General features: G+C 32.6%; 3 protein-coding genes across 11 annotated transcripts in view; all 3 read right to left on the bottom strand.

Moving 5' to 3' along the window:
• Positions 1-37,425, bottom strand: part of LOC117222942 (protein gooseberry) — a 44,791-nt gene extending 7,366 nt beyond the window's left edge. Inside the window, exons 1-5 of the mRNA XM_033475006.2 lie at positions 37,035-37,425; positions 16,952-17,265; positions 15,492-15,621; positions 5,622-5,793; positions 4,142-4,423 (exon numbers count right to left, since the gene is read on the bottom strand). Of these exons, the coding sequence (XP_033330897.1) occupies positions 4,142-4,423; positions 5,622-5,793; positions 15,492-15,621; positions 16,952-17,265; positions 37,035-37,089 (953 nt within the window). The 5' untranslated portion in view covers positions 37,090-37,425. The remainder of the gene's footprint in view (positions 1-4,141; positions 4,424-5,621; positions 5,794-15,491; positions 15,622-16,951; positions 17,266-37,034) is intronic.
• Positions 37,426-60,673: 23,248 nt separating this feature from the next.
• Positions 60,674-101,809, bottom strand: Nplp1 (Neuropeptide-like precursor 1). 3 transcript variants are annotated; one of them, XM_076525473.1, is made up of 7 exons: positions 101,703-101,809; positions 73,060-73,511; positions 72,296-72,310; positions 71,358-71,845; positions 70,033-70,473; positions 67,731-67,893; positions 60,674-63,410 (listed from the first exon to the last, which is right to left on the bottom strand). In XM_076525473.1, the coding sequence occupies exons 1-7, from the start codon at positions 101,775-101,777 to the stop codon at positions 63,266-63,268; spliced, it is 1,779 nt and encodes a 592-aa protein (XP_076381588.1). In that variant the 5' UTR covers positions 101,778-101,809; the 3' UTR covers positions 60,674-63,265. The 3 variants fall into 3 exon arrangements, with proteins under 3 accessions (XP_076381588.1, XP_033330913.2, XP_033330912.2); XM_033475022.2 differs by having other exon boundaries at positions 67,731-67,887; XM_033475021.2 differs by lacking the exon at positions 67,731-67,893.
• A 4,438-nt stretch (positions 101,810-106,247) lies between these two features.
• On the bottom strand, positions 106,248-141,521 carry LOC117222982 (uncharacterized). Of its 7 annotated transcripts, none has more exons than XM_076525695.1 (17): positions 141,117-141,508; positions 140,973-141,038; positions 140,719-140,891; positions 139,451-139,654; positions 138,900-139,194; positions 138,448-138,794; positions 137,791-138,376; positions 137,478-137,680; positions 135,891-136,034; positions 135,657-135,822; positions 135,368-135,575; positions 135,065-135,288; positions 134,433-134,825; positions 131,402-133,858; positions 124,805-126,240; positions 123,179-123,473; positions 106,248-120,950 (listed from the first exon to the last, which is right to left on the bottom strand). In XM_076525695.1, exons 3-17 carry the CDS (start codon positions 140,814-140,816, stop codon positions 120,237-120,239), a joined length of 7,770 nt encoding a protein of 2,589 aa, XP_076381810.1. In that variant the 5' UTR covers positions 140,817-140,891; positions 140,973-141,038; positions 141,117-141,508; the 3' UTR covers positions 106,248-120,236. The 7 variants fall into 7 exon arrangements, 5 of the variants coding, with proteins under 5 accessions (XP_076381810.1, XP_076381808.1, XP_076381807.1 ...); XM_076525693.1 differs by having other exon boundaries at positions 140,973-141,035; XR_013034588.1 differs by having other exon boundaries at positions 106,248-115,208; positions 115,243-120,950; positions 140,719-141,508.
• Between the last annotated feature and the right edge of the window lie 2,658 nt (positions 141,522-144,179).

Here is a 144,179-nt window from a genome sequence, read left to right as displayed (position 1 = left end):
TTTTTTGAGGGAATATTTAAAGTCCCAGGTTTATGCTGATAAACCAGCAGTAATTGAATGCTTTAGAAGCAAACATAACTCGCGTTATTAACGAAATACATTCCCAATTACTTGAAAAAGTGGTTAAAAATTGGACCGATCGAATCCGATTTTTCCACACTTAAATATCACAAAATTATTTTTCAAATAAAAAAAAATTTGGCTTCAAGCTTAAATTTTTGTGTTTTATTTCAATTCAAATTTCGATCGCTCTAAAAAGAAAACAGGCTTTACAAACGTAATCTTTGAACAATGAAAAAAATAAATGAAAGTGGTGAAATAGATGAGTAAGGCTGTCATTTTGTATGAACAAAATTTAAAAAATCCATGATGCTTTATTTTGCATTAAGAAAAGCCCGAGTATATTATATGGTATGCAAAATAAATGGAAATCCCACGATTTTCATCGCTACAAATTTATTCCCGCTTTTTGGGTGACAATACCCCACTGTGCGTCGGTTTCATCTTCGATTCTCATCACCGAGATCCTCATCTTTCCCCGTAGAGACTGTCTTCGTTTGCGGTCTCCGCGGCACTCGAGCGAATTGGCCTCTACACTTCACGTGTAACAGCACAGCGCAGCAGGCCAAGCATTTCGCCAACCTGTTATTACGCCACAATGGCAGAATTAATTGTTCGAAACATTCTGCGAGCAAAAGCTTCGTAGACACCGGCTCTTTCTTTTCACCGCATACCTCTCCGGTGTTCTCTCCTTTTTCCCTTCGTGGCTACCCCATCTGAGTGATTCGTCTGGTTTAAACGTCTGGGATAATGTATCTCTGGCTCGACAACGTGTACTTTTCCTCCGCGCCGGACCCGCCTCGTGGAGGGTCTAGCATTTATTTTTAAGTTTAGCGAAATCAACGCTGCTACAATAATGTTGACGCAGGTATATATCGGGCGGCGTCTATTCACGTGCACAGAGAGTGAGTGATCCCGAAATTACCACTTATACGGAGTCTGCTCGAGAATGAAATCAAAAATTCGCTTCGCACTAGGTTCACGGAACCCGTTCAAATGACGTGTACCAAGGTTTTTAATTCTCTAATTATCGGAATTCTGAAGATCATTCAATATAGTTTCATTGGACATGCATTTTGATCAAAATTTCTTGTAATTTGAGTAAGCAATATAAAGCAGCTTTTATTAAGCAATGTAAAGCAGCTGATTATATAGTGCTCCGTAAATCTTAGTGTTAAGATGATAGCATTTTTTATCGAAAAATGCATTGTTATCCTTTTAATAACCCATTACAACAAGTTTAAAGCTTCTACAATTTTAAAATATTTCAAGGATGATAGAAAGGCCTAGTTTGTCAGACGATGTACAAAAACATGTTCGCGATAACTGCATTTGGCTGGAATCGCAAAAAATGACATTTTCAACTTCCTTATTTGTAACGAAAATTTGAATCACATTGTTTATAGATCTCGGTAACTTGTATACACGCTGAAGATTTCATTGAGTCGGTTAACATTGTTACGAGCTGCAAATTAAGTAAAAAGATTTTTACAAAATAAAAAGATTTCGTCGTCTTTCAATGCCTGTCATTTGTCACTTCGTCCACAGATTTCGATGAAGTTTCCAGCATACATTTGAGTCATCGAAATGTACAAAATGTATCGCAAATTAGGTTTCGATAAGAAATTTAAAAAGTATCTTTTTCTCGCGATTTAAAGCAATTATGATTTTGGCAACATTTTTCTTTTTTAACAGATTAGTCTCCTTAATATCTCGAAAAATACATTTGGTCCGATTTTTAAGAAGTTCTGTTTTAAAAAGTGTCCAAATATTTTAATGACGAATTTAATGTATATCATGAATATACGGCTGTCCCTTCTGATGGCATCTGTACCAATCGAGTTATTTTCGTGCGCATACAACATACCACTACTGTATTTTACAGTAATTTTTGCGTTCTTTGCCGCGTTAAAGTTTAGCGATTCCATTTTATTTCACTCGAAAAGTATGATTTTTAAGCGTTTCACAGCATTGTTCAATGTTTTTCAGTGTCTTTTACCGTTTTACAGCGATATTTCGAATTTTTGTGCTATTACGATGATTTAAACGTTTTGGTTTGCAGATTTATTTAAATTAATTGAAGCAGAAAAATGCGTTTTGCATCGATTCCGACATGCAAGTGTGCAAAGCTCACGAGCCCTTTCAACCACTTTTGACGAAGTTTCGTGGTTTTTCGCATTTTTTTAGCGATTGAAAATGCTCAACTTGAATATTCTTGCATATTTCGACAGAAGTTAACAAGAAGTATCGATAGCAGTCGATTTACATGCGAAAATAATTGCTTCTAAAGTTTTTCTAGTATTTTCTCGCGTTATTTAGCTGCTTTTGAATTTTTCTGAAGATTCAAGATGTTTGGCTCGTACAGGAGAACTACCATGATTGGGATACTTTTGTTTAGGACAAGATAACGAAAACACTAAACGACCTAACTAATCCTAGTTTAATACATTCGAAAAATCAATTCTTTTACTATAAGAATGCGTAGTGCCAATAAGCATTATCTATGTTTTAAAAAGTGTATTTTGTTCTACTCGTCAATTGGTTGTATTGAAAGGGACAGTGTAACAAAATAAAGTAATATTTGTATTAATCTTATAAGTTCTGTTTTTTTATTGATTTTAAGTACATATAATATCATATAATAATCTTAAATTAGATAAATCTTCCTTGGCATCATTGGTTAATATCACATTTTAGTATTTTATGGCAAGAAATATATAATCCTTTCGATATAAAAATAAACTGAAAAAAGTTAAGAAAAATTTCCAAATAAAAATATCTCAAAAATTATGTTAACAAATATCCTAAAAATAAATGGCATAATAAGCAAAAAATCTTTAGGGCACCTTTTATGCCGCATGTTTCATATACCCATTTACGACAGTTCTTGCAACAGTATCAATCTTTATTGCTTTGTAAATGCCTTTTTACAAGCTTCACATTCGTCATCATATTTTGCTCATCTTCTCGTATTACGTGCACGTATGACAGTTTTCGTATCTGATCCAGATTCTGTAATATTTAACGAATCTGTACTTCTATTCTTCGAAAGCGATACTTTCCTCCTGACCTCCTTCTTTACTTCTTTTTATGGATTCTCCAACAAAGTCTCTTTTTTATTTTCCTGTTTCTTAACTAAATTACCTTGAAAAACATTTCTAATATGTTTCAAATTTTCTTTAGTCTTTGTTGCAGTATATGATTTAGTCGCGTCCCATCCATAAACATTTTCTGTGTCCCATTCATAAATATGGTAACAACATTAAAACTTTAACATGTTTAATTATTATGATAAATAAATATGAATAAATGAAAATGAATAAATAAATAAAAATTCTATCAAAAGTAACAGTACTTCATACAACGTTACGAGAAAAAAAGGAAAAATATTACTTAGCTTTATACTTTTAAGCATAAAAATATTATGTAATAAATATAAATTCATTTATATTTAATAATTAATAATATAATAATATAATAATTAATTAATATTATAATATATTAGTATATATTATAATATTATAATTATAATATATTATGATAATATATATTATATATTGATATTATTATTATTTATATTATAATTAATATAAAAATTAAATAATTGTCTACGATAATGACGTATTAACTGGTAGCGACTTCAAATTACGTGTAATTGGATATGCATAATATAGTTAAAAAAACAAGTATAATTTTATTGTAAAAAGATTCATCATTTTTGAAATAATGGTAATGTCTCGTAGAATATGTATTTCATTTATGGTAGTCCTCATACTCAAGTTTAATTCGATAGAACTTGTCAAAATCTAGTACATCTACTTCTAAGAGATCATTAAGACGTTTTCTCCAGCGTGTGCGCGGCTGGTTGGTTCATTAATATTTAAGTATTCATTGATATTTTAGCATTTAAGTAAACGTACATGCAGAATAAGTTTTCTGTTTCTTCCAAGAAATAATTACAATCGAACAAGTTTTAAGCATTAACTGGTGGGCACAATGGTATGCGAAGGAGAGTTAATGACAACAAATCAAATAGTCGGCGCCGAGGAAGAAGCAATAAAAATCTGCACAGGTAACTTACCCATAGTTCTCTGCGGTCGGTCTTGGCCATTGTTGTTGCGCGGCGTAGTAATTCTCGCTGTAGTTATAATGCTGAGGATAACCAGTGGTGGTTGTTGCGGCTGCGGCTACCGATGTTTGACCGTAGCTTTGATAAGTCTCAGCACTGCCGTAGTGCTGAGACTGAAACGACTGTAAATTCATTGTGTTGAAAGCGTTCAGTTGTTGACTGTTCAGCTGCTTGCGGAGCCGAGCCCGTCTATTGCTGAACCAGACCTGGACACGCGCTTCCGTCAAGTTTGTCCTGTAAATTCAAATATATTTTATAATAAAAATTAAATTCTGAGGCAAGCTTAGAGCAAAAACAAATTTATAATAAAAATTCCATTTATGTAGAAATTTATATACAACCTTTGTACGAATTTGTAAAAATCTAAAATAAAAATTCAATTTATATAGAAATTTATAACGAAAAATAAATTTATATAGAAACTCATAATAAAAAGTAAATTTATATACAAATTCATACAAATAACAAAAACGAAACGTTATTTTAACTAGGTGTTCAAAATAGAATTGCTTCACACTTTGTTTTAGTCACAACTTTTGCGTTCGTTACTGTGAAGAATAAATGACAAGAAAATTAATTTATTTTCTTTTACAAACATCGTAGATATCGAATATCTACATAGTTTCTAAAATTCGAGAAACGTGTAAATTTAATTAACCCTTAATTGGTGCGATGATTTTCACAAAAGTGTTCTGTATAGTATACTGTATGTAATATACTGTGTTTATAGAAGAAAGTGCAAAATAATGTGAGAATTTAATTTTAGACGAACGATCTACCGTATTTTATTCTTAGCTAGCGTATATAATAATAAAAACATGGAAACTTAAACATGAACTAAAAAATGAAATAGAAATACAATATTAGGGTCGCTCATTTAATGGTTCAATGTATTATTAATGATTCTAAGATATGAAACAATTATTAAACGCATAATTTTTCAATTTCTATCGTAAGTCTTTCGCGATTTGTAAATCGTAAAATTTTATTAGCATATCTAATTACATTTGCACGCTTTACTGACATGTATATTAACACGTTGAATGCCACGCCGGTTTTACAAAAATTGTCCGTAGCGCCACGATGAATTTTCTTTTATGTCATACATATACGTTGATATATTATCTGCAATAGATAAGTTACAGTGTATAAAACCATGTTTGACATATTAATTGCGACAGGGGTCACTGTTTGAATTGACGATGATAATAATACAAAATTTTAGATATTGACATTTGTTTGAAATTATATATATTCCTATCAATTTTGGGCACGCCGGTCACCGGTGGCCCCCATAGCGTCACCGCCAAGTTAAGTGCCGGTCACCGGTGACTCCCGCGGCATTCAACGTGTTAATTGAATTATTTCATCTTTGCATATTGTCTAGTTTCATTCTCGAAGCGTAGACAAACGACAACACGGTGGAACTTACTTTTGGGCTAGCTCTTCTCTGGTATAGACATCTGGGTACTGAGTTCGGTGGAAAGCAGCTTCCAATTGCTCAAGTTGTTCACCGGTGAACGTGGTCCTGCTTCTGCGTTGTTTCCTTTTCAACACAATTCCTGGCTCGCTTTCTGTATCTGAATCATCGCCGCTACTTCCGCCTGAAACAAAAGACGTAACTATGTAGGTTACGTAACAGAATCGTAATAAACACGTAGAAATTAATAGCAATAAGGCATGGTTTACGATCCAGTAATTCCCATCACACGGCGATGTGTGCAATGTTTTTTACGTTCGAACACTATAAATTTTTTACGTTGGAACATGTTCTATTTCAGGATACTTGTGAATCAGTGTTTGCACGAAGAAGACAAATATGAAACTTATATTCTGCTTCGACATCTTTGATCTGCACTTTATCACATTTCATCGTTAGAATCGTTCACTGCGATCGATGGAGAAAAATTGATGAAAATAGTTGCAGTATTTACATTTTAAAATTTGTACATTCTGCACCGAGGACTGTTACGATTAATATGGAAAAATTCGTTGCATTGCAATTATTATTTTTTGCATTCGAATGTATTCGGTTATAATATTGTATTCTCTTTTCGTTGTCCCTAATCATACTGAACTGCGAGTTTTTATGCAAAATAAAAATTGTATTCATTAGTAGCAAGATATAGGAACTACGTAGACATTTACAGTAATTTCTCCTTAATTCGCGTTCAGATAGCGCATAAAAATGGACAATTTGGGAAGAGGAGATACGATTATTCGAGAACCTTGCGTCTTGTTTTTATTTTTATCGATTGCCAACAACTATAAAAACGAAAGGCAAGGCTCGAATGATCGTATCTCCTCTTTCCAAATTGTGCAATTTTGTGCGCAATCTGAGCGCGAATTAGGGAGAAATTACTGTATTCCTATTCTTCACAATTGCAGCGAGTTGACAGCAACGCAATAATGTTTTCAAATTGTTTAAATGATTTTACTATTTAGCATTTGATCTACTCATTTTTGTCACGAATGCATAAAATCCGCAGTCTAATCATTGTTCATCACATACTATAAAGGGTACTCCATAAACGCATGTCGATACTTGTAGGGGTAAATCTACAAGTAAATCTACAAGGTAAATCTACGTAAAAAATCATTACTACGTTTAAATTTTACCAGATCTTTATTAGATATAGAAATTTTAAGTTATTATTTTATTTATTAATTATCTCATTAATTTTTGAATGAGATCTAGATTGAAATTAATTTTAAATAGGGGTGAAATTGATTATAGTAGATCTTTTATGTAAAAATTGATTATAATGAATTTATATTATAAATTTGAGTTGTAATAGATTTTTAAAAGATGTTTAAATTGAAATTTTTAATTATAATAGTTTCGTATAGAAGTTTAAGTTTCAGCAAGTTTTTAATAGTAGTTCAAATAGAGAAATTTTAAACTATAATAAATTTTCATAGAAATCTAAATTAATCGATTTTAAATATCATGTAAATTTGAAAGGGAAAGCTACGAGAAAGTAAATACACGTTGAACGATAATAATTTAACAATATCTTGTACACAGGCGAGATAATAACTTTTTTGTTGACGGTTGAAAACACGCACGTTTTATGTCGAAATTTACAAATAAAAAATTTGCGATCACCCAACGTAGATTACCATCGAGATTCTGAGATGGGAGACGTTCTAAAATAAATCATTCGTTGATTTTCCACCTAGAAAATCTTGGTTGCCGTAATGAAAGACTTGAAACATGCCACGCGGCGTGGTTGAAATTGATTAGGATAATTATTATAGTTTTATAAGCGGTCCTGAACGGGGGTTAAAGTAAAAATTGTAAATTCCTTAAAACACGCGATCGGGATACGTCTTATCGAAGAAAGGAATCGACGATGAAGTCCGAGCGATCCGAGAGATGGTACGGAGCACGCTTCTTAATAGCGGCAAGAAGGTCTCCCAGTCCAGCACGTGCTGCACGTCAGATACCGAAGATAGGAAGCGAGTCGTTCACGCCCACAGTTCACACGCCGGACTCGGCAACCCACCATTAAGACCCTTCTGATTACAGCCGTGCCAGCCGAACCTATACTAAACTAAAACACTGGAGAAATTAGGGTCCGCCGCGAAGAAATTAAGTTCTTTGACATGTCCCGTCCCACACGAGCTAAACGAAAGCCCGTCTATCGTACACGGCTCGCGTACTACTTTCGTTTACCAAAACATGCTCTCTTTCTTTATCACTGGATTTTGCGGATCTTTATCGGACACCAAAAATAACAATTGTGTTAAAAATTCGACAGAATCGAATCGTCGATAGAGAATCGATTTTTATTCACATAAAGGCTAGCTAAAATTAAATTTCAAAGAGAATGTTAAAAAATGCAGTTATTTGCGAACTTTTAGCTGCTGTGGTTCCTAATTAACGCAATTTGCATCGACATGTTGTATTATACTGTTTACCGAATTAATTTTGTGTTGACTATAGCGTAAGTCGAGAAGTGACTACATAGAAAACATAGAACATAGGACAGAATTTGGTATCAAAAGTTATTAAAAGATGTTCTTTAACTTCTTCGGTAAAAGTAGTGTTAAATAGAAATTATTAGTGCACAGCTGCAAATGATCATTATAATTTGTGAATGAATTCTTCATGATTCATTTCAATAAATACACACACACACACATTTACGTTTTCTTGTACTCATATTTATAAAGAATTTATAAGAGAATTATAAAGAATTTATAGAATAGTATTTTATACAGAATTAATTAACGGTATTGTACTAATGTATCTATTTGCAATATTATAATTATGCTTCATGATGCTTCGAGATGCTTCAATTCCAATATCGAGTTATATATTAAATCAGTAACTGTTGTAAATCTTTTTGCATTAAAGATAACTTTTTTTATAAAATATACAATTCCATTAAAAAAAAATTGAGAATCGTGAAAATTTGTGAAAAATGTACTTAAGGTCACGTTTCTTGATCATTAGGTACACGTTTTCGAATAATATTTCTTCGTTCTTCATTTGAACTCTCTTCTGTAAGTACTCTAATAAATAAACTATATATATAATAAACTCAAAAGTGTGCAGGAATCAAGCGTGTTTTATACAAGCAGACTAAAAGGTTAGATACATCACTAATAAAAAATTTACTAATGTCATATTTTATACGTGAAGAATTTTATACATGCGAATTTTATACATTTATAGCAAAAGTCCCCAAATTAAATATGTAACAACAAAAACACTGGAATAATTGGCTATTACTGTCATTTTACTCTCATCTTATTGAAATCATTAAGAGAAGAAATATATTTTTGTTGGTCCTCTGTTACATTTAATTGCTGCATATCATTTTTATTTTGCATAAAGATTCGCAATCTAATTATAACGTTCTCCTAAAGAAACGCATACTATACAATGCGTGATAACTGGACTGGGGATTTTCATGCAAAATAAAAATTGTTCGCATGAATTGCAGAAATCAAGAGCTAAATAAAAATCTGTTTCTCCTCTCAATAATTTGAATAATACGAATTATAACACGTTTGTATTGTTTAGCATTTCATCTACTCGTTTTCGTGAAAAGTGCATATAACACGCGGTCTAATTAAATCGAACGCGTATCACATTTTTTTCTAAATATGAATTTAAATATAAATATAATATGATATAATATAATACAAATATAAATATAATATGATATAATACAATACAAATATAATAAATATGATATAATATGATAAAAATATAATAAATATGATATAATATAATACAAATATAATAAATATGATATAATATAATACAAATATAATAAATATGATATGATATAATACACAAAGATCACTTAGTTTCGAAAAATGCCACAATAATGTTTGAAGCAAGTCAGGTGATAAACGTCGAGAATGTATTCCTCGGCAAAACCGCAAGAAGAGTAAATCATCTGAAACGATGTAAACAACTAATGGCGAATTGCTTCCTCGGATCAGTAGAACGTCTAAATCAATAGTGTGGTTCGCTGTGTTCGAAGGAAACAGAGGGTTGACCCTGATATTGGCGGTTTCAATGGTAGAGGAACCAGACACAAAGCTCGGGGAGACCACACGCCGCGTGCCGTGCGCCGCCATCCTGAGCAGTAATATCTTTGCCTTTTACTCTTTTTCTTATTCGCATTATTACTGCATTATTCTACTTTCAACAATCTCGTCATCAAAATGTTTTTGCATTAAAAGAAAAGTAATGTATGCGTGATACACGGTCGGTCACGAAAATGCTCGGACACCTTTCAAAACGGAGTAACTTCTTTCGAGTTGGATCAAATTATTTGAATTTCTTTTAGATGTTAAAAAGGTTAGTTTAATAGAAAACGAGTAAAAATATTGTTGTAGAAAATTGCAATTGATTGGAACGACAACAAAAAATTAGGAAACGATGTTTCTCAACGTTTTCGTTTGAGCCTATAACGAATGACAGTGCATTTTGCAGATCGTATTAGAAATAATCAGTAGACCGCGGATTGTTGTGCAAAATAAAAATTGTTCAAGTTAATCGTAAGGAATATAGCTTACATGAAAATATTTTCGTTACATTAATATTCGTAATAAGTTGAAAATAATGCTACGATATCCTTGAATTCTTCTAATGTCGTTTTACTTTTGTATTTGACGTACTCATTCTTGTCTTAAATGCACAATACCCGCAGTAGTCTACTTGTTCGATATTGTATTCTATAGTTATAAACAATTCATATTATTTTCACGCAAAATGACAACTTCCTACATCAGTTGTTTACATTCTAAAATGCCATACGGATCGTCCCAAAAAAAAGCTAAAATTGAAAACCCCATCTTGATTACGAAAGGAACAAAATATTTGCATTCCTTTTATAAAGATAATGATAATCTATGGTAACGTTATGGTAATTATTCTAGAGAATTGTGTAGTTACTATAAATCGTATAAGAACAGATCGTTACAACTTAACTACCACTCTTGCTTTCATAAATATAATAAACGATCCTAAGTGCGAATGTTCTTATGAAAGTGAAGACATTAATCAAATATTACGGCAATGTAAACAATACGAGAATGAAAGAGAGAAACTAATCAAGAAACTACATAACACAAGATCAAAATTGCCTTGAAGCATACAAGAAATGTTAATTGCGAAACCTAACGTTACAAGCTGTCTACGCGTTTTCTCCTTCCTCAAAGAATATAATTTGCGCATTGAAATGTAACTCATGTGCGTATAAATCTTTTTCCGATTAAACGAAGAAAGAGTGTTGTTATAATATGCAGATTTTCAGTACGAGCAAGTTACGTTAAATTCTCGAACAGTATTTTATAAACTGCAGATTTTATGCTTTTATGATGCAACAAAAAAAACGTTCATATTAATTGAATGTACGTTCTGTTCACTGTAAAAAACTGTCTTGTCGATCAAAATGAAAATTGATGTATGCCAATGAAAATAAAAAGTGATGAATGTCGACGGAAATGAAAGGTGATGTGAATGTCGATGAAAGCAAATACTGATGAAAATGAATATTCGCTAATAATTAGACTGCGGATTTTTATGAATTTATGACAAAAGCGTATGGCTTAAATATAAAATTGTAAACACAGAATTTAATAATACAGTTACATTATTTTCAGTTTATTAAAATGATTAAAGGAAACAATTTATTTTCTGTTCCATATTTAATTTCGTCTTGGAGAATTTTTATTTTGCATAAAGATCCGCGATCTACTATCAATTATTATCATATATCCATGATGTCAATGTTAATATGTATTAATATAATATTATTATATTACGTATTAATATTAAGTATTAATATTATGTATGAATAAAAATGTATTATCTATATTCGTGCAATGTTCTTTACTTAAACTTCTTTACTCGAATATTCGAATAAATGTAGCAATATTGAATCGATTACACTGACCTGGCAGCGAAACGAAGAGAAAATAAAAATATCAAAAGATATATTTGGCAGCTGTTGAGAAGCGCTCTCGAAGGAATGCCTTTCTCGTTCAACGTGACATGACATCCACCTGAATGCGCGTTAATACAATGGCGAAATCGAGACGTCTGTCGCTTGCTTTATTTTTTCCTTATACAAGCAGCAACTATAGATGTTAATTAACAATAGTTCCGTTCCATAATTGAATTTACTTGTAAACGTTCAATTATGCTACGATGACACAATAACATGCATTAATGATATTATCGAAACAAAAACGTAATCTTGTCTGAACTTTAGTTACATTGCTCCGTTACAATATTCTGAGATTAAAAAATAAAAGGACACCATAACCTGAATATAAAAATTAGTTTTACGGTGCGACAATTATCTAACTGAGTATGCCTAGGACCCTTGAAAATTTTATTTGCCAATTTTTAGTTTGTGTTTCTATAGATCTCGATGAAACATGTGAAACTTTAAAATTAATTGTCAGACAATGGATAATCAAATAACGATATTTATACTCTGTGTCTCAATCTCTAACATCTGAGTGTTGAAACTATTAAGTGTTACTATTATTGACAATAGAACTACCAAAGCAGTCAATATGACTGATTTTTTATTTGACACTTTGATAGTTACTGACGTTATAAAAATGTTTGTAGGGAAAATTTTTCGATAAACTTCTTCATTCAAGCATGCATTACAATGAAAATCGTAAAAAAGATATCTTATTGTCACAAAACGATATACATTAGTCGCGTTTACGGTTCAGTAGTTCTACCGTTGAATATTAATTTCTTAAATATAATCATATAATTTGTAAACTACATTCGCATTTTTAATAAGAAATGCATTGTTAAAGGATGATAAAACGAGATAAAAGTATATCATCTAGATTCGGTTTCCAGTATGAAACGAAGCTATTAATAATATGTTAAATTAAAAGCATAATGAGGATATAAAAATGATCATTCTTCTTACTATCAAACACACGATGATTGATGTTAAACGAAAATCATAACAGAATCGAACTTGTGCATACGTTTCCAAGAAACAAGTACACAACAATTAATTTATCTTTTAATAATAATAGAAAGAATGATCAATAAATCCATTCTCTTTACTACCGAATTGTCATAATTTTGTAGATACCGGTAACAAATTGACCGAAACGATTTGAGTGACAACGAAGAGAAAATCTGTCCATTGAATGACGTAAAGTGATCAACAGGTGGGTAGGCTGACCATAATCGCGTTCTTACGATTAGATCGGGTTGCAATTCCCGGGGTACCTACATCTAATCAAAACTAAATCTTCTCGACATGGTAATAAACTCGACACATCTACGCGCCACGGGACGCCTAATATTTCTTCGCGAACTCCACTCCTGCTAATAAATAAAAAACGAACGGACTCCTTTTACATCCGCCGACTGGACCTAGATTTTTGTTAATCTCTTGCCACCCTCCAAATTATTCTGCTTTCAGCCAGCGAAAATTCTTTGACACTATTATCGTAACCTTCAACGTTAATATAAATAGAATTACCATAATATCGATGCTATCGATACTGTGGACAGTGTGCGAGTGTGAGATTATTTGTATTAGTTGAAGTGTGCTGGTATAAATTATTTCTATTTGTTAAAATCTGCGAGAACGAATTATTTTGTTTAGTTAAGTTTTCCAATATGTGATTATTAGACAACGAATATCTTTATGTAAAATAAAAAATGATTTGCTTTTATTAGATTCATTAGGATGACAATAATGGAGCAATATTTCCAAATCCTTTCAATGGTTTCTCTGTTTCGTGTTTCTCATATTCATTTTCGTTATAAATGCATTAAATCCGCAGTCTAGTTTTTATCAATCAAGTTCAATAAAAACAAGGGTCCTGAGTGTGGGTTTTTTAAATCAAAAGTTAAATCTGTCAGGTTACACGCACTTAATTATATTCGGCAGCAAGTAATTATTGGACAGCGGACATTACTGGACAATTATTGTTAAATAGAGTTCCCTGTATCAAGATAAATAGATTCATCTGTTTCAAATTTATATACATGCATTAATATTCCTCACTCGTTTCAATTTTTTCATTGTTTTAGATTGCATCTACTCACATTTATCATAGACGCATAAAATCTGCAGTCCAGTAATTATATTTGTAAATAAATAAATGGCTAATTAGTACGCGTACTTTTTGAATGTTAATGCTCTTATAGGCAGACTTTTATGCGAAATAAAAATTTTCTGAATCTGTTGCAAAAGAAAAAGGAATCACTTAGAAATATCTTTCTTTATTTGATAATTTTCGCTAATTGGAAATAGTACATTGACAGCCTGAAATTACTTAATTTTTTCTACTAGTTGAGATCGCACCTACTGAATTTTGTCATAAATGCAAATTGGCAGAAACGTTTAAATAATTTGACAATATTATTACATTACCGTTAAGTCATTACGATTATTGAGAAAACGAATAAATGTCTGCGTAGTTGTTCTATTTTGCAAATAACGACGACAACTTACGTTTCGCATGAAATGCAAAATTTAACTAGGTTTACAACTCCAGAATGAGATCTAGTTTCTCAAACGAAAAAAACTCGCGTACTATGAACTGAAAATTACGTGTCCCTCTTGTACAGTGCAAAATCTGTATTGGCAATGTGCATGCAGTACTTATCGTTACGGTTACCTTAACTCAATTAACTTAATGTTTCTGCACGCTATAATTACGCTTATCGCTCGATTACCTCGAGCGTTTCATTTACGCCCGCCTAATGGTTTATGCGGTGTTAAAACAACGACGCTGTTCGCAAATTTCGCGTGTACGTATCCCTCAAGAAAATCTCTTTAAATGGCAAGCCACTGATTCCGGTTCCGTTAATTCTTTGACCGATATTTGTGCGATCATCATCATCACGCAAGACATATTTTTTCGAATTTGATCGTTACTTCGTGTGAAATCGATCAGCAAGGTGTGTGCCATTTCATACAATAATATTAATACCATTTTTTATCAAGAGAGTTAAGTGACACCTTTCAAATTTTCAATTATGCATTATTTCTACCAAACGGTGCAAATGATGACACCTTTCGAAAATTTTGTATTTTAGCAAATAGGTCAAGAGACACTGTTTAAAATTTTAACTGAACACTACTTCTACCAATAGAGTCCATAGACACCTTTTAAAATTTTAATTTAACATTGTTTATATACCAATGGAACACGTAGACACCTTTTAAAATTTTAGTTGAATTCTACTTCTACCAATTGAGTCCATAAACATCTTTTAAAAGTTAATTGAACACTACTTCTATAAACGAAGACCATGGACAACTCTTAAAATTTTAATTGAACACTATTTCTACCAACAAAGTCTATATACACCCTTTTACATTTTAATTCAACACCACTTCTATCCATGAAGGCCATAGACATCTTTCAAAATTTTAATTGAATACTGTATTTACCAATGGAACCCGTAGACGTCTTTTAAAAATTTTAATTGAACACTATATCTACCAATGGAACCCGTAGACATCTTTTAAAAATTTTAATTGAACATTACTTCTATCAATGAAGTAAAATTTTAAGTTAAAACAATTACTATCAGAGGGTTTGGAAGACACTATATAAAATTTGAACGTAACACAGTTTTTATCGAAGTGGTGGAAAGACACCTTTTGAAATATCAATTTAAAATTATCTTTTAAGTTTAATCGCTTTTCCCGAAGTGTTTTTCAATTTTTCCAGTAATGATTTTAAAATAAATTTGGAAAAGATATGTATAATAAAGAAGGTCGGTAGAGATATAGCATGAAACGTATTTAATGCGAAGAAGTAAACCCACCGAGTATCCCATCGATCGAATGATTCCTGCGAGGATCGTCACTGGGCCGAGTCTGATTTGCAGGACCACGAAGGAGTCTTGATATACTGGAAACCGACGGTGCTGACGCTTTATCACAGACACCATCCTGCTGGCAGAACCACATTGGACTAGTTAGTATAGAAATTAAAAGTAACAAGACTCGAATAAACATTTTTCATTCTATGCACATGTTACGAAGAATCCAATGTATATCGCTCACTATAGCTTTGTGACGCAACGTTTGCTATGCAAATATCAATTTTATCTAATGCTAGATTTTGTTTTATATATTATTTGTACCATTTGCAATCATTATTTTGTAAAATTATATACTAATCCAAATTCGCATCAAATAACCAACTATGTAACATTACAGTTTAGAAATTTGGAGACAAATCGATCAAGAAATGATTTTTACAGAAGTAAAAATTAAAAATTATTAACAAGTTTAAATATTGATGCAATTAAAAATTGTGACGAGCAGATATGTCAGTTCACGTAAATATAACTAATGAACTGTTCAAATTGCACTTTCAAGAAACATACGAAACCGTTTCTATGCAACGGGCATTCGCGATGGCTTGCTTGATATTTGTATGATATTTAATAAAAATGTAGACTTTTACTTTTCATTGATTGACAGCCAACGTCATACACGTATTTGTACGCTATATACGTCCGTGGATTATTGAATAATGTTGGCAGGAACCATTGTTCCGGCTATATCATTATCTTGTATTGACAGTTGCTTATTGCTTAAAGCGTTGCATTAGCGAGATGCACTTTTTCTATCTTTTGTTGTGCAAATAGAACGAGTAATCAATCATGGCAAATGCGTAACCCATGATGTCACTTGCGTTTCTAGATATTTTATATAAAAATATATTTCCACCCTTTTATTTGTTGTCCCTATTTCTTTTCAATTCACTTAAAATTGTTATTATTTATAAATTTGTCATTATTATTGGGATATCGTAATATTTTACGAACAGACACCATGAATTTGTCAATCAATTTGTCAAAGTCAAAGAATACATAAATTTTTCTTAAACAATTCACTAATATATACCAAATACAGTGGCCCACAAAAGTGTTCATCCACTAATCCAGATGCAATTACTCTTTTAATGCTGGATTAAATGACTTGAATTACTTTTAGATGATAGAACGACTAGTCTACTGGACAATGATTGAACTACTTAAATTTTGCTAATACTTGGAATTAAAAGGATGCTTTTTGAAAATTTCATCGTCGAACAAAATTCTTATTTTGCACAAAGACCTGCAGTTCGATAAATTGTTTCAAACATTTCGTAATAGAGACACGTTGCGTTTAACAAATTCTTCAAGCATTGAAAATAAATGTCGAAAGGGGCGGTAATGCCGAGAATTAATGAACAAGAAATCAAATTAATATCGCATAGACGATGTCAACAGACCTTTATCAGCTTCTCCCGTATCTCCCAGCTGAATATGCCGGGGTTCTGTTTCTTCATGTCCTCAATTTTTGCTTCGACTTCGGGCGTAGCCACCCGTGGTTTGCTACCACCGATCACACCCGGTTTAATCGATCCCGTTTCCTGATATCGATTCAAGATTTTCGACACGCAGCCATGCGAAACCCTTAGCTGTCTAGAGATTACGCATGGTCTGACACCGACTGCGGCCATATCTACGATCTGACGACGAATATGATTCGGCAATGGGCGCCCATTAATGAACACACCACCGAGTTGATTCACACGCCCTTGTCCTGAAAGAAAAAGAAACGAGGGTGCATGAGTTACTTTATAAATCGACTATGACAGACGGAGGAGGCAGCAAACTTGCTGCGTGGTCCTCAGTGAACACAGTTGTCTGACAATACAATTTGCAATTTCTCTGCTGTTGCACAATGTAATTTATGTGATTTGCGTAATATCTTACAATATCATTTATAATTTATCCAGTATTTCACAATATAATTTGTGTACTGTGAATTACTACTAAAAACTTATTTTTATTTTATTGCAATAATTCGCAAACTGTACAAGGCAGAAAAAGACTAATGAAAGTTACATCTCCCGCCCAAACCTATGCATGTGGTATACGATTTGTTAATTGTTTAAACAATTAGAAAAATGTTATATTGATCGAATTTTTGTGTTGGTAGAATTTTTTGAATTTCCGGGCTTTCAAAATCATCCCTTGCAAGCGTCACGTATTTTAAGGGGTTATTCTAGTGTGAACTTTTGAAAAAATCGATTTTTTTTTTGTATATTCTTAACCCTAGAAAGATAACCATATGACAACGTACGTAAAAGATAACCATACGCTTCAGAGGCGCATGCTTTTCTAAGGCGTCAATTTTATACTAACAATGGATATTTATTTAAGTTAATCTAGTCATTTTAAAGGTTTGGCATTATTGTAAAAATAAAATGCATTTATATTATATTTTTTTATATTTTAAGTAATTTTAAACTTAAATCACTAGACCTCTATGAAAAATTAACAAAAATCAACAGTCTTCGCAGGCGCTTCTGCGACGTAGGTTATCTTTCTCGGGTTATAGAACATAGTTTCAAAAATACGTCCCAGGAACGTTACATGCGAACTCCTAATATTAGCGAAGTTATGGTTGTTTGAACAACCTTCACGCGACGACCTTGAATCATTATAGATATTCTAAACTTTAAAGGCATTTTTCTTGAAACTATGTTTTTCAGAACGGCGTACATGATATCCATGAAAACATGCAAAAATCGATAATCGAATTTCAAAGTACCGCCACTTTTTTAATTACCGACGTTTTTCTTTTGTTTTAGTACCTGCTATAGCGAAATTCATACTAATTAAGAAACTTTCATGGAAACCGTGAGACGACTTCTTTTGAAAGCGACTATGTTCGACAGTATGCAGTGCCACTAATTTTAACTGTTTCCTGTTCCAAAAAATGTTAAAACATCCTCGAAACACGTACAAATAAACCTTGTCAATTTAACTGCAAAAGGTATAATAGTTTCTCTGCGAAAAATTCCCCAACGAAGTTAAAAACACAGGCACTTCATACTAAAATAACCCCTTAGAAGAATGTCCCAATAAAAAATCGAAACGCGGCTAAAGTTGTATATATGATTCCACGAGAACGTTCGGAAAAAGATTAACAATTTACGAGGTGAACTACCAGTCGGTAAGGAGATACGTAACACAAAACGACCGTGACGAGGAAAGCATATTTATCCGGGGGACCGGTCGAGAAAAACACCATAGGCCCGGTGTCACGCGAGGTGTCGCTAAAACTCTACTAATTACTAGTAATTAGTCTTCCTTTTAATTAACTTAATGATAATCGGCAAGTTAAACAAACGACGTTACACGAGCACCGGCAGCAAAATCTGCGTGAAAAAGTTCCCGGAAAGGCCGGTAGCGGCGAGTTCTCTGTGAAAGGCTCGAAACGACGAAACACTGCAGAAGAAGGGAAGGAGGCAGCAGAATGAGATGCGTCTCGGTAGTAGACGGTCTGGTACCCTTTTATGATGTTCACCTTACGACTCCTTAAGGGAGGGACTTTTACGTAAGACAGAGATCACGGGCCTACGAAAAGTAAGTGTTACGAGTTACGAGTCCGGTTTTGCGATAAGCAGTAAAATCCAGTCAGGTAAGGGGTTCACCTAAGCGAATCTCTCGTCTCCTGAAAATTCACGCATGCAAACTACCTCTTTTCGAGACACGCTCCCGCCGCGTCGCGTCGCGTCGCGTTGCGCCGGGACAACGTTCGTCGTGTCATATTTACATAAAAGACCGTTTGCATAAAAATCACCAGTAAAATTTAATTTCTACACGCGCTTTGCGCACGTATTTGCGGGGCCGCATGTTTCTCCCGATTCTCGACCCCGGTGTTCAAGATAATGATAATGTCGCAATGAAATTCCGATACAACAACAAAAGAAGCGATGCTTTTTTTGTCAGTTTCGATTACACGGAACTTGCTAATCGGTTCATTAACTACAGTCAATGTAAAATGTATTCGAACATTGAATGTCAGATTTGTTCGAAGAATTGTCGGTATTTATATTGTTACAATTTTGTAAAAACGAGTAATACCATGAAATAAATCTGGACTTATTTTAACACTTTGCTCTCCGATGACGCCTATACACCGACATTAAATTTGTAATTCTGCAAAGTGATCATGTAAAGTACCTCTAAATAAAGACACAAAATCTTTTATTTATTAATTCCTTTAAAATTTCGCAGCAGTATAATGATCTTTATTTCAATTCAACTTTTAGTATATTATAATACAAACAAATATATTCGTAATGACGAGTCGTACCATAATAATTTTAGACTTATTTTAACACACAAAATCTATCTAGAAATATTAATTCCTATAAAATTTCGCAGCAATATAATTTACTTCAATTCAACATTTGGTATATGAAATCTCTATCTTCGCAATTCATTCTTCCTATCATGCTTTTATAACTCATAGTAAACGGTAAACTGAAGACACAGGTTTACTCGGTAATGTTACAAATTCAAACATCTCCAGAACCACTGAAAAATGTTGTTCACGAATAAATGGACCACGGATTTTAAGATTGAAGCTTCCCCTTTGCAACGACTTCTCAAAACTTACTGTACGAATTATTTTTGTCGTTTTGTGAAACGTAAACGAGGAACAAGTTCGTTCGTGTAGAGCCCTCCTGAACCTTGTGTTACCGTAAAATAGGTAGTACACCTTTCACTCGATGCTCAGTAAAGCGACTAAAAAAAATCGTAGGTCAAAATTTAAGAGATCATTGCAAAGGGGAGGCTTCAATCTTGAAATCTATGTACCTTGAAATTGAAATAAATAAGGATTTTACAAATTAGTTATGAAAAAGTAACAATACTGCTAACAAAAGAAAAATGTCAATTTTGTTTAGGAAATGAAATTTCATCTGAACTATTTACTCTTTACTTACGAAGAAATCGACTGTATTGATTTTTCGATCGATAGGTCCTACGATAAAGATGTGTTTACACCGCGCCACTCATTTCCAAAGAAAAGTGGACTTACGATGATTAACTTCTGAACCGTCCATATATCGAAACAATTTCACAAATAAAATGAAAAAAGATCCCAAGCATATTCACAGCTATATTTCCGTGAGAAAGATCCGTCGTTCGAGTGTAAAAGCGAATGAAATTTCAATTTGCTTTTCGTTGATTGCAACCGGTGCGAGTATTTATTCTGGATATAAAAACCCGCAGCCTATTAATTTCTAAAATAAATTCAAACGCAACGAAGATACGCAGTAGAACGAATCCACACGAATCCAAACATTTGTCCTCTGATTATTTGAAATCCGTGCGATTCCCTCATTTCTCCATCGGGTAGGTAAACGATCGCGCGATGTCGGAAGTTCCTAGCAATCTGAACCGTGATAGAAACTTTACGATGCTCGGAGTTGATTGAATGCGATAAAGAAGCATTGTTTCGAACACGTTGCCGCTCCGAGGGGCCGTTCCCGCAAGAAAACTCTAAGAGAACACGACACCTCGTTGCTCGCAAAAAATGTTCGAATCGACCTGATTCAAAATAACCATCGCCGAATCGATTTAAGGGGAGTAGGGAGGCGGGAACACTGAAATATCAGTGAACTTCAAGAATTCTTTTTTCCCACAACTGTAAGTTGAGCTTATTTAACACTTTAGAGGGGTTTTATTGAACATTTAGACAGTACAAAGAAAATTGTTGTATTAACGCTAAAGTCTCTTAATACTAATATAGATTTTTTCTTATTCTGCATGAAATTTTGTTGTCGATGGATGCCCTTTTCGTTTAAACTTCATTATTTAGACATATTGGATTAGAGCAACGATATTTTCGATGAGTATTACTACCGATTTATGCAAAAAGAAGTCAAAAATGTTAAGTTTGTAAACCAGATTCCTCCTTAAGCTAAAAATACCAATTACGGAACGCTTTTTAAGGAAGTACAAGATTGTTGTCGATTTTATTAAAACTGAAAAATACTATTGTTGAATATTTATATTTTTGTTTCCAGATAACGTAAGGAATCTTGAAATATTTATTTAATATGAATAAAAAGTAATAGAAATAACTAGTAAAGTAGTAAAGCTAGCACACTATTGTGGAATGCCCATTTTAGGTGCCCGTACCAAAATAGGGACACCGAATATGAAACACGAATGCCAACTGTTTCATAAATTGGGACAACGGGTATTCGATTGAACATTCGTTTCTGCGGCTGATTGTTACATAAAAGTATCTGTGCGAGTGAATCTCCAAAGAAAACAACGTTCGAAAATATGAACATAATTTTTGCATCCACATGCTCCGTCTAGTTTTTGTTGTATTATTTGTGCTACTGTTTCGCGATGGGGTCACAATTGATCGGTGTTTCTTAATAAGCAGTTCTTTACCTTATCGCTGATTAAATTCAGCGGAGCGCGTGGGGACAGGTAGGGTACCGCGCGGCGTTGTCGGGTGGCGCGCGGGCACGGAGATAATGAGGGACGAGATAACAACTTGAACGATAATTTCATTGAAAACATGCGGCCGACTACGAGAAAAATTGATAATCGACGAAACACTGTAATGAACCTGTCGTTACACGAAGCCCTCGCAACACCTGCTATGAAAACTTCTGCTAATTGCCGGTGGTATCCTTGGAAAAAAAGGGACATCGCCGAACCACTCCTCCGACCGTTCTCGATGTAGCCAAAGTAGTCCCGTTTCGTCATTCATCAAATCTTCAAGATTTACATCCCCCTTCCTCATGGGATCCCAATGGGCCGTAAGGACATATCCACCAGCGTGCATCGCACACTTAGACGGGTTCGTCGCGTATGTATGGCTCTCGGACACCTTTCATGACGTCAGTCAGGCCGCGGGGCCCGACGGGATTACAGGCAAGATCAAAAGGCGCCGACCGCCGCCGCCGACTCGATCACTCTTCCTCTCGCTCTCTCTTTCTCTCTCTCTCTCTTTCCCTTTCTTTCCTCCTCCCCCTCTCTCTATTTCTCTCTCTCTCTCTCTCCCTCTCTCTCTCTCTCTCTCTCTCTTTTCCTTCGTTGCTCTCTGTCGCGCGCGGTCCAGTGGGCGCGATGTGAGTTGCACAGGCTTCGGGACGAGTTCGGAGCGAAAAGAGCTACGCGTGTATATGTACAGTGACGGGGTGGCCCCCTTTTATAGTCGGGCCCAACTTCTTGCGCGACAATACGTGAAATTCTACGTAACCGACCCCCGTACTCCATTACGAAACATTCGAGGTTGCCCGCTGAATACGCGAACAAACGGATTAATTCGTAGCTGGGTGATCCATTTCGCTTCCACGGCGAGCTCTCGCGCGCCGCGGCCATTCTCTAGAATTCCTATGGATCGTGTAGGTACCACGGCCGAAGAATGCGGCTGAAGAGGCCTAATTGGTTGTAGCAACATGTGCGAGGTTCAATAGGAAAACTATGCTCGAGATCACCGTGGGGGGAAATTGATCTCGGAATGCTTTATTGCACGTGGCAAGAATGAACTTCGACTGCGCCGTGCAGCATGGTCGTTTCGCACGAAAGATGTCGTTAAATAAATTAATGTAATGGTCAAAGTTAAATGAAATGTTGTTACGTTAACGGTGATCTGTTTAAACATTACGAAGACGTGTTACGTTAAGGGGTCCGACTACTTTGAAATTTTGGAAAAATCGAGTTTCCTTTTTCTCGTCGGAAATGGTAGTTTGAAGTCTAAAAAATAGACTGTAAATGGTCCCAGCCTTTATGATAAACTATTTTTAGAAATAAGAAGCCTGTTGCCGATTCGTATATCTATGTGCCGCAGCGTTAAAAATTTGAAAAATTACGTTCGGAAACATTGAACGCGTTTTTCTCGAAACGGTGCTTTTAAAAACGGCACGCGAGATATCTCGAGATCTAATCGACTGATTACCTTGAAATTTTGCAGGTACCTTCAGTATAATATATATTAGGCATTGACGATTGATGTTTTTTCTAATTTTTAATAATTTTGGAAAATATAAACGAAAAAACACAAATTTTTTGTACATATTCGACAGCCGCCATTCTAATGATTTTCATAAAAATGCAAATGTTCAATCGTCGATGCCTAAAGAATATATCCTAGTTTCAAGCATTTTTTGAATTTTTGCTCCAGGTAATTTTTTATTTGACAGGAATAAAACCGAAATAAACAGCATTTAGAACAAAATTAAAAACATTTTTTTATAGTTGATTGCATTGTAAAATAAGCCATGAAAATTTGTATCAATCTAATGTTTACTTCTCTTCTGTTGTTGTTTGAAAATAATTTTTGACCACGTCAAAAACATTACATCAAAAACATTAACATCAGCAAGCAAACGAACATTTGCCGATGTATTCAACTAAAAGTGGTAAAACATAATCTGCAAGTATATGGCAAGATAAATGTTGAAACGTTATATTGGCACAGTAATATGCAGCGAGACAGCGCGAAAAGTATTGAAAATAACACTTCAAAATGATCGAAATGGAAATGAAGCTTACGAGGTAACTGCTGAGGTAGATTCGTCATATTTCAGAGACGTGTAACGACATTTTGCGTAAATTAATAAAAGTTTATTAGATGCTGCAAGAAGCATGCTGCTCCTCGAAGAGAACACATTGTATTTCAATAACATCAGGATCTTGTACAAGCCGCCAAAAGTGGAAAAAGATCAACTGCGTAAGCAAGAATTTTCTATCATAAAATGATCCATTGAAAGTCCTGATCTCAATCCGATTGATCCTCCAATCAGGAGGATTGAAATCCTCCATCAGTTTTTGGTTTTCTTTCGAAAATACTTTTATTTGCTTAATATTTAAAATATGTGCAACAGGTACAGCCAAAAATACTAAAAACTACCTAACATAATAACTATATACATAAACATATGATTTTGTGTAAATCAGTTTCTTTGTATCTGTATGAGGTATTAGTTCGGTGTAAGAGAGCGTAGGAGTGTTAATAATGGCGATGTAAAAACCGTGTAATCGTCAGTATAATTATCGTACAGGAAAAAGGGTATTAAAACCTATGTGGTTGTTTGTGTCTAATAATTTTTATTTTTTATTTTATGCATTTATGACGAAATTTGGTGATTGCAATTTAAAATAGAAGAAAGATTAAAAGAATTAAAAAGTGGCAATGTCTTATTTATAATCTATTGAAGTGATAAAAGAAAGAATCAACTTACTGTTTGGTTTCTATTTCTTGCAACTATAGCAGACAAGTGTTATTTTGTTTAAAAATCCGCAGTCAATTAATCAAGTTTGATCAGCCGTTATCGATGATAGAGAAGAATTGCAAAAAAATGGGATAAGAAAAAGTTATATTGTTGAAAATATTGTGCAAAACCTGGTCGATATTTCTAGATACAAATTAAAATGAATAGGGTACATTGAAAATATATTTTTATTCAAATCAAGCGAAATGATGTTATCCATTGAAATGTTGCCCATATTTAAAAAATAGTACGATATTCGTTCAGCGATTTCTACTTATTTAAAATCGTTTTTTATATAAGAACGTCGAGTATTGCAGCTCATGTCCAAAAATATACATAAATGTTCCAGTATGCAAATGATATTTTTTGTACAGCAATTGATATTTCCTTATATTTGAGAGCAGTAAGAAATGAATGTAAGTGATATACAAGAAATTATCATTAACTTAGTGTACCTTTTTTAATGTATTATACTATATAATATACAATAATGATTAATTATAATAATAATGATTATAATGTATAATATATTTTAATAAATATCTTTTTTAAATAAGATAGATTTAATTGAAAGATACTTGATCCAAAATTATCCAGAGTACCAGTATCGATAAATCGGAATAAAATTAGGTAACATTTTCAATTATAAACACTATCTTTATAAATATCATATCTACGTATTTTTGAACATTCTGTGTATATAGAGGTCGACAATTCGAGCAATGCGAAAGTTATTGTTTTAATACCTATATAGGCTATAATCGTGAAAGTCAAACTGATTAAAATTCAATTTCTTTTTGATATTTGAACGAATCATTACTAAATAGAATTAGGGATACATGCGGTGATCAGTTAATATAATTCCGCATGTTCCTAATTTGTTTCCTCGTCGTGATTCAGTCAAGTCCGAGTATTAACGAAAATTTGATCTCGTAAATCAGATTCAAAGTGTGCTTTATTAACGAAAACTTCATTTCAAGAGATCGATTCAAAATATCGTTCGGTATCGGAGACTTCGATTTGAAGAAGTCGCACAGTATACATCGAAGTTGAATGTTGTTATTATAATATTATATTTACAATACAATATTATGTTTGTATGTAAAACTTTGTATCTCGTCGAAGAGCACAAAGACCACCCTGTAGCAAAAATAAAATAGGGTTGCAGTGCTTCGAATCATTGAGAAAATAATTTCCAGCATGAATTATTGATAACGGGTAATTGATTGTGGGCGATCACGCTAATATCCATGATCGTGCCGATATGACGCGATAGGGGCATCCCCGATTTGAATTCGCTCGACGCAACTCGCATGATCAAACTTTACCCTCGAGGCGACGCTTCTCGAACTAATGCTATTTATTGAGCACCGTTTATCTAGGAATTAGTGGCAAGTATTTTCATCTTTCCTGTATTTTATAATTAGGAGTTTCCATAACCCCATCGTGATAGAATTTCGTAATATTTTTATGTACAGTCGCATCAAAAGCGTCGAGCGATATCGAATATTTTGTTAGTAGGCAACATTTTCACTATGATTTACTCGAACAAATTTAACTTTGTATTATTCCTACGATATATTGCAGCTTTGCATAATTATGTTCTTTCGTAATACAAGCTGTCAACGAACTGACAGTAATTCATCGCCCGAAGGGTGAAACTTCAACTTCGAATAAATCGATAGTCAAAAATTCAAATATGCTATATCGCAGCCGCGTGATTATCTTCAATTTGTGTAAGACTAAAATATTGTTACAATAATTATAGTTTTAATGGTTGCATTAACACACAATGAATTACTACTTTTGATAATATCATTTATATTTCACTCGAGTACTCTTTAATCTTCACATTTCATGTTGCAGATGAAATGTTGAAAATGGCAATATTGAATTTATTTGAACTTTCTATGACTTCTTCTGTAATATATACTGGAATAAAGATGTTTATCTTTTAAAAAATCTCGTTTTGTGAAGGTATTAAAGGAGCACTTGATTCGATATTTTGCCAATAAGAAACGGCACTTGTACGAGTATAAGATTTCAAAGCTACCAGAAAATTGTGAAAAAGTTTCTTTTTTTCCAGTTTTAACATAATAAAATCGTCATTCATTTTCTCGTGAAAGAAGAACACAATTTTCCCAAGAAAATGCCTTTATAATTTTTATAATTGTAAAATAAATACCTGGTTATATTTCATTATTTCATTATATTTCACTATTTCATTATGTCTCATCATATCATTTATTTGCATATTTTCTACCGATATCTGTTTCCGGTCTACAATTCTATTATCAGAAAAGTACTAAAATTGGACGATAAAGTTTGATACAAGTTTGTTATATGTTTGTAGAAATTCTCCAGAGAATTAATAAAAATAATCATTTATTACAGCAATAAATGTATAATATATATATATATATATATATATTTATTATGATATTATTATATATATATTATATTATATTATTATTATATATATATATATATATATATATATATATATATATATATATATATATTATACATTTATTATTGTAATAAATGATTATTTTTATTAATTCTCTGGAGAATTTCTACAAACGTATAACAAACGTGTATCAAACTTTATCGTCCAATTTTAGAACTTTATATATATATATAATATAGCTTTATATATATAAGAATGATATAAAACAGTAAGGGGTTACTCGAGCATCCCGTTTACAGAACAGTGTCGGCAATTTTGGTTATTGACACAGGGGTTAATGAGGCTACGAATAAATTTCGAAAACCGCATTCGCGAGCTGGTCATTGAAAGGTTCCCGCGTGTCCCAAAAAGAATCAATCATCGGTCCCGTTCGTATCGGATGCCGTTGGTAACAGTATGATAAATGATGAATTCCGCAAACAATCGGGTCAACGGAACTGGCTGAGTCCCGATCCGATGCCGCGCGCAGGCGGTCCGATGTAAAGCCAAGAGGTGAGGTGAAGAACTGATTGTGAGAAGAGGAAGAGTTGCGCGCGTATTACCTGACTGAGTGAGAATATCTGTACGGGCGAAGGGGATGCATGTATTTAAAGTTCGGTATGAGTTCCGAGTTGCGAAGGCTTCAATCAACGTGCCGTCGCTCGGGGCCTATCCGATATCAGACATTAGGTACCCACGGCCCTGGCTACGTACTTCAACTCTTGTACATACCGACGCCTACGAGATCGCCTGCGTGTTCCCCGTCGTCGCGAAGCCAAACTTCTTTTCTACAGGCTGTTCAGAAAAACACTGTCCGATATACTCTTTAACTCGTTGTACCCGGTGAATTTTTCTCGGGTCATCTGCAAGGGTGAGGGTCTCAATTATGGTGCTTGTCCGTAATACCGTCGCTTTCGTTTATTTTAACGGTAATCGCGATAACATGACAAAGCATTATAAGCAACAAAAGTTTAATATAAGATTTGATATTATATTATTGGAATAAAATCATTTAAGCATTCTAAGGCTCTTGTTGATGCGTTTGCCGCAAACGATACCTTTCGTTTACTCATATGGTTAAGAATCTACGTACAGAAAATTCTCTTCAATTGTCCCTTGGCTTGTAAAGAAAAATGGACAATTTGCGAAGAAGAGATACGATTATTCGAGCCTTGCGGCTCGTTTTTATAGTCGAGAATTGTCATCAGCTATAATAACGAGCCGCGAAACTCAAATAATCGCATCTCTTCTTTTCAAATTATCCATTTTTGTTTATCAGTTGAGCGATAATTCGAGAGAATTTACTTATATGGTACACGTGTCCTGTGTACACGAGTATTTTAAGAACACGAAAATCTTTAGATTTTTAATAGACGGCTATTTATTATATGTACCCGTGTATTTGAATACATTTTCAAAACCGTGACCACTAATTGAGCCGTTTATTTTGAAAGTGGCATAAGTCACTTTTTTTTTTTTAATGAAAAGATACCGTTCAATTGTAATTAGTGTTACCACTAACTCGATTTTTTTGAAAAAGTGACTTATGCCACTTTCAAAATAAACGGCTCAATTTGTACCCATAAGTACCTAAGAATTACAAATTTTTATAATTACATTCCGATAGAAATCAAATTTATTGGCTGCCCACAGTGTTCGTATACAAGATTGCATCTTCGTTCTTTTGATTTACTATATTTCCGTACGAGTAAAGAATAGTGAGTTCATGTTAACGGAACACAGTGTTAATATTACTTCGAGATATTAAATCATTATACCTGCTCACACACACGTTTTTCTGCTTACACAAGAAGAATACACAAAAGTCATGTTGTATTAAAACGGTCTTTAGCAAAATATGTAAGATTGAGTATCTTCATAAAAAATATTAAGATCGAAAATTCCAGATTACACGGTTTTAAATGGTTTAAGAATAACTAGGTGGATATATGTGATCATTTCTTGATCAAAATACTTCGTTGCATTCGTCTTGTAAAGACATGACGTCTTATTAATGACAATCTGATACAGAACTAACATAAAACTGTCATAATCGAGAATATATATTACAATTTTATTGCGGATTCTCACTTCTTCTATGTTTTTCAACGCCTTACAATTAAGAGATTATTAATGTGTTTGTAGTAATTGAAAATTAGTTTCGGGAAAATTCTAATTAAATCACGTCCTTTGATACGTTACCGACGCATGCGGTGATACCTAATCGTAGTGGGAAACTGTTTAGATTCACGAAACTAACCCTCATTCGTCCCTTGTATCAATTCGACACAACCCTCATTGATTACGAATTAAAAGTATATCTACAGTCGGGCCAATCATGTGTGGTATGTACATGTTAAAATCTTAAAAAAAGAACAAGTGAAATAAATTATAAAGTTACTATAAGTTAAATTGGCTCTAAATTATCTTAACAATAAATTTCGTAAATTTCATACATGGGTGAAGCGCAGTCAAAGCGTTAAAGATCAAAAAGATTGTTTTCGTATTCATAATATTTTATTTTAGAGTATACTAAGGAAGATCGCGTGAAAATGTTATCTATTAAGTCGAAGAATTTCGTTTACCAACTCTTATGGAACGCTTCATTACTGATGAATTCAATTCGTCATTGGAATTCTTCACATTACTGAAATACAAATATTCTGTCAAATAAAATTTGTCTGCATTAATTGCAAGCTACTGGAACTACGTAGACATTTATTTTTGTTCCAGATCATTTTAACGTGTTCAAATAACGTAACAGTATTTTAAATATTCTTCAAATGTTTTTATTGTTTTTTATTGATTTTTGCTATGAATGCATAAAATGCACAGTTCACTGATGAATCAGAACCTAGCAAGAAAGGTTACTGTATTTTTAATATAACCTCTGTGAGGTCAGCCACTACTTTATAATTAATAAATATTTTGGAATGAAATAATCGCGCGTGATCCGCTTTGAAAAATGAATCGTTTTAAATACTGAAATGAATTATACTAACAAAACGAATTATAGAACATACTATTTGTTTAGAATCAGTGGTAAATGTCTCGAATTGTCAGAAACGATGGATAAGGGTTAAAAAATGAAAATAGTTTACTTTATCGAAAATAGTTTCCGCCACTCAGACCAAGTTTGTATTATAAAACAAGTAATAACGTTGGAATTGAATTTGTAAAGCAAATACAGCTTAATTATCACTGCTTTAATAAGGTAATGATTATGCAGTGCGTACGTATCTTCGGGAATATTAGCTGATAATAAATTTGACTAGTAGGTTAATTGGACTGGTTTCAAGTTTCAACGCGATGTCGGTTAAATTATACAGATAATGAGTACTAAAATCTTACGTGCTGAAGCGTTTCTTATCATCCAAAAGAATCTTACGTTACAATTTATGAACATCATTACATGGAGTTATTTAGATTAATTGACAGCTGTATTTTGAGCTTAAAAATAGGATTCACAAGGGGACGAAGGAAAATTTATTTTTATTTGTTGCAACGTTTAACGGTACTGTTTCATTATAAATGGATATTAATGAAATTTTCCATTTTTATGCTAATATATGACAGATTAAATTGGGAGAATAACAATTTATTTCACTTTTAATCGATTTGAGGATTTCTTATACCGAAATTAAAATAAAAGCATTATTGATTATCGGAAACTAATAAATATTAATTGCAAAAGCTTTTCACGTTATACGAAACTTTACAGTTCTCATTTTTTAATAACATGTTATTATTTCAACAAAAAAATATTGCAATAGAACAAATAGAGTAATTTTTCCCTAATTCGCGCTGAGATTACGCACAAAAATGGGCAATTTGGGAAGAGGAGATACGATTATTCGAGCCTCGTAGCACGTTTTTATAATTGTTGACAATCGGCAACTATAAAAACGTGCCACCAGGCTTGAATAATCGTATCTCCTCTTGTCCATTTTTGTTTACAAGTTGAGGGACAATTGGGGAGAATTTACTGTAACGTGAATTAATTTTGTAAATTTTGTTCATTTTAATAAAATACGAAATGCACATTTCTTTAATTTCTAAACAATTTGAACAATAATTTACGTACGTAACAAATAGAAATGGATGGCTTGCTGTGCGTATTTATGTTGCTCCTCGATTCCCGTCGGAGAGCTTACCTCAATCATCAGATATTGACATCGAACATGAACATATTTACTATCATTCACAAATATTTCCAACATTCTTTTTTTCAAAGTATTACATTCTTATCTTATTCATGCTCCAAATTAGGAATTCTTAAACTATGATCAAGTGAAACTAAATTTTGTTTATTCAACTTTATTACCGCAAACATAATAATCACGCGGTGCAATTCGATTAACCCATTAACTAAAAGGATATTGAAATTTAAATGATTTATTAAAATCGGTTAGAAGGATTTTAAAATGACAATGAATTAGTGTTAATCTATTAGAATTGTTAAAGAAAGAAAGGCCGCTCAATACAGCTTCTATTTCTTGAAATTAATGTAGACAATTTTTATTTTGCATAAAAATCCGCAGTCTAATGATGAGTTAAAACTGTGTCTTGCACAGTATATTCAATCGTTTTCTATGAGAGAGTCTTCGAAATTTCAATAATTTGAACATAAAAAAATGTGGAACCAGAGATTTTATCGGTTTGATAAATTTAGCGTTAAAAACGTAGCAGGCTCTTATGATCTGAAATGAAGCATTGGGAGCAAAAACATCTTAACTCGAATTCAGTTATTTTTAATCGAAATCCATCATAACCGCATTCTTTTATTTTCTATGTACGAGTATATTTATAAAGTTCAAGAATAGGACATGTTCACGATATGCTCGTTAATTTTCCATGTGTGCCGAACAGTCTTGCGTCGATAGCATCATATTGAATTTGTCTCGCGTTGCCATCGGGTCAATTAAAGCGTGACATTGCAATGGTATTATTAAAGTATTTTTAATTATTTGATTTGCATATCGTAACTACAATGAATACATTAAGCCAAAGGGATACACGTTCTAACAGCAATATCAATAAAGATAAAAAACGATCTCTCTCTCTCTCTCTCTCTCGATTATAATTGATAAATAGAACAAAAATATAAGATAAAGAGATCGAACGCAAGGTAGAAGCTATATTGAATATAAAAATAAAACGATTTATGGAAAAAGATTGTAGTAAAAATTTCGATAAATGTTGCTTGAACAAAACGTCACGGACAATTTCCCACATGCATTCGAGAAGATAAATTTCAAAGTTTGCATAATTTCATTAATACAAAAAAACGAGTCACTTATTTAATGACTTGCGCTAAAAAAGTGCATATAAAATTTTCTGCAGTTTCCCCAAAATAAAAAAATCGAGAGTATTTTTGGAAACATTTAATACATATTGGTACAAACAAGAAGAACTAATAACGATAAGTACAATTAGTACAATAAAATTAACAATTCATTAACAATACATACATTGTTTTATATTTTCATTGTAAGAAATACAAATTCTTCATAAAAACTAAATACGAAGATTTTCTGCTTTGATTTTACTTCATTTCTCAACAATTTCTCAATAATAATCGATAATCGCAAAAACAACCTAGATCTGTTCCTGCATTTTTCTGATATTTAACGAGTGTGTCTATCTCAGATGACTGCACTTCAATCGTATAATTTATTGTAAAGTGATAACAAACATTTGATTATATTGGAAAACTTCGTTCATTTTAATTCTGTCATATAAAATCAATAAATAAGCATTTCATTTGTCTTTCTTCGTTTCCAACCCAAACTGGGTTAAGTTGCTTTTGCACCCAATGCCTCGAATATTCTCCGTCACGAAACCGAAGAACGAAAACGTGTCGAAGGCCTGTTCGCATGTTTCTCGAAGAACAGCCTGTTCCGCCGATGGGAAATGATGATGTTCCGAACCTTTGATGTCCCGCATTAATTCCTCCTCACATAGTTGAATTCAACGGTTTGCGTAACGACGCAACGCGTCCAAAGAAGGTCATTCGAGAAGCAGAAAAAAAGGCGAAGCGTTTAACAGGGAGGGAATAATTCACTCAAAGCACATCGTAAAACCATTACCATCGGCTGTAAAAGTTCCTCTTGCTCATTGTAAAAACTCCACGAGGCATCCGACATCGGTGCATGGAACGTTCAGCAACCGGGATCTTGTTTCATTCTCGGTGAACTATTTCGATCAAAAATAACGAACAGTCTGGTTTACTTTTGGAATTGAAGTTTTAATGACGGAATAAGAACTATTTATAGCCTGCTACCAATTGTTGCAAACCTTAGCGACCGCGCGGTCAATTAAAAATCATTGCAAAGATCAATGGAAGATAATATCGATTATTCGTAGAACGCGGAGTTTGACAAAATTTTATTCGGAGGATGGATAAGAAGAGATAAAGGCTAACGAATAATATTTTATTCGTTATTTAATTTATTTAATTTTATTCGGAGGATGGATAAGAAGAGATAAAGGCTAACGAATAATATTTTATTCGTTATTTTTAATCGAATAAAAATTTATCTAGATATAAATTTATCCGAATAAGATTTTATACGAATAAGAATTTATTCGAATAAGAATTCATTCGTGTAGGAATTCATACGAAAAATAATCGATTTGAATAAAAATCATAGAATACAAAGCGTTTTTTTCATAGTTTACTGATTTATTTCTTCCATATGGCTCCTTTCAAATTTAGCATTGGAAAGTTTGTTACTTTTGGGTAGAATAATCATTTAATGAAAACTAAATGATCTTTCAACGGGTGTTAAAAAAAAGGCATCAGAAATTTTATAATTTTATAAGCAGTTTAAACTGAACCGATCCGGAATGTATTTGTACAATTATATTTTTATAAAATTACATATAAAGAGAAACAGTCAACAATTATTCGCATTATTATTCGAATAATTTTACAATCCCTATTCGAATAATTATTATACTGTAGAGGCTCCCTTATCCGAACATTTATTTTTACAATATTCTGGTATTCATTATCACCTAGTAGAGAACATGTATGAAATTGTTAGATAATAAAAAATGTTTTGGTATCAGGTTATTACAAGAATGAACGTTCGGATAACAGGGGCTCTAATGTATTAATTGTTCGAAGAATTATTCGAATTGTATGACCAATAATGAATAATTGTTATTAGAATAAAATATTCGACTAAAAAGAATTCATTTGTATATTTATCTTAGATAAATATTTATTCGAAACAATTCGAATAATGCCCGCCTCTAATAAATCCTTGCTTTAGAGATCAAAGAAAAATTTCCCTGTTTTAAGAAAACACCTATTCTAGTCGCATAATTAAAGTAAAGCGAAGCATCTAATCTCTTTTAGAAACTTCTTAAAGATCGATCATTTTAACCCATTGCACTATAACAAGTCACACTCGTGACGAAGATTTCATACATGATCCACTGAATTTGAATGTAACTCGTGTCTTCTAATTTGAAATAAAATCTGGATCATAGAACAAAAATCGTGCTCGAGGTTAAATCATCGTCAGAAAGATAAAAGAAACGAAAGCCAGGGTAATTTCGTTTTTGTACGGTTTCTCGAACAAGAAATATTACCACATCAGATTTTATCATGAAAACGATGTTACAATGGTGAAATCATGTGTCAGTGAGTACAAGCGACGCATGAGCAAAGCGTATTAATTTCGTGTCAGGATATGAAATTAAAATAATTAGTAGACTACACATTTTATATATTTAAACATTCAAAGACTTTTAAAATAACTGTTACATGATTTTCGACTTACCAAAGAGCAGAAACATATTTAAATTTAACTCTTCTCCGTTGTTTATTACCGCAGACTAGTTTTGTTTTATACAAAAATTCGCGGTTTATTAATTCGGCGCTTAGGGGGTATTCATTGTCTATCTTTTCTGACATTTTTAGCAGAGTATTGAAATAAAGAGGTGAGAATAGGTGACTGTCGTTAACACACACTACTCGTACAAACCGTCGGGCCAGGTAAAGACCGTTGATTGGGTAAAGTTTGTAAACTACTATCTAATCGGTTAATTGAAAATGGTAATTTCAAATACGAAAATCAGCTGTCTGTACAATTTATCAGAAAGTTATTTTTCCCTGCTCGCGTCTTAAATTAAAAAAGGAATTATATACGTGTGGATTCGATGCATCTATTGCGTGCAAAAGCACTTCATACTACAACTAGCCGTAAGCAAGGATAACGTATATTGTTTCATACCAATGACAAGGTTAGATTTACTCAAACCTTCGTACGATTTTTCTGTTATAATATATAAACCTTGGATTTTTATGCAAAATATAAATTACCTCCATCGTGTGCAAGAAACAGTAGATGCATTCGAAGTTTCTTCCTCTCTTTAACACTAGAACTACCGTGCCCTAAACGTGGCTAATGTTTATCATTTTATAACATCGACGAGATTGGATTCATTTCAACTTGCACGATTTTTATTATAATATATGCTTGAACGAAGAAGCTCGTATAAAAGTTGCTGACAAAGACATTTTTACAGTATCAGGAGTTGTGAAAGAAAAAATCGGAAACCAGACATTTCGACTGGTTTGATAATAGTTCTAGTGTTAATGATCTCGATAAACTGTGAATAATATATCGACGTTGTTCGTAACAGTGACGATGTTCATAAACATACATTTATGGAAAACTAGTTCGATAAATTTGTTTCTTTGAGTCGCTAATAATCTGCAAAAAGATATCTTTGTTACTTTTATTAAGCAAAATAAAATGGTTGCTTTTAGTGCTCTGTAAACATAGTGTACAATTCTTTCGTTCTCCCTACTGTTTTAAGTTGCATCATCTTGTTTTTATTACAAATGCATCAAATCCATAGTCTAATAATTGTAGTATTCTTGGGTAAAGAAGTTTATTAAACAATTACTCACATACACACGTTTCTAACTGCGAAAGAAAAATCAGAAACCAGTCATTTTGACTGATTTCGCAGTTCCACTGTTAACCTCTTGCCCTACAATATCGTGTCAGACTCGTGACAGAGATTCTGAACAGAGTCTAACAAATGTTGTTTAGTTCGCTTAAATCGAAATAATATTCTATTTTATCGTTGTTAATGTATGAACATACAATAGTTATCAATCCTTTTGTTCTTCCAGCGAATTATGAACTACGAAGAAATCGTAGTCGCTGCAACCGCAAAAGAAAGGGGTTAAAAAAGCATAGAGACCGTATAATTGTAGCATACGGCCATAAATTACCGTTCGTCCCTTCGGTATCATTATAGTAAACGGACACTTCTCTCGAAAACAACCCAAGTATCATCGAAAATAATATCGAAAGCGTTACAGTTACGGAGCACGGAATTCCAGCAACAATTAAATGCAAGTTTCATCTATCGAAGCTCCGTAAGTGACACAAAATGATCGCTTTCGAAGGAGATTCGCAGCTTCCACGGCACAGCATGACACGCGGCTATCGCGCGACAGCTCCGACACCGAGAATTGTGCATCCGAAGCAGTTCTTCTCGAACGCTTGTTCTACGCAACATACAAAGCGATCGTTGAAACATTAACGCTACTTTTGCCGAAGTGATCGAAAGTTTTAAGATTGCAATTCGACGCTATTTTTACCAAAGATGTCAAAGCACAGCTTGTAAGATTTTAATTTCTAATCACTTCCTAAGTTCAATCAAGCTTTTCGTAAACTAATCGTTCAACTTCACCTACAAAGATCATACGAATGATTCGATAAAAATAGATGTGCACGAAAGAGATCGGGTTTAAACGGCTGTCGTTATATACAATAAACACGGGACATAATTTACCTTGAAATGGGTATCCAGTGAAGTAAGGTGCCATGTTCAGAGTGCTGACAGCCATCTAGCCGATAGTTGTTCCCTCGACAGTCTCTAATCACTGTATCACCACCGTAAAGATAAAAAGAGATCGAAGAAAGTCGAAAATAGAAAATGTCGTTCGTTCGTTGGAGGTATCTCGGGGATCGGCGTTCGGTCACTTTTTCGGCTCGCGGTTCGATCGGCACGGGAAACGCGTCGGTACGGAAACGAGCTCTCGGCAGAGTCCCGAAACGATCGGCTGTGTGCGAGTTGTCAGGCTGCGTGAAATCGAGGAAAACGAGAGAACCATCGGCTTGCTCCGGATGCAAAGTGCAGCGATCGTGAGAGAGATCTGTTTGCTTCGGGCTCTGGGCTCGAACTGTTCGGTTGCCGAATCGGATGCACACTGGCCAAGAAGGGAACGCGACCAAAAGAAAGGAAAAGAAAGGCAGGTACAACCTGAAACCGTGGAAGGCTCCGCCTTCGTCCCGGGGCCTGTCGAGGAGGGAATATCTGGGATGAAAAGTACCTTAATGGCTCTAGTCGAGCGGTGTATTGGTCACTTCGAAGGTGATCCCGAGGAGGTGGAGGTGGTCTTTTCCCTGGCTCCGCCCGGCCGAGTCTTTTCCCTGCCCGGGCGCAGGCCTGTTTCACTTTACTCCGTATCGCATTTTCCACCGTTCTTTGATCTCGAATCGGCCGAAGATCGGTAGCTAAACGATACACGTAATGACGTTTAATCGATTGCCTGTTGAATGATCGGTGCTCTGCCACGTCCTTTGTTCCATCTATCGTTAGCCACGGCTGCCATTTCCGATCTCTAACATCGAGGATCATTCTTTTTTTGTCTTTTTTGGTCAACGCGGCTACAAGCGAATACCGAGGCCTCTTTCAGACGTTGATACTTGGTACACTGGTGGACAAAAAAAAATGACAACTGCGCCATTCTTCGTGTAAGAAATCTCATAATGTTGTTACTAGATTTTATGTATTTACGACGAATATTTGTAACGTCGTGCAGCGGAAAGATTCAAAACATTTAACAATGTCTGTCGGAACATTAGTTTCTGTGGTAATCGCGACATCTCTTAATTTATTTGTGTATTGGATTCATATATATATTATGATTTGAATGCCTTGCATTCGGGACATTCGTGCGATGTGTCTATGTAGTTACTTTTTTTCGTTTCTGATTAATTTATTATTAAATTGATTCTACTTTAAGATTGTCAACTCAAATTTAATGTATCACAATAAGTTTTTCATAGAAACTCGTTCTTTTATGGTCAACTCAAGTGAAACTTCTTACCCTGTCGATGTTAGAGATCGCCTAGCGGCGATATTATATGTTCCGTGTGAGTCTTTTCTTGTCGTATAAACTATTGAAGACTATATTATATAAGCATATTATACAAATATATTACCTGTATAAGCATATTCACAACGCAGAAAGATTATTTAACCAACCCTTCAACAGTGTCAATATAGGGGACACCGGGGCTGGAAGTTGCGGGGATAAGTTGTTCCGATGGTAACATATTCCAAATAAAAAAGAATTACGTTATGATTTCAATTGTTTTGAAAGTATGGACCGATCACGCCACGCTGTCAACCATTTTAATAGCGTCCGCGACAGCGAATTGTGTAGTTTTAGACAAGATAGTAGTCGCATACCAGGTAAGTAAACATTTCGCAGTCACTATTTCTTTTGCCTAATTCAATTATTTAATGTCAATATCGTCTATCGTTCTGTTCGTATAAATAAAATTTATTAGAGAGGATATATGAATATATAAATAAATTATTTTTATACATTACCACGCATGTCTATTGGGGCTAGTTGTTCCCGTGATTCGAGGCATATTGTTATTGTAACAACTTACCCCACCTCAAATGTAAAAATAGTTCCTGTTGTGTTGCGATGCATATTCTAAATCACCGTCCGGGGAAGAATAGATTTAGCGTATGTTACGCAAGAACTGGGCTCATACCAAATGTATAAAGAAAGTAAATCTGTATTTGTCCGAACTATGATTCTGACGAGTTATTTGACGATATTTAATTTTTTTCGTTTGAAAGGCTATTTCTATTAGATTTAAGTAAAGTTGTTCCCAAATTGTCATAATATTAGATTATTATTTTCATTTTACTACATTAACGTTTGTGCCAAAGGTAGTATATTTTTTTCTTTCAAAAAAAAAATATACGTATTTCTGTTAATCCGAAGTTAATAAGCAAACGTTATTAATAAAATTGTGTTTTATTTCATCAGAGAATGAAATAGTTCACTAGCAGTTAACATTTATTTCTTAGCAACAACTTATCCCAGAGCGTTAACAATTTGCCCCACGACAGGGTAAGAAGTTTCACTTGAGTTGACCATAAAAGAACGAGTTTCTATGAAAAACTTATTGTGATACATTAAATTTGAGTTGACAATCTTAAAGTAGAATCAATTTAATAATAAATTAATCAGAAACGAAAAAAAGTAACTGCATTATTTCTTAGTCAATTTTTATGTTTTCTCAAAATTGGAACTTCTAGCCTCGGTCTCTCCTATTATTTTCGATCCACTAAAATTATTAAGGAAAGAATGCAATTTTTAAGATACTCTTATTTCTATTAACCGATGCAGACAATTCGTATTTTGTATAAAGATTCGTAATCGAGTTATTAAGAATAAACTGCATTATGAGTGAGAGACCGTAATTCAGAGCACTATGGTCTTTGAAGTTCGTTGTTTTGAAATTTCAAGTGGACAAAATGTTAAGGCACTTGAATTAATTAGTTATAAAACGTCCTTGAAGTTCTACGCGAGTCTATTGTATAGAAATTATTTATTAATAGTTAATTTTAAAGTGTTTAAGGGGGTATTTTAATGTGAAGTGCGTGTGTTTTTAACTTTGTTAGGGACTTTTTTGCAAAGAAACTATTATACCATCTGCAGTCAAATTGACAAAGTTTATTTGTACGTGTTTCAACGATGTTTTGAAACCTTTTGGAACAAAAAATAGTTAAAATTAGTGGCGCTGCATACTCTCAAACATGGTCGCTTTTAAAAAAGGTTATGTTGATTCTATTAGGAGCTGTGATCAGACATGTACTAAATACGTACTTAAAAATTTGAGCTAATTGGTCAAGTAGATTTCCAGACATCGTGAACATCATTCTAAAAAACATAGTTTCGAGAGAAATGCCTTTAATATTTAGTATCGTCTTTCGCTTCGTTAATTTTAGGAGTTCGCATGTAAGATTCGAGAGATGTATTTTTGAAACTATATCCTTTAAGAATATGCAAAAAAATTTATTTTTTCAAAAGTTCAAATTTAGAATACCCCCTTAAGTACATTTTAACCCAAAATTTAACTATGAAATGAGAAGATCAACGTACTGCAGTTAAAGTGCAATGGAGAAAATCAAGTACAAATTGCAAAAAGATTGAAAAGAAATCGACGTGTTATACATTTTCTACAAAACCCCGAAGAATATGGGAAAAAGTAATCGGAGGGAAGACCTGCAACCCCTTCTTTCAACCCCATCGAACTCTGAACTTATGTCTTGACAAGTTGCTGTTGATTATGACGTTGACATGTCTATTAAAATAGTAAAAAAATTGATACAAAGAGTAAGCCGCTTAAAACGGATGAAATTTGCTATAAAGCCGCCATTAACAGACAAACGTAAGACCGTCCAATTAAGTTTTGTAATAGAGCATATTCAATGGTGAAAACAGTGGAAAAGAATTATAAAAAGAAATGGAATTTAGATGATCCAGATGGATAGAATTACCATTTCCACGATTTGAGGAAGGAACAAAGGGTATTAAGTCGCTGATAATGTGGTTGTAATATAGTAATGATATGGACAGGTATCAAAGTGGCAAGAAGAAGATAAAATTTATTCTCAAGGCTGTACGAATAATGCTGGTTCGTTAAATTTAATTAAGGAAGAAATAGAGGTTTACACTCGCAGAATTGCTGGAAAAAATATACCTATTTCAACAAGATAATATTATGCATATCGCTCGCGTAGTACAAAGTTATCTTAAAACGAAAAATATAAAGGTTTTAAATTAGCCATCTCCTGATCTAAGCATTATAGAAAATGTTTGGTGAAAAGTCAGTCCAACATTATATTATTATTAGGTTAAAAATATAATACAATATCCGAATAAAAATCTACAATCTTAGAAGCTTGGGGAAAATTTGGGATCAAAATCATACAAAAGATCTGTATAGAAATTTTCCACAAAGAATGAAGCGGTACAACGCAAATGACAGTCTACACATTACCAAAGCTCAAAATATTTATGTAAACTTATATCATTTTAATGCTTTTATTATTTTCTATTCAAAGTGAATTATCATTTCGTCCACACACTAAATCTCAATTTTTCTTTTTTGTATAAATAACAAATGAATTGAACGATTTGTTTACTTTTTCCATACATTATGTAAAAACTTGTACCTTATTTTATTGTGTATTCATTTTCTACGTACGTGTACAAATAGATGTTCATTCCCAAAAATCTTGGTGAATCTTATCATTCTGTCCACCAGTGTACGAAATAGAAATATTCTGATATAGTGCTTTTTCCCAGTTACAGTAATATTTCGCCCTAATTCGCGCTTAGATTGCGCACAAAAATGGACAATTTGGGAAGAGGAGATACGACTATTCGAGCCTTGCGCCTCGTTTTTATAGTTGTTGATAATCGGTAACTACAAAAACGAGCAGTTAATCGTATCTTCTCTTCACAAATTGTCCATTTTCGTACACAATCTGAGCGCGAATTAGGGAGAAATTACTGTATTACTTTTCCCTTAATGTATCCATTGCACTTACAATATGCACACCAAATAATTGAGAAATACTTTAATAATATGATTGTAGTAGCACGGTTTATTCATTCCGATGGCAACGCGAGACAAATCCAATATGACGCGATTGGCGCAAGATCGTTCGGCAAACATTGAAAATTGACATGTAAATCGTGAACATATATTTTAGAATTCTATATACCTACACATGGAAGATGAAGGAATACGATTATGATGGATTTCGCAAAAACAATTTAATTCGAATTAAGATGTTTTTTCACCCAATGCCTCAAGATTCTTCTTGGTACGTGGAAAACGTAGCAACTTCCGTAGGACAGTTGAGTTCTGACATACCTTCTCTCTATAATAAGTAGAAATGTGATCAAGATCGATATGTACAGTAAATTCTCCTTAATTATCCCTCAGCTTATAAACAAAATGGAGAATTTGGGAAGAGGAGATCCGAGCTCGAGATATTCGAGCCTTGAAGCTCGTTTTTATAGTCGCCGATTGTCAATAATTATGAAAACGAGCCGCGAGGCTCGAATAATCGTATCTCCTTTTCCCAAATTGTCCATTTTCGTTCACAAGCTGAGGGACAATTGGGAAGAGTTTACTGTACTTACGAAATTGAGTCAATTTCAATAACTATGATTCCTTCCGCGGATTTCGGATACTACTGGAAAACAATAATGTTTCAATGAAGATCTACAAAATGCATTTTTCAAATTTTCTTTATGAGCTCTAATAAAAAAGTTGAAAAGACACATCATCTTTTAATTCTCTAATAGTTTAAAAAAAATTCAAACCGCTTGGACCAATTATAAAAAAGTTATTCGGTTTTAAAAGGTGTATGAATACCTTCTACACCCACTGTACTTAAAATATATTCATACATTCAATATAGTGATTATAATTGAAAGTCATTCACCGAATTTGTAACTATTTAGAAATAACTTCTTATTTATAATACTTGATTTCAAACTATTTCTATAAACTATTTCTATTTTTATCAATAAAGAAGTAGCCATTCTTGTGCACAAATATGAACGTGAAATTCCTGATAAATTGGGATTCTTAGATGAACTATGAAATATTAAAGGGTCTTCTTTACGGTTTAAATATTGCGATTTTAAATAATTTTCTATTTCTCGCATAGAAAAAGATGAGTTAGCTATTTTAGTATTTGTAATTATTATTTCATTGTCAAAGGATCGCCAAATTAATAATTCACTATTCTTCTGATTGTATTATTATTAATATTATTATTAGTATTATTATAATGTATCCTTTGCCCGAAGAACAGACTCAACTTTAGAAGAGGCTTCAAATCGTGGATCTGACAACGTACTACAAAATATGCTACGAAACTATGGCCACATGTACATACATACACACATTCATCTAGAATTTAATTATGCATGAAAACGTAATTACGCAACGTAATTAGTTTTCAAAGTAACAAAAAGAGGGAATAGAAAAATAAAAAAATTCTAATATGATATTTATAACAGTTTTCGACCCCTATTCGATTAAGATTCGAGTATTACTTAAAAGTACTATTTTTTTCGCAAAAGTATTGTCTTTTTAACAAGATACAGTAAATTCTCTCCAATTGTCCCTCAGCTTGTAAACAAAATGGACAATTTAGGAAGAGGTGATACGATTATTCGAGTCTCGCAGCTCGTTTTTATAGTCACCGATTTCCAACAAAGAATTTACTGTACTTATAAAGGGTTCGAATCTACCTTGTAGAAGTTCGAACATACTGGCAATGTATTTAACCCATCTCTAATAATAAGGCTTGCAAGTTGATACTGTGTACACTGACGTTATAAAAGCTTTTGATACCATTAGTCGTTCGATATTAGTTTCCATATTAAAGGTATTGGGCATAAACAGCAACGTGTCTTCATGGCAATCTGGTATCTTGTCAAAAAGAGTTTAAATAGCTAAATTCAAATACAATTACTCAAGAGAAATAAAAGTTTCCTCTGGTGTTCTGCAAGATTCTTATTTAGAGGCTTTTCTATTTATACTATGTATTAATGACATCTCTAAAGTATTTTAATGGATAAATTTTTATTAGGTACATGCTCATGATTTTTATTTTTAAGAACATCTTTTTATGTATTCTCATTGGATCTTAAAGGCAAAAACTTTTTTGAGAAAAATTCTATAAGTAGGGGGGACCGATGACAGTTGTAACACAGGGGGAGGGGAGGTTGTAACATGTTAAATATCTCAAAATATATGACAGACGTTATACACGGTTCAGATATATAGTGCAAAATGGCATTTGGAGCACGCTCATCTATCATACTTAGATAAATACGAAATATACATCTATATAGGAGAAAAAGATAATTTTTCAGTACCTAAAAGCTAACTTTTCTCACTGCTTTAAAATTGTAATACAAGTGCTCTTTTAGCAAATGTATTCTTCCTTCTCGTTCTAAATCTCTAATTTCATGTCCTAAAGAAATGCCGATAATTACTTTGCATTAATAAGCATGTTGTAAATAACAATTTTTAATTAAAGTTTCAAGGTGCTATCGGGGATGATTGTAACACCAACGGTCGAATTCGATTCTAAGAGATTTCTACGCCTAATTTTCTTCATCTTATAATTTAAATAAGCACCTATATTTATTAGGTTCACTAATAAATTTAAAATTGCTACAATTTAATATCGTAATTAAACTTTTAAAATGCCTCGTATAAAAATTAGAAAAATTAATAAAGGAACCATCGATATAAATGCATACGAAGGTAGCTAGAAACCTTGTAGCACAAGCAAATTTACTTAAAAAAAAATCGACCCGGGGTCGGGATCGGTTGCAACATTTTACCTGCTTCCCATATTTGCTTAATAACTTGGATATTCCTTGATGCATACTAAAGCCACTGTAACTGAACAATCTCAAATAAATAGGTAAGAAGTTCGTAGAATAATTGTCGTTGTAAATACAATAGTTTATATGTAATCGCGATCTAAAATCAAAGTGTTACAATCGATCTCTCATCTCCCATTTCCCATAATCGATCTCCCTCACTGTTATAGATAGAACCTGTTAAAAAATGCCAAACCTTTTCCTATTCCTGATTAGAAAATACGTTTGAAACGTGATTTGAAAATGTTAAATTGTAGAATTCTCGTATCAAATATTTGTGACTGTTATAATATGAAATATTTGAAAATGTTGTAATATCAGTAATATCAAAGAAACTGATCTTCATTTCTCCGCGACCAACGGCTTGGCTGTATAATTAAAAATTAGATCACCTTAATTTTTTTTTTTGTGGAAACATGATTTACTAGACTCGTGAACATCCATCACGGAACCCTGACCATGTAATCGTGGTAGGCATAAAAGCAATATCGCGTGATCCAGCCAATGAAATCGCATAAAGTTCAAAAAGGTCCGCTTTCCTACTTGCACGCTGCTACTGCATCTGTAATTCGATTTACATCGTTAATTAAAATTAACTACATTTACCGACTGTACATGTGTTTAATTAAATTGTGGAATCTTGTAGATCGATTTCTCATCTACAATCTACTACACACGATCCGTTCCGTCGCGTCGTAATGGAAAGTTTCACCACGTGATTTGATTCGACAGTCGTCTTTTTGTCTGCGCTCGATGATGTTCAGTTCAGATGCCACGATACTATGTTAACTATTTTGAAACAGTCGCCGAAGGGTTACTCTGTCCATTGTATATTATCGTTAAACAATTTTTGAACAGATCGATAAAATATTGATACGTCGTGTTGCAAAATCGGTATTGCAATATAAAACTTTACGAATGTTGCTTTAGATATTAAAACATAAACCGATATTGCCATCGCTTCATTTTCAAATTAATATTTTCTTACTCTATCCTTAAATAATATGTTAAGCTTTTGAAAATAATAGAGAATGCACACAAATAAAATTTGATTACAATAATGGAATTCGTCAAAACAGCTGTATACAAAAAATTTCTAATACTTTTAAAAGAGATATTTATTTATTAAAGTAATTATTATAAAATTTTCGAATAGAACACAAATTAGATTGATTAGATTGCGAATTATTGTACGAAATAAAAGTGATCTGCATCAATTGCAAGAAATATATACCGAGTGGAATGTTCCTTTCTTCAGAATAATTTTAGGAAATATTTTATCTTAATAATTATTTTTTATATCTTATTTTTTACTGTACACTATGTAACAAAAGGTTTTCCACGTTGATATCAGTAAACTATTATTATTATTATTCTTATAATTATATAATGCTTTAAAAGTAATCCATTGAAATTCTTGGATCCCTTTAATCGTCATACTGTTTTAATTGACAGCTATCCAATTTTACCATAAATGCATAAAATTCGCAGTTCGTCGCTGGCACCTAATCGGAAAAAGTTGAATCCGTAGGAATAAAATTGCAGTTTCGTCCTTCCAGATTATACTTTCCACAAAATACGCGTCGGTTAATACAAATTTCAATTCACACGTTGATTTAATTTGTCACTGATCGATCTTCTTTGTCCTTGCTTCGAGCATTAGGTGTTTCAACCTGATTCCCTGCTGCGACAAAGCCATCGTCTCTGATTCGCGTGTAATCACCTCGGAGATTAGCCGAAAGTAAGCTGAAATCGTCTGGACGAGCGTCATAATCCAACACAATGGGTCTTGAAACCATGATAATACGTGAGACTCATACAAAGTTATGTACCTACGGCTTAATTTACTTCGAGCAGCGAATAATGTTACTAATAACTGGACTACGGATTTTATGTATTTATGATAAAAATGGGTAAATGAAATACGGAGCTACGAAGATGTCAGAAGAATTTAATGATCTTGTTATTGTATTTTCAATTTATTGAAACTGTTCAAAGAAGATGCATCATCATTTGTTCACATCTTATTTTGTACAATTGATGCAAACAATTTTTATTTTTAATAAAATTCCACAGTTTCCTGATAACCGGACTAAGAACCTTTATGCATTTATGGCATGCGTAAATTTATGAAACACTGGGATGCATTTATGTCTCCCAATGTTAATAGCATCTTCCGGTTTAAGTTTCTACATTAAAGCTTTTAATTTGAGCAACTAATTCGACCACAATTCAACCTTTAAGAAATAAGCATTGGAAATGAGTAATTGCATAAAAATTTGCTGTCTTTTAATAACTAGACTGCGGATCCTCATGTATCTGTGGCATATACAATTTATTAAATAGTGGGAAACATTTATGTCATTCAAAATTCATGGCATCTTCAGCTTTTACTTGCTACAACGACACTGTTACTTAGAGGAGCAAATTCGACCACAATTCAATTTTTAAGAAACGGACATTGTAAATAAGTAATTATATAAAACAATGCAATCTACTAATAACATTGTTTTAAATTAATTTAAATATTAAATAATATAATAAAAATGTTAAGTCATATTCTTCAAAATAGCACAATTTCTTTGTGCTTCTACGTTAAAAACATAAACAATCGACATTAACAATTTTCAATTAGCTTTAAAAATTCTTTTTTATAGCAATATGTTCAAAGAAACTGAATTTGACAGGGATGTTTAAAATACGAAAGAGTTAAAGTACCACCCACTACGATAATTTTCAAAGCTCTAGTTCCAGTTTTATCAATTAAATTACTTTGGTATTGTGGGAATTTTTCGGGTTAATTTTCGACACTTATCGTAACTATATTCCTGGCTACTATTTTCGAGAACGTACTTGTACTATATTACCTATGAATTATTTTTTAAAGATCGGACAAGCGAACACTTTAATTACCAAAAATATCGAAAAATTATTGGATATTTTTTTAAAAGGTTAAAAACAACAATATAGGATTTTTGATAACTAAACTGCAGATTTCTATTCGAGTTCACATTTTTGTGATGTCTTTTTACCAACCTCTGAAAAAGGAAATAATTTCTCACATCAACTAGAAAATTGGTGAACGTTTTTACACTATTATAAAATAATGGTAGCATAATTAGTTTCTGTCAGTATGGACATTCGACTGCATTTAAAAAACTTGCGTATACCATGAATGCATAAAAATCCGCAGCCGATTGTTAACATATTCCGATTCAACAAACTGAGAAAACATACTGCCGATTCTCATAAAAATCGTACGAAGCGATGCATCGCGGCGAACTTACTGCGAAAGGATACCACTGTGCGTCGACGTGTCATCACGTTCGGTGCTACAGTTCACTGTGTTTCACAACCGCTCTGGATTCATATCCCGAGGATTTAATTCTTCGCAGCTATCGCCTGGTTACAAGGAGCACAGGGTGCACCAGAGGATAGCACGTGTCGTGATTGTAGTTTATGGGGAGCTGATTGCAGAAGCGTGGGACGGTTGCAGGATTGCATATGGGTTCAGCCACTAGTCCCGTCAGTATTCACCGGCGTGCATGCTTACGTATCCACCGCAGTGTCAGTGTTTCGTTTCATAATCATTAAGATATGCATTATCCCTCTAATGATGAGCAGCGCTGTGCAATACCGTGTCCGATCGCGGACTCCGCGGTTCATTTTTGTTGCTTCGGTAGGATACATATACACTTCACGTAAAATACCTTTCCGTAAAACACCTTCGGTCTCGGCTCTGATTAAAGTGAAATCGTAAACGTATGCCTCCAGCCGGATCAATCGTTGTCATTTACTGTTTTCTGTTCATTAATTTTTGGAAAATTGTAGAGCGTCGTATTGACGCGAATGCGAACATCTCTGATAGTTTTTTCTGTACGATTAAATTCGTAAGAAAGATTAAGAGTTTTGAAAACTATGGAGTATGAAGCTAACAAGAACGAAAATTTATGATTTAATTGCACAGCAAAACGTATCAGAGATGGACTTTTTTTATTAACTTGTCGCTCCATAGTTTAAAAAATATTAATCAAATAGTATCATTAAATTAATATTAAAATATTAATCAAATATTACTATTATAGTAAAGAACCGCATAACAGGAGGAAACCATAACTATTGAATAACGTATGAGACATACCTAAACTGCGTATTTTATGCGTTTATAGTAAAATTGAGTAGATGCCATTTAAAACAATAAAAAGGATATATAATTCCAATCAATTGCAATTTCTGCAAAAATTTATATCGACATTGTCTAATTAACTAATTTTTCTAACATCTAAAAATGATCGGAACATTTGATTGAATTATTAAAAAGTTCTTCCGTTTTAAAAGCTGTCTAAATATTTCAACGACTACATCTAAAATGGAAATTAAAAAGTGAGAAAATAATTTCATTGTCGTTAGAAATCAAACGTTCTTGTCGTGGAACATCCTAAAAACATTTGTCACTACGAATAAGGGAACAAAGAGACAATTTAGTGAATTGCTGGGAAATCAGAGTAGAACTCTCCGGAGCAACTTCCATCACCGGTGAACAGAGAAATCTTTCAATTTCGAATGTTGGCCGTCAGTCCCAAGAGTGACTATCCAAAGGATATATTGAATCTCGACAAACTTGACAAGATCTTCAGGCACCTGCGCCTCAAATGATCAATCGGTCTGCCGGGAACGAGAGACCAAGAATCTGTAAAGACTGTGTATATAAAGGTATCTGCGCGTTTTTGTGACGTAGAAAACTGGATGTCGTTCGTAGAAATATGAAATATTCTTCTCACACTGTGTACCACAATTTTTTAAACAGCAATGTGCACATAAAACTGAATAATTATTAATGTAATACTATAAGTAGACTGTGAATCTTTATGCAAAATAAGAATTATTTCAGTAAATCTTATTAAATGTAAGTTAAATAGAAATTTATTTTTCTTGTAAATAATTCTAATAAAAAATAAGTTCTAGCAATTTGATATTTTTCCTATCTATAATTAAGTGATCTATGAGAAGCAGACTATAACAATTACTTCTAAACAATTGTGTGAGATTTGTATTAAATGAACTGTTCATTACAATTACATTCCTCTGTCCATCGTTTAAAATTGAGTGTCAGTGATTGTGTTAGTGTCTAATGATTTTGGTACACAATTTTCTTTATTTAGTCCACGTTTTCCAAAACAAATCGCTCGGTTCAGAATTGAATAAGCTAAACACGCATTAAAAATTCATAAGAGAAATACAAAATTGTGAAGACGTCCGAAGGATCGAACTGTTTCAGTGCTGATTAAAATGAAAAAGTGTAATAAGAGAAATTATCTACTTTTTCTATTATTTTTATGATTTTATATTATATCCATATATATCATAATATAAATATTATATAAATCATAAATTAAAGATATTGTTACATTATTTTAGATTTTTTACGATTATGAACAAAACGAATTCATTTTTATTTATCTTTTGTTTCTGGCAATTGAGACTCTTGAAAGTTTATTTTCTACATAATGATCCGCAATTTCACTATAAATTGCTCAATCATTTTCCCTGGTAAGCGTTCTTGTAACCCTCCTACGATGTTCATAGAAATTTACAGAAATGGCGTCCGGTTTACCTAACCCGGACTAAAATAATATATTTTATATATTATTTTTGGAAACCGCATTAGGGTAGATATCCCAGTTTCTCTGCCTGCTTCAATTTCCGTGCCGGGATTAGAAACGTATAGAAAAAGAAAAGTTTTATATATAAATCGATGATATATATTTTTTTATTATGTTTACCTATCAACATGTAAGGTATCAATTTATATATAAAATTTTTCTTTTTTATACGTTTTTAATTTGGGGAGCACGGAAATTGGAACAAACACGGGAACAAATAGGCATCCATCCTATGCAATGTTCTTACACTTATTATATCGAAGGATATTATAATTAATAGGAAACTACAAAAGAACGTAAAAATTAATTAATTTAAAATAAGACGGTAATTAAAAAACAATGATATAATATCAATACATTGATCGTGTAGACCCGAAACATCATGAAAAGATCAACATAATGCATGAATTTATGACAAAAATGAGTAGACGCAGTTTGAAAAAGTCAAAAGATCACAAGCATTGATGTGTACCAATGTATTGCTTTCGTTCTAATAAAATTGTTAAAGAAAGGAAGACGTTCCTAGTTGTTTCTTGTCTTTCACAACAGTCGCAGAACATACTCATTCCGCATAAAAATCCGCCGTCTACAATTGAGCCGTTTATTTTGAAAGTGGCTTTAGTCACTTTACCGTAATGAAAAGTGGTGATTTTTTAATGTTTGTACGAAATTATTTATACTGAGAAAAATATCAGTATCCTGAGATAACAAATACAAGTAAATCTTCTCGAAAGTTAGCATCCATATTTTTAAACGTGTTAAAACGCAAACCCTTAAATATATCGACTTAAAAACAAAGAGACTTATGCCACTTTCAAAATATAAACGGCTCAATATATGCGTGTTGTACGAATTTCGTCGACCGAATTCTACGAATAGAAATTCTCGATAACAAAAATTAGCTTTTCCCAGCGAAGCTTTTTTGAATACAGCGCGTCACAATGCGCGCAGTTTGTACCCGAACTAGAAGAGACATTTGACAAACTCGAAGGCCTCGTAAAATTAATCGTTGTCGAAATCACGCCCACTGGTTGCTCGCGGCAAATTGTTCAGTACTATGGACGTATCAGTAGGAGGGTAAACTGTCTCGACTATGCGACACCAAGAGAGTTGTCAAAATATGTAAATGCATGAGTAATAGTGCTCGTTCTCTTTCCAGAAAGCTGTACCGGAGAATGGTCGAACCGGCCGCGCCCCGACGCGACGCAGGAAAAGGGGTGAATCGGCAACAATTAGGTATAACGCCATCCCGTGGGAGCGTTCCCGTGAGCAGCGAACTCCGTTCTTAAAAATGTCCGATATTTCAACGACGAACACGGGTCTCGAGGGAACGAATCAATATCGGCAATAAACGAAAGCCACAGATGTCAGAGTGTCGACCCGAACAAGTTGTCATATTTCTGCAGAGGCTAAAGATCACGATTTTGAACGCGCGTATCGAACATCGCGTGGTACACACGTGACACCTGTAATTAATATATCCGTGTGATTTGTTTCTTTTCTTTATTAAGCAGTTTTAACTTGTATAACGTGGCTATTCTGCAAATCCAGATACATATAGTGTAGTCGCCACAGTCTTTTATACATATGTACCGTGAGGTTCTGACATAATTATACTTATTGCTAAGTTTCGCACCATTTTATATTATATTTTTAACCTGAGTTCTTTCAGGAAAGGATATAAAACCTGACAAATCATTGTAATGGGCTTCGCGAGTATCGCATTACATGATTGTGGAAGAAAATATTTTTCGATCGCAATTCGCGATCGCAATTGTTAAATAAATTTCAATCTTTGTGCGCCATTAAATTTGGCACCGCCACTGGATATGATCAATATCTTAGCCTATTCCAACCGCACGTGCACGTAGCGCACATGTAACACGGATGTAACACGCATGTAACACAGATAAATTAATCATTGGACTGGCCTTTGTGCGAAATAAAAATGATCTTCGACAATTGCAATAAAAAGGAGTCGGACAGAAATTTCTCTCTTTATTCAATAATTTAAGTGAGTTGAAAATAATACGTGGACGTTCTCAAGTTCTTTTAATATTTTCATCGTTTACAATTCTAATTATCCTTTATTGCCATAAATGCATAAAATCCGCAGTCTATTAATCACACATCTACACGTTACTTGAAATACACGCGAAATGGGTAGCTCAACTGGCAACACTCATTCCGCCTGGCTTGATAACAACAGTATTTCGCGAAAGCAATGACTACTTTCGACAACGGAACATAACTTGTCTCAAATTGGATCAAACGACGATTCTATTGAGTGGTTACAGGAGCAAGTTTACTAGACAATGTTCGAACTGAGCGTCACGACTGAGTAAAAAGCAGACTTATTATACAAAAAATTGTCTCGTTACATGCACCGCGGGATCTTAGAATCAGCAATTCCGGGTACCTTTTTGCATAACGCATTCTAGTCTTTCTGTTTTGGAAATATTATTCAGTTTGGAGCTCGCTTATCGAAGTGCTGCATTGTTCCCTTAACAACGTTCCAATTTCGATATTCCAATAGAAAGACAATATCTCTCCATTTAACACACGCTCGTACGCAAACGAGACTGAAACACATTGTTGTTTCCATTATATTCATACTCCTGTGATATTAGAAACTAGCGCACTCATGCCAAACGTGACAACAGTATTTCATTTAATTATTAACTAGTTGTAAGATGTGTGACGTTAAGCATATATACACGAGATGTGTATTTTTATACTCTAAATCTGGCTTAGTTTATTATTTCATTACCACGATGCTACAGCTTACGCAATAGATAGTAACATAATAATACTAGATAGAATAGTACTAGATATAATACTAGATATAATAATATAGATAGATATAATAATACTAGATATAATACTAGATAGTAATATAATAAGTAATAAGTAATATAAGCTAGTAATATTAATATAAGCTAGAAGTATAAGTAACATAAGCTAGCACGTAAGGGAACATTGGCGATGCACTTTGGCCTGTGGAACCGTTGCGATCCAGTGCCTTATTTTTCTAATAAACGCCAGAGACCGGAGCTTACCGTCTAAAAAAAGAACAACTTGATGCTTTAAGAACATACATTAAAACTAAAACGATGTTCTGACCTCTACGAATGGGAATACCCCCTTTAAGAATACCTCCGGATGGTCTCTTGTTCGACAATCCTTGTTTCTCCTTCTATCTATCGGCGAGGCCAGCTAATATCTCAATCGTCGAAGTGGTTTTCGTCGGTGCCTCAACGCCGGCTATCCACGTGTACATACATACGTACGGTTGGTCATGGCTTGATAATACGCAGCCATTTTCATTTACCGGCCGCGCAAGCCACGTGGGTAGGTAGGTGCGCGTACATTAGGAGTTCGAACTGGTACATACATAGGTATACAGGCAGTCGTTACAAAAGCAGCGGCCATTACGAGTATTACAGCGGCGGTTCGCGCGGCACGTCAAAGAGCGCTCATTAAATGCTGGCAATTAACTGCGGGCTAAGCTCTCGGAAGGCTCGAGCTTCGCTTCTCTCCCTCTCTCTCTCTCTCACTCTCTCTCTCTCTCTCTCTTTCTCTCGCCTCTGTTCGCGAAGTTGCGACTAGCCGTTCGACCTCGCTCGCGCTCGCTTCAACCCGCTCCGCAGCTCACACGAACTCGCTTCAACTCGCTCCAACTCGCTTCAACTCGCTCCAACTCGCTTCAACTCGCCTCAATTCGCTTCAACTCGCGTCTACCAAGCGCTTTCCACGTTCGAGCTCGCGGCTGTAAAAGCGAGTCAGTTCTGAGACTTGGGCCCACACGCTTTAATGAGCCGCCTTGCCAACAAGAACGATCGGCATGCGACCCATCTATCACCTCGCGACACTGTTATTTAACGCTTTGCATTTTGACACGGTTGTAGTACTTGTAATTTGCACTAAACCTCGGAACAAGTGTTACTCTAATTGTTTGACCGGAGACCGTGGCTGCTGCACCGAATGATTTGACGTTGTCGTTGACACGGAAACACCCGAACGGACAAGATTGACACAAAAAGTTCGACCTAGATGAAAAAATTTCAACTATGAAATACAAATATTTATTTATTTATTTATTTCTGTGTTAGACGAAGTTGAAATGCTTAATCGATTTTACAGATGCAGTGATTCGTGTTAATATTCAGACAATTTTCAAAACGAAATAACTTTTTTAGGTCTGAACTAAACGACTTGAATTTTTTTTTAGATGATAGAACGATCAGACTACTAGATCATAATTAGAATGCTTTTTTTAAATTTTGTTATTGCTTAGAATGACAAAATAAAATTAAAGAACTCCATTTTTTTAACTTTCTTATCTGAACCTTTAATCTCTCGGTAAGTTATATGCATTTTAGAAATTTCATCGAAATCGGTTGACCTTGCTATGAGCTCTAAATAATTAAATATCACAAAAATCGCAGATTTATACCAATCTTTGACACTTTCGACCAATAAGTATGAGAAATTTGCAATTTTTACAACCTTCTAACGCTTGCAACTTGGCTTTGCGTTAACCGATTTCGATGAAATTTTCAGCATGCATATAACTTACCGAGATCTACAAAACGCATTTTTTAAATTTTTGTTATAGGTTCAGATAAAAAAATTTAAGAAGCGAGAGTCTCTTATTTTGTTTTGTTATTCCAAGTAATAGCAAAATTGTGTCAAAGTAGTTTAGTCATTGTCTAGTATACTAGTCCCTCTATCAACAAAAAAAAATTCAAATCGTTTATTCCAGTTTCGAAAAAGTTATTGCGTCTTATGAAATGTCCGAATATTAATGGGGATCACTGTATATATGATAACAATTTAAAATATATATTTTATAATAAGAACCTGTGAAAAGCTTAAATGAAATAAATATTTTCTTTATGATACATAATCTACTAGGTATGGGTCATTAACACTATCAATTTGTTCTAGATCGAAATAAAATTTGATTCTTCTGTTGTCAAAATCTAGGAATGAAAGTAAACGAAGACATTCAGGAAACAAGAATTGTCCCTTTTATTAGGGAAATTATTATGGTCGAAGAAATGCTAATCGACGTAGCTATGAAATAAAACGTAGTATAAAAATTTAATTAAGAGAAATATACGAAAAAGCTTATTTCTCGGAACAATATGTGTTTGTACTTTTTCTATAGATTTGTACTTTTTCTCTGATAAATGTTAATGGTAAGAAATTGAATTTCAAATAGTTAATACAAATTTAGACGCACGAAATATTATTTCAAACAATTATTTCCAGCACATCTTAAGAAAATGCTACATAAGTTAATAATCTTCTTTACCGCAACGTAAATAACTATTTTCAATACATGTACTTATTTCTACGGTGATAAATAAACCTTGATATTTGTCGATTCATCACGAATTTCCTATACGTTTTTATTCGTTCTTATACATATACGTATAATGTATACATATTCTTTACCATAATTTCCACCGGCGAAATGCGACAGATTCGCAACAACGTTTCTATTTTTAAATTCCGTGAAAGTCAAATTCAAATTCTGCTTTCAAATTTATTTTATTTTGTGCTTCATTCGTCACTTTTAATCTAACAATACCGTACGGCCGAGTTCGACTGTGAGTCGCTGTACAATAAAAAAGTATTATTTCGTGTTATGTGGGAAATTATTAAGGACGAGGAAGTGTTGATTAATCTCGTCGAGAAAGATAAATGAAACGGTTTCTGTTTGCTCAATGAGTAGCGCTATTAAACAAACGTATCTCTTCGTGTTTTCCAGTTCGCACGTTATTTGACAAATCGGGGCGATCTCGTTCATTGACAACCTGTTCCGAAGAATGATCGCACGCAGCGGACCACACGCAGGCGGGAAGAGTGAAGTAGCTGCCGCAAAGGAACCTCTTCCTGGCCGAACTATCGAAATCTTTCAGCAGAAAGCAGGATGCGTCGTTCTTCCACAATTCAGCTCATTGACAATTGCCGCTAGTAAATCAATATGGCGGCACTTTTGTAGGTCCGTCAAAGCCCACAGAAAAATGGTGATGCGGTCACAGCAAAGCTTTGCTCCCACGCCGCCTCTATTGTTGCGGCTGCGATTTAAGTGGCATTCAACGCCGACTTCAACGTGTAAATGTCACCGACAAAAAGGAGGGAAACTGGAAGATGACCTTTCCTGTTTACCCTCCGTTGGATATTGGCTATGTGAGACGCTTTGTCATGCGGATGAGTTGCATTTTAATTGGTGTACTAAATCCTTAATATTTAAGGATATTTATTTAAGGATATTAATTTGAGGACTTTGTCGAAGGATATTTAAGGATTCTAATTCACGAAAGTAATCGAACGATTGCTGTTAACCACTTAATGCGTAAATATTATTGTATTGTATTGTAAATATTTATGTAGTATGAAACTTTAAAACCTGAATAACTTAAATGAAATGAAAACCTTGAATAACTTAAATTGAAACTTAAGAAACTTGAAACGTGATACCGTTTTTTTTTAGATCAATTTGACTTGAGTCGCGTTTTAAGATGTTAAATTAAAATAACTTAAATGAAATGAAAACCTTGAATAACTTAAATTGAAACTTAAGAAACTTGAAACGTAATACCGTCCTTTTTTTGAAATCAATTTGACTTGAGTCGTTTTAAGATGTTAAACAGACTAGCTTGCTAAATAATGAGTAAAAGAATGTTTGCAAATTGAAATTTTCAGCGTGCGTACAAATTACCGAGTACCGCATTATTTAAATTTTTAGTTACAGTCACACAGATAAAAAGAGTATGAAGAAACATAATTTTTTTATTCTTTCTGTCACTCCAACATATTGCAATTTTCCCAAACGCTTTTAATATCTTAAAAAGATTCAATCGATTTAATCCGATTCTTAAAATGTGACTGCGTTTTAAAGAGTGTCCAAATATTAATGTTACTCGCTTCATGTCATTCCAGAAATGTAAATCAATTCTTAAACTTGTTCTCATTTGATTGGCAAAAGAAAATTCACGTCATTCAATTCCCTAGTAGTAGAAGTTCTTGTGCAAGGCGTAGAGAAAATTAAATATAGCTTCGAAAATTTAATAATTTACGTGGCTTGAAACTATTATTTACTAATTTAATGTGCTCGCGACATACAAAAAACTTTAAGCAGTAAAATGATGCAGATTACACTTCAGTGTAGAAAGTAATGTGTTTACCACCATAAAACAAATGTATGAAAATTCTACATACTTACAGTCAGTCGCAAATATATCCTTACAGCACTTGAAACGAAATAATTGTTTTGACATTAAAGAGGTTTCAACATTTAAGTTTAAAGAATTAATGTAATAGCTGATGTACAACAAATTTTTCATGAAAATTGTATTTGGTCGGAATTACGAAGACAATACTAAAAAGACTGCTTCTTATAACTTTTATGTCCGTGCCTTCAATGAGAACTTTAAAAATACATTTTATATATTTATATTAGTCATTGTACGATTCGAAAATTTCGGCAAAATAGATTGATGCAGAAACAAAAGATAATATTTTCAAAAACGTATTTACGTTAAGTTCTTTACAACATCCGAAAAGTTGTAAAAATCACGCTTTAATGTTTTCTCTGCGATTCATACAATTCTTAACTTTCACACAAAAAGCACTGTAGTATGTATTCGATTCCCTACAAATTTTGTAAATACGTAGATTTTCAACACTTTTACGGTGTAGACAAAATGAATAGTCTTGAAGTTTAATATGTACTTGTGAATTATGGATACTTTCAATAATCAAGTTTCAATAATTTTAATAACCATAGTGAACGCAAATATAACAATGATCGCGGCAAAATTGTTTACAAAATGTTTTATATTATATGTATTTTTGATGATTTATTATAACAAAGTCTTTTCGACGTAAATTAGTTGACTTTCAGTCTACATATTTGTATTTAAGAAATTGTTAATGAATCTTTGCTGCAATAAGTTATGGTTTTTTATTAAATTATCTCAGCCGATTTACCTATTGCTATTGTTTCTTCAAGTCAGTAGATTCGCCTTAGACTCGATCGTCATTTGGTGGTAAATAAATATATCAATTCGCAAAGTCGAAGATTTCGTCAAAATTTAAGCGTCAATTCAAAATAATGGAATGCTACAATTACCAACTATCAAAATATATAGAGTACAAAAAGAACGATATCTCTATTCTTCAGGATGGACGAATCGATCAACTTGAATCTCTATAGCTTATAAACGTATTTTTTATAGTTATAATCTCTGGATACAAATTTAATATGAAACAGCATAAAATTAAGAGAAATTCAGTAGCGTCAATTTTAGCGTTTCAAAATCTCAGGACATAAAAATAATATTGCTGACATAATCTCCAACGATTTATTTTTTGTATTTACTACTTGACCGACTTTGTTTTTTCTGTTCAATATAGTTACGAAATTCTTCGTTTTTAATGGTTGAGGTCACTAGTAAATTGATAGTTTTTAGCGATGTCGGTATGCCAGATCGTGCATTATCTCAGCCGATATGTTAGAGTTGCAGTTTCACGAAGTTCATATTCCGAATATTTTTTCTATAAGGGGTACAAGGAAACGACCAACGCTAGGTATATATTTAAATAGATTAATTAACAATGTTATAAGTATTCAAATCTGTAATCTCATCTTTAAATTAACAAATAAATGTTATATATAATAAAATTTCTTTCTGAAATAATTGTGTTTCCACTTTGGAAGTTCATTCTATTTTACGAAAAAAATTGTTGATTAGAAACAATAAATAGAATGCAATGTATTTTGAAATATGTAGACTTAGTAACCTAATGCATTTTTCTGTCCCACGAATATATATAGTTAGATTAGCTTCTTAGTAAGAATCGAGTATTCTATATACCTCATTCGTACTACGGCACGTTTTATGATGCAGAGGTCACAAATTCATGCGGTACGTATACATATGTATATTCAAACGATAAAAAAATGTTACTTACAACATAATTGATAATTGATATTTTATAAGATCTGTTGACAATTACAATTGTTGCTGTTTAAACCAATACATATGTGAAAATATAAATTTATCATGAATTAAATTTATTTAGAAATTAAATATAATATAGTATCAAGTTAAAATTTTGTAAAATTATTATGAATATGTAGGATATTTCTAAAAGAGATTCTCGAGTTAATGCTATTAGGAAACTGTAGAGTCAATGATAATTGTCTGTCTATAATTTACAAATGAAGTTTCCATATTTATTATTAATATTACGTTCTAAACAATTATAGGTATGATATAAAATAATGGTATCGAATAAAAATATATAATTTCAGTACAAACGAGGTATCAGAGTACACTATGCACCATATTGTGTTTCGTGCTCCGCATTCTGAAATACCGACATTGTTCGACAAAACCAGAGGTTTTTCCTCGATTCTCAATTTTTTAATTAAAACTTCTTTTGTCCATTCACCATCTGTACATCTATTTGAAGTTATTACAAATTTGCAAGATAATTTATAATTGGTAAATTGCGAGATTACAGACTGATTGTAACAAAATAGAACAAATTCGACTTCTATATCTCGACTGTGATTATATGTACATTAATCGAGAAACGATTACATGCTAAGACAAATTTATTTCAAATGTTCTAAAAAAAATCAGTTCTTTCGTTTACTTCATAAACAATTGCACAAAAAGATAAAAAGTTCTAATTATTACGAAAAAGACTAAAACTTTTGCAAGCACCTGATATACTATATCACTAGACTACGGATTTTATGCATTTATAGGAGAAATGTATAGGCAAAACATAGAATAGTGAAAAAATGAGAAGAAACTGAAAATATTGATATGTCAATTACAACTTATTAGAATTATTCGAGACGGAGACAAGATTGCACTTGGCTCCTACGTCTCGTAGCTGAGACTGCCAATTTTTATTTTACATAAAGATCAAGATTTTATAATCATCTTAGAATTTCACATTTGATGATTTTTTAACGGAGTTTCTATTCGAATGCGAAATACTAAGAGATTTTAATTTTTGAAAGGCATTTTTCACAAAATATTGAATTTCTTTCTGCAAAATGTTCTATAAAGTAATCGAGTGTGTGGATTACCACTGTACACAGTGATCTGCAGACCACTACTGTTCCGTAGACAAACATAATTTATTTCACAACTTTTTTTCGTTACAAGAACATTTCAAAAACAGTGGATAGGATAGGAACACGGTTACAGAGACTCTTGTTTCATTATTATTATTCGCTTTATTGTCACTTCATTTAGTCGTTATAATCTAGATAAACACATAAATACATTATCATAAAATCGAGGATGATCAAACAACAATGTGCATAGTTCGCATCGTAATAAATCGATGATATTATTCATTTGGAAACAACCATGTCGAAATCTTCCTGATTGAAAATCACGTTAATATACACATATTACACAATACTTTATCTCGTCTACTTATTGAGTACTGAAATATATATTACGAACAAATAAAAGCTGAATTTGCGTTATTACTATTGAGCTTGCAAGCCCTGAGCACTAAGATTTACACCGACTACTAGAATATATCGAAGATTACGTCACGGCTTCCGTAATTTTCACCATCCAACTATATTGTAAATATCTACTGCATAGAAGCACATCGTAATATTGTCGTAATAGTAATTCGAATGAAAATTCCTTAGAATATTTATCCAAAAAGAGTTACAATAATTCGAGGAAAGTGTTTGTCTTTCGTTAGAGATAGACTTTTAGTTGTATTTTCGTTATATATATAGGCGGAGATTGTTTTTTTTAACTGGAGGTACGGGAACATCAGAAACTTCCAAACAATCCTATTTCATCGTTTACATCGGTTATCGTCTTCAAATACACGTGTGTATCCGTATCGTAATTCGTGTATTTGCAGAAAGCAGAAAAATTCGATCGAACACAAATCAAACGTTACGTTCTTCTTAAAACTTATTTTGTGGCGCAACGCAAATGTTCGCATAACATTACGAAATAGCTTAGGGTCGTATTTATTGAAATACCGTGACAGATTTAATAATGTTATTGTCAATAACATGGACATTATATTGTCATGAGTTATTGTCGAATACGTAACTATATTATTGTCAAATAAATAAATATACGTTTACAAAGACGTTTCCAACGGAACTTGGTTACGTTAATATCAATGTTACAGATATCTTACACGTCTAAACTAACTTAGCGATGCTATTTAATCTCGAAGGAAAATAAACTATAACTATATGTAAGTTTCGATTACTTGAAGCATCACTAGAGCAACGCACATTGTCATCGTACTCTAACGTTCGTTTAACACCTATGGAGCTAAAGAAATATATAAGGAACTTCGTTAGAAACTACACGTAGAAAGTGACTAATTTGTTATCGATAACTTCTGATCAATGCAATGGACAAATTTGGTAATTGAAACGACTGATCGTTGTTGCTATAACATACCATTGTCAAGAGTTCATGTGTTAATAATATCCGTAAAAATTTGTACGTCGCTCAGTACTTTATAGAAATGTACGATTAAACGTGTTGCTCGAAACGCATTGAAATCAAGAAATATTGTGATAATTGAAATGCAGGCTGCCAAAAGAAATATATCAAATTCATCGAGAGCTTTCTATTTTCTACAAAGCAGCGGTAAATGAAACTCGTGTGATTAAGTAAATTGTGTAAAGGTTTTATCAAAATGTCGTCGATCCGTGATTCGATAGATGCATTGGATTTCTTCCTTCGATAAACCAGAAAAAGGAACAATTGTTGACACATACTTAGTCAGCGAAAAAAACGTCATGCTAAAGGGAGATGCAAAAGCTTCAAACATTTCTTAACGTTTGAACGTTCAAATTATTTCTATATGTTTCGCAACGTTTTTTTGAGCAGTACATGCGTTTTAATTGAAACCTCCATCATTCTTCCGATACTTCTGAAGTACTATGTTGACTGCACACGTCGAAGTTATCTTTTTTAGTACAAACAATTTGGGACGAGAATTGATTCAAACGAATGATGGTGGGAACAACGATGACAAATAAAAATGCGGAACAAGAGGCAGGGTATAGGATAGATTTAACGTTCGATCCATTTTTTGTTTACGATATTAAATAAACAAATGTTTCAATAATGATGCGGTGTGCAACTTTAACCGTCGTTTAATTTGTAGCATTTATGAAAACCTTTATCTACCATGATTTTGAAATAATTTATAATGTGAATATAATGTCAGTTATAAACAATACAATCTCTGAACGACGTTCATAAAAAGCCGTAAAAATAATATGAAAAGTAGATATAATATCTTCTGCTACACTTTCTAATTTTAGCCGGTACACAAAGGGTCAATTAAAAGTACATCAAAGAGTATAGTGTACTGTAAATGTTTCGACATAAGAGAAATTAGAGAAATTAGAGAAATTTCAATACCGCGGATCCGTAAAGGGAGAACCTGCCTTAAACTAGCAAGACCAATATTATAAGAAATGCGATAAAAACTGCCATAAAAGTTTTATAAAATGTATCCTATACCTTCTCTGCGATAAGACGTTGACGCAGACAGTCGCTGATTAATAGACTTAAGAAACAGTATTCTAAGTCTCCACGCTGGCTAAAAGATTGGAATACTTCAGAAGATCGTGTTTAAACTGTCCGGATTTCTTTTTTCTCCTTTTTTTTTGTTCCGTATCCGTTAATGAAACCGTCGAAACGAACTGATTAATAGCATTAATTTCGTACGCAAGAAATTGAGTAATCGATTTCCATGGATCTGGGGAATTTCTGACGAGGAAAATTATCGGCTGTCGATTACAACCTAAACCTCTTGAAGCCGTGTCGACAATCTCCGTGCAAGGCTTGAACGTGCGGCGCACCCGGTTCGAAGTGTGGCCTTAAAGACCTTGTTGACGAGGCGGAGGAGGCGTTGGACGACGACCCATCTGCGGTATTCTCCCTAAAATAAATCATCCCGTTAATTCCCATCGCGCAATATCCGTTTTACAGTCCTTCCAACGTGGTCCAGCGAGCCGAGTCGGTCAATGTAAACAAATTCACGTGCTTGAGGCAGGATCGGCTCGCAATGTGTCGACTCTTTAACAGAGTGGACCATTTAAAACAGGTGCAAATGAAACATTAATTATTGGTAACGCCTTGCCATACTTTGACGAGTCTGCCTTGTGACAAGGATTTCTAGTAATAATCTGTTAACCAGTCAGCTATCACCATTCTTTTCGAAGAGTGTGCAAGTTACTGTAATTATGCTGTATATGTATGACTTTCGTCGTATTTTGTTTGTGAATACGACGCTTTTATAAAATATATGGGTTAATAAAGAATATCAAAGTATATATTTTTCTTAACCAGTCAAAGACAGCTAAATGGTGAAGTGTGAATTTTATACTGTTCTTCGGAATTAAATTCTGTACTCTTGTTATCAATACTTAAATACTCAAGTTTTAGGCACACGATGAATGTAAATATTCTTTTTCTTTAAGAAATGGTTACAATCGAAGAAATTCTAATTATTCTAACTGTGGTGATAAATTTAGTATATAGAAATGCTGTTTATTTTATGTATGAACCTATGGTTCATAGAATAAATTGGTTATAGAATAAATTAATTTATGATTTATCGAAATTGTAGGCTCGATTTATAGAGTTTCATCGAGGCAATATGCTTAACGAATTCTAAATTAAACCAACTTCTTATGCTTGGAGAGTTTCAAACATGAAATAAAAAGAATTTTTAAATGCCATATTTTAATTTTTAACAGTAATAAATAATTTTGTTTTAATTTTATGCACGAAAGAATCTGTTTAGTTTATCATTGTTGAATTTGTGGGTTTGACGAGCCCTCACCCCCTCGTAGTTCTAGAATTCTAGACCCTAGAATCTATAGTTATTTTCCCGTCAGACTTTGCAAGCAAAGACCCTCGATAAAGTACCATCAAAAGTTAACTCTGAGCTCGGCACTCAACATCCAATAGTTCTCGTCGCTAGCACGTGAACGTCGCGCAGGGGTTCAGTTTCCGTTCACCGACTCGTCTCGATGGAAAACTATGGTAACAATAATATCGTCTATTCTAGACACAGAGACATTATGTTAAATGACGTTGTCGGGTATTTAAAATATTATCCACTAATCAAGACAAACATATAGATTTAGGAGAAAAAATACTGACTTCTCGAATTATATATGACCATTGAAACGTAACGAAGGTTTCATTACTGCACAGTAACGTGGCTATAGAGAAGCGAAACGAAATACATAGAACATTTTTCGATTTTTCGACGATCTGGATCCTGCGACTCGCTGTGTTTCATCCTAAAACGACTATAAAAACACCACACTTATCTAACATATAACTACTTGACGCTAAAGATAGCTATGTATATATAGGATGTCCTAGAATTCGCGTTACATTCGGAAAGGGATGTTTCCTATGATTAATTGAAGTAACTTTTTCCTTAGCGAAAATGTACACAGATTGAATAACGCACTAGAATATGCGGAAAAGAATTCGAATTAAAGTATATACAGGGCGAGACGAGCGAAATAACTCGTTATTTATTGACTTTATCAACATATCAAGCCCAATAAAATGAAGAGAATTTTTCAATATTTCTATCCAAGATAATATAAACGCTAAACTGATCGTCGTGTCATAGGTTACACATTCAATTTTACATAAAGCATTTCTTTACAAAGCTAATGGATAACAAATTATTTTAAGTAGTAGTTTTTACTGACTCACCCTGTATGTACATCGATTTACAGACGCGTTTAAGGTCGAAAGAATAGGAATGTTTAAAATTGTAGCCTTATGAGATTTTCGAATTACAGACATTCTACAGGGTGTTTCCAGGATAAATCGTGAAACTTTAAACATTTTAGGACCCTAAAGCAAACAAATTTTTCCTCTGGAAGCACACTCGTAAATGCTTCTGTGTTGCTTACTACTGTGTTTCTATTTGCACTGCGAACGAAGCTACTTTCATTCGTTCTGAATAACTATTAATAACATTGAAACATTAACATTGAGAATAGTGCAAGCATGGGCCGATTGACACTGTACACCTGTTATTTCGTTACATGCTTGCACTATTCTCAATTTTAATGTTTCAATGTTATTAACAGAAGGCTGAAGGTAATTATTTTGAGCATCATATGTAATAATTGCAATTATTTTCATAATTATTTTTACAATAAATACGACAATTTTCTTTAGTAATTTACGTGATAAACCTGAATTATTTCGATGGCATACGTTAGTAAGTCCTACAACTATAGTAGTAAATATCTCCCAAAGAAAGCATTTACGAACGTACTTATACAGAAGACATTTGTTTATTTTAGAGTCTTAAATTCATATCTAAAGTTCGGCTATTTAACCTGAGGACACCCCGTAGATACGCAGGTTCGACTGTGTCATGAAAGAAGCAGGACTGTTTCTTATTGACTTCTTGCATGGTCAACTTGTATAACAAACGAATACATAATTACAATCATTTAACGACAAAAATCTATGAAACTAGAATCTAAAACTATCTCGTAGAAATGTTTCACCAGATGAAACAACATACTAACATCGAGACACCAACGTGACACTTTACCAGCATGATAAACTACGTCAGACTTGGGCAACTGGTGCTGAATCACTAAGTTAAATTTCCATTATCCTCATCTTCTCATATTATAGTATAGTAAACTTTGCTAATGAAATTTGATTGAAAATTCACAATTGAAAATTACTAAACACCTTTCGACTACCAATAAGAAATGTTGCTAATTCACTACCTTTAATTGATCGTAATTCATCAGTTACAATCTGATTGTAATAATTGATCAATCGATTTAAATGAAATTTTCAGTATGCATATAAGTCACCCAGACCTACTAAATGCAGTGTTTAAATTTTCGTTCTAGGCTCAGGTGAAAAAGTTAATAGAAAGGTATTCTTATTTCTTTTTGTCAATCCAACCATTTGCAACTTTTGCAAAAATTGTCTTACACGTTGTCTAGTAAACTGGATCTTCTAACATCTCAAAATAGATCAATTTGGTCTAATTTTAGAGAAGTTACTCACGTTGCAACACAGTGCCACAATGTAAAAGACGAACTGACCATGTAAACTCGATTAAAAGTAAAAAGTAATTGTACATCTTTTTACATGGAGCAACTTTTTCAAAATTGGATCAAACGGCTTTAAATTTTTTGAAATGTTAGAAGAACCGGGAGTTAACTAGACAATGCCTAAAATCCAATGTTTGCAATAATTGCAAACGGTTACAATTACGAAAATAATAAAGAAATTAGTTTTCTAACTTTTTCGTCTGACAATTTAAACAATGCATTTCGTAGATCTTGATAATCTAGATTACCAAGATTGAGTCCTCAGAGTGATTCAAAATCGGGAAATGCGGGGTTCCTGAGGTCATTTAAAGTAACTTTTTCCTTAGCGTAAATGCAAACAGCTTTGTTTACGAGTTATTAACGAAAAACACTGACTAATGAGAGACGAGTTCGGCTGATACAAGGCAACGCCAGCAACGAGCAGACGAAGTCCAGTTCCGCTTATTGGCTCGATCGTTTTGCGCTAAGTGATCTCGCCTCTCATTGGTCAGTGTTGTTTTGTTAATATCTCGTAAACGACGCCACGGATTGTATTTTCACTAAGGAAAAAGTTACTTCAAATGATCTCAGGATCCCCTCATTTCCCGAATTTGAGTAACTTTTCAGACACCCTGTATGCATGCTGAAAATTTCATTGAAATCTCAACTCAAATTTCAACTCTCCCTAACAGAATACGGATGTAAGGAACGAGCCGACTATGAACCGCGAGCCACGCCAGTTGCTGAAGCCTGATCTACGTGAAACAGTTAAAAGTTGAATGAAAAGTACATCCGATGAACGCATGGCACATGAAATGGTAACGGCGACTGTAGCTAGCGCCGCGACCACCTTGGATGCTACTGAAACTGTACCTTCGTTCGCCCCTAATATCCAGAGGATCTCCCTCTAATAGGGCTCCCCTCTCGCAAGCGCGTGCATGCTCCTCGCGCCATTTCGATGCCATTGTTCCGACTCATTTTTCCTGGTAATTATCGAGTACATTCTCATAGTTTCTACAGCATTGGTGCAGTGACAGCATTACGATGTCGCACGACATGATGAAAGAACGATGACAGAAGAGATGCGAAGAGAGGGGAAGTAAGACATATAGAGAGACAAAAAGATTGAGAGGGAGCAGGTAGGAACCTAGTGGTCTGACCTGCTAACTAGATACCGGGGTGATCGCGAAAATCGTGAGGCCCTTAAAGATGAAAGCCAACCAAGTCGTGCCGCCGCTGCGATGTGTCTTTTACTTGCTCGAAATGTTTCTGGGTACTGGGACTGTTCTACCTTCGGCTGCATCTCTGGCAGAGAACCTGTTTCTGACATTCACAGACACCGCTGAATTTACCGCCCACTTCTGAATTTATTGCGTTCATTAATTTCGCACTTTCGGCCAGATTTCGTAACAGACTACGTGTCGCTGACGTTTCGAATTTGCCCGGTCTGCAGATATTCGACTGCCTATGGAGGTGTTTTAGTCGAAACCGCAATATATTAGATCAATTTTGAAATTGCTTTACCACGACATCAAATTCTATCGTTGTCCTATTCAAATAGTGATACATCGAAAGATTTATTGTTATATTTTCATGTAGACTTTAATTGATGTTCCAATCATATCTGAGCATTTGTAGACGAGGGAAAAAACAAAATTCAGCTTGGACAACATTTCAAAAATTGAATACCTCGATCATCCGGGCTGAACGGCGTGACATCCATGTTCGGATAATAGAACAGTTATTTAGTTACAGTGTCAGATTTCAGTTTTATCGATTTTTACAGTTAATCCTTTAGCAAATGGGTTGTTTTAGAGAATAACAAATTCTACTGTACTAATATTTCACCTTACATTAAACTTTCTTGTATTAGAAAATGTATGTAAAATACTGATTTCCTTGCAGTGTCGATTGAAGCGACAGGTTTGCTGAATATATACAGCAAGTTGGATGCCAATTGATCGAGGCGACCTTGAGATATTAAAACAGTCAATTTATCAAACATATTTTTAGATAAACGCGTTCACTAAAACCTCCTTAATTACGAGAGTTCAAACACACATTCCGTTATATTCTTCATCTGAAAAAACGTAAAAGTTTCAATGTGTGAAGGGACAGCAAACAAATATTAAAAATTATCACGTAAACAACCCTTATTTTCATCAATAAATTTCTCGTAATTCAGAGAAAATTCTGCAAATGAGCTGTCATAAACGCGTATAAAATGTTTTCGTGAAATTCAAAATTAATTTGACAAATGCACAGAAATGGAAATGCAAATAATAATGGAATAGAAAGTAGTACATAATGTAATAACAATTTTTACAGTTTAAAGTTCAATCTACAAATAAGTTTATACAAATAATGTTATTCTAATTTCCGTATTTGTCTTCAGAAGTTCGTTGTACTTACGATTATGAACTCTCATAATGGAAGGTATAAAATCGAACAATATAAATTCTCTAATTAAAGTTAAAGTTTTTGATATCAAGGACAGAACGAAATTGCAATTATTCGGAAATTTGGACTCCAACCGATTTTGATCATTTTTAGATAGGTAGTAGGATGTGTAATTTTATCATCGGTTGATAAAAGACAGTCTACAGGTCTGTTCTAACCAGTATATTCAGGAAAAGTCACTACACAAGAAGTGGGGTTGCGACGCATGCGTTTCGCACAGCAGCGTGGGTCGTCTATCGGGTGAATTATAACTCTGAACGCGCACGACTCACGCTGTGTGGGATTCCCGCGCATGCGTCGCTTGTCCCCACTCTTTGCGTAGTGACTTTTCCTGAATACATTGGTCCTAATGCTAACCTAACCGCAACTCTAAACCGAACCTTAACCAACTATTCGTGGTCTTTCAGCACTTAAAAAGAATGAAGAGAAATAGGCCATGATTGGATCCGTATTTTAATTATTTTCACGTTGCGGTTAGATTGGGATTAGATTGAGGTTAGATAAAGAAGAACTTCTCAAATAGTTATTGTGTTTTAAAAAGCGTTCGAATACCTCTTCGTGTCTTGCTGTACATCCAAAAGAAAAAGTTGTTTTGAATTACATCTCCCACCACATTTCCAGAAATTATTATAATCGGAGTTGAGTCTAGACTTTTAAATAACTAGCAACGAATTTAATCCCTGTATTACTCAAACAGAATGAATAAAGTCTGATATCAATTGTCCTGGAATTCCTTAACAACTTAAGCATGTTCCATAACTGCCATAGTTTCGATAAAGTAAATATCGTATTATTGGTGAAAAGAGGCTGCATCTATTAAACAAAAATATAGAGAAAACCTTGGGACTGGGAGTTTTCTTCTGCAATGGCCGGAGCTCTCTTCAACCGTGTAATTTGCGCGGGGGTGGGGTTGGGGTGGGTTAAAAGGTTTCCGATCGAATCGAATTACAAGACCTCTTAAAGAACAATAACGTCGTTATGATTGAGAAACGTTGTACTTACCCATGAACCTTTTTTCAGCATTCAGATACTGATCGCCCAGTGCCTCCATCATTTCCTCGTAATCGAATCCGTTGGTATTTTGCATTACCGGCAACGGGTACTCGTCGGAGAAACTGAGCTGTTTGTTAGGCCTCCTGTTCGCGGAATCGATTCTTTCGTACAACCCGTCGGTCGTCTGCGAATCATTCAGCTTGTCGTCCCCGTAAACATCGCTTTCGTAATTATCTTTCTGAGCAAGTGCCGCGCTCGCGAGGTCCTGAATATTCGCTAGGTTCGCCAATGATCTACCCTGGCGAGAAATGGTTCTCAAAATCACGCTGGTCGGAACGGAGATGCCTCTCTTCAAGGTAATCGGCCAGGCTCTGTTCTTTGCTAAAGAGGAGACGCTTCTTTTGCTGTACTGGCGCGTCGGGTAATCGCCACCAGTCCGGGATAAGGAACCTGTTGATTTTATTATAAGTTGGTATAACTGGATGATCGAATGATGCGAGAGAGGCGACAATATCGAATGATCGAATAAAGCACGAGAAGTGAGAGGCGATTCGAAACGGTAATTGTTTACTTTAGCGCTTCCTCGCCAATTCCTTAGAAAATAAAAGCATCTAATATGAAACGCTTTTCAGTCGGTATAACATTATCATCGATTTTATCACAATTTAAAAGTGTTATTGCTGAATATTTATACTACTGTTCGACAGACTGATGCTTCTAGACAACGTAATGATCTTTGAAATATTTTTTCAACATGAATAAAGCAGTAAGTGCGAGCGTGTAGCTATTATGGAACACCGTTCTCGTACCATGTCCCTATGTTTCATATTCAGTGCCCCTATTTTGGAACGCGGATTTGAAATACCCGTTCTAAAACAGAGACACTGAATATGAAACACGGATGCCAACCGTTTCATAATTCGGGACAACGACGAAGTACACAATATGGAACAGTATGTGTGTTCTTGCTTAGAAACCACCCGTAGTCGAGCGATCAACACCATCTAATTCAAAGATCTCTAACATAATTGAATTTAGTTATATTCTAGTTTATGTACTCTATTGTAAATAAAATGCCGCGACGCGGGAGAAGTGCAGTAATTCGCAACATTATATATATAACGGTATTTGCGTGAGTGAATTTATGAAGAAGAATTTTCAGAAATATAGGAAGAATTTTTACATTTAATAATGTCCTTGACAAAAATATTTCAAGGCCATCAAAATCATTGAGGAGAATCGATAAAAAAATTAGCGATATTTATATGCGTATGTTTGTGTATGAGAACGTTTGGCATATTCTTATGAAATATAAATGTATTTATGAGTAGAACCTAGATTTTGTTTGGCGTGTGGAAGTCCGTAATCTCTGGCTAACGCTCCAACGTTCCTCTTGCCGTTTTGAGGTAATATGCCTGGATTTTCACCATCGAGCGATGGAAGATGGCTACGGCCCGAATGTCTCTTTTCGATTACGTAATCTGGCGCAAAAGCTTCCGATTCCAAGATCGGCCGGGGAAGAATTCTGGGACTGCTCGGCACGGGCACGTCGCTGTCCGAAAACAGGTTTTGAAAATCTTTGGATGAGACTCCAACGTTCCTCTTGCCGTTTTGAGGTAACGTGTAAGTCCTGGCCAGGGATGCGACATTTCTTTTCTCCGCGGTTGGAACTAGCACTCCCTCATCGCCATTTTCGTCGTTGGGCGATGAAAACTGGCTACGGCCGAATTGTCTTTTTTCGATTACGTAATCTGGCGCAAAAGCTTCCGAATCCAAGATCGGCCGGGGAAGAATTCTGGGACTGCTCGGCACGGGTTCGTCGCTGTCCGAAAACAGATTTTGAAAAATTATATTCTACTCTATTATACGTATATTATGTATACTATATATATATATACTCTACTATATCCTTTTCTACAGAACGTATCATTAGATTTTTACATTTAGTTCACGTCAGTGATGTCCATAGGGGACGAACGGGAGACAAAAAGTGCGCTCATTTCTTCCACCGAGAGAAAATACGATAGATACGAATGAACATTCGATATAACTATTTTCATGCCATTGTGTGGAATAAATATTATATTTTCACAACGTGTATAGAATGTTTTACCGTATATTTTATGGTGAACGAAGAAATGTGGATGCAATGAACTACATATTTGTGTAAATTGAGGGATATGCACAAAAGTTAATAAAAAGAACATCTGAACGAACGAAACTACATTATCGTCGAATATGTAAAGGTTTTGAAAAATACGTTTGAACTTACATGTAGCGTGGCCTGCTGCGAAACATTCGGACAAAAATATTTCCATGTATTACAGAGTATACTTATAGAATTAATGGTATGCATTCACAAAATATTTAATTATTACACGTTCCTTACGAATAATTATACAATAATATATAATATATATAATTATACAATAACTATGTTTCATTTAACCGTCATCCGTTCATGGTGTCAATTTGACTATTTTCAAGTGTCAGAGTATTATTCTGCTAATTTTTAGGAAAATTGATATCTCAGACTTTATGAATTTTATTTCTTAAACATGAAGTATATATATGTATCTATTATTATCAATGAGAAAACATATCTCAATTAATTCAACACATATGAATTTCACAAACAAAAGATATATCTTGTCGAACGATAAGCAACAGCAAAGTTGCTTTATTATAATTCTGAACTACGGTCAAATAGAGACATTACGTCGCGACGCGATCGTTTCATAGTTTCATTCTATATAAAAAATATGATAAGAACATTGCGTAGATATGTTCTTCTTTATTTTCGAAAAAATATTTAGTAAAAGAAATTGTTTGCCTCTTATGTGTATTGATATTTTACGATAGTGTCAATTTGACAAACGAGGAACGCGTTAAGTTGGAAAAATGAGGGCCGAATGAGGGTTAAAGCTCGACGTTTCAGATCTTACGATACAAATAGAAAGAAACCTAGAAACGGAATATGAGTGAACAACGAGGAACGCACAAGAGTCAAGATAATAGCCAACGAAAGTTAATTACCTGGAAACCATAGTTCTCTTTTCTTCATCGTCTTGGTTTTCCCCGAGGCGGTCTTGCAAAGAGATCGGCAAATCATCGTTTTTGGCTAGCATCGCGATGCTTCTTTTTTGAGAGCTCGGTAGCGGTACGCCTGTGTCGATTTCTTCGCTGTCGTCCATGAAACGTCCCGATATGTCTGGTAGTTTCTTCATTCGTCCGAGAAAGTCCCCGCGCATAATTGGATCTCTAAACAGCTCTATGTAAAGCCTAGTAGGTATGCAGATTTCCGTATCGTCGTCAACTTGATCGATCAAAGCCAATAAGTACGTAATGTCGTTTCGGTTTCTGCTATGAATCATTCTCGCCGTTCTTGAATAAGCTGATAAGTAGAATCTGACTTCCGGGAGACGTGAGAGAGCCACAAAGTCTCTCTTAGGTACGCACTGCGTGCTCGGCTCGCCCTGGCATCTCACCTGCGACACGAAACAGTATGTCTAATTACTCACTTATTTCCATCTCCTGACGTAATATTATTAATATCTGTATTATTATTCATATTTACTTATTTGAAGTTGGCTACAGTTCCTAGCCATCAACAGAACTTCAAACTAGTAAATACATATATTGTTTCTAGTAGATACGTACAATTAACGAAAAAGAAAACATTTTTTCTATATACACCACAAAGTGCTCTTAATAAAGAACTTGTGAAATTGTGTGTTCTTAGAATTATGATACGTATAAACCTAAACATGATCTTCATTCGAAGGTGTGGCATTTCTTTGGATGACAACAAATCGACTAATATTCGTATGTTATGCTATATAGATATTAATGACAACAAAAATAACAATAAACATAAAATTCTGCAATATTGATTTTGAATACGCAACAATTTTTTCATCGAATGAAATTAAATCTTTTATATTTCTTAGTTAAATTGATGTAAATATTTAACAACACTGGTCCGATTTATCTTTGATACATTCTTGAGATATTTTTAGTAACAATTGCATTTGTATTCCTTTAAGAGCAGAATGATCTTTTTATTTAGTTACACTCGCATTTTTTCAAACGTGTAACGTAGCCGAAATAATTGAAATAAATATTTTAATATACCGAACTAAATAAATCGAGAAAGGGGAAATAGACGGTGAATTCGCTAAAAATTGAACCATAATGTCCCACACAAATGTTCCTATATGCAGATGAAAATTCAACTCAATTTTGTTAACGTTTCAAGAGTTATATTAGTCGATAAAATCCAGCGACTTATAAAATTACTTGAATATTGCATATGCTTATTGATTAAATAATTAATAATTACTAATAAGTATCGCATATATTGTTTAATAATATCATATTAAGTCTATAATAATCCAACAAATTCTAGATATAATTTCAGTTTCATATTATGGACGTAAGTTCATAATTTCGAAGAACGCTTGTGTCATATAAATAAGCGCTATATTCCAAAACCGATACACCGTATCCTCAAATTCTTATTTCACGCTTCCTAACCAGTCAGCGATCCATTACAAAATATTCATAGGTGGATAAGACAAACACGTTTAATCATAGTGCATGACACTGTGAAATATTTCGTGTTCTATTTAAATAGTTCGATATTTGACTATATTTTAGTAATAATACGTAATATATAATACAATATATATATTATATTATACTATTATATATATATTATATTATTGCATGATTTAAGAAAATCCATAGATGAATCATTTGCTACGTTATGTGCCACCAATATAATATGTACCAACTAATTACTTAATACCCAACTAACCTAAGTGCTCAATACAAAAATTCTAGATCTATTTTTCACGAATTTGAAACGTTCACAGCTCCTAACAACGTCAAACGATTTCAATGAAATTTTCAACATGTAATTGCCGAGATCGATGAAACGCATTTTTTAAATTTCCGTTATAGACACTAATAAAATAGTCGAGAAAATATTATTTTTCAATCTTTTTTTAACATCCCAATCAACTATAACCTAAAAAAAATTTTATATACTTATTATAAAAAAAAATTCAAGTCATTTGGACCAATTTTAAAACAGTTATTCCGTTTGTAAAGTTTAACATACTTTCCGGCGCGAGTGTACGTAAAAACAGACAAATTTTTCGTTCTCCGTTCATCATTCGAAATCATTTTAACTTCACTTTGCACATCTTTCATATCGCGAAAATCGAGGAAGATATTTCGATGTTCTTCGATGACCAAGATATCTTTACTTCGTCCGATGTTCTGTGATTGCGACGATAGAGGATCTGAATAATATCGTGTTTGGTGCTACTTTCGCAAGAAAACTCTCGGCAATACAGCGAATTTTGTTGAGCCTCTTGGCCGTAGAGTCTGGGGTGATTAGGGCTTCACGAGCCTGAGGGCTTTTATAGTGGAAAAAAATCGAGCTACGATCGATCACAGTCGATCATGCGTACACATGTGGTCCTGCACGAATAGAACATGCATTCCCTTGATCCTCCGCAGTGCACTCCAAAGCAATCCCTAAAAATCCCACGATAAAAACTGGTTGTCGTGCACCTGCGAGTACTAAACGAAAAATCACGTATATTCTAAAAGAGCAGTAATATCATTTCATAATACTTTCGATAATAGGAACAAAATAAATTTCATTGAATTTAGCCAAGCCTGCTGCTAGTGTTTTACTGTTCTTTTCATTTTATGAGCGCGTGTTAGATATTGTTTTGCTCACTCTTTATAGCTCTGTGTAACATTGTTGATATTGACTTATCATGTTTTCCATTCTTAACGCTAGGTTTGCGAAGCACTAACAGCAACTGTTTTATATTCCTTCATAAAAATAACAAGCTTATAATTATTTAGATTTTCAACTATTTTGATCATAATACATATACATATTACCGATAAAAGTTAAGAAACGTGATACCTAGATGTACATTCTAGGTTGTATTAAATCTTCATAAAGATTTGTATCGTGTCAACAAAGATACTAATTTTGTTTTATGATTTATGATTTTTTTTATCATTTTCATTTATCATGTGTACTGAATGAAACAATATTATTTAATAAAATGTATTATATTTAATAAGACGGATATTTATTACTCTATCAAATTTTACGTAAATGTTAACCATATGTAAGGTTTCTTAACTTAATAAAACAAGTCCAATAAAACAAATTTATTGAAGACGATTCCCATAAATGTATCTCTATAAAAAATCAATCGTTGTAAATTACAAATTTGAAACCTATCAAAATGAAACGTTCCGTATTAAATTTCACTATTAGCTATAATGAACAAGAAGGGTTAGTGCATTGATATGAAGAAGATGACACAATATAGTAGCCTACTAGATAATGTCTAAACAAATTTTTGCAAAATTTCGATTTGTTGGAAGTATAAGGAAAATAAAAAATGATGCTTTTAACTTCTTTCTATCGGATTCACCCTATATTATTGTATTCAACATATTATTATTTTTACCGCGAAATGACGATTCCATGACGGTGCTCACTGCTATTTAATTGTACAATAAATCCGAAGAGTTTTTCGATTTCTACGTAGAACACAAATGTTACACATATCACATTTATCTTACCTAATTTGTTCAAGATAATTCACGAATCGCTCGACGGGAATCTTCTCGGATTATAACGCTTAATTAATCTTCATCAAAGTCGGATAGCAGCACGATTAACGAAATATTATTCGGGTAAAAATGATCCCCTCTAAAAGCGCGCACACTGCTTTCGGGCAATTTAATCACCGATAGAATTTTCTGTATATGCAGCTCAAATATTTGTACCTACTTTGAATGCGTTGAAAGCTTCGTTCAAATTTCATTGACCATTGAAAATTAATCGTACCGACATGATCCCCTATGGAGCACGATTTTCGTTCTTTTGATGAACTATGTTTGACGTATAATACAAGCATTGACGATGATTTTTAATTGATTTCTTGATAAGCCAACGAGTTCAAATTTTGCAACCCTTTGTAGATGACGATGCGATCCAGTACAATAATATTTCGTGAAAACAATTGTTTAGTCACCTTATAGGCAACGTCTTATTCACAATCGAGGCGTGGAGAAAAGGAAAGAAATTATAAAACTTCGAGATAGGGAATAATATGTGCAATTTTATTATACGATTTTAATTTTTAAATTACCATGTTGTCGTAACGTATTCTCATCTCTTCTGTATTCTTCATGAATAACAAATCAAAGTCATAGCATAAGAGCAACAAGCAATAACAAGAATTGTTTATTTAAACACGACATTACACAATCTTACCGATGCATTGTATCATGTTGTAAGATCCTTGTGTGTGTGCACCGTTATTAAAGAATACAAATTTTAAAAGTGTAGGTCGTTAATTATAAAAATATTGTTACAACTCTTAAACTCGATTATTGGCAGCTCCTAAATCAGAATGCTTGTCTGTATAATGATTTATAAATGTCACACGTCAAGAACAACTAGAACACATTTATTTCACATTCATGTTGTACATAGTGCACACTTATTGTCAGCGTGAAATAAAAGCATGAAACACGAAAGTATTTCTATAGCATATGAAGTACAAAGTTGGATGTAATAAATGTAATTTAATATATATATATATATATATATATATATATATATATATATATATATATATATATATATATATATATACTAATTAATACTATGGAAATTTGATTTTCATTTGAAATACGAATTACTTGATCAAAACATAATATATATATATATATATATATATATATATATATATATATATATATATATATATATATATTATGTTTTGATCAAGTAATTCGTATTTCAAATGAAAATCAAATTTCCATAGTATTAATTAGTCATAGTAATTAATTAAACGAAATATTCTAAATTAAATTAAATTTGCGCTTCGCTCAGTTAATTATTGTTACAAGACCGAGGAGAACGCTCCCCTATAATATTCTTGGAACACATGATGATTATCAAGAATATGTCTCATTAAATATATCCCCCTCTCTCCTTCACCCCTGGCACATAACACACGCAATATTATTCTTGTCCGCAAAATTGTAATACCGGCGCGAAGTTTCATTCACCTTGAAACGCAAATTAATATTCCAGCATAATATTTAATTAAACTACCGGAACTAATAAACTGCGCTGGAATATATGGAGACAAATAATCGCACAAATAATTAAATTATGAAACAACAACTGCTACGACAGAATTTTAATTAATTTATATTTATTTATATTCTATAATTTCGTAATTGTGTCGGCGATTTTTACAATAGTGTAAGTGCGTATATATTTCATTTCGATATATGTAAACTTTTGCATTCAAGCGGATTAATTACATTTTTCTATTATAAGACAAAATATTTTATAAATTTTATGACCTTTCAATGGCAAATTTATGTACCATTGTTGTAAAATCTTTTTATTAACAAGCATGGGAACATATCTTTTGAATGTTTCGATGACTTACACCACTTTCAAAATTAATAATAAGGCTGACAATAAACAAAAATAGGAAATTTTCTTTAAAAGTAACAATAAACGAATGGAATTACTTAATTACTTATGTTTCGTATATTGTAATTTTGTTTATTATATATATATATATTGCATTTTTGTTTTATAATAATTTTCGAGAATTTTATTGCTGGCTGTCAATTTTTGCAAATTCAAGTAAACATATATACGAATTAATTAATTAATTTCCAAAAGTTCATAATTTACGCTTCAAAATTGCTTCATCAATTGTTTAATGGTACTAACTCGTACAATCGTATAGCAACAAATTATCTCCAGGGCTGTTAGTTTCATTTTTAATGAGTATATTATTCTGTAGTCGTTGAATTTACGTGTTGTTCTCCTAAAATTGTGGAAAAATAATGCAAATTAAAAATTATTTTCATCAATTGTAACAAACATGAGTCAAACAGAAATTTCTTTCTTTGCTAATTTCAGTGAGTTAAAAATAATACATACATGCCCTTAAATTTCTTAAATATTTTCGTTCTTTTAATTTTCGCTTGTTCATTTCCATCATAAATGTATAAAATGATTAAGATCCGCAGTCTAGTGATCACACATTTAATGTTCAAACAATAAATTAAATATTTCCAATAATTCAAATTCTTATCACATGTCCACATTGTTGCTTCGTGAATTCACATGAAACTTCGCATAAATGTTATAGATATCTTGCTATCGTTCACTTCGTGCTTCTGTTAGATATTAAAGGATGTGCATAGCAGGATCGGTTTACTAATATCATTTGCTATCCAATGTACATTGCTATCGCGATATTGTTACGTACTGTGCGTCAGAGGAAGTTCTGTGAAATTCGTGTGACAAGTACTGAGAGCTTTACAGCGTTTGTAATCCAACTTGTATAATTTGATAGGGAACTTAGCCAAAGTACAATTACCATTTCATCCACAACTGTAATATTTCTGTACGTTTTATCTAAAAAGAATCTTGTCAAGCCGAGTAAATAAGGATTTTTGATGAACACTGGATGAGCGAACATTTACTATATGTGACTTTAAAACTCCTTCGAACATTTTTAGAAAATTATACATAGTTGCCTATTGTAAACGTTTAGCAAGTGAAAGCTGTAAAATTAATATTAATACTGTTCTAGATTTAAGAGAAGAGGAAAATCGTTTCGATAAAGTGTTAGTGACTGGTGACAACTGGCAAAGCGTTTTCCAATTCACTGAAACGAGTTTCTGCATGAGATACGTTCGACACGCAGTTCTTATTCCGTGGAGGATTGAAAGACGCGTTCCGCATTCTTTTCGTGTTTTCTTCCGTTAAGCATTTTTACACGTCCCTGCGACAGGACGATCAAATGTAAAATTACTTCCGCAATTGAGTAAAACTGTTTCTACGTTAATACTTAACGTAAATATAATAATAAAATAATAATACACAACAAGTAATAATTACAATATTAAAAATCAGTTCAAAACGAATAAATGTAGCAATTTAAAGAAACTATTTGAAACATTTTCTGAATAATAATAATAATTCATGATATTTAAAATTAGAAATTATTAATAAATATGGAATTTTATAACGTATATGATATTAATATTGTTCGATACATTATAGATCATTAATAATGATATATTTTCTTTAATTCAATTGCTTGATTATTCTGTTCCTAGATAAGAATAAATGCTTGGATAAAAATAAATGTATTAAATTGCTTTCATTACTTTATTTCAGCGCAGATTTAACTAAGTTAATTCGGAATTCAAGCTTAATTATATTTAATTTTAATTTAATTTAATATTATATTGATAGAATAACTCATGCTATAAAAAGTACTCTCCATCATATAAATATCTTTCGACTTCAGCTTTATTTATGAACCGATATTAATCTTGAATAATGCAAAACAATAATTATATACCCTATATTGTCTATTAACACTTTGGGTTAGAAATTTATGAATTCACGATTATTAATATTATAAAAATACGTTTATTAGAAGCAAAAAGTATTTACTACTTGTCTTTCCCTAAAATCCAAATAAAAAATAACATTTCATTTCCAAATAAAAAATAATATACAAATATTTGTGGAATTATTTAAATGATTTATTCAATTGATTAAAAAATGTAATTATTATTTGAAAATGAAATGTTAATTTAATTTGTACTATGTTATTTATTATTTAAAATAAAGTTTGCCCAATTCTGACGTTATTTATAAAGGTATTAACACATAATTTTTGGTTATATTTACCATTGAGTTACGTTTCTAGATTTAGCATTCCAATTTTTTAATATTTGAATTCTTATAAAAATTATAAAATATCTTGTACACACATACAAGCGAATCCGCTTGTATTACTCGTCAAGCACGAAGATATTTTTGAGATATGTATGCAAAATTAAAAAAACACTTGCAAGAACGTAATTATCGCATTCAGTATACATTTCTCGTGCGGAACAAGTTCAGTTTGAGATCGATACTCCGTTTGAACATTATTGCAGCATTACCTAACATTGGTTATGATACCCTGTATCTGAGAAGTTGTCGGTTGATACTGAAAGATCAGGGTATGCAATTGTTTACGGTTGTCTGGGACAGTGCCGATCAAGCTTCACTGGTGCGTAAATCGAGCTTCGCCAACTCTGTTAAGGCCGGTACAGAAACGGTCAGTAGTTTAGTAGGGTGGCGAATAGCTTCTACTTACTGTATGCTACTAAATGGTTTAGCACGTAAACGAAAGACTGAATTAGTACAGCTGATCCACTAAATGCATCTAGGTACTTGAATAAATTGGTTTAATAACCTACACAACTAAATGCTACTGTCCATGTCCATACAGAATACAGTGGTGTGAATAATTCAAGATAAATTTTACATTTTTAGTGAGATTTAAACAAACACTTAACGCGAAACACCATATTTGTATATTTTAGAGATAATTGAAAATACAAATATACAAATGTAGATTTTTTTCGTTTTTGTTTGAATATCAGTAAAAATGTAAAACTGTATATTTAAGAAAAAAACGACAAAATATCATATTTGTATATTTCCATATTATTAAATATAATAGAACACAATTTCTAATAAAATAGAAATATGATATTACATTAAGTTCTCGTTTAGACATCAGTAACAATCTGAAAAAAGTTACTTCGAGTCTATAATTATGCACACCGCTGTATTTCTGAAAATATAAGAAAACGCATCAATTGACTAACTAAAAATAAATTGCACATTTATTTTTAATGTTACAATCAGAAATCTTCCGGTCGGTGAAATGAATTTCTCTATCCCTCTGGTTATTATAAAATAATTTATGAAATTGGGAATTTCCATTAAAAATCGCAGTTTAGTTACAGCGCACACATCGTTACATATAAACCTCCTGATTTGCGGCAGACAACATTCTTTAGATTGCATTAACAGTGCGCATTGAAATACAATATTGAACCAACAAATTCTGTACACATGCGTTACTATTGAAACAAAATACCTGCGTACAGATCGCTATGCCTGTTTCCAGACATAGCGGTGACTTTGATAAATGTGAAAAAACAAGCACCGAGGAAGTTCCTTTTACATCTTTTCAAACAGAGATCTATTTCTGCTCAGGGCTGACATTCCATGTATAACATTCGCTGCAAATGTGTTGGAAATTATTTGAGCTAAATATCCATGGCATTTCGGATATTCAGGTTTCATAGCCTTCGTCGCACGTGTGGTTGGGTACTCCATCACTTTGATACTTGTTGACGAACTTGATAACTGGATCAGGTAGGATGTTAATCATGGTTCTATGGGGTGAAGTTTAAGCAGCGATTATGGATGCCACCTACATTGCAGAGGCTGGATAACAGCTCGAGTAATTAACAGAAACCGGGAAGCAGTAAAATAAGTAATGATATCGATACTAGCATTTTATTGTGTAATGAAGCATTTGTCTTAAAGGGGTATTCTAAAGTGAACTTTTGAAAAAATCAATTTTTCTTTTTCTGCATGTTCTTAAAGGATATAGTTTCAAAAATACAATTCTAGAACCTTACATGCGAGCTACTAAAATTAACGATGTTATGGTTGTTTGAATAACAACAATTCAGTCGTAAAAAAATTAACATATTTGTAAAAAAAAATGTCATCGCATAGAAAAGATATTAATATATTAATAGATAATAAATATTAATATATAAATAATAATAAACTGTGTTGTATTATATTAATAGACTGCAGATTTTTATGCAAAATACAAATTGTTTGCATCCGTTGTAAACAACAGAAGATATACCTCTTCATTTAATAATTTCAAACAACTGAAAATAGTCTAATAAAATTCTTAAATTCTTCTAACATCCTCGTTACTCTGAATTTGAATTACCCATTTTTGCCATAAATGCATGAAATCAGTGGTCTGGTAATTAAACCCTAAGAAATCTATTGTGTTCTGTTGGCAGCGTATGTCGTAGGAAATATAACAGAATGAGAATAACAGATCAACGATATATACGCGAAGAATAACAAGATAATTTCGATATGGAAATAGAAAAAGTTTGATCGAAAGAAAACTTTTGGATAAATGCACCAACAGAGAAAGTAATGTATTCATTACGACTCAAATACACACAAATATTCCCCTTAGATCAGACATGTCCAAACTACGTTCTGGAGCTTACAGTTAGCTGCTTCACTGGATTTACAAAGTTCCGGAGCAGACTGTTACACACGGAACAATATCTACCAAATGCGAACATCTTCTTAGCAGAGTACAGTCTCCTCAAGATTGAAATACCTTGGAGAAATTTAATTTAATTTTGCTTGTTGGGATTTTAAAGAAACAAACATATGAAAAATTGTTAATTCTTGTTACTCTTTTTGAATAAAAAATTAGGAAGTACGTTAGGAAATTTCGAAATATTTTGAAATATTTCGAAGTTTGAGGAAAATTAATTCACATGCGTCATCTTGTTTATTTAAACCTAAACTAGCTACTACATGTAACCATGTAAGTTATATTTCAATTAATTTAAAGTTATAAGCAAGCAAACATGTTGTATGAGCCTAAAACTTATTAGAAGTATTTTTAAGGTATTTTTAAGTTCCTAATTGTTTAAATATCTCTTTGCAATCATTCTATAAAATCGAACTTGCAGTTCAACATTTTTACTTCAGTAGTATCAAATAAATATTGCGCGATAATAAAAGCGAAAGCTATTTGAACGAATCAATATAGTGAACTGTGTACTTTCAGATGGTACGATATGAATTCATTCAAATAATTTGTCGTAAAATCTAAAAGCAACGAATCATACAATAAATTTTTGTTGTATTTAGTCTGCTATCTAAATTAATATTTGTGACTAACCATTCAATTTTATGGAAAAATGTAATTGTCCTCTCGTTTTCCAATATCTGCCGACCTTTTTGCCAAAGGCATTTATCTATATACCATAACCATTTCTGACATTTTTCGATAAAATAGTTTTTCGATATTGCCAAATTTTTTCCCGCTGAAAACTGTTATCATGACCGAAATATGCGATAGTGATACTGTATACTGATGCGGTATCTATGCTCCCAGCTTTTATACGATCGCCATTTTCTGAAAATGTCTATTAGTTGATATTAGTATTTTCAAAATATCAATTGTTATTGGTATTTTCAAAATATCAATTGATATAATATATATATATATATATATATTATATATATATATATATTATATCAATTGATATATTAAATTGATAAATTAAAAGTACATATTACAGTGAAGCAGATATGTATTGTTTATATTGCAATATTGTTTTTCAAAATATCAATTAATATTAGTATTGTCAAGATATCAAATAGAATAAAAATAAAAAATTGCAAAATTACAAAAAGAATAAAATTAATATTTTCGTTGACTCAACACTAATTTTTATGCTATGTTAAGGTTTAACATGTTCCTTCGCTTTTGTCGGTAATTGTATGTGCTTGAATGAAGAGATTTAGTCAATCATTTTCCGTAAAATAATCCTGATATAAAAAATTGGAAACGGGTCATTTGACCAGCGATGGTATATTTAGTGTTAAATACTAGATATGTTGCATATTCTATTCAATGGTTAGTAAAAACCGTATAAACAATACTTTTGTACTAACCTGATATTTCATTCGAACTAGAATTTTTGTTTATTATAAACAATAAGTTTCGCCAACTGTTTGAACGAAATTATACACCATATATTCACTTCTTCGTTCTAAGTTGGTATTACCGTGCAACACGTTTCCGACAAACCAATATTTTGCAGGCTGCAAGAAACGTGGGATGCACATTGACTGCATGTGTCAACGTAATTAATTTTGCATATTTAATCTTCAATTTAGTGCAGATTTGCGGTGTATGCCGGGGCGATAATAGAGCGGAGAGGAGATTACTCGAATGAAGCTCGGTGTACAAGCTGTAGCCGTAACAATAGCACAATGCTTCGTGTAGTAAAAATGATTTAAAAATCTCTTTTCCTAAAAAGTATCACTCAAACGTTGCATTAACACTATTTTTATCAATATTTTGTAATGAATTTAATTATAACTTTTCAAGAGCTCAATTAGAACAAACGAGTGGATCACCATATTTTCTAGAAATTAAATTCTGCAGAGATGATAATGTTCACAGCAGACATTGGATATTATACGAAATAGTTTAATGAAAAAGCACGAGTGCTATGTGCGATATTCATGGAGTAAATGCACGGAATTTACTTTGGTAGGGTGAACATTATCGCGCAGAGATTACAGCAAGCGTCCGCTTATTATCCAGTGTTACAAAACCTAAGCGAACTAAAATTTTGATGATAAAAAAATTACAATATGAAAGAGCATAACCTATTACGAAAGTGATAGTGAATTTTGTGAATTTTGCAATTACATACTTTCTAATTGTTAATATCGATGAAAGCAATCGCTATTGAAAATGGTAATAAATAATTAAAAGTGATCGGTAGAATTTTATGAATTTATGATGAAAATAAGTAATTTCAAACAATAGAAAAATGAAAAGAACTCAAGGATACCGATACATTATCAGCAATTTGGTAAAAATATTAGAGTGAAAACTAAATTCCTACGTAGTCGCTGTGTCTTAAAATTGACATAAACAATTCTTATTTTGCATAAAAATGTCAGTAAGTATATACGTATATATTACCTGTCAGACTTTATCGATTTATAAAGATTTCAGAAAGCACAGTCTTTTATTTATTTCTATTCATTTATTTAATCTTTAAACCGAATGGTTTATTTATCGAATATAATATTGTTACATGTAGCATATTTACTACACAAGTATTGCATAGATTCGGAATTCTTACGGAACATTGTCACAGTTTTTTATGACATTTCGTTACATGTTTCTGTTCATTTATTTATTAATGGCCACTGAATTTTCAGCTGTCTCGCCAATTTAATATATTTCTATAAAACAATGTGTCTCTCTCTCTCTCTCTCTCTCTCTCTCTCTCTCTCTCTCTCTGCTCGATACAAGTACCGTAATTACTTTAAAAGGCTACACGTATTCTAATAAAGCACCCCGTTAAGGGAAGAACTGAAGACAAAACGTGTCGTATTATCGCAAGTTTCTTGCGAACTCAGCGTATTAGATCCTTATTCGAATTATGAAACTTTTCCATAGAACTCATCTTTCTCGTGCGCCCCTTTGTATGTACGTCCTGCACCTTACACTATTTGCTTAACACTCCGAAGCCACTCAACGTTAAATCGATCGCCGTTGCGCTCGATATCTGGGACTTTGTTCCTGTGAAAATATGTCGTAACCCACGCACACGAGGGCAGAATGATTTGAATCAGTATTTTGCCGAATCCAAAATTTGTTTAACACGGTTGTAAATATTCTGTTATGTATTATGGCTAGCTTTATGAGAAAAAATGAGTAGCTGGAATTTAAAACAGCGACAGAGCTTAGATAATTCGAATGATACCAATATACAATGTTCAACTTGTTAAAGTTATTAAAAAAGAAAATAGAAATCCGTAAGTGACTCATGCTTCTTACAATAAATGCAGACAATTTTTATTTTGCGTAAAGATCTGCGATATAATTATGACTTAAAGAAATAGCGTGTGGTCAAGTTAATTTATCTATTTTTATTAATTCATGTATATTATCGTGGGCATCGCGCATGTGTGACAATGATCGTGGACGAGTTGGAAGAATACTCTCAAAATAGACAGTGTTATTGACCATACGAAAACGATCGTCACAGGAAAATTTTAATTTGAGGAGGTATTACATTTACGAAAAAAAAAATATTACATTTACGAAATAAAATTCTTTTTATTCCAGTCATAAATAATTGTTCTTCCTAATTTTATACGTTTTTAATGTAGCTTTTTTGATTGAAAAATATTAGATACATTTCTATTCTATGAAAACCATCGTAAACGTTTTCAAGAAAAATGATCACGTTTTAAGAAAGAATTAAAAAACTTTCGGAATCTTGTCAAGATAATTGTAGTCATATTAAGCAGTATTGCTTGTGAAACAAAGCCATTCATACAGAGTGTCTCAGAAATATCGTTACACGCAGAGAGGATGATTTGAAGTGTATAAAATTTTTTCCTTGGGGAACGTTCTCAGATACATTTGTTTTTAAATAGCACTTTATTGTATACTATGTACCACTATTACTATTATTAACAATTGCTTGCATGAATTGATTTTTCGGAACCAACGGTAAGTCGAACGCCGACTGCACAAGTGCAGCAAACTGCGGGTACGGTTCGCTCCACAAACAGATTATTCAGGGCGATACATTATAATACTGACAAATATGCAAATACCAGCATGAAATTGACCGGATATTAGGAAAACGTTTCACAGATGCTGTAGATAATATTGCAAGCCGTTGCGTTCTCTCTTTTATGGAAATTTCCAAGTTTCAACAAATTCTTGTCGGCTCTTAAATTTTTTTAATTCAACTTAAAAATTTTAGATGCAACATATTGTCGTTTGCTGTGTTGATGTAAATAGTACGATTTAAATTATAACTCTTTTTGAAAAAACGTAGCTTACAAAACATTACACGAATTCAGTATCAAAAGATTGAAATCATTTTTACGCTATTTTAAGAACTTTCGTCTTTTACATATTTAATGTTAACAAATAAATAAATAATTGAAATTAATAAAAAGTATATATATATATATATATATATATATATATATATATTTAACATGTTTTATTGGATAAATATCAAGTTAAACCAAAGACACAGTGACTGGTTCCACTACCCTGGTGACGCAAACGCTTGAAGCTGTAAAATATGTCGAAATCATAGTTATGCGAACCGTTTCTACGAAACTATGGCAGTTAAAATGTCGACAGTTTCTCGAACGTCGGAAATTTAGTCCGACGAATAATTTTTCGTAGCACCGTGCTTCGTTTTGAAAAGGATGAACACAAAGCACCCAGCAATTCTTAAGTAAACGACACTCAACGTTTTCTGTAGAACCGAAGTAGAGCATGAGTGCATTTCTTTCACGTTATTCGCCGACTGTCAATACAACCTGAGCGTGTTCTCATTTCCGATAGAATTTACAATACCACTTATAAATCGTAAAACATAGAACAAGGATATACAATCATAATCGTATTGGAAATACAGAACTAGTATAAGAAAGACATAACCGATTAGAGCGTAGAAAAATAGAAAGGTAATAATGTGTACCAATAATAAATAAAGTTGAATTTTCATTTAAAAATGTTATCGATTTTATATTAACTTCGTGAAATCAACGACATTTGTAAAATCATACAGAAGAACAATATTAACCGAGAAAGACAACTATAAAATCAAATAGTAATGCAAAATGTGAACAATTATGAATAATTGTACTGAAATTATTTTATTATAGAACTATTTTTAAAGGTTTTTGAAGAGAGTCTTATTTATTACATGATTTCTGAATTTTGTTAAAATAACTGTTATAATTAATATGAAAAATGTCATTGTATAACAATTATTATTTTGATTCAAATGTTTTTGGTTATAGACGAAAGTTATGGACACATTGTAAACATCATTTATTACAATTTGTATTAAGAGTAAACATTATAAATATCACTTATTATAATTTTGAATTACAAGTAAATCATTTATTGCAGTTTATACTGCAAATAAACATTATAGATATCATTTACTATAATTTTTTGTTAAGAGTAAACATTATAAATATCATTTATTATTACTATTTCAGTACAATAGAATGTCATTAATATTCTCGCTGCAGACTGTTAATGCTTTTCTACAAGAAATGTGTCCATGGAATTCAGACAAAGTACAAATACAGTAGAGTTTCCATTCTTCCGACTACTATAAAAACTTTGTGATAATAATTTATGCAGATATTCCGTGGCACGTACTGTTTGAACACACCAGGCAGAAAAGTAGGTGCACACAAATATTGGACGCCCTTCATGCTAATATCAAGGATGAAGAAATGACATAAATGCGAATGCAGGAATGATAGTTTTTCACAAGATACAAAGTATGTACATATTTTGTTCGTTTACTTGGGTTAAAAAAACTATTGTTATCCTATATATGACATTATTTACTATTCATAGGTTCATCATTATTAATTATTAATATATTAATCAATATTAACTATTCATTGATAACATCAACTAGGGTACTGGAGCCGGTTACTGTTAGGAAGACCAATTACTGCGGGGTGGCTGATTACTTTAGTTTTCGTTTATTTTCGAGTATAATTAAGTTTATATTTATCGAATAAGACATTAAATCTTCTCATTCTCTCATTTTGTACATTTCTGAATAAAAAACTTTAATTTTCATTCACCACTTGCACTTCGATATCAGGTCGAACTTCACTTGGTTGGTATTCGACAATATGATAACTAGACCGTGAAGTTTTATTCAAATTCTCATTCACATACGACGTGTCATTACAAAACTGTTCGATCAATTTTTAAATCTTTTTTCACTTGATTGACAAAAAAACATTGACGTCACGCGAGTCTTTCGCGACAAAAGTTTTTGCAAGGAAAGGTCCTCAGGTGTAACTGACTTCTTGATTAGCCTGTGCACAATGGTAGAGCCTCGAATACTGAAGCTAATGCTAGCCCCGTTAAGTAGCACATGATTTAAAGTTTTTGAGGTATTTAACGTCAAAGTTGTTGTTTTCTCTAAATACACGCGTAGCTGATTATTTAAAAACTAATAGTTGCGGATGTCTTTATGTTAATGATCGTAGCATTGAGCAAGAGAGTATTACAACAATAAAATTAATATAGTTCTAAAGCTAATGATTTTTTCTATACGTAGATTAATACTATTCGCATTAATAAGCATGTTATAAATAATAATTTATAATATTAAAATTTGAAAGTGCGATACGCCTAATTTTCTTCATCTTATAATTTAAATAAGCACCTATATTTATTATGTTAACTAATAAATTTGAAAATGCTGCAATTTAATATCGTAATTAAACTTGTAAAATGCCTCGTACAAAAATTAGAAGAACTAATAAAGGAACCATGGATATAAAAGCATACGAAAATGACTAGGAACCTTGTAGCACAAGCAAATTTAATGAAAAATCGATTCAATGTTGTGGCTGTAATGACTGGACATGTAAAGAATGCAATGCTGTGTTACAAATGAGCCGGAGTCGGGATCGGTTGTAACATTTCACCCGCTTCCCATATTTGCTTAATAACTTGGATATTCCTTGATGCACAACAAAGCCATTGTAAATGAATAATCTCAGATGAATAGATAAGAGGTTCGTACAATAATTATCGTTGTAAATACAATAGTTTATATATAATCGTGTTCTAAAATCAAAGTGTTATCGGGAGGCGTCATCGGTCTTCCCTACTATTAACGTCAGACTATGTCCCTTTTGAAACTAATCGGCTTCTCGACGCAGATCAATTCGTCCACTAGATATGTCTAGTCGAAATCTGTTGCGAAATTACTAATATTTTTCCGAAAGCGACGGCGAACTTCTCAGATACGGAAGAAGTTGCGAGCAATATCAATCAGATATCTCCTCCTGTTTCAAACTTCCGCATCGTTCGAGGCATCTAAGCAGAAAACGTTTCCCTGGATACGCGATGAAAAATGTCAAGTTGTATCGGGGAAAAAGATGTTTCTTACGTTCAAAGAAAGGAACTAGTCACGGTAGATCAGGGTGAGAGATCTGTTCTAAGCCGGCTCGATACGTTTTCGATAATAAATGGATGTTCGGTCGCGTGGACATTCCATAAACGGAAAGACGCGCAAGCTCAATGCGACGAATAAGCTTTCACGTAATTCGATAAGGACGTGACCTTTCATTATCATTCATTCCCTGGAAATGGATAGGCAAACGGGCAACCTTTGTACGCGCGTGACGGGAATCAGTTTCCCATTTTATATGCACGTTCCCGGATTTTCTGTGATTTATTCGAAATGATAGATTACGCTCGCTGAAAGATTCCTCCTCGCAGCGGTAATAAATCGTTTGTTTCGCGGAATTGAGACGTCAGCGAAATTCTACGTACACGTCTTACAGGATTATTCATTACATTGTGATACATATTCGCGAAATTACATTACCAAGCCGGCACAATATGTACTATGCACACCACGTATTCGTATATAAATTGTATTTGGATCGATAAATCGTGTAAACAATTTTTAATTTAGCATGAATACTATTTTTTAATCTACATTTTCATCAATTTTTGATGCGCCAGTGATGTTTTCAATTATTTTCGAAATTCAAGAAGTAAAATATTTTCAGCTGAACAACATTTTGTTAATACGATCTTTTTAATTATTTTTTTCTTTTCAAACTGTAAGGTAATCCTGTGAAATACATAAATAAAATCACAAATTCTTTTATTTATTAATTCCTATAAAACTTCACAGCAGTATAACGATTTTGATTTCAATTCGACTTCGTTTACAAAAATCACAATTTTTACAAAGTTTCCTCCAAGTAATAGCAAAAATAAAAAAAAACTATTTGAGTCATTGTACAGTAAACTAATTCCTTTAACATTAAAAAAAATTCACCTCGTTTGGTACAGTTTTAAAAGGTACTGGTTCAGTTTTGCTCGCTCACTGTATATCAGTCTTTTATTTTCTCTGAAACAATTATTTCTAAATATAGAACCTAAACAGCGAAGGTCTTTGAGAGTTAAACAAGCATATGCATTTCAAAGCGTGTATTCGGCTTTCGCGAAACATGTTCTCATTTACCCTCGCACGAAACGGAAATTACTGATTGTCGATAAAAGCACAACGATGACACGAAGAATGTCTTCATCGCAGATTAAACTTGCATTCGTGTCTTGATAAACTCTTCAGATTCTACTGTTTATTACGGTTTTCAGGTATGAACGCTATAGCCTTGCTGTACTGTACTACATACACAGAAATTTAACGATTGATTCCATTCGTTCAATTTTTGCAGATGTTTGCAAGTACAGTTGTCAAATAATTTTGGGTTACGTTCTTTTTTGTAAATCAACAATTCAAAAATGTTTTGTGTGAATATTCAAAGTTTAATACCATTTTCTCTTCGAAATACTTTAATTTTTACAGCACATTACTTTCGTAAAGACGAAAACTGTTTTCATGTTATTAAGGGATATTAACAAAAAAGCTGTTACTGCAAGAAAGCTGTATCCGCAAATATTATTTCTCTGTTACAAATATTAATAACTTAATCGTTACTCGCAAAAATTATTCTTGCTAAGTAATGAAAAACGTTACAATTTAACGAAATTAATTATACAATGTGAATAATATGTGTACTCTAATCAATTCATAATTTTATGATATAAAAGACAGGTGATGCATAAGAGAATGCCTTTAAATTTATTATCTAAAATTTTACATATATGTATATAGATGTAGAAACTATACATACATCTTTTAAAACGGGATAACTTTTGTATAATTAGGCCAAACGGTAAAATTTTATATGCTAGAGTGATTAGATTATTAGACAATGGTTAAAAAATTATTTTCAAAAATTGCAATTTGTTAGCATGATAAAAGAATGAAAAACTGATGATCTAAACAATTTTATATTGATTTATATTGGTGACATGAAAGTACATACTGCAAACTTCAGACACAAATACTTCAAACTCCTGCAACATCCCAGACAATTAGAATTGCTAATATTACTCCTGAAAAAAGTCAACTAAATATGTCCTGTCCCAAAAAATGAGTCCATACATGAGTGTATGGTCTGTAGATATATTCATTGAGTACATTGCTAAATACAATAATATTTCTCATACAGTATATAAGTATAAGAGAATATAAAGAGTACAATTTCTTCAATTTATAATAATAAAACTTCGGCATTCCAAATAATTCCTGCATACATATTAAATAAATATGGAACAAGATACGTATCGGATAGAATTCTAGACGGCAAAATTAAATGAACAGATACGGCATATGGTATATTAGTTTAATGATTCGGATATCATGTTCAAAGCAAGGTTGACAATGGTGGAATTTAAATGAATTTCGACACTTGTCACCCACAGCCCACAGTCGCGCAGTTCCAATGGAACACTGCCACTCTTCAAGACTAATTAAATTTTCTCCAAAGAAAACATTTCCTTGATAGCAGTTCTTTTGTTAAATACGTAATTATCAATTATATTTCGTAAAATAGTTTCTTTTATATTTTACTATTGTATTCGATAAAAATTTTTATTTAAAAATATTCTCAAATAAGGATAAATTTTTAGAATAATGCCTGTGAAATACTAAGACTAAAAACATCGGTGCAGGAGTACAATTGTTACTATAAAAGGAACTGGCAAACAGTGAAATGTATGTAATTACAATATATTCCACAACAATTTGGATTCAGAATTCATCAGCAAGTTTGATAAATTCAGAACACTATACATATACATATATGCATAATATATTTTACAGCAATATGTATAATAAAATCATTAATTATTACTTAATTATTATAGAATATGGATAATACAATTACAATATGCATAACAATATGTATAATACAATTTTACTAATTGTACAACAATATATTGTCACACCATTACATTATTTTTTATTTTGTTTGAAAAGTCAACTGAGGAAATGTTATAACAATTTTGAATTAAAATTTGTAAAGGTAGGCCTATTTGGTGAAAATTGTGATAAAAAAAATGTAGTAAGTGTCTTTTGACCTGTTTGATAAAAATAGTGATAAATTAAAAGTTGTATACTTGTCTTTTAATCTCTTTGTTAAAAGACAGCGTCACATGAAAATATTTAAAGGTATTTCTTGCTCCTTTTTATAAAAATAATATTCAATTAAAATTATAAAAGATATTTTCCGATCCTTTTTGTAGGAATAATGTCCAATTAAAATTTTAAAAGATATTTTCGAAATTCTTTGGTATTTTAGATTAAAATTTTTTAACGTATTTTTTTAGCCTTTTGATAACCATAGTATTCGAGTATAAATAATTCATAGAACACGTGAAATTCAATACCTGTGCATTCAAGTTCTCAATCAAGCTATCAACTAAATCCACGATTTTCAAACATAAATTCCCAATAAAATTGAAAACATTGAAAATAGCTTGTATCCAATTCGAATTATAAACGTGATCCGATTTAAATGAAATTTAAGCAATGTTCCAGATCAAAATTAATCTGATGAAAATTCAAATGAAATCTACGAGCTTTTAAAAACCTGTATTGCTGCATTCTCTTGATTAAACTTTTTATTACACGATCATTTTCGAACGAACTGAATATACATATACAATTATTCAAAGATAGAAAATATAAAATCAGTACTGATATGAACCCGGATAATGAGTTCGTATAGTAACAGGGATTAGCGATGTGTCTCTATTTGCAATTCATTGTTAGTACAAGCTACACTTTTCAAGTTTAATGATGTACCGACGCGATTTGCTATGCTGAACCAATGAATTTAATATTTTACTACATTTAAATGAAAAATATACGTTGCGTTTTTTTTGTTAAGGTTCGCCAAGATTGCTTTTGTTAAAATATTCGTTCATATTTCTACCATTTTTTCCAACTTTTGTTTCCCAAAGTTGTCGTTTTATTAATTTTAAATCGACGATTAGTGTTATTTCGTGGGTTTATTTCAAGTCTATTTCAAAAGTAATTCTATATGATACTATTTTGAAAAACTTGCACTACGGCGCTATTTGAGAACGGAGTTGAGCATTATTCCAATTTTTTCGAATTAATCTCAGATAATTATCAGAGTTAATTTTTTCTAGTCGAATATTTTATTTGAATAAGGATTGTTCATTTATTCGTCATAAGTTATTCAATTTATTTACTCGAATAAATTATTCGCATAATTCTTTATTCGAATAGATTATTCACATAACTCTTTATTCGAAAAAATTGGGATGGAGATTGTAAAATTATTTGAATAATAATGTGAATAAATATTTTTATATAAATACATTCAGGATCACTGCAAATAATTCTACTTAAAAAAAGCGTTGGATAAAATTTTATTCGGTTAGTGAATTCATAAATATAATATATCTTTAAAAAAAATAGTAATGTTATAATAATAATTATAATATAATAATATAATTATTATTACAAAATACTCTTCTAAGATAGGATAATGCAAAAGTCGATGCCACGTTAGAATTATACTAAATCATAAGGAAGCCAAAATTGTATTGAATTTTTGCGATAAAAGGTTTTTATCTAATTTAATTTTAAATAAAATCATGTTACACACACTATTTAAATTACCATCACATTGCAAGATCTCTCTCTCTCTCTCTCTTTAAATAGAATAATATACATAGAGAATTCTTTTGTAGATATACCTTTGCAAGAAATATTATTTGTATTATTTGTCTCTTTTTCGCGTTGAAATTTATATTAATCCACATAGATTTAGGATTGGTTACAATATAATGGTTTTGGACAGACATTGACTACAATGGAAAGGCTAACGTCGTATTCGTTGAATGAATACTGCGACAGATACAAGGAACAAATTAAGCAACCTGCTGTCCATATTGCCCGAGATAACGTTACAATAGCATCGGTCACATTGTGGAAATGATTAAAAATTATTGCGCATGTAACGAATGAATTCTTCACAAAGGTAATAAATAATTTCAAACATTGCAAAGTTGCAACTCGTTACAAAAACTACGAGGATGTAGTTTGTTCAGAAAACTACAACGTTTTTAGTTTTTCGTTTTTCAATGAATTGTTCGTACGTCTATATATACGCGTATATATGCATATATATTTATATAAATGCCGGCATTATATTTATTTTATAATAGAGCAGATTAATAAAGTAATGCTAATACTAACTAAAAATTGAAAAACATCCTTTTTAAGTTACTATGAAATTAAAAAAGAAATTCTGAACATAGTTGAAATTATTGTGAACACAATTTACAAACAATTTAAATTCCTTTTCAATATTGTTTATTTTCTAATAATTCATAATAACTACAGTGACACAACCTTAGACAGAAAAAGAAAAGACAAGAGAATGTGTAGATAACAATAATAATTGCACGGAAAATTAATGCAGAAGGTTGAATGGTTCTTTTAAGAGAAATTCGTACAAATTGTCCGAAAAATGACGGAAATGGTCAGAATCAGAATACCCTCTTAAAGATAATACTAGAGCTTAACAACAGAGTTCGGAAACATTTTATATGTGCATCTGCTGTATAACTTCGACCGCAGAAAACTTCATTATATCTGTTTTGCATTATTCAAGTGGTTAATAAAACATTCATCGGTCGCCAATAGCTCTGCTAATGTCTCTCCATGCAAGCCGATTCCAATCAATCGTATTTGTGTATCCATTCAAAATTGAACACACATTTACACGAATTGTTTTAATCCGAACAGTCGAAGCGCCAACCCTTGAAAATATTTACTACTCTCGAAACAATCAGTTTATTATATGTTCTGAACACAATATCGCTGACGAACAATTAATCGCGCAATATTCGCGATGTGAATGTGAATCTCGAGATCTTGATCGATCATACTGATAAACATTTGAGTGATTACGGTGACTGGAGTTTCTATGAAATTCGGTGATTGCAGCTTCCTTTGTATGTATAGCTCGAATACGCAGTAAAATCACATTTGAAATGCCAGAAAACAGTAATATACTGAACCAATATTATTTAATTGGAAAACAGACTGCAATGAAATAGCAAATGTTACGTAACGGAGTTTGTATTTGCACAGTTATTTCACGGGCTTTATCAATAACTTTAATGAAAAAAAGTCATAAATCAACATAATCCACGTTTTCTATTCAGTATGCAATGAAACAAGATTCACTGTATATGCATTCCTACAATAAAAAAAAGGTTCCAATTACTGAGCACCGAAATCGTGCTGCGTCAATCAATTTCTTACTATTTACTATATTATATCCATTTAATACAACCGGTTTTTATAATAGTGTATTTGTTTTCCTAAAATTGACACTATTTTTATCGATCTTTTAAAATACTTCGAAAATAATTTCAAAAATAGTGTTGAATCGGAGAAATAGGTAGGACAGACATGTAACTTTTATTAATTATATAATTTTACTAATTAATATTTTCTTATATTTAGTCATTGCTTCAGTTAAATCTCCTACTTATGCACACATTTTATATTTATATAGTAATATTTGTTTTCGAATTAAATGTAATGAATTGTGTTGTAATGTGCAGAGAACAAAGCTTAGATTCTAAGACTGCCGAAAACGATATATCAATGACTGTATCGATAAACGTTATGTATAATTTATAAAATCAGATATGTTCCTGTTATAATATCGAGGAGTTTCCACACCTTCAACAATCTTGATAAACTAAAGCATTAAGAATATTCTAATTACAAATATTTCAATTACAAATATTCCAATTTCATTCTTATTATCTTTATACAACACGTAGCTTCCATTTTTATTTCTCTTTTTTTATTTTGTCCCCGATAAAAAATGATTCAAAACTCCCAGAGCAGTATGCATCAAACAAAAGAAAGAAATCTCGAAAACAGTAGTTTAGAAGTTAGTACTCATCAAATTATAAACAATTTTTCGTTGCGATTAATTAGTTCTGGTCGTGCTAGTAAGATAAAAAAGCAAATTATAGTAACAATACAAATAATGATATAACAGAAAATTAAATTAGAATAATAATACAAGTAATAATTGTAATAGTTACAAATAACGTAAATGAGTTACATAGAATCAAGAATTTATTCGTTCATTTACTGAATAATATCCAGCCTCTTATTGCTAATTAATTCGAATAACGTTTGATGGAATGGAGTTCGATTACTACTGTAATTACTTACAAAAGTTAGTTACTTCAACGAAATCGCATAATTTAACCCTCGTTCGATGAATATGCCGGACCATTACTACCCTGCCTTCTAAAGCTAAACTTCTAAAATTTATCTTCTTATTGCTAATTAATTCGAATAACGTTTGATTGAATGGAGTTCGATTACTACTGTAATTACTTACAAAAGTTAATTAATTCAGCGAAATCGCATAATTTAACCCTCGTTCGATGAATATGCCGGACCATTACTACCCTGCCTTCTGAAGCTCTCAACTGATCGAAGAAGTAAGGCAAAGTTTTTCTGTTCGATCTTTATAAAATGAACCGAGAATTGAATAATGCAAAGTTCTGAATTTAATAGATTTATGGAAGACATAAACAGTAATAATGTTTAGGCGTTATCGCATAGAGAGCGAGAGAAAGAGAGTGTTTATAATAACACAAAGCTAGAATCGCAAAATTTAGGGGATGTTCTATTGCAAATGAATATCTGTAACAAATTTCTAATAAACTATGGTTAATATGCGATCTTTTGTAACTATGAATAGGACACTAAAAAGAAGCATTACATCTTAAGTTTCGTTATAATCATAAAAAATACACTTAACAAATTTTGGATCATGTCACGTTAATATATCAATATTTAAGAATAAAATTCTTGAGAATTATATTTCGTTTCTTCGTATATACCTTATATATCTTATATTAATTGGAAAACGTTATCCTGGAACAAGACAACTATCAACTAAACGTATATTTCATAATTCCGTTTAAATCATTAATAAAGCTAAAAAATGTTTGGTGTTGTTTCATTAACACCTGTAAGATCATTCGAGCAGCAGAGATTTCGAGTATTCGTGGACGTCAATAATCGAGTTCGAAAACAGTTCCTATCCCAATTACGAAATGTCCACAAAGAATATATTGAAAAGCTTATCGAGCATTGTCCACTCGTATAGATCAATGAGAATTATATTATTCATTATATTATTCAACCGCTGCATAAAGAATATAGGTTAATATTCTTTTATTAAAGGAAAGCAGAAAAACTTTCTGTTCAGGTAACTATACAGTTTGTTGCATAACATCTATCAGTCAATCAGACAATTTATTCTCTTTATTAAGAATACAATTATTTCAATCATGTGTCTGCAAAGTACTAGAAGTTTTTAAATTCTGCATTCATGTCGTACACAATTGAAACTTAATAGTCATTATTGCATACAACATTCGCAACCGTTGCAGCAGTGGAAAAGTCATTATTTGATTGACGCAGAATTTTATTCAATAAAAATATTTACTGTTTGCAACAAATTATAAAATAGTCATCAAAAACATTTGAAATGAAATTTGTTGAGTACGTGATTCATTTATTTAAGAATTAGTTGCTCGTCAACTATTTTAAATAATGAATTTAATTTACTACTTCTCAATAATTACAATTCTTAATACTGAAAATAAATTACATTGGTGCTAGCCGTACCAATAAAACGTTAACACGACTAAATACGTTTTAATCTGTTTTCGTTAAGCGAGGAAAAATTCGATATGCAGGAAACGCGATAGAACCATCAATTTTTCAACCACGAATTTAATTATCGGAATGTCCGGTTCGATGTGTTTCTCGTGTTGAGCTTTAATCCGCTTTATCTAGCGATGTATTCCTTCGTTCTAGATATCAAAGGACTGTTGCGACATCAAACGACTATCAAACGACAAATTGCGAATGTAAAGCAGCGAAATGAGATTGCCTTTTTACAGTCTTTTTAAACCTTTCATTAGAAAAAATATGTACTAGTATAGAGAAATTTAATACAAAGAAGGCTGTAATATAGTATTATTATGTATTATATTAATTAAAATGGTAGTTATTTTTTTTCATCATAAAGTATGCTAGTTAAACATTTCAAAACTCGCTAAATATCAACAGACCAATTATACTACTGTAAATTGGTATACAATATATTCAATTTTTAAAAATCATTTCAATTTACATAATTCATACAGAATAATTTGCAAACAGCAGTATATGTTATGTGTTTTGAATAAATGTATGTAATCAATTACAAATTACACTTATATTACATTGCATTTATGCCAAGAAACTTTCGTTCGAAACATTTTTTCACACAAGATATAATTTACAAGAAAAATGAAGGTGATAGGGTTAAATGACCCATCCTGTATATACAAATATATTAATACATTATTATAGTTTAATATTATATAATATTAAACTATAACTGCTAGACTGAAAAACTATAGCAACCCGAGATTATTATGATTATTATTTTTATATATCCGTTTAACAATAAAATATTTGAACCACGAACAGGTACGGTCGAATATATTGGAAATCGGTGTACCAAACAATTTTATTAGAAACATGATCCATTACGATCTCCACTTCTACACGACATCGAATTCCACCATCGAACATCTATGAAGACTACAGTAACATTACGTTTAGTGCAGAACACAGTGCCCTATAATTTAGAATTTCTATAATTTGATGAACTTCATTCTCTTATCGAATATACCGTAAAATTAATGCAGCGTATCACATTATTGTTACGTGCTGCGACACGTAAAATTTGTACGAGGAACTTTCTGTTATAAGTGGTTCAACGTTAGAAACGTTGCAATAACTGTAAAATCGAATCGTATAGCGCGGTACGAAATGAAATGTTTCCAGTGACAGAAAACAGAGGCTATAACTGTTATAATCGACGTGAAAGAGGTCATTGTATAAAAATTATTGTTACGATTTCAATGTTTTTTAAATAATGATTGTATGTGACCGATAATTTGTTTTCGTTGTCCATAATCATTATTGATGAGGGAAAGTTTCGATTGATTATGAGAATAATCGTTGAGAGAAACTCTATATACCGGTTGTTTATAACAGTTATTGTTAAAGTAAAATTTATTTCAGGTTCCTTATAACAATAATCGTTAAGGGAACATTTATTTCGGTTGCTTATATCATAGATGAGCAATATTTATTTGGGATGCTTATAACAATTAACAATAAAGAAAATTTACTTCCGTTATTTATAACAGCTATCGGAGGCGGAAATTCTATTTTAATCATAATACTTATAGAAAAGAGAAATTGTATTTCGATCACATATTATACGGGGTGTTTAAAAAATGCACGTCAATACTTCAGGGGCTAAATCTACACATCGAAACAAGTCAACAGTTTCATATGAATATCAGTGAATATTCACATCTTTTATTTCGTATTTTCGTAAATTCATTAGCAATTCAAGAAAGATTATTCTACATTAATAATAATCAATCGCAAGAGCGCTAACCAAGTTATTATGCAGCAGCGTATATACGTTATCATAATATTTTTCTATCTTATTATGTTTTACTTATTATCTCGTTTCTTGGAACAACACTGATGATACCGAAAATTATTTTGGTCGAATGCGAATCAATTCGGTACCGTATTATAAAATACAATTTCATTGATTAATCACTTTTGTGAACAATTAAAATAAACTCTCCATCATCAATAATGATCATTGGCAACAAACAAAATTTTCGGTCACAAATTGAAATCGTTTCGCTATCTAGTTTTTCAAACATACATTTGACAATTGACGATTAATAGCTTCAATTTAAGCAATGAAAGAGTTATTGTTATTTTTTTACACTAAGATTTATCAAATAATTGTTATCCTTGATCGCTGATAAAACAAGAAACTGATGCGAAAAAATGAGACAAGTAACAAAACTTACCAAGGGCAGACGAATCTGGTTGACAATGGAGACGTAAAATAGGAAGGTCACGAGGTAGCTTCTGGTCAGGCTCATTTCGGCGAAAACTCCACAATATCCTTTCGATGTCGTTCTACAAATCCGAATACCATTTTAGAACGTGTCCGCTTCCTTATATAGGATCCATTTCACCCCGCGCAGGCGTCTCAACCCCCATAGCACACCTACACCGAATGTACCCTATTCACACCATCACTAACAGTCCTGTTAGTGAAATATGCAATATGCACGTATGCGGTGCACCGTGGCTGTAGATCTCGTCCTACGCTGATACACTATTCGGCCGGAACTAAAAAAAGCCTATCGAGGTAGAGAAAAGGATACGATTTTAAACCACGACTCGGTTAATATACCGTGGATTATTGCGTGTCAGTCGAGGTAGACTTCGTCTTTCATTTTTTACCACGACGCCACGCTTTATTGGCACTCGTGACTGTTTCTTTTTGTCCTTTCAACAACAACAACAAGCACCGACGGTCCCGGTATTTTAAACAGCGCAATCACCGTGCTTATTTGTAACAATGAGATGCGCTATCATTAGATTTTCTTTGAATTGTCACGACTAGACTGCGGATATTCGCGCGAATTTTATATATCAAAATATGCACAATTTATGCAAAATTTATGTCAAATATATGCAAAAACTGTGTGAAATTTAAATCAAATTGATCGAAGACAGTACGCTATAATACAAAACAAACGGATATAGAATAATTGTATAAAATTTATCATTGCTTGTAATCTGCGCTATAATTTGCATTACAATAATCTGTGCTATGTCGTTAATTGTTAATTGGTGCCTTTTATCAGATAAAATAAAATTAAAATTAACATTATTATATGGTGAAAATGTTGTTTTAACATCACAACATGAGATGTAAGTAAACTTATATCCTTTTCAGTATCTTGTTCTCGTATCGTTTGAATCTTCAATATTTGAATCACTTGAAGTGTTTTTAAATTTAGATTATTTTTCGAATTCTACATTTTTCTGAAACATAAATATCTGTATTTTGCTTTCATTTATCGAATTAAAATTACTTACAATTAGTCATTTAGAAGATAGTCAAAGAAATTTCAGAGTTTAAACTAAAGAAACTACTGTGTACAGTGAAATGCAACCGTAATAATGATTAGTTACTTTCTTCTAAATTACTCAAATTATGAATATTACTCAAGTTTCAGAGGTAGTGCGAAAAGGTCATTCTAACATCGGCATGACACTTTTCATTTAAAGTTCAATAAAAAGGCAACAAAAAATCGTGCATCAAAATTTATGGCTCCTTATAAAAGGGTGACTTCAGTTATAGACTTCAGTTAGAGACTTCAGACTGTAGAAGCTACAAGTTACATTTTTTCCAAGAAAAATGCTTTTTAACCTCGTAGCAACAGTTTCGAGAAAAAGAGACATTTTCACTTTACCGTCCGCATCTCAGTCCAAAGGCATCTTCCTAAAAAAAAAACTTAAGAAAGAAAAAACAAAGATTTCACACGTTAAATTCACATAGACATATTATTAACTAATCTTTTCCACGAAAATAGAAGTTTCCGCAATTTCTTATGCATGATTCAGAGATTGAATATATAAAATATTTAAATATGCGAAAATTCATTTTGTTACATATTATACTTTACATTTTCTTTCTTTCTTTAATAATTTTAGTAGGACGAATATAATCCATTTTTTCCATTTTTCTAGCGTTTGAACGCTAGCAACTCCTCAGTTTTATTATAAATGCATAAAACCCGCAAATTAATATTATAAATCTTAACTTCTGAGTATTTGCTTTATTAAATAAATCACATTGATATTTCGAGTTTCCATAGGTTTATGAACCATAAATTAAATTAATTAAAATCATTATATCAGTTAACGGCTGAGAACAATAATGATTATGTCTCGCTTGCTTTTCGAATAACTTTTTGTAAACTGAGAAAACTGTAAACAGAGCGTAAACGGTTACTGAGAAATTACATAAATGTCCGAACAAGTTGCTTACAAGAAAGAACAGCACTGAATGCTTAAACCTTTATCTTTCGAGTGTATGAGGTTTAAAATTGCACGCACCGGAAATCGAAGCTTTGATTTTGAAGTGTTAATACCATTTAAAGTGATCTTTTTTATATTTTTATTCTAACACTATTTTTTATCAAAGTGGCCTCTTGGTATTTTATTAGTGCTATAACGATTACAAATTGATTTGTTAAAAAGAAGTATATACCAAAATGATGCATGTAAGAAACTATGTTCACACGGTACTTTTTTCTCTCTGAACACATAATATACAGATTATAGCATTATAATTTTAATTATAATCATTATTGTTCAAAACTTATAAATGGTGTTAGAAATTTCTCCATCAGGATTCTACGAAATAAATATTATATTTTCATACTACAATGGAATCCAAATATTATTCGGAATTCTCTTTGCAAATTAAGATTATAGAATTCGGAATATAATAATAATAAAGCGTATAAAAACTTTTTTGACTAACTGCAAGAGGCGCTTTGAATTTCGTGTATCGATCACGCAACCTGTAAGCACATCCCTGCTGACGGAAGACCCAGGCATCGTATTTTGATACTAGTTTCTTTGGGAATATACGATTTCAAACATAATTGAAAGCGTATCTCTCAGTTCGATCCAATAAGTGTAATGACACAAATAAAACGTGAAAACGATACATCATATTTTTATGCCAAAATGAATGAGACACTGGGTCTAAAAATAAAATTCGTTCCAAGAAGCGACTAACAAGAACGTAGGCAGTATCAGATATCGAGTTTAACTGAACTGTGCGGATTTACAAGCTTGTCAATTACAGATGTTTCTCTTACTTTTATGATGAGGGTCGAGAAATTACGAAATCATAAAACAGCGATCATTGAAAATATTATCTATTTTAACTATAATTAACGTGGTCAAAATAATGATTTTCTTCATTCCAAAGGCCCTGGAAAACGTTTTTTATGAAATCAATTTAAAAAATGTTCTCATAAAATAAATAATAGAAAAAATATTGCATTCTCTTTAAAAGATTGAAGGACCTTTACAAAAATATAACTAAGGATCATTTATAATTTTATCAATTAATTTTGTTCAACATATTTTCTAAGGTATTTCCTGTAGACACATTAGTTTTTCTACAAATCGTAATGGAACATACGAAAATATAAATTAATTGTCAAAAATTAAATAGTCAAATGATAATATTTATATTCTGAGTACAAATGAACCCGAGTCGCGTCGTCCAAGTGTAAAATTCGTTGAGTTCCTTTGTTTGTTTTCTATAAGGAAATCGTAACAAAAATGTGAGGTTCCGTTTAAAAATATATTGATGAAATTTTGTAAAACAATGATTTTAAGAAGACAGTCATTCCACTGTTCTATGTTCTATTTGAAATAGCGTAATTTTGTCCTGGGAAGTTACTTTGCACAAGAGTAAATGGATTTATTACAATCGATTAAGAACTTGTCCCATAATGGCTTGAATTATTTTGGCATGGTTCAATATAGAAAATATCAAAATAGCGTTTTGAAACGTGTCTGAATAGAACACTAACGAAATCTACAATTAATGCCGGAAGAAACTAGTCAATCTCATTCATTACGAACTGACGGTGGATAGCGGTGTCTGCAAATAGATATAGCTCTTGTACTAATCAGGTTTGGATGTATTTAATATTATTAGTAGTATAGTACCTAGTGGTAATACCAGGGATGTAAAACACATTAGTCTCCTACACAGCGTCTACAAAAACCAATAAAATCTAAGCAAGCAAAATCTATTTCATAAAACTAAACCTGAATAGTTAAGATTTATGATATTAATTACTATTTTGAATCTCTTGTATTTTTCAGAACACAAGCTTTAATATACTCAATCCACCCATGTAAAAAATAACTTAATTCAAAGTTTAAATTAAGTTTCATCAAACAATTCCGTCATCTAATCGTGGGGGTGAAAGTAATAGTGGCATAACTCATATTTTTCTCATTGTGAGAAACAAGGAGCGTTATTGTTTATTGACATGTGTATTCTCTAATGACCAAATTTATTGTTAAGATAGTTTGTAATTAATTTACTTCATAATTTATTTCACTTGTTTTATTAACATTTAATGTGATTTACGCTCATATTTATAATTCTAACCCACTCAATTGTATTTTCTTTTGACTCCGTCATACAATTAGTAATCCACTCGAAGTTTATTACTAAAATACTCGAAGATCTTTTGAAACGGAATAACTTTTCATATGTAAACCAAATGACTCGAATTCTTTTGAGACATTAGAAATTCTAGCTTACTAATATAACACATTTTTGTAAAAATTGCATTTCGTTGGAATGGCAAACGAAATAAAAACACGATGGTTTTTTTTAATTTTGTATAACTTATAAAAAAAGAAAATGTAAAAAATATTCAAGTTTCTTATAATTATAGGTAAAAGGTCGTGAAATATTGCGACGATAATATCGAAGATGAAGGAAAGGAAACAAATTTTGGAAGACTAAATAATTGTTCTTTATTTGTTATTTTTACAATGTGGTATTACAATTAAGCATTTGTAACTACCAAGAAATGTCCCCTACAAAACAAAGTAGGCTACATTGGGGACCGTAGTAATGAGGGTGATGGTGGAGATACGAATATTGTAGTTATTATATAAAATTTCGAGTAGGTATTCTTTTGAAAAATATAATTTTCGTTACTACACACACACATTATCTTTCCACATTATCTTTTCGCAAATGCTAATAAAGCTATTAGATGTTGTGCTATATTCTGTACCTTCAAATTAATTATGAACAGATACGAAATGCCAAATCCATTCTTTCCAATGTAATCCCAAACTATTCCCAGCATTTCATTGCTTCAAGAACTTCTTATTAATATATTACGAACTAAAAAGCGACTTGTTTGCATTACCTTTCTAATTTTTATATACAATTCTCGTTTCTTATTCGTTTCGTATTTAATATGATTTTTCATTCGTCGAGAGTAATTTTCTTTCGTTTTCTTCTTCACATGTTTTCGCACTAGTACAAGTAACTACTAAAACGATTTCCATTCAATTTTAGAGCAAACTAGATAAACGAAACACAGAACAGAGAAGACACAAGAAGAATTTAAAAATACTACAGCATTAATTTCGCTATGTCAATATCGCTAAAAGAAGAAATACATTTTTACGTAATTCCTGTTTGATCTAAGAGATGGTGAAAATATTTATTTCGCATAAAGATCCGCATTATTATAAACTAATTTTATCGAAATAATTGTGCATTATAAAATAAAAGCTCAAGCAAGGCGAGAGGTTCCAAACCAATACAAATATATTTCAAATGGTAGGGATTTAAATACAGCAAATTCTTTCCAATTGTCCTTCTGCTTGTAAACAAAAAATGGACAATTTGAGAAGAGGAGATATGATTATTCGAGCCTCGCAGCTTGTTTTTTATAGTCGTAGATTGTCAACGATTATAAAAACGAACCGCGAGACTCGAATAATTATATCTCCTTTTCCCAAACTGTCCATTTTTGTTTACAAGCTGAGGAACAATTGTAGAGAATTTACTGTAACTCGGAAACCAAAGATAGTAATAAAAATGATAATAAATTGTTCACTTCAGCAAAATAATATTATTAATAATCTTTATGAAATCCATGATAGTAGGCCACCATTATGTTCAATATTTGTTGTATCTTGGCTTATCAAAACACGATGAATCCTACAAAATTGTTGTTAATTTATAGACAAAACAGCTCCTTACACTTTTTAATTGGCATCATATACAGGGTGGGTGAAAAAAATCGTGGTAGTATTGGCCAGGGGATGATTCTACATGCAGAAATAAGTCGGAAAAAGGTTAACATTTTCTTCATTTAAGACTGCGTTTTCGAGAAAGATAAGTTTAAAGATTCATCAGGTTTGTATGGCTTGTAGTATGGCGAGAAGTAGAATTGGTATGCAATGGCCAGACGCGCCACTTGATTCCTATTCCAATGGTATTATTGTTTCAGTCTATCTTTACTCGAAAACTTATTTCTGCTAGAATCATGCTCTGGCCGGTTGTACCACGATTTTTCACCCACCCTATATATTGAACGTCGACAAACGGGTGACATCAAGATGAATTTAACAACTTATTGTACCATGTTCTTTGAATGACCTTAAATATAAAAATTTTTTTAAACCACCAACGTCAGATTAACAACAGCGTTAATACAGAAAGTTATTTTATTTACATCAATTTACATATCGTCATACGGTGGATTGCGAATATTAGTATCAGTTAGAACTAATTGTCTTATTTTGTATAAACTACACAACAAATGTATTCGGTTAAAGTATTAATTCTTCGGTTGGTATCGCGTTTATACTTTTATTTTCTTGACGAATCTCGCACACGTATTCAGTTCTGTACTACAAGCTCCGTTGACAAGTCTACATGCAAGCGAATCAACGAAATTAATAAAGTATAATCACAGACTTAGGTCCGTGCGGATCTCAATATTATAGATACAAATAATATTCGTTATAAAGTATATTCTTCGAAGTGAATACGCCCGTAAAAATATACAGTACTTATCAACTGGCCGCTAATTTAATTGAGTCGCTAAAAGTTTCGAATGTACTTGACAAAACACAAAACGATTAACATACCATTTCTGTTTTTAATAAATAAATATTATCTTATTACGTCCCACATTAGGTTAAGTTATGCCTAATCAGTCGGTATAGTTCATCTGCAATCTTATCAACTGGCATGGCCAAAATTCATTAATTTGCCAACCTAGAATTTCAAAATCGATGTCAACTGATATCGAAACAGTGTCCTTTAATAACTAAAATCTTAACGGTGTATTCTGGACTTGAACCTTCGAACAATCAACTTTTCTTACATTTTGTTGAAGTATAATTATTCTAGGATTGTCTGCGTTGATTCAAGATTGGGGACCCTGTCACGGAAAAATTGACATGATTTTTGCGACAGGAATTTGCGTTACAAGTATCCAATGGTATACATTATGATAAGTGGAAATTTAAACTAAAACTGTTTTTGAGAATGGAAGAATGTTGCGAAATAATTGAAGAAAACTTGTATTTATTGTGTGGCCACATTTCCTTGAATACTTAAATATTGTGGAAAAAAGAACTTAAAAGAACGGAATAACATTCATATTAAACAGGTTCTTATTAGAAAATTCCATTGCGAGAGAGAGTTAGATTCGTTAAAATACATCAATGGGTTAAAAAGCCGTGCAGTCAAGACATTGCACAAGAGAAGACTCTTAGACATGAAAATGAAAGAAGGTGACAATTCGATTAAATTTTCCAATGCTTTTGAAAAATTAATCAACGAACTGCAAAATACTAGAGAAAATGTAAGGACGACAAATTAAACTATTTATTGTTGACTTTACCTGAAAGCTTATTGCATATAGTCGATATAGTAGATACATTGCACGGCACAGAAAAATCAGTGGAGTACATAGAATCAAAAGTGATATTAGAGTATATCAGAGACATCAAAATACAACTGCAAAGACTAAGTACAACAGAAATTATAATTCTCAATCCAAACGATTGAATGCAAGAAGATTTGGTAAGAAGTAAGCAAATAATACAAGACTTCCAGAAAATAGAATCAAATCATACAGTAGAGAGATAAGGTGTTTCAGATGCGACCAACCGAAACATGTTCAACGGTTCAGCAAAAGCAACAGAAGAAACCTAAGGAAACCTGCAGAAGAAACCTCCGAGAAACTAAAATGAAACAAACAATGATCCAAGAAAAACTGCCAGTAATTCCGAAGTATTAAGCAGAGACAAAAATTCATTCAACGTGGAAGTATTAAAAGCGGGAGTTGATACACAAGTAAGCGCAGACAGTCGGATAATAGAATCGAATGCCTATTACATAGTGGATGTTCGGATCGCATCTACCCATTGAAGGAAATTTGTATAAATTAGGGAGTAAGTGTTGACGAACCTGTGAGGATTTACGAAAACAACAATGGGGCAACAGCATCGTTGAAGAGAGGAAAGTATTCAAAAAACATCAAGCATATTGACGTTGATTACCACTTAGTTCACGACTACGACAAGAAAGGGATTGATTTCTGTAGGAAAAATTTCTACAGACGAACAAGTTGCTGAAAAATGTTTTCAACAAATTAAGGCTATTTAAAATGTTAAGTAAATGTGCTGTCATATTATAACCGATGTAAATCAGAATAGGATAGAGCAACGACAGAGCGCGCAGAGATCAGTATATTGAGTATATTCAGTATATAGAACAATGAGGAAAGAAATCAGGAAAGGCTTCTCAACGGATTGCGATTTAGAAGACCTGTTGAAACACATCGACATTTGAATAGGACGGTTGAATAGGAGAATTAGATATACGGTAATAGAGAAGTGGAAGTGGGTACATAAATTCTCGCCAATTGTCCCTCAAAATGGACAATTTGGGAATAGGAGATACGATTATTCGAGTCCTGTGCCTTGTTTTCATAGTTGTTGACAATTGGCAACTATAAAAACGAACCACGAGGCTCGAATAATCGTATCTCCTCTTCCCAAATTTTTGTATACAAGCTGAGGGACACACACACACACACACACACACACACACACACACACACACACACACACACACACACACAATTAGGAAGAATTTATTGTATTTAGTAGAGTCATTTGTCTGCTCAGTGTTTCCTTTGAATTACTCAACACCAAGAAGTAAATCAATCCAATCCTAACCCTCAACTTATACCACACCGTCAACCTCTATACTCAATCCGCAGATCCCCTCAATTCCAAAAAATTTAATCACCTAATTAAGCAAGACAATTAAACAATCAAATAATTAAACAACCACAAATAGAAACAGAGACTATAAAATGGACGAATCAGTACGCATCACGCCGGAATTGTAGGAGCATTAATAACAAAAAAAATGGAAATATGTGAGCTAACGAATACATCAGACATTATAGTATGTGTCGAAGCATAGCTCAGACCAAACAGGAAATTTTTCCTTGCAAGGTTCAAAACAGTAAGAAGGGATAAACAATTTAATCATGGATGTCAAGCAGCCATCCTCATAGCCAATAGCTGAAATTCAGGATCCTAAACAATATCGTTGAAACGAGAATAAATACTCGCGATATTTATATTTTTCATGCTTAATTGTAGCTAAATACTCGCGATATCTGCACTGCGTCTTACCGTGTCCTGTTCCACCTTGTTCGCCGTTCTTCGTTCATTCTGTATCGACAGATCTACCTAATCGTATGTGTGAAATATATAAGTTGATTCATCGAACGGGCAGATTCATATAATCACGCTGGTCTATGTCAGAATTACATCACTTTCTTGACTGAATTTTAAATAATTCATTAAATTGAAAATAAAAGATGTCGACGCCCGTTTCAAATCTTGCTTCTTCGTTTGGCAACATGGTCATCAATATAAGAAGAAATATTCCTATGATCGACCCGAAATTAGAAGGTTCCGAAAATTACGCGTCTTGAAAACTTATAACAGGGATGACCCTCGTCTGCCTTAATTTATAGGATTCTATTGAATATGAAAATACATTCTCGCTAGATCATAGAAGGAGTTACAACGTGCTTGCCGCCGTTTGCTTAAAAGTTAAGTCTGTTTATTACGAGCACTTGAAGGATCCAAAAACGGTCAAGAACAATTGAAAAGAGCATATCCTCTCCGAAATAATGGCAGACGTATGATGATAGATAAATTGAAGAGAATTAAATGGACTGCTCTCGTTGATGCTAATCAAATATAGTTGCTAGTCAAGATACAAAAACTATGGCAATTTTAATAGAATTTTTAGAAAAAAAAAACAACACAAAACTGTAAAAAGTACGAAGCACCTCTAATTACAAAGATGTAGTTATCTAAGGTTATGTCTAGACATATAAGAATGTACATAGTTAATTTTTGGTTAAGTTAGGTTAAGGTGAAATGTTATTTTTGTTATCCGAGTGTATGTAATAAGACCTCTGGGCTATATGTAGCTTAGGGTCCGTTTATAATCGTAATGCAAATAAAGATTATTATAAAAAAAAAATAAAAGAGGCATATATGCAGATACTGGTCTTTCTCGCTTGTTTTGATGAGTGCATTAATAGAAATCGAATACAATAATTTTAATAGTATGCATGACTACGTCACAAAAACTCTTTCATTGTATCAGAATTCAAGATAAATTGTTAGCCGTAACTGTATTGGCAGAACTACCACCTGAGTACATGGCCATGGTAATGGCTTTAGATAATTCGAGAACGGATAATTCATGACCGAACTCAACATAAAATCAAGGGAAGAAGTAGCCTTTGTCGCGAAACGTGAACGAACGAATCGATATAAAAAGAATGGCGTCACGCTTCTGGGAAAGCAGGGCACATCAAACCAAACTATAAGAAACCACAAAATTCAGGAGAAGGATCGAAATTTATCAAAAAATAAAACGATAAAAAATTGAGTCTATTTACTGCGATATCAGCAAAAACGACTGACGGGGGACGGTACATCTATTTAGGAGCAACCAACCATATGAGCCGAAATAAGAAATGGATGAAAAACTACATTGAAGTAACCGTGCAAAACATAACGGTTCAAAGCTTCGTGTATCGAAAATGTACCAGTGCGAAACTAAAAATATTTATTAAATATTTATTAATAACGTTTTGCATGTACCTAAATGAAGTGAAAATTTCTTGTCCGTCGTTTGCTTAGCTAAGAAAGGACTCACATTAGTATTTGATGATTCGATGCGGGTATATAAAAACAAAAAGAATGCCAAAGGCGAGGTAACTGATTTCAAGGCACGCCGTGTGGCAAAGGGCTGTTCCCAAGCGATAAGTATCGATTTCAATGGAACGCTCTCTCCTATATCTAGATATTCCACCATAAGAGCTCTAATTTCGCTGGCGGTATAATTGGACATGTCAATAGACCATTGGGTCGTTTCTACTGCATTCCACAATAGCGACCTACAAGAGGAGGTTTACATGCAGCAGCCAAAGGGATTTGTAACTGAGAAAAACAAAGCATGTCGCCTGAGCAAAACCATATATGAATTAGAACAATCCGTAAAGTGCGATATGATAAAATTAATTCGATATTATTAAAACTGGGGTTTAAAGCTTGTATTTGTACCCCTTGCGTACATTATAGGATAAGAAAAAATGTAAAATTAAAAAGCAGTTTGCATGTTGACGATATCTTAGTCGTTAGCAATAAGTATGAAGAAAAACTTTAGTTAAGGATGCAATTGAGTTTCGAATTTTCAATTAAAAATCTTGGTGATGTTAAGTAAATTTTCGGCATAAAAATTAAACGAGGAAAAAGACGTAATTAAATTACATCAAACAAGTTGTACAGAATCATTTTAAATAAATTCAATATGTCGGAAGCAAACCACTACTACAATTTCCACAAGTGAGGCAGAATATGTCGTACTTTCCGGTGACTGTAAAGAAGCCAAATTCTTAAATAACGTAAAGAAACACTGTACGCGAAGCCATTAAATCATTGACTCTAAAACTGCGATATATGAGAACAGAGAATATGATAGCCGACGTACGGTGGACACTCCCGTCTCCGAACACTTATTTTTACAATATTATTTAAATACATTATCGCCTAGCAGCGAACTTGAATGAAATTTTTCGATAATAGAATGTTTTGGTATCATGATATGAGCCGTTTATTTTGAAAGTGGCATAAGTCACTTTACCGTAATGAAAAGTGGTGATTTTTTAATGTTTATACGAAATTATTTATACTGAGAAAGATATCAGTATCCTGAGATAACAAATACAAGTAAATCTTCTCGAAAGTTAGCATCCATATTTTTAAACGTGTTTAAAAACAAAGTGACTTATGCCACTTTCAAAATAAACGGCCCATATTACAACAATAAACCTTCAGATAAGAGAGTCTCTACTGTGTTAACAAAATCCTTAAGTGTAGGGAAACATATCAAATTTGTAAAAAGAGTTACGATTAAATTGAAAGATATCGCGAATAAGAGGGTGTGTTGAAACGAGAATAAATACTCACGTTTATATTACATATGCCTAATTTTGCGTAAATACTCGCGACATCTGTACTGCGTCTTACCGTGTTCTGTTCCGCCTTGCGTGCCGTATCTAATCGCGTGTGTGAAATATACGAGTTGATTAATCTAACGGAAAGGTTCGTTTAATCACGCCACAATTATCCGGAAAATCCAACAAGCATCACAAACGAACGACCAGGAAACCGAAAGTTGTTGCGTGCAGCTGCTAAACTAACAAGAATAACCTTGACATAACCTAATGCGGACAATAGACAAATATGATATAAACATTCTAAATCACAATTTATCATCACACCGGGACATCAGAAGCAATATTTCGAACAACTCAGAAAGCATACACAAACCATCTATAGAAATAAGAGCAACAGACTATCATCTACTAGAACAGACTGGGAAAAATATAAGAATCTGATGGAGCAATACATGGAAGAAGTAATATACTTCACCACATACGGATCCGGTATATCCAAATGCGACCAATATGCAAAGAGGATGAGAATGATCATAAGGGAAGGCACCCCCAGAAAAAAAACAGTCAACTGCCAGTCGCATAGAAAACCCGTACCACGGTGGGACTAAGATTGCGATAAGACTCTAAGGATGGCCCAGGTAGTCTTGACATTCCAAAACAGCTCACATGGAGCCTCTTACATCCCTCTGAACTGCTTGAAAGGAATCCATAGAAGCAACAATTTTTCGCGCCTATCGACATGATGTGCCTATCCTGCCTCGTCACATCATATCAAGTGTTATGTGACTTCAACATGAGTCGAGTATTACAAAAATGCCCGGCCTACTGAATTTGGAATTCGATGAATACAGAAGAAAAAGTTACAATAAGAGTTAAAAAAAAAAACAAGAAATTGATGAAATTGACTGTAAAAAATTAGACGGAAGAAGGACGAGCACGAGGGTAACAACCACTGAGGTGAAGGCAAGAGGGAGGGAAGAGAGCGGCACGCTGGAAAAATACGTATCGGTGTCCAAACACGGTATAGCGGCGACATCTGACGTGGACACCGATGAAACAGAAGCGAGTCGGTAGGAGATATGGAGGGAACCCTACATGGATTGCTAGAAAAATATACAGAAGAACTGGAGAAATGGAGACAGAGGAGATGAGGCAGAGGGAAGGAATGCGTGGGGAGAAGAAAGAAGAAAGTGGATTGAAGAAAGGTAGAAGAAAAGAAGTGGAGAATCCTAACCATTTGTAGACAAAATATGTAAATCCGATATGTCTATAAAAAAAACCGAAACTAAGTGTGGCTGTGTGTGTGTCAACTACGACAATAACTTCTCAAATTGGTATGTTGGGATGATGAAGCCTGAAAATCTCGGGTACCTCCTTCACTGTTTGATTTGCTACATGACGATACCATTAAATGATAATGAGGAGCAAGTGACGAAGAAGGTGATCTTTTCCCATCCTTCAGTGAATCAAGACTGTTCTCTAGATACGAGAAAGCTAGTTAACGAATCATCGGATGATTCACATAGAGCATGATAAATATCCAAAACTGGATGAGGAAAAGAGCTATCAAAGTAGAGAATTAGGGAAAACCCCATCCCTATGCTACCAGGAAGATATCCGTGGACTAAACCAATAATAGAAGAGCAAGAAAACAAAATAAAGAAAAATGAAAGGTGCATAAGACAAAATATAGAAAGAGTACACAGAGAGGAGGAAAGAAGAAGAAAACACGAAAATGCATGGTTTCCAAGGGAAGAGAATAACTAGAAAATAGCGCATCAGAAAAGTTGAGTTATACATCTTAACAAAATGGTCACAATGAAAGAGAAAATAGAACAATAGTCGCAGCAATCGGAAGCATAACACAATCTCAAAACGCCTTGGAAAAGGCTTATGATAAATCGAAGCGAGAAAAGCTCCAAGGCTAAAACCCCATCTGAGTCATGGTATGGAAAGGAACTTGACATTAGAAATTTGTTCACTTTTGGATCAAAAGCCTTTGTCCTGATTCCTGAACAGCTACGAAAAAAATGGAAACCCAAAGCTAAGAAAGGGATTGTTTTTTTGTGGCTGGCGCGAGGCTGCCAAATTCGCTCCTCATTGGTCAGTGTGTTTTAATTAATAACACGTAAACAAAGCTACGGATTGCATTTGCGCTAAGGAAAAAGTTATTTCAAATGACCTCAGGTACCCCCATTTCCTAGAAGTAACATAATTTTCGGACACCCTGTAGAATGTTTTTCAACAAAGAGAAAGAAAAGTTGAAATTTCCAGAAATGTGATTTTGAAAATGGCATAAGCCATGAAACCAAAAAGATTCAGATGTTTCATATTACAACCATTTATATTTCAATACTATAAAAGAATTTGTGTCAAATAGCCGTCAAGTAAGCAATGGCTTGAATGTGTCACTTCCATTTTTATCTACGGCAAGTAAAAAGCACTCATCTCAAGTTTTCCGGCATTTGAAAGCCGGAATACTATACATATAGGGCTTATCATTCTCGAAATCGAAAATATTAAAATATTTGGATATTCGTAAAATGTATCCAATCTTTTCGTAGAAAAGTGTATAGAAAGTAATGGAATCCTGTATCAATGAGTGGGCATACTGGAAAATATTCAACATAGAATTCAATTTCCATCTTCATGAAGAAAATATGGAAAAGAAATACAGAATAAGTTCTTTTCGTTTAAGGCTTAGTTTTCGAGAAATTCGAGTTTGAAAATTTATTTTGCACATACGCTGTTGCAGTTATTGGCAATATACGTCGCTTCAAATGATAAATTTTTTTAAAAATCGAATCGAAAACCATTTATCACATTTCAACTACTTATGAATTGTAGAAATGAAGTTCTTTCATTGTTGTTTTTGTCATTTATTTATTACCAATTAAAAGTTGAAGAAATTCAGATGTTTAATAGATTTCGTAGGTAATTAAAATTATAAAGATTTGTTGCACAAATTGCATTGCCATACTATCATATTTCTTGGTTTGGTTTTATATTTATACGACGGCTTTGCCATTAAAATTCACTTTTCTCTACTCACAGTATTGTTAAACATTGCTGTTTGCTGTGTACGGGGTGTCCCAAAATTATGTTATTTCCGAGAAATGAGGAGTTTCTGAGACTATTTAAAGCAGCCGATTCTGCTCTCAGTTTCATAGAGTAACCCGAGTAACCCGCTCTTATGGCGGATTAATGCCAGGGATCCTAACCGCCGCCAAACCCAATTCTTAACCCGGTTACTACAGGAAGGTTACAAAAGCCGGCTCTGTGTAACCCGTAAGAGCGGCTTACAAACTATTATATAGTCTATTATTTTGTACAAATTCAAATAGCGATACACCTTCTTTCGTTAATCTCATAAACGCATCGACGAACAGAATGTTTCATTATAGATAATATTATATAACAAAACAAAAACAGATATGTAAAATGAAATTATTAAACGTATCAGTGAAGAACATAATCTGACTACTGAAGAACATAAAGCGTACTTCTTCTGCAACTGAACAAAACAAGACCGCCGACAGTAACAAAAGGAAAGAAAATCTCCCGTTAAAACAGTTGCAATCTAGAATATAACACGTTTCGGCACGCTCATGAGCGGCACATTTGTAGAATATTCCAATACAATACGATGACAACATTTATCTAATTAACACGTTCGTCGTCGCGTCACCCAGATCTGGGTGACGGGTATGCTTCCGTGGAGGCCCCGTCACCCAAATATGGGTGACGCACGGGCCTACTCGGGTTTCATCGTTGCGCTATTCCCGCTTACGTTTCGGCGCTCCAACAGTCGGATTTGGGCCCCGCGAGAAATACAGCCGAATCGCGCCGGGCGATGAACGTGTTAAAGTAAAAAAATTAGTAGATTCAACAATTCTTTTCGTATAGTTTAGTTCCATATTGCAACCGATTTCAAGAACTGCCGTTCTTACGGGTTACGCAGAGCGGAGACCGGTTATGTGCTACTATATTTACTTATCTAATAACCGGTTCTTGTAACCTTCTTGTAGTAACCAGGTTACAGAATGCATTATGTTACCCGCTCTTTACGAGTTAACCCGCTCTTTAGACAATTTGGGAGACGTTCTGCCGCGGTTTACTGTGGGGGTTACTATAATCTGCCTTGGTTAACCGGGTTACGGTTAGGGTTAAGCGCCGGTTAGGACCCCTGATTTAAAGTAACTTTTTCCTTAGCGCAAATGCAATCCGCTGCTTTGTTTACGATTTATTAACGGAAAACACTGATCAATGAGAGGCGAGCTCGGCTGATGAGCGAAACTGTGTTTCGACTCTGAATTGCGTTAATTAGTTATTAGAATTGCGTTAATCTGAATTAGTTAAGAATTATAATGTCCACCCGGTAGATGCGCTACGCCGCTGTTCGCGGCTCCCTGCGCATGAATCGCTACACCACTCTTTGCGTAGCCTTTTTTTGTGAATGCGCTGAGGACACCCTACATTGCAGGCAAATAGTCGCACTGCTAGTAAGAGCGTACAGCAAATTCTCCCACATTGTCCATGTTAAAGGTATGCTCACATTGTCTCTGTACTATTCCTACGCCTATATGCCTTATTCCTACGCTTATGCTAAGGTTCGTCAGAGTCAATGAAGCGTACAATGCGGCACGCGACGCGGCTCCTTTGACTAGAATTCCCAGAATAACAACTCATAATATTATACAATAACATAAGTTTCATAATTTTAATATTTTAAAACTGAATTTTTTTTAATATATTGTTGATACAGTTGTCTGATTAAAATGAGACCAAATATAATATAATTTGGACAGATATTTCTGATTAAAATAAAATCAAACACGATATAATTTCAATTACGTATATTACAAATTAAAATAACACAAAATGAACTTAGAAATACAATATGAAGCTCGCACTAGACAACGTGTGTCTTAACCGACGATTTAGATAAGAGAGACGAATCGACTCTTGTTCTCGGAGGATCACTCCTCTTCAACCATTCCCACCATTGCATAGATATGGTCTAAAGCATGTCGAGTTTGGTCTCATTTTAATTGGAATAATCTCACTAATATGTTAAAAAAATTTTCATGTATAAAAGATAAGAAATAAAAAAGTTAAGGCATTATTCTTATTCTAGCATTAATGTATACCAATATGCTGGCCTCTGGCTGATAAAAGTTTGCCAACTACCCCGATTTTTGTTCTCTCTCTCTCTCTCTCTCTCTCTCTCTCTCTCTCTCTCTCTCTCACGAGATGTCGGCAACTATAAAGGCGATCCGTGAAGTTGCCCATTTTCGATTCCAAGATGAAGGACAATATGGGAGAATTTACTATTTAGGAGCAAAGCAAATTTTCAAATTCGTTGTTTTCGAAAACTAAACTCCGAACAAAAAAATACTATTCTGCATTTTTTTTCATAAGAAATCACTTGCTCGAACATAAATTAAAAAGAAAAATTTAAAAGAAAATCCTATTAATTCATTAGCACTTATAGTATAAATCATAATTAACGAATAATACAACTAATATAGAACGAACTAATTGGTAGTGTTTTTTGTGAAACATTACTATATTTAGTGCCGGTATAATATTTACAATATCGTGTTTTTAAATATTATGAAAACCAACTGTCCAGACAATTTTAAGTACTACATGCCAATCAATGGAACTCAAACATATATCTGCTGGGCGGATTTCTTAAACAATAACTTTAGTTTTGGTCAAATCTTTGGAATTTTGACTTAAAAACACTGCTACAGTAACTTTATTATTGTATACAATGATTAACTACTTCTCAAGAAACAAAAGTGACGTGTTTATCAAATGTATTAATACTCTTAGAGGACCAACAAGTTCTTACTTTAATTTTACTTTTTGTTTGGTACTTAACTTAAGTTATAAGATATTAATAAACAAGCTATTACAGTTGGTGTCTTGAATTTATTTTACTATTTCAAAAAAGAAATAAAGATGTTTCTATTCTAATGTGTTTGAATAAAGAGTGAATATTTTGTCAGCAACAGACATTTATAAAGAAATATAACAGTTGCTGTAATCAATAATAATCTCATGTCAAATATTGCTGCCAGTATCCAGTACATATTTGACTTGCGGATGAGAAAACGTCAATCTATGTTAGCAACAAAGCTGATTCTGTTTCTCTTAAAACATACAATACCCTAATCAATTCAATAATTAAATGCTAAACTATAATGCATTACCATTTTCATACGGAGCTATCTATGAAATATAGTTCAATAACTCTAAGAATGTATAATATATGCCAGTAATAAGGATATTGTAGAAAAAAGAAACTGAATGTGATTATAGTCAATATTGGTATAATGAACATCAGAAACATACGTAAACGACAAACCGGTCTGACGTAACACTTGAATTTTACTTTGTATCATTTACCTTTACCTTGGAATTCATACATTCGTAAAATGCTTGCAAAAGATCTTTCTCGCTCAGTTTTGAGGCAACAGCTCTGAAAATTTTCAGCAAACCTTCATCGGATTTACTACATTCGGCTATGCACTCAGCTGCAGATTGGTCGGACCACAATTTATAAAAAACGTTCTTAGTGACATCGGAGGATTGAGACTCCAATGCCTTTGCTATATCACTGGAGCTGTTGTTCTGTAAAGCTATATCCAAAACCAGACGTGATGGAATGAGTTCATCGTTTGCCACTGTGTGACTAATAATTACATCTATCGGCATTCTCTTCAACATAGCATCCAAACTGGACAATTCTGTCATAGGTTTCCTTATTCCTTCCTGCTCTTCTTCTTTCAGTTTCTTCGACAACATCTCTGCGAGCTCAGAAGACGCACACTTTTGGCAAACGGCTTCTTTCACTTCATCGAAATCGAGAATATTCATGCAATCGCTGGTTTTTATCTTTTGTCGATAGGCATTCAATAGTTTAACAAAAAATTGTTTCTCAGCAGCAAAGATGTCAGGAAGCCGTAGTAAGACTTTATTAAGCCCACAGGCGCGACAAGCGTATTTTAAGGTTGTTTCATTGCTGTTTGGTCTGTTCTCTGTAGCAAGCATTCTTATGGTTTCTGTTTCCAAATCCATCTGTGGTACATGCCTCATCTTATTCTAGAAAAATAAAAGAAATTATTTATGAAATTAGAACTTACAATAAACTGAATGTACTTAATTCTACACATGGATGCAGGATCATGAATGTCGGGGAATAACTCAACACTAGAGTACACACTTAGTCTCTGAGACCGATAAAAACGTTATTTTTGAATTTTGTTTAGTATTACTAAATTATGATTCTACAATGTACATGCCATACGAGTATACTTCCAATATCCTCTACCATTGATTGCTTTAACACTAAACCTATTAAGCACCAAAGCAGCTGATATGTCCTGCCTTGTAAAAATGATGAGACTGAATTTATCAGTACAGTACCGATCAAACTTGATATTAATTTCTATCAGTAGACAAGAGCATTTATCAGACAAAAACAAATAATTATTGTATAAATGTCTAGCATAGTTCGAAACCATAGTGGTCCTCCACATTTTATGGGACGATACACGTCCACGTCCGTCAATTAAAAGTTATTTTTCAAGGTTCATATATTACTTCTTATGTAAGTAAATGATTTTATTCTTTTCTTATAACTATCTCTGATCTAGTAAAAATAATTTAAAACCATGTTTTGATGATTTTTTGTGTGCATTAAATGCAATATAATCTAATATATTCCCATGTGTCTATCCTGCAGTACCGGCCAAATTAGGATCGACCAATATTTTCCTTATTTGTAAGTACAATCTACTGCTATTTCAAAGGGTATTAGTATTAGTTACTAATCTATTGGTATTATTTACAGGATAGTTCTCCATTTTTCTTTTAATAAATACGAAGCAGAACTTAAATAAAGATAATATAACCGAGTGTGTTATTTATAAGGAAACGTTTGAGGAAGATTAAGTGCAGTGTATCAAATATACAGATTCGACACATGTGAAGTGCGCAGATCAAGGTAATCTATCTTATTTATTTGTGACACGTAAAAATAAAGCTTGAATATTATTCTAACAATTGAATGTCTATTCATTAATATCGTAATCAATTAAATTTAAAAATGTGGTCTGGTCGGTACTGGACAATTTTGTACTTCGTTCAGATGACAACTTTTGCATTTCTCCCACAATTGAAAAAAGAATTTTACAATCCTTATCATGAAATTTTACAAAAACATTTTCCCTGTCTTCATTAAGTACTTCACTTTTTTAAATTTAAATTATGTTCTTTCTAACCCAAGATATAAAAATAAAAATGTATTAAAATGGTGTTCTGTTGCACACAAATTCAAATAATTCAACTTTTTATTCATTCGATCACCCATAAACCTTTCCACAGCAAATGATAATATTTGATTCACACGCGGTTTTAAACTTTTATAAGTTATCAATTATCTATATTGAAGTAGCTAATGAGATACTGTACTTGAACATTTTCAACACCTATGAAATTGTGGAAGAAAGTTCGTTTTTAAATTTACGTGATCTCCAAATCTAATTAATTTTATGATATTCACGACAGACTTTTGCACCAACGAAAGAAATCAGAGAGGATGTAATATCAAATGAACTCTATGAAAATCTGAGAAATATTAAAATACACAAATAGCTATTACAAATAGAATTATAAGAAAATATGAAGAATGATAGTGTTATAATCAAAGTCCGAATTAAATAACAAGTAACGTTTAAAGAACTTTAGGGGTACTGGGAGCTAGCAGGAGTATAAAAACAGGTGTTTTTAAAGTTAAAATAATATATATAATAACAATATATAATAAGAATAAAGTTTATGTTGAAAAATGGTGTCAACATGAACTTCGAACGCTGTCCTTGTACGGAATGCTACCACGTACCAAGCCATCTTATCGCTCAAGGGTCAAAATGAGCTCGCATTTGACGTAAGAGTGTTAATGAGTTGAACATTGGCTATACAATACAGTATAGTGTTCGCAATATAGTGTCAGGGTAAGATTAAGAATGTTTTTAAGGAATTTTTTGGGAATAATTAAGTTTATATTTATTGAATAACACATATTCGATTTTTGTATTCAAGAATAAGTAAAATAAAAGAATAAAAAATTTAATATGTCTTATTCGGTGAATATAAAATTAATTATATTTGAAAACAAGCCAAAGGCACAGCAATTGGTCATCTCATAGTAACCGGCTCCGCTACCCTAAAGTAATTACATTAATTACGCTATTAATTACACTAATTTACAATCATTTCCAAACAAACTTCTACTTTCCATAAAAATGAAGTGAAAAGAACATATTTACCTTATAATGCATAAGAATTCTCTCTGGAGTACATCTTCTAACTGCGCTTTCCAATACCACATTAACATCTATTTCATCCAGAAGATCTGCCAAAGACGTTTGCACTTCGACAGATTTATTGATTTTACTTGGCGCAGGTTTTAATGAATAGACTGAGTCTTTACTGGGGCAAAAAGCACCAGACTTTGCTGTATGTAAAGCAGCCATTGCTTTAGACAACGAAAAATTATCAGAATCTGGTTGTGATGGGAAGACAACATCTAATATAGATGACACTGGTATGCTTGTCATTTGTCTAAACAAAAGTATAATTTTATTATCTATTAATCTCTAATTTGTTGCATTAATTTGCATATAATCCACTTAACACGACAACAGACAAATTTTAGACATTGTTGCATGGAAAAATAAAGAAACGTGGCTACTTTTTGTATGTTCGATGCGACAATGTCATTGTACATGCGTTAACACAAGAAAACTTGTTCTCCAGGTGCATTGATCGTCTAAAGTAAAATACGGACCATAAATGGTATGCACAGTAGAAAAATCATTTCATCGTTACAGAAATTCTATACACCTACGAGCGGACATACTTCTTCCCTTAATATCAGAATACCTTTCTAACAAAAAAAAAACAACAGGCAATCAGAAAATAAGGACATAGAAGGAAAAGAATTCAAAAACATGGCGTATATTATATATATGTAACAAAGAAATAAAGAACCGCGCCATTGATAAAATCTGAAAATTATAAACATATCATATGTAATCGATATTAAAAACAAAATATTTTTTTAAATTAAAAACAAAATAAAAAAACAACTCACTTCCGACGCTATTATAGTAATCAGAAATGACAAAACAGAACATATTACTTGTCGTAGAAGACAGCACGTTCCATTCATGTCATAAAAACGTATGTGCTCGCTCGAAAGTTAGCGCGAAACAAGATGATTTAAATCGCAATTAGTATTAAGTGGATTATCCGAAACTACTAAATATGCGGAATAAACCAGGGACCATAACTGTTATAGTCAAATAAGAAAGAAATCGTTGCATGACAATTATTATGTGACCGAAATTGTGTTGGTGTTGTCCGTAATCATTATTAAATAGAGGAAAGAAATTTCTATTTGGTACTAGTTTCTCGCAATAGATGTAAGCAATTTTTAGTTTAGATAAAAATCCGCAGTATAGCCATAAGAGTTATCGTTGAGAGAAACTTTATCCCGGTTCTTTATAACAGTTATCTATGAAATTACAGTTTCTTATAGCACAACAAAATAAGCAGAAAAATGTTTAAGTATGTTAACAATATGAACAATGTCTTTCTTGACATTAATCCATACTCGAATACATGCAGTCTACTGATAAGTATTAAAAATTTCCTTCACTGACAAATGTTATCAATGTATAATGTCATCAATAAGGATTATCGGCAACGATAAAAGATGTTCGGTTAATTGTAATAGTTATTTTTAACGAAAAATGGTATCTTTTAGTCACGTGGGTTTTTTAACGGTTTATTTTACGTTTCGCGCGTAACAGATTTGTTCTAAAAAAATTTTCAAATAACTATTATGTTTGGTCCCTGGAATATGTAGTAAGATAATATTTCAAACGTACATAGGCGTTGACATATTTGAAACCAAAACAGTATCTTCGGCTTGCAGTGGCGATTCTATTGTATTTTCAGGCGAATCAAGTATTTCTGTCTTGATTTCTAGTTCCTCAATTTCTTGCGCTGCAATTTCATTTGAAATGGGTTTAGAAGGTGCTTTTGTTTCAGACACAGGTACGCTGGTATCTTCATTGAGAAGTGCTTCACTACGCAAAGCGTCATTCGATCGTTCCGTAGCATCGTTTGATTTATTCACAGCAAGTGTCGCCTCGTACTGTTTTAGGACACTCTTTACTAACTCGACCTTTATTTTACCTTTCACAGGCATCCTGTTTACTTCACGTTCGGATAGTTGCGCAAGATCGCCGATCGTTTCAAGGTTTCTTTCTTCAAGATACGAAACTAAATGCCGTATCCAGAGAGGATTCGTTAATTTCTCGACGATAGACTTTATGGGCTCTGTACAGGAAATCAGCAACGGATATATGGGCTGCGTGGAATTCAAGAGATCCGGGTCAGGAATGTCTACGTCGAATTGACTTGCATTTTGACTGTCGTTAGTCGATTTTAAACTGCCAAACACAGAGTCCGTGACTGGCAAAGTATCTTGTTCTTCCACGTTGTCTGCTGCTTTCGTACTAGTTCGCACCAATTTTCCGCAGAAAATTTCATCAGAGTTTGCTGTGGAATTCAAGCTAGAAATGTTCTGTACCTCCACCGTATCCTCCAAATTTTCTGAATTCGCATGGATTTTACATGAACTTTGTATAACTGAATCGTTCGCGATATTGTACTTAAGGGATTCCTCTGGTTTATTTTGCGCAGAGACATTGCGCTGATCGTCTGCGTTATCATTGGTATTACTTTCCGTTTTGCTTGCATTGTCATGTCTCTCTTCGACGCTATTAAATAGATTGTCGTTCGTATCGGTTACAGGAGCTTTAGTATTCTCTGTGTTGACATCAGATCCTTCCGTAGTGTCCGTGGTATTATTCCGTTTACTTTCCATGTGTGTGGAAAATGTTGTATTTTGTGTGATTTCGAATTCCCCACTTAAGTTATCAATTTTACGAGCTATGGGCTGCTCACTTGTTAATTCGTTTTCGACAGGATTGCAAGATACCTGTCCGTTGTCAGCATCTATTGCGAAATTCTCCGAATACTCCAAGTCTTCGGCTATTTTCGTCAGCAACTCATTTTCCCGTTCGCACTGTAAATCAAGTTCGGATACGTTCGTCACGTCCGTTTCTTCCTCGCACTCCATCTTCTCGGCCTCAACGTGTAGCAACCTCGGTTTAATAGGCTTCATCCTCATAGGCGAATCCTTACGGCTCAAACCGCGCGAAAGGAATTTATTAAATTTGTGCGCAGAATCGCTGACAACAATTTCGTATCCCATTTCTTTTGATACTGGAGGATCCGCAAAACTTACTCGTTTTCTCTATAATTAAATGGAATGCATTACAATTAAAAGACTACAACAATGATTGTTCAAAATCTGCAGGATGTGGAAGACATTGTATTTTCACTGATGACGGTATTTTTCAAGGAAACAGCATGTTTCATATATTTAACCCTTATATATGCAACCAAAGTTTTTACGCTTTGCGTGGCAACTGGGATATTCGGATACTCAATTTGTTTTATTTGTAAGTTTTAATTAGACGGACAGTATTTATTTTATAATTTCTTCGAAATTCATTGATTTCCTCTACGATAGTTTAAAAAATGCTGTTTTAAACAATTCAGGTGAAAAGTATGGCTAAAATACAATTTATTCATTTGATTCTACGAAATCAATCGTCTACCTCTACATACAGGGTGTTCCAAAATTATTTTAACAGCCGAAAATGAGGGGTAGCTGAGGTCATTTGAAGTAACTTTTTCCTTTGCGAAAATGCGATCTGCGGCTTTGTTTACGAGTTATTAACGGAACACACTGATATGTCAAGGTTATGTCAAGGTTATTGATAATATTCTTTATATTTCTCTAACAAACATATCCCTTACGTCCTTTAATGCGATTATTATTTATTAAATTAGCTTCGCGAATCATTCGTTGAACTGTGTTCGGACACGGAATTATTTAAATTAAGATATCATTTACGTACTTTGTTTATCTTCACTGTACGCCTTGCTTAAAAATTTCATATGTTGACCTTGACATAACCTTGATATGTCAAGGTTACACACAAGGTGTCATGCACACTAGAAAATTAAAACGGCCATCAGGCTTAAATTACTTACTATTTCGAGTCCGAAAAATTAGTAAATATTCTTCAGACGTTCTAAAGTAAAGGCGAACAGCGTTTTTCTTAAAAATATCACTGTTACGTAGTAAAAAAAAAAATCCGGAAAGTTCCCGCTTCGTGATTTGTTCAATACTTCGAACGCGGCTCGAGTCCGTCCCGACCATCTGTCAAAGCCTCGTGTTGCGGACTCTCGAACTTCGCGCCGTCACCTCTCATTGGTCAATGTTTTCCGTTAATAACTCGTAAGCAAAGCCACAGATTGCATTTTCGCAAAGGAAAATGTTACTTCAAATAACCTCAGCTACCCCTCATTTTCGGCTGTTAAAATAATTGTGGAACACCCTGTATAGTTACTCCCATTAATATTTGGATATCTTTTAAAACGCGATAACTTTTTTAGAACTAGACAAAATGGTTTGAATTTTCTTTCAATGAGAAAGGGACAATCTAATGATATCTAACAGACATTCGTACAGACAATGACTAAACTACTTTATTACAATTCTGCTATTACTTATAATGGCAAAATAAAAAAAGCTCTCGCTTTTTAACATATCTGAGCTTATAACGAAAATTTAAAAAAAATGCATTTTGTAAATCTCGGTAAAATCATGCTGAAAATTTCATCGAAATCGGTTAACTCGAAGTCAAGTTATCAACGTTAAAAGATTTAAAAAACTGCAGATTGCTCGAAAGTGTCAAAAATCTGGACAAAACTGCTATTTTTGCGATCTTTAATTCATACTCATACCAAGGTCAACCGCATACCGCATACCAAGGTCAACATGCATATAAATTACCGAGATCTATGAAACGCATTTTTTAAATTTTCGTTATAGGCTCAGATAAAAAGTTAAAAAATGAGAACTTCTTCTTTTCTTTTCTTTTCTCATTCTAAGCAATAGCAAAATTTAAAAAGAGCATTCTAGTTATGGTTTAGTACTGGTCCCTCTATCATTTAAAAAACATTCAAGTCTTTTAGTCCAGAAAAGAAAAGTTACCGCGTCTTAAACTGTGTCCGAATATTAATGGAAGTCACTGTATGTATGTACACGCAGGGTGTCCCAATTTATTTCCACAAAACTTTACCAGTATATTCTATGTGTGAAAATAAGAAAAAAAAGTTATATGAACATCGACTTTTAACCGCTCTGTCAAAAAGTTATAATAAAAATACAAAATGATAACGGACTGATGTTTCGTCGACACAGCGTACAGTCGTGCATACGTCATAACGAGCAATATTTTATCATTTTGGATTTTGTCGGAACTTTTCTAAAAAAGCATTTAAATATCTATATTCAAGTAATATTTTTCTGTTGTTTTTATTTCTAAAATATATTGGTAAAAATTTGCAGAAGATATACTGGGACATTTTATATCACATACATCACAATTTTTCCTATATCTCGAATTTCATTTTTTGAAGTTGTTCATTCTAAAATCTTCATAATACTAAAAATAAATAAATCATACTTTCTTTCAATTTGTTGTTATGTGGTTTTCTCGTATGGGTTGAAAAATATTTTCTTAATTTTTTAAAAATATTTCAAGTGTTACATACAAAAATACATAAACATTATTACGGTTCTGTTTAAAATATCCTAGATTTAAATACATAAATTTGGTTTTCAAGCCTTTTATCTTGCGTAAATATAGATAGAATACACAGAAATTGTACCCGATCTACGTATCCGTTGTTAGTTAGGAGCATCTCCTTTCACATGCCCTATTAATTACAAAATTGTTTGTCTTTCTCAATAATAAATACATGTATAGAGTTTAATTGAGAAAGACTTAATTTTGTGAACGGAATACACCAAAATTATGACCGGCATCCCAGAATATTGTTGTTAACCTGTAGCTTCTTTTCTTACATGAGTTCTTACATGAGTAAAAATGTTATTTTATATTAAACACATATTAACACACTATTAACACTTTTTAAAAAACTAACATTATATACATTGGAACACGTTTAAACGATGTTGAAAAGGTGCACTTTCCGATTTACAGTAGAACCTCGATTGTCCGGCATAATCAAGGAAACATGACTATCAATATGGTAGCAGAGCGTAGTTAAACAAAATATGTGGATAAAGTAATAATTTGACCACGAAATAGATACAAGTTCTCTATTAATTGCAATAGCTATCTTAATTAATTGAAAAAATAAAATAGATACGTCGAAAATCTCTTTTCATAAAAAATATCCTTATTAGAGTATCTTCGTTCATTCATTTGTTGATCACTAGGCCCATTTATCAGTTAATCCCACGTCAAACTTTCATAAAGTTATCATAAATTGTATATTCTTATAAAGAATAATAATTATTTATAATTATTTGAATTTTTAATTAAAATTATTTGAATTTGAATTATTTGTATTTTATAATTATTTGAAGAAATGTTTCATACGAAACTTTTCCTGTTTCGAGGGGGAAATAACACAGTGTCTATTTTGTTTGTATGTACACGCTTGGAGGACACACAAAGGTCAAGATTATATGCGAACTCCTATTATTAGTAATGCACTCGTATAATATTCTATGACACGTTGAATTTTTACTTTTAGAATCTAGAGGACATGGCTTTTCCGTGTTATCTTTGTTGAAGCTTGGACCAGTGTGTACAGAAAAACTGGCTATGCAAGGAGTTGGGGCAGGCGACGCATACACGAGAGTCCCGCCAGCGGTATGGCGCGTCTACCAGACGAACATTATAATTCTGAATTACGATGATCGCGATGCGGCGTAAAGCCTCCGTCTGATCGTAGTTGAGAAATATAATGTTCACCCGGTAAACGTGGCACACCGCTGTACGGGATTCCCTGCACATGCGTCGCCTTGCGTAGTAATTTTTTATGACTGCACTGGTTGGGACAATGATATTTGTTTACGTTTTGATAATTCTTACACGGGAGTACGGAACCGCAGCAGTTAGTGCAACATACTACGTATTTACCAACATTTACAATTTTAATATTACATATAGCGTGTGACATTTTGCTACCTAAAAAATCTTAGAGGTCAAGGAAGTGTAATTCTTATCTATCATTTTTTAAGTCATTTTACGTAGCAAAATGTCACACGCTATATGTAATATTATAATATTAATATTATTGTAATATTAAAACCGTAAATATTGGTAAATACGTAGTATGTTGCAAGATAAAAGCTCTAACTCCTGCGGTTCCATACTCCCGCTCTCTCTCTCTCTCTCTCTCTCTCTCTCTCTCTCTCTCTCTCTCTCTCTCTCTCTCTCTCTCTCTCAATCTCTCTCTTTCAAAATCAGTCAATCTTAAAAATGATCTACATCTCTTTAGAATTTATAGATAATCCTTGGAATTATGAAATTAAAGTAAATAGAACTGTATGAAAATTTTCGTGTGAATCTATCTGACTGTCTCCTAATTTATTTATTTACTGAAATTTCAAATATTAATGTATAACTAAATCATATTTTCATTAATATTAAAATGAAATCTAATCATTGAAATATTGCATTCGGCAATTGATACAAAATATTACATACTCTAGAGAACACATACTATAGCTTTGTTTTTAAATGTTTAGTTTAACTGACTTCATTCATACTTCTGTGATCTTAACAGTACTTTGTGCTCTCTCTACAGCAACATTACCGGTAGTAGTACCACACTTATACAAATATAATTTAGAAAAGTAATGTATCGGCGAGAGAGAGAGAGAGCACCGAAGGAAACATTACATCTCCCGCGGGAACTCATGGAAGTAAACTTTTAGCATCATAAAAATTCTGTGATGGAGAAACCGTAGTCGGCTCTCCATCTTACATCTTGGTTGAACCTGAACTCGCGTCAATGTTCTATTTCACTTAATCTCGCATATCTAATTTAATATCATCAAACTACAATATCAAACCGCGATAAAGAAAATATTTGACTTCAAACGTTTTTGATTTTGAAATCTTTTCATCATCAAAATAAAATTTCAATAAATTTTCAAATTATTAATGAATTTCAATATTTATGAAAACATAAGATTTTGCCATCGTTAATTAAATGTGTTCAGTTATTCTAAAATTTTATCGAAAAGCGAATTATTTAGTAGAGTCTTGTATTATAGAAGATGTATGATTTACTTTACACAGTACAGATATAATTGTATCTCCTTTTCTGAAATTGTCCATCTTTATTTACAAGCTAAGGGACAATTAGAGAGAATTTACTGTACTCCTAATTAGTAGTTGGAAAATAGATGATACGTATTTACATGTATAAGAATTATGTTTGTTGCAGCATTTTATCATTTGTACTATTTGCTGTATCATACAAGAATCTACTAAAAAGATATTGTAAAAGGTAAGTACCTTATTAGGAGTCGTGCATTCTGGATCTGGTTCTGGTAAAGACTGTCGTTGACGTTTAAGAATGCTAACGCTGGGAGATGCGGTTAACGAAGGTGGATTTGCACTTGACCACTCTAAAATTGGCAATTCCTCCATTTCGGTTGAAGATTCCTCGATCACTTTTTCCACTTGAGCATCAGTTTGAACAGATACAGAATCTTCTATTTTATCAATTTTCGAGAAAACTTTTTCTCCATCGTTTTTCAAGTTAGAAAACAATTTTATTGGAGGTGACGGACAAAAGTCGGATGATTTCATATTGTTGAAAATTTTTTCTTGTCGACTACTACATGTCGCCGTTACTTTATCGGCTTTCTTTGCTGTTTCGATTTCCGTATCTTTAATCTTGAGTTTCTTTATTGCAGCTTCATCGTCTATAGTTATAGTGTAACATTCAGATTCCATCTTTGCTTGTTTCGTCACTAACCCTAACATATGTGCTGCACGACCTTGCGGAGCATAAGTTTTAAATTTTAATTGGCGCTTGGTCATATTTTTTGGTGAAGAAAGCCCAAGAAGGGATTTAACCACTGATCCCTCGTTAATTTTTTGTACTTCAACTATAACATATTTTCCATTATCATACAAATTCTCAGTGGTTGAAGTCGTTATCTTTGGCTTATCGGAATCACCTTCAATATTTTCCTCAGATTCCTTAATATTATCTTTAGGAACTTCGTTATTGTCACTATCACAAGTGTTTGAAACAATGCTTGCCACCTCTTCATCACCTGAAGTCCCGTGCAATTTTGGCGATTGCAATGGTTCGCCAATTTTATTAATTTTGATAAAACACTGTTTCTCACTACACTTCTTTTGTAATTCAGTTATATCCTGCGAGTTTTCAATTATATCTTCTGTATCATCTTCAGTCTGTGTTTGCTGTTCAACCAATGTTACATCTTTAGATATTACAATACTTTCACCGACAGCAACGTCTTTACATTCTACTTCAGTATTCTGTCCATCGTCCTTAGATTCTACAATTTTAGGCGTTATAACTTCATTAGCATTGGATACTACACTTTCAATGTCTCCTACTGCAGTCTTTGATATATCTATCTGTAGATCCTCTTCTTCTTTGTTCTCTTCTTTGTTGTCTTCCTCGTCCCCTTCCTTGTCCTCTTTTCCTTCGTTCTTTCCTTCTTTGTTCTCTCCTTCTGGATTCTCTCCATCTTTGATATCTTCTCTATTCTCTCCTTCTTTGTTTGCCATTTCCTCTAGTTGCTTTTCTTCTTCCACCTCATCTCCTTTATTTTCTAATATTATGTTTACATCTTCAGATTTAGCGAATTCATTATTTTTGCCTGTTTTTGGCTTTGTTTTGGTCCATTTAGTTCCTCTCTTTACACAGTGGCCTTTATTTAATTCTTTATCATTAATTTTAAGGTTTTTCTTCAAAGAATCAATAGTTTTGTCTCCAGTTTTCAATTTAGACGTTCTAATTTCAGGTGATTGTTTTCTAACAACAACTTCTTTAACGTTATCTTCCTGACCCTTGGATCGACGACTAGTTCGTACAGAAGTATCAAATACCATGTTTATACGTAATCGCGATATTTCATTCCTAGTTCGTTGACTCAAATTTACGTCGTCGGTTATTGCTTCCATATTTGTTGCCATAGTATCAATTTCTGTAAATTTGGGGCTGTCGCGATCAGAACTTTTGTAGCGTCTACGTGGATTCGTACTTTCACTTTCACTGTCCGAAGTTGCTTTACGTTTGACACCTCTTTTCTCTGTCTCAGGTAATTTACTTTTCGAATCACTCGCAAGTCTATTAGCTATACTTTCCTTATGAATTCTTTTTGTTCTTAAGCTTCTTTCCTTAATTGTAGTTGCGTCAGACTGTCCTGGTTGACTGTTAGTTTCTTCTATTTTTTGAGAAATACTAGACATTGCAATTGTACTATGTCGATTACGACGTTTGCCACTATCTAAAATGGATGGTGATAGGCATTGATTACGGCCTTTATTCATGAAGCGTTCTTCTTGCGAAGCAAGATTTGTGCCGCTTTCTGTAGAATTATCAAAAGTATCTGGCATTGTATCTGTTATGGTTAAATTTTCGTTGTTTTCTATAATGTCTTTCGCGTTTTGTCCAACATGTTCTACCGGCACTGCATCATTCTGAATAGCCGTTTTGTCTACAATCTCTGATTCTATTGTTCTCAATTTATTTTCCTTATTTGCCTCGTCATTAATAGTGGTTTTCATTGAAATATTATCTTTTTTCGCTAAAATATCATTCTTCTTGTCAAACCATTCTTGTAAATTTTGCGTATCTTGTGAAGAAGATTGCGATAAGTCATTATAAAGTGCTGGAATATCATCTCGTTTTCGCTTTAAAGATTCTTTTTGATGTTCGGTTAAACGACTCACATCATATTTTAGGTCAGTCTTGATGAAAACATAATCCTAAAATGAATCGTTAAAAATCAAGATCTTTGGAAACAAAACCTTTTTTATAGCACTATAAACTTTTAGTGTGCGATGACAAATTAGCTAAACAAAGGATTTGAAAAACAAAAGACGTTTGAGTGATATTTCATAGTTTCACCTTTACATAGTTCCGTTATTTGCTGGAACAGCTCTATTTACACATCAGATTACGTCACATAAAGAATATAAAAGATTATCAAATCATTAAAAATGGAATTATATAGATAACTTGACATCTCTACATAGTATTGTAATTTGAAAAAATACAGTAAACCGATTCTATACAGTATTTAATATAGAAAAAATAAATTACTAAGCAAATTTTGTTGTACGAAATTACAATACAAAGTTATCAGACATACTAACAAAAAATATTGGAAATTTAAATTTTATTGAAAAAATCAATAGTACCAAGGAACCGTTCAATATGTTTTTTGATTCTATGCGGGAATTTTCCAAACTGAACTGATAATTTAGGAATAACTATTCTCTATTCTACAAACACAATTAGACATATATGTTGAATTTTGATATACATGTGTATATTTACCTCAGAATTAGTATCAGGTGATGCTTTCTTATCGGTTTTGATAGTTTCTTTCACTATAGCTTTTGGGCTGCAAGAGCGTCTATTTAAGAAACTACCAACCATTTTAATTTGGTTTGGTGACTTTTCAGTAGCATCAGTTTTTTTGGTAACTTCTCGTCTACGTGATATTTTATCTTTGCATGTCTCTGTTTCTATGTCTTGAAATATTGATTTGGCATTTCCACTTAACACATTCATAAGATCAAAAAGTGATACTGCTTGACTCTGTATGCCAAGATTTCTATGATTTAAAGCAAGAATGATAGCTTTCTTGTACGATAAAAGAAGATCATAATCAACTAATTTATTCAGACCTTTGAAAATACTGACAATAGTTTCCCATGTACTTATTATCTGAAAATTCAAAATTGTATATTATACATATATTTCAACATATTTAAATACAGTAGATTCCGGTCATTTGGGTTACATTGGGTCTAATATCCTTTAGCCCGATTAAAAAAAGAAAACTGGTACTATTTAATTAGGTTCTGTCCTTTGAGCCTTGTTCCAAATAAACAACCGTCCTGATTAAACGATGGTTCAAATAAACGGAAACCACAATATTTAAAATATGAACATCAGATACATACTTCCTTATTTATTGTATCTATTTTAGACGAAAGTATCAGTTCAATCGCCGGTCTACAAACTTGTAAATATGATATTACTTTTTGAGGATTGTGACCATAAATTGTAATAAGTACTGCAGAGAGAGCTTTAAGACTAGCTTCACATTCTGCAATGTTTGAATTGGATAAAGAGCAACTTATAAGTTCTATAATGAGATGTATAATAGAGGGAACTTCTACATTCGCTGAAAAATGAAAATCAAATTAGCTACAAAATATTTTTTATGCTATTAATTTCTCCATTACATGATCTCCATTACATACCCAACAAAAATTTATAGTTGACAGTACTTAATAAAATATCTAAACATTTTGTAATTAAACGACAAGATTTTTCATTTTTCACTATACAACACTGCATAGCATTTGCAATGCTTAATAAAATTTCATTAGACTTTACTGTTTCAATGAGATCTGCTCGCATCTCTAATTGTTTATAGAGCTGTTTCCAAACTTTGATCAATTCTTGTATCTAGTATAAAGTACATAAATATTCAGGTAAAACATATACTTGTATTTAATTTTGTTGAAATTAAAAATGTTAAAAACTAACTTGCTTGTGGTCTTCCAAACTCATATACATAAACGGAAATATTACTATTGATTCAACAGTCTTTAAATTGTGTCCTGCAGCATTTCCCTCATTAATTTCTTGTAAATCATCCATATATGTTATTAGTACTTCTGCTAAAGTTCGCCACAATTCAAAAACTACAGTCCTAGAAAAGAATAGTATAATTATATTCATAGTAAAGTGATTATATCAAGGTTATTTCCAGCAACTTACTCATTTTTCTGTTCAGCACTTAATAGTGTAGATAACTTCTCATATATTTCTTTCAAACATTTCAGTGCATGGGAATAATACTCGTTTTTCGTTTGAGATTTAATACATTGCATAAACAGGCGGTTCAGTACATCATAGTGAGTCCTTAACAAAATTATTTATATTCTTTTTATGCAATTTCACACAATAATACAAACATTATAAATATAATATCAACTATTTAAAATATATATTTATTAAAAGTATTGTTTAAAAGTTATGTAATATTTTATTTAAAATCATACTATGTTCTATAATTTTTGACATCCTTAATATTTAAAATAAATTTAGTTTCTTTCCTTCTTATATAATAGAAAAGTTTTATATAAACAAAAAATCCCTTTCTACATTTCTATTATGCACAGAACTAATTAACACAATAATATATACATGATAATACATACAATCTGCTGTATTTTAAAAACTGACTTTAATCCTGATGCTATATAAAACTGGTATTTCAAATATGTACAAAATTTATTCAGAAATTTCAAGTGTTATTGAAGAAATAGTGTAAATAATATATATTCTTCGTAATTCCTCAGTCAATTCCTTTGAGAACTCAGTGAAGTATAAAAGGTTCAACCTTTTTTATGGAAATCAATAAGAAATCGTTCACCCAACTATGAAATCTTGCATAATATGTGATAAAAAAATATATCCCACTTAGCAAGTAGACCACTTGCTAATCTGATTAGCACAATTATCACAGAGCCTATTTCGATTGACCACAATATATCCAATTAATTTTTAAAATTCTATTTTGAGAACGGTTTAGCCAGATAAGAATGGGCACCTAGACGAGAATATTTTCATTTATGGTATGTCTCCCAGTCCAAAACAATGCTTTAATCAATTTTTAATCTCTACCCCCTATTGTAAGGAAGATATAAGGACTTGTAACCTTCAACTTGGTAAATACTTTTTTCAATTACTATGTAAAATATTCTGTTAAATCGAGATGTAGATACGAATATTAGCGTCTGAACTTGAATACTGCAGATGCAACTATACTTACTAAACAAAAATGTGCAAATTTTCACCAAAATCGGTAATAGTCACTTGGCTGATGCTTTTTGTTAATTCTCTCAGTACATTTTCAGATTATCATTATTAGAAGTGCACTACTCCATAAATATAAGTATTCATAATAGTGATATAAACAGAAAGCCAAATTGTATTGCAATTGACCAATATAGATATATATAAATTTCTTTTCTCTATATATTGAAATTAACGCCCATTTTATTGTAATAAAGCTTTCAGTGAATCCAGTGAAATACAAATAACTCAAATAGAAGAACATACCACAACATACATGAACATGAATCTGATGGTGATACACGTATATTGTCGTAAGTAACGTAGCCTAAGCAAAGATGACGTGTAAATTACATAAATTTTGTAAATATGGAAAACTCAAAAAATAATTTTTTCAGAACACAAGTTTGGAAATAAAATTGAACACATTATATTATAAATCATTCAAATTTTTGTTTAAAGTACTATATGTATAATTTGTATTATATTTGTAATTCAAATACTTACTTCTTAGCATCATTTAGTAGTGGAATTTGAACAAGCTTTAATATCAGTGCTAATAATAAATCATCTTCAAAATCAAAATTCTTATTAAGATCAACAATTTCAGGTAAGATTGTATCAAAGATTAGATTTTTGATCATTGGCTTATCTGTAGCACAATTCGTCAATTCTGTGATAACTAGTATTAAGTCTTTATATATTATTTCCTGTAACACGATATTTTTTACTAATAAGTGTTTTATTTCAATATATGTAACCAAATTTTTCGATTAAAAAATACAATATTAAATGATATTACTTGTAAATATCAACCAACCTTTACTTCTGTTCTTGATTCCTGTATGTAATTAACTAAACTTGACCACAATATTTTACCAATTTGGTGTCTATTTTTCATTTCCGCATCCGTAAGTTGACTAAGAACAAGCCAAGCTTCTCCTATACTATGAATAAAACACTTATAACACTCTTGAAAAAGAGAACCAGGTAGAGCATGAGGCAGTCTCTCTTCCAGAACTGGTGAAAATACTGCATTATTTTCTTGTCTTGAGACCAGAAGTTGGCATAAAGCATCTACAGCAATAATTTTAGTCTTATAAAATCTTTTCCCTGGTGATGCCACTATTTCAAATTTTGAAGATATTAATGGTGTATCTCCAAGAGGTCCAAAACAAAAGTTCAAGAATTGTGTGATTACTGGATTGACAAAATCGGAAATATCCTTATAAAGTTTGATAATCACATGCCACCAAACTTCTAATTTTGTTAATGCTATCAATTCACTTTTACTATTTTTAGCATTTAGTGGAACACACAACAACTTTATTCGTCTAGCAGTGGCTAGTTCATGTGGATCTAATGCAAAATTATCCACCAGTAATTTCCATGACAGAAATGCTTGTCTAAAACATATGATATTATAACATTAATTTCTGCAAAAGAATACTACTTTTTTCAGAATTATTATGTATACCTGCGTAGAATTGTATCTGTAGACTTAAATGCTTTTTCTTCGACACTCAGTAAATTATTTATTAAACCAGCACCACGATGAAGGTCCACACCAAGAAATTGAATACTAACATTCCACTGTGTAGCCCAATCTAGTTCACACGCAGATACTAAAAGTAACATGCGTTTGCAATATATAGATTGCAATGCTGATTTATACTGAGTCCATACTTCTGGTAATTTAGTACGAACATATGATGTTATATCTGTAGCAAGAGATTGTTCCAAAAGTTTTAAAGCATGACCTCGTTGCCTTCTATGACCCATATAAGCTAATAGCATTATTTTGTCTAACAATAATGCATGAAACTAAAAAAGTAAAAGTCTTCTCATATTATTTTGATTTTCAACTTCACAAATCAAATAAGATGTATTGAAATATATATTTTTTTATTTCAAATATTAATCATATACCCTTTGAACTTTTGTGTCTGATGTTACTGCAGCAACTTTATATAGCCTCCGTAACAAAATCATACAATAATTAATTGTTTCCTCTTCTAATCTTTGGTCATCTGATAACTGTTTGTTTTCAGCTTCTGTCAAAGCTTCAATATTATCTGTGCACGCATTTGGTGCTATCCATGGCATTGTATTAGCTTGTATTGTACACATACAATTCTTAAAAAAGTTCAAAGTATGAGCATCGTAAGCAACTGTTGATATAGCACTATCCTCAACTATTTCTAATAATTTAAGAAGTTTCAATCTGAAATATTTACAACTTAATTAGATAAGTAATTGAACAATATCAATATCTAAAAATTAAAAATCCCATAATAAACATCATAAACTTATTGTAAACTTTTACATATACTAGGTGAAATTCCATTTTATACAATGAATTGGCAGTTAGATATATTTGTCATCTACTTTTGGAATATTACTTTTAGAAATAATTTTTTAATACAGTTCAGGCTACAATTATAGCATAATTAATTAATATCCCATTTCATTTTACAAACCTGGTTTTTTGACTCAATTGTGACATGGTTTCAAACAAATTCAAAGAATGATCTCTAAAGTCTCGAATAATAACATTTAATGTTTCATATGCTTCATTTTGTATATCATTGTTTCCATTTGCAAATACATCAATGACTAATTTATATAGTTCTTTGTATTGTTCTTCCTTAATAACTTTTGTTTGTTCCAATCTCTTGCTGTTGCTAAAGTGAAAAATAAAATTAGTTGTAACATTTGTATGAAAATTCACATGTTATTAAAATTTGATAAAATACTTTTCCTATAAAATTTTATATAAAATAGCAATACTTTAATTATGAAAGTACAGTAAAAGTATAATTAAGGATATTATAAATGGAAATAATCTCAAAAAACTACATTTGAGACCAATTTCAATTATAAAAAGATGAGCATCTTATTTATTAGAAGTCATGGACGAAACTCATGATTTTTTATATTATAGATCTCTGGTGAATCACTTAATGGTATTCATAACATAAATTATAGTATTAACTTATTTTTTTAGTCTGAGTTAGGTATACGTTATATACAAAATTATATGAAATTTCAATAAATATGTTTTTATATGTTTTCAAGACATTACAAATCTATGATTTTTGTTGACTGGTATTTTTAATGCTGACACTCTCCAAATTTATGTTTCACAGAAGTTTTATATTATTAAGATGGAAACATTATATTTACTACAAATATGTTGTGAATTTGTATGCAAACAAATTTTTATAAATCAATTTACAAAAATTCGAGTAAAACAGCAATTTTTCTTTTATTATACATCTTACCATTGCAATGGTAATGCAAAACTGTTTTCAGCTCTCGCAGTTCATCGATACACATGGTATATATAAAGCAATTACATTGACAAATTATAATATTATGATGTAAAAATATAATAACTAGCATGACTAAGAAAAGCTAACAGTGGTACATTATACTGTAATCACATTTGACAGAAAGTACTTAACTGCCCTAGCTCAACTCTGAATTAACAACGTTTAATAGAAACCATTTTGTTTTATATCGCAGTAAGTATGCTCGATGAAGAGTTAAATTGTTTATTTAATTGCGTTTGACATAATTGCAAAAATGTTGCATGGTTGCATAAAATTCGGAGTGTGAACGAACAGAAACTTTTTGTATGTTTCACACTTATCGCTTAATATAGGAAATTATTTTCTTCATAAATATGTACTACACAAACAATAGCAATATGTAGACTTAACAATAAAAAAATGATCAAACTTACCTACGAATATAGGTTAAAGCTTCGCGTTTATCTTTAATATTACTATTTTCCCGCAGCATTTTCAGCATACGTGGAAAAAGTGGAATATTAGAAGCCATTCTAGAAAATTGAGTTGCACAAGGTATTAAAATAACAATATTTCACTCATCTCATCACAGATCTTCCTATAAGGGCTTTTGCAAAAATCATGAAATTATTACAATGTCCCTTGTACTTTCACTAAACAGTTCACAGATACAGATGAAATCACTCACCAAGTCCGCTCGTGTCTATTTTACAAACACTGAACGTCACGAAATGTTATTATCTTGTTTAAACTGCTGAAAGAAAGAAATTGTAATAATCACTTTAAAGTATTAGAATACATTACATTCACAACACACAGGTTCAGCACGCACTATGTACGACTTTAGACCTGTCTTCTGTTCTTTAACTTTCCCTTCTTTTACTTTCTTTTCTTCCCGCCTTTTCGTTTTTATCTCGAAGATTCACAACGCAACGAACAAAATATCGTTTGTTTTTGAAAATTGATAGAAGTAGAAATATGTACATACAATCATACACAACAGCTAACGCTTCACAATCCCGGTGAGTTTGCAAAGTAAGCATACACCTTCAGATTCCGTTTTCAACAAATTTATTTATACGTATTGGCATTAATACAATAATAAATTTATTTCAAAAAACATAATTAGTTATCAGTTATTTGCATTCTTTAAATATAGCCTCTTTCCATGAGTAATATAACAAAGTATTACAATAAAAGTAGAAAAAAGCTATGTATGCTATAATTTGTGCGCCAAAATACAATGTAGCCATCCCTACCATATGCTCACAGTGTGCAGGATGTGCATATGCTACTTGATGCTACTTGACTCCCTAGCGACGAGATGTAGAGAACGCAGTTACCAACAAAATGAGACGAAAACATGGGTTTACGGGCTGACACTTAACTACCTTATGTCAGCATCTTTCTCGCTGTCTTGTGGTATTATTCAAAAGAGGAAGGTTCAGTGCAATGTGTTAATGTCAGATTTCATGAGAATTGTGCAGATATTTCGTAATATAAGTCTTAGAAAGTAAGGTAAAAATTGATGTTGTCAAAGCCATGGAATCCAAGAAATTTTATGCCATTGGATGATTTTTTGAATGAAAGTCTGACATTCGCGCACTGCACTGAACTTTCGTCTTTCGAATGATACAATTAAACATCGAAAAAATGCTGATATAAGGTCAGCCCGTCAGCCCGTAAAAGCATACCATTTTGGCATCAAAATTTATGATATCGATAATATAGAGCAAAAAATTTGACAAATTTAGTTACACTGGTGCTTATAAGATGGCGCCTAAGTAAAAGGTCTGTCAATGTGGAATCGGAGGTGAATGTAAGCTTGCGTTAAAACACAGATTCCCAATAGATTGTGAAACTCAAAAACTAAATTATGCTAGCTTATTATATTTTGTTACCATGTTGCACAGAGAAATTTATAAGAGCGTCTAGTCGTAAAATACATCAAGTGATAATGTGATGTGATATAATAAGAAGAGAGTCTATGTAAGAATGACAGTTCTGTCAACCATGTACAGATGACAGTGTAAAAGAGAAAAATTATTTCCCTATAATTTTAATAAATCTAACTTAAACCTAAACCTAGATGCAAGCTTGGATTGTGATTATATCGAATGCCTATTCGTTCATCGGCAATACGTGTCTGTATATGTCTGTATACGTAATTGTATTAACCATAGAGATTTCATGCATTATCACGTTATACAAAAAATAAAAATAAACCAAAGAATTGCTCTTTTCATCTAACCAATTGCTCATTTGAGGCTAGGAGCACGTGCCGTTCAATGTGTGATAGCTTAAACCAGAGCTCGGAACAAGACTGCACGCATCATCAATGCTACGAGGGTTACACCTCCGCAGTAATTGTGTATTCGTGGCGCATGGGGCGACGTTCGTATCAATAGATTTGTAGAAGGATAAGGAACACAATTATAAATTCCTGTAAATTAATTATCAATGAACGTAGCATAATAACATCATTTATGATTAGAAAAGACTAAGAAAAATATATATATAAATCTTCACAATCTATTTAAAAATCATACAATACATTTGTTACAGCCTTATTCTCTATTTTACAATATCAAAAAGAATTCAAAGTTAGCAGTTATTAGCTCGGTATCATTCTCGACCCAAAACTCATTGCAATTCGCAACATTTTCTGAACCGAGGATGATACCGACTGCCCGGGTCTCACCGCGAGGAGGTTGTTGCTTTAGAGACCCGAAAGGGAGCCAGGACGAAGTCGGTATTTGTTATTACATATAGTAAGTACTTAATTTTAAATTCGTAAGTACTTAACAGTAGTAGTATTTGGGACGTAGTAGTAATAGTAATAATTTACTACTACTACTACAACTACTATTACTACTGCAGCGAGTACAGTGACCAATTAACAATATACATACATAATAATATATGTATATGATAATATATACAATAATTTTTGTCTTACGTCTGTAGATTAACCTGAAATTAAAGAACCTGAAAATAAAGAATCTGAAAATCCTAGCTAAAAAGGGATTATTAGTTTCAAATTATTCTGTAACATGAATTCGTTTTGACGAATGTGTACAAATTTAATTACAAGAGAAGGAAAATTAATGGCAATTGAATTCAAACGGAAAACGCGAATTATTGAAAAAATACACCCTAATTAGATATACAGTACAATTCGCAACAAGTATGCGGTCACTGTACTCGTAAAATTGAGAAAACTACTGATAAAAAAAGCATGCGACTCACATTTCGATGCGACGTTGGCTTTGGAATTCGGAGTAGGAAGAAGTAAATAAAAGTAGGAGAGAAGCAGCAACAACAAAGAAAGGCAGTAGTAGAAGCAGCAGCAGAAAGTGCAGATATTTCCATGACCCAGACATCAGGTCTGATTCCAAACGAAAATATTAATTTCTATTTCGAAAAGGTTCATGTTGAAATTGAAGATAAAATTTTGTTGAATAAGAAGAAAGTGAAATAAATCTATATATATAGATTCAAATTAAGAAAAAAACTAAAATTTGATTTCAGGAGAAAGTAGAGTAAATTTAGATTTAAAACGAAAAGGAAAGAAAATTCGTTTAAATTGGGTAAAGGTAACATGAGTTGAAGTCGACATCGCAACTCTAAACACTGAAAATACAACAACAAAAATTTTAAATATAAGAGGAACATATATTTGGTGACGGCTACTGACTACGGGAGTGGACTAAAGATCAGTAGCGGTCATCCTGAAAGTCCACCCTGAGTCAGAGCTCTTCTGGAGGAGAACCTCTGGAACCCGACTGTTTCTACTGGTGAACAGGCAGCAACTGACTGAACAACAGCTTTGTACCAAACCGGTAACCGAGAGGTCACCCTACCACTAACTTCAACAAAGATTGATCGCATGATT

The sequence above is a fragment of the Megalopta genalis genome, chromosome 12 (genome assembly GCF_051020955.1).
Source record: "Megalopta genalis isolate 19385.01 chromosome 12, iyMegGena1_principal, whole genome shotgun sequence".
In the NCBI taxonomy this organism is placed as follows: domain Eukaryota; kingdom Metazoa; phylum Arthropoda; class Insecta; order Hymenoptera; family Halictidae; genus Megalopta; species Megalopta genalis.
This window is presented reverse-complemented; position numbering and strand designations above follow the sequence as displayed.

Bases quoted from the DNA above. Each gene is read 5' to 3' on its own strand.
- Nplp1 (XM_076525473.1), bottom strand. From the start codon at position 101,777: ATGAGCCTGACCAGAAGCTACCTCGTGACCTTCCTATTTTACGTCTCC. The intron at 67,894-70,032 runs GTAAGTACAACG...TGTGAATGTCAG, and splicing joins TGCTGAAAAAAGGTTCATGG to AAACAGGTTCTCTGCCAGAG. The intron at 63,411-67,730 runs GTCAGACCACTA...GATTTATTTTAG, and splicing joins CCCCGGTATCTAGTTAGCAG to GGAGAATACCGCAGATGGGT.
- LOC117222982 (XM_076525692.1), bottom strand. From the start codon at position 140,816: ATGGCTTCTAATATTCCACTTTTTCCACGTATGCTGAAAATGCTGCGG. The intron at 137,681-137,790 runs GTTGGTTGATAT...ATCGTGTTACAG, and splicing joins AATCAAGAACAGAAGTAAAG to GAAATAATATATAAAGACTT. The intron at 135,289-135,367 runs GTATGTAATGGA...TTCATTTTTCAG, and splicing joins CAACTATAAATTTTTGTTGG to CGAATGTAGAAGTTCCCTCT.